This window comes from Somniosus microcephalus, chromosome 25 (genome assembly GCF_052327205.1).
Source record: "Somniosus microcephalus isolate GS21.2 chromosome 25, FLI_Smic_1.0, whole genome shotgun sequence".
In the NCBI taxonomy this organism is placed as follows: Eukaryota; Metazoa; Chordata; class Chondrichthyes; order Squaliformes; family Somniosidae; genus Somniosus; species Somniosus microcephalus.
Window position 1 is genome coordinate 32,404,372 of NC_141011.1, and position 115,391 is coordinate 32,519,762.

Consider the following 115,391-nt stretch of genomic DNA (forward strand, 5'->3'; position numbering starts at 1 on the left):
ATGTTTCTATTCAGTGGGCCCTGAGTGAGCCACAATTTGCTGCTGCAGAATTTCCCCCCCTGCCATTTTTCCCTTTTCATTTCCTTATCAACCGTGGCCTGGTGGCAGCACCCTCGCCTCTGAGTCAGAAGGTTGTGGGTTCAGGTCCCACTCCAGAGAGTTGAGCATTAAAACTCGGCTGCGACTCCAATGCAGTACTGAGAGAATGCTGCACTGTCTGAGGTGCTGTCTTTTGGATGAAGAGCAGGGGAGTTCTCCCCGGTGTCCTGGCCAATATTTATCCCTTAACATCACGAAAAGAGATTACCTGGTCATTATCACATTGCAGTTTGTGGGAGCTTGCTGTGCGCAAATTGGCTGCCGCGATTCCTACATTACAACAGTGACGATACATCAAAAAGTACTTCATTGGCTGTTAAGTGCTTTGGGATGCGAAAGGCACTATATAAATGCAAGGGTTTTTTTTTTCTTCCTGTGGAGCCAGAACTGGTGTTCTCTTGAGTGACCTTCTAATCCCCATCAATATGCAGCTCTCTGATCACCATGAATTTCATACCTAGCACCCTTCACCTGCACATGCAGTGTACGAGGAGTGAAATGCACGGGGCTTTATGTAACTCGGCCGCCCTTAGCTGCTTAACTCACTGGCTTTGGAAAAAGCTCCGATCCAACTTGACAGGTTGAAGTGTGCAAGGTGTGAAATGCATGGGGCTCTACCAAACTGCAGATCAAAAGACATTAGAAGTTTGGTGTGAACATTTGGACTCCAAACACCAGGCGTTGGTATCAGTGCATCAGGCATTGGTTGCTGCGACTCAACACCTAGCTGTCTCACCTCACTAGGCGAAGCGTCAGATGCTACAGCTCACTGTTGGAAGCCTCCTGTTTCAGCACATGGGGACTCGGAGGCTAAGCACAGTAAACCACCATTTAAAATGCAGAATATTGTTGTTTAAAAAAACACAAGTACTGATCTGTTTTAGGCAGTATTTAAAAAATATTATGCTGAGATTTAGATGTCCCCAAACCCTGGACACACTTGACCCCAGAACCTACGTTCTCGCACAACCCCCCGAGATATCTGCGCTCCTCTAATTCTGCCCTCTTGAGCATCCCTGATTAAAATCGCTCAACCATTGGTGGCCGTGCCTTCTGTTGTCTAGGCCCTAAGCTCTGGAATTCCCTGCCTAAACCTCTCTGCCTCTCCACCTCTCTTTCCTCCTTTAAGACACTCCTTAAAACCTACTTTTGGTCACCTGCCCTAATTTCTCCTTATGTGGCTCGGTGTCAAATTTTTTGTCTTTTAATACGCTTGTGAAGCACCTTGGAACGTTTTACTACGTTAAAGGTGCTATATAAATATAAGTTGTTGTTGTTGTTGAATTCACATCTGGTGTGAACTGAATTTAGACTGCCTTAAACTCATTCCATCCTGATAGATTTTCCTCAATTTTACCTCACTTTGAAATTCTTCATGAATCCAGTCTCCACATGACTCTGTCGTTTCTGGGACCAGTGATACTTTGTAGAGGACGCCAACATAGAGCACATTACTAAAGAATGAAATCAATGAAATGTCAGGTTCCTCCCCCTTTTCATCTCCCAAGGGTAGCATGCACTAGTCATCAGAGAACTAATGGAACTTTGCAGCACAGAGGAGGCCATTCAGCCCATCGTGCCTGTGCCAGCTTTCTGAAAAGAGCCACGAATGCTAGAAACACAGAAAGCTAGCATGCAGGTACAGCAAGCAATAAGGAAGGCAAATGGCATGTTGGCCTTTATTGCAAGGGGGTTGGAGTATAAGAGTAAGGAAGTCTTGCTACAATTGTACAGGGCCTTGGTGAGACCACACCTGGAGTACTGTACACAGTTATGGTCTCCTTATCTAAGGAAGGATATACTTGCCTTGGAGGCGGTGCAATGAAGGTTCATTAGATTGATTCCTGGGATGAGAGGGCTGTCCTATGATGAGAGATTGTGTAGAATGGGCCGATACTCTCTGGAGTTTAGAAGAATGAGAGGTGATCTCATTGAAACATACAAGATTCTGAAGGGGATTGACAGGGTAGATGCTGAGAGGTTGTTTCCCCTGGCTGGAGTGTCGAGAACTAGGGGGCATAGTCTCAGGATAAGGGGTCGGCCATTTCGGACTGAGATGAGGAGTAATTTCTTCACTCAGAGGGTTGTGAATCTTTGGAATTCTCTGCCCCAGAGGGCTGTGAATGCTGAGTCTTTGAGTGATATGCCTATCAATTAGTCCAATAAAAGGCGACGAGTTAAGAACGTAACTGAAGGTTTTTATTGGCTAAATAACAGAGCCCACCCTCATGGGTGATCCGATCCAACAGGGAGGAATACTAGCCAGTCAGCTACCTTTATACCTGGGCAGGTAATGGGCGGAGTCGGAGGTGGTCAGCCCAGGTATAACAGTGCGACAAGAGGCGACCTCGTGTAGTGATGTGACAGTGAGAACAGTGAGAACAATATACAGTGATAACTATAACAGTGGTTTACCACATTCACCCCTTGTTTAGATTAGAGTCCGGCGGGGTGAAGTGTATTACCAGCTCTGGTATGTCAGTCTGTCCGGAGGCTTCGTTAGCCTCTCCGATCGTCGCAGCGGCGGTGTTACATTATCCGGTGTTAAAGCTGGTGTCTGCGTAGTCGGCAAAGGCTCGTGGGGTTCCGGCATGCCGTCTACCTCGGCTGGACTCGGGGGGTTGGGAGGGGGGGTGAGGGTGCGAGGTCTCGTAAGGAGATAGTGTCCTCCCGTCCGTCTGGGTAAGCCACATAGGCGTACTGGGGGTTGGCGTGCAGGAGGTTCACCTTCTCGACCAGGGGGTCCGTTTTATGGGCCCTCACGTGCTTTCGCAGCAAGACGGGTCCCGGAGAGGTCAGCCAGGTTGGTAGGGTGGTTCCCGTAGTCGACTTCCTGGGGAAGACAAACATTCGAGCATGGGGGGTGGTGTTAATGGCAGTGCAAAGTAGTGACCGGATGGAGTGCAGCGCAATCGGGAGGACCTCTTGCCAGCGGGAGGTTGGGAGGCCCTTAGACTTTAAGGCTAAGAGGGTGGCCTTCCATACCGTCGTGTTCTCTCTTTCCACCTGGCCGTTCCCTCGGGGGTTGTAGCTGGTGGTCCTGCTTGCTGCAATACCCCTCTCCAATAGGAACTGACGGAGTTCCTCGCTCATGAAGGAGGCGCCCCGGTCACTATGTATATAGTTCGGGAACCCGAACAAGGCGAAGAGTTTGTTCAGGCATTTAATGACCGTGTTACTGGTCATGTCTGGGCAGGGGAAGGCAAAGGGGAAACGGGAGTACTCATCAACGATGTTGAGGAAGTACACATTACGGTCGGATGACGGTAGGGGCCCCTTGAAGTCGATGCTCAGACGCTCGAAGGGGCGGGTGGCCTTGATCAGGCTTGCTCTGTCCGGCTTATAGAAGTGCGGTTTGCACTCAGCACAGATCTGGCAGTTCCTGGTCATGGTCCTGACCTCCTCGATGGAGTATGGCAGGTTGCGGGCCTTAATGAAATGGTAGAGTCTGGTGACTCCGGGGTGGCAGAGGTCATTGTGGAGGGTCTGAAGTCTATCACTTTGCGCGCTGGCGCATGTAATGCGTGAAAGAGCATCAGGGGGGTCGTTCAGTTTACCGGGCCGGTACAAGATCTCATAATCATAGGTGGAAAGCTCGATTCTCCACCTCAAGATTTTGTCGTTCTTGATCTTGCCCCTCAGCTTGTTATTAAACATGAAGGCAACCGAGCGTTGGTCGGTGAGGAGGGTAAATCGTTTGCCTGCCAAGTAGTGCCTCCAGCGCCGTACTGCCTCCACAATTGCCTGGGCTTCCTTCTCGACCGACGAGTGTCGGGTCTCGGGGCCCTGTAGGGTCCTTGAGAAGAAGGCTACCGGCCTACCCTCCTGGTTAAGGGTAGCGGCTAGGGCGAAGTCGGATGCATCGCTCTCCACTTGGAAGGGGATTGACTCATCCACTGCGTGCATTGTGGCCTTGGCTATGTCTCCCTTAATGAGGGAGAAGGCCGCGCACGCCTCTTCCGTGAGGGGGAAGGATGTGGTTTTCAGGAGGGGTCTGGCTTTGTCCGCATAATTGGGTACCCATTGGGCATAGTAGGCGAAAAGCCCCAGGGTTCTCCTAAGTGCTTTTGGACAGTGGGGGAGGGGTAGCTCCATGAGGGGGCGCATTCTTTCGGGGTCGGGGCCGATGACTCCGTTCTCTACTACACAGCCAAGGATGGCAAGGCGCGCTGTGTTAAACACGCATTTCTCCTTATTGTAGGTGAGGTTCAGCCGTTGGGCCGTACGGAGGAATTTCTCCAGATTCACGTCATGGTCCTGCCGGTTGCGGCCGCAGATGGTGACGTTATCGAGATAGGGGAAAGTGGCCTGTAGTCCGTTCTGGTCAACCATCCGGTCCATCTCCCGTTGGAAAACCGAGACCCCGTTGGTGACACCAAAGGGGACCCTAAGGAATTGGTAGAGGCGGCCATTCGCCTCGAAGGCGGTGTACTGGCTGTCCTCCGGGCTGATGGGGAGTTGGTGGTAGGCCGACTTGAGGTCGATGGTCGAGAATACGCGGTATTGTGCAATCTCATTGACCATGTCCGATATGCGGGGGAGGGGGTATGCGTCCAGCTGGGTGTATCTGTTTATGGTCTGGCTGTAGTCGATAACCAGGCGATTTTTGTCGCCGGTCTTGACTACCACCACCTGGGCACGCCAGGGGCTGCTGCTCCCCTCAATAATGCCCTCTTTCAGGAGTCGCTGCACCTCAGAGCTAATGAAGGCTCTGTCCCCAGCGCTGTACCGCCTGCTCTTAGTAGCGACAGGTTTGCAGTCGGGGGTGAGGTTAGCGAACAGGGAAGGTGGCGGTACCTTGAGGGTGGATAGGCTGCAGGTGTTACGCGGTGGGCGGTTTAACTTTCGCTGGTTGTCGACTGTGAGTGGGGGGAGGGGTCCACCGTATGCTAGGGTTACACTTTGGAGGTGGGATTGGAAGTCCAGCCCTAGTATGACGGCAGCGCACAGCTGGGGGAGTACGAGGAGTTTAAAATTTTTATACTCTGTCCCTTTAACCGACAATGTCACGACACAGTAGCCGCTGATGTCTGTGGCGTGCGACCTCGATGCCATCGAGATGCGGCTGCGCGTTGGCAGGACGGGGAGGGAGTAGTGGCTCACCGTGTCTGGGTGGATGAAGCTCTCCGTGCTTCCGCTGTCGAACAGGCAGGTCGTGGCGTGGCCGTTGACTTTGATGTCCATCATTGAGCTGGCCAGGTGGTGCGGGCGGGCTTGATCCAGGGTCACGGAAGCTAGGGTGTAGATGAGCGCGTCGTTGTCATGACAAGATGGCAGCGAAGATGGCGGCCCCCGTAGTTCACATGAGGCTCTGTTTAAATCGTTTGCCCCGCACAAAGATGGCCGCCCCTGCTGTTCCCATGAGGCTCTGCAGGCTTCGGCTGCCCCGCACAAAGATGGCCGCCCCTGGTTTTCCCATGAGGCTCTGCAGGCTTCGGCTGCCCCGCACAAAGATGGCCGCCCCTGGTTTTCCCATGAGGCTCTGCAGGCTTCGGCTGCCCCGCACAAAGATGGCCGCCCCCAGGGTTCGCATGAGGCACTGCTGGCTTCTGAGGATTTGCTTCTGCAGGCCTTGGAGAAGTGGCCTTTCTTGAGGCAGGTTTTGCAGGTCGAGTTTTTGGCTGGGCAGCGCGACCTCTGATGCTTCTCCTGGCCGCAAAAGAAGCAGCCAGCGGCCCGATCGGGGTTGCCTGATGTCGGGGCCGGTACCGGGGCTAGCGGGCCCGGTCGGATCCGTGATGCAGACGCTGAGGTAGGTCCCGGGGGCAGCGCTGTGAAGGGTGGTGGGGTGGGGGTCGGGCCCGAGTCCCAGGGTCGCGAATAGTACCTGGCAAACGCTTCCTGGTCTTGCTGGGTGGCCTCTAGGGTGAGGGCGAGGGCTTCGGCCTTGTCCAGGTCTATGTCCTTAGCTTCAAGCAGTCTTTGCCGTGTGTAGTCGGAACGTAGGCCTCTCACCAAGGCGTCGCGGACATTGTCTTCCATGTTCGCAGTAGCCGTCACCGCTTTAAAGTCACAGTTCCTGCCGAGTTGTCTCAGCGCTCGTGAAAATTCAGCTATCGATTCTCCTGGCTGTTGCTGGCGAGATCTTAAGAGATGCCTAGTGTACATGTAGTTTACCGGGCTCCGGTACTGCTGTTTCAGTAGGTTGATGGCGTCGTCGTACGTAGTCATGTCCTGGATGAGTGTATATACTCTCGGGCTCGCTTGGGCTTTCAGGACTCTTAGTTTGGATCTCTGAGGGACGACGGCTTCCTCCAGGTACGATTCGAAGCAGTCCAGCCAGTGTTTGAAGTCGTTGGCTGAGTTTGGTGCCTGTGGGTTTAGATCCAGGTATGGTGGTTTCAAGGCTTGCAGCCAAGCCGGCTGGTGTGGCCCGTTGTCTGGAGGCTGCTGTTGCTGTGCTGCTGGGTGAGCTCCTTGCTGTTGCTGTTCATTATCAGACATCTTTAAAATTTAGTCAATAAAATTGATATGCCTATCAATTAGTCCAATAAAAGGCGACGAGTTAAGAACGTAACTGAAGGTTTTTATTGGCTAAATAACAGAGCCCACCCTCGTGGGTGATCCGATCCAACAGGGAGGAATACTAGCCAGTCAGCTACCTTTATACCTGGGCAGGTAATGGGCGGAGTCGGAGGTGGTCAGCCCAGGTATAACAGTGCGACAAGAGGCGACCTCGTGTAGTGATGTGACAGTGAGAACAGTGAGAACAATATACAGTGATAACTATAACAGTGGTTTACCACATTGAGTATATTCAAGATTGACATTGATAGATTTTTGGACTCTAGGGGAATCAAGGGATATGGAGATCAGGCGGGAAAGTGGAGTTGAGGTCGATGATCAGCCATGATCTTATTGAATGGCGGAGCAGGCTCGAGGGGCCGTGTGGCGGAGCAGGCTCGAGGGGCCGTGTGGCGGAGCAGGCTCGAGGGGCCGTGTGGCGGAGCAGGCTCGAGGGGCCGTGTGGCGGAGCAGGCTCGAGGGGCCGTGTGGCGGAGCAGGCTCGAGGGGCCGTGTGGCGGAGCAGGCTCGAGGGGCCGTGTGGCGGAGCAGGCTCGAGGGGCTGTGTTGCGCAGCAGGCTCGAGGGGCCGTGTGGCCGACTCCTGCTCTTACTTCTTGGGCTGGATTTTCATTGAGGAGGCGGGACTACAACTTTCAGGGTTGTAGTCCTGCCTCCATCGAGTTCTAGCCAACCCACGTGATTTTGACTTGATTGACCTTGTTGAGCCTGCCCAGCGGGCTCAGCAGGCCAATTAAGGGCCACCTGGCAACAGGTGACATCACCGATTGATATTTCATCTGTCAAGACCTTTTGACAGATGAAATATCAGCGTTTCACAGCTGTTTGAAGCTGTCAAACACTGACAATCTGTACACAAGGTTAATTCCTTCCTCTCAGAATGATTTAGAGATCTCCCCGGAACAGAAAGCTGAATGCTGCAGATTTTGACAGATCGCGGCCATTCTGCTTTCTGTGCCGGTGAGATGAGGGACTCCCGAGACCTGAAGGAAGGAAGGCTGTAAAGGTAAGTAAAGGTTAGTAGAACTTCTTTAAACACTTTACACAGACCAAACACACTTACCTCTGCACTCATGCACCCATCGCTTACCTGAACACCGGACATCTCGACCCCTCCAAGCCCTTCATCCCGACGGCCCGCCTCGCTAACTTGGCGTGGTTTGGAGCCGTCGGGAATCCCACATTTCAACAATAAAAATAGGGATTAGGCTAAAAACTGCCTGTTAACAGGCAGTTAATTGGCACTAATCCCTTCCCGCCTCGGGGAGGCGGGTCCCAGTGCGGGGTGGGTACCCGCCTCCTTTGAAACTGGCATAGAGGCGGGTTGGGGGCGGGATGGGGTCGGGACCCCCGATTTCAGGATTTTAACCCCCGCACGCCTCCAATCCCGACTCCACGGCTCAATGAAAATCCGGCCCCTTATGTTCTTATGTAAGTCTGAGCCAGAAACAGAAAGTGCTAGAAATCCACAACGGGTCTGACAGCAACTAAATGAGAAAGATAACTTGATGTTTCAGATGTGACTGTGTGGGAAGGTTAAAGAAAGTCCCCCTTTTCATTGAGAAACCTTGGTGAAGGACCGAGGCCCACAATGCAGGACATCACCAGGAGAGAAGATCAGATAAATCAGGAAGTGGTGATTCGGTGGCGTTAAGCTTGAGTTTTAAAAGCCTGTAGTTTGTAGGAGATCTAATGGCGAGGGGGGCAGGGCCGCTAAGGAGTTCCACAGACTACAGGTCCTGTGAAAGAATGAGGGCAGGAGTTGGGGCGTTGAGTCTTGATTTGAATGCAGTGAACCTTGACTAGTCTTTGTCAATCCTATAAAAGGGGCTTCTGACTGTGCCAGATCTGCTGAAGGGTTACACCTCATACATTAACCTTTCTTTCTCTTTCAGATGCTGTGCATTCCCCACCATTTTTCAAAATGTACACAAGGCTGCACCATATGCTGCCCAGTCCCAGCATCACAAGAATGTAAATCAAAATTAAAGCAATCCCTCCTAAAAATTCTCTTCCTCCTTTTCCAAAATACAGTAGTTCATAGACTGGCCTCTATTGCAAAGCGTAGACAAAAAAAAATATCTGTGGAAGGTGACGGGATTCTCCTGTTTAAAATGTGTTCACCTCAATGGAGAAAAATGCAGCAAATTTCTCAGGAGGTTGGTCGATGGGAAACTGCGTGTAGGAAGACAGATCACCTCGTCCACTAGGAAAACCGCCTGCTGTTAGCTGAACGAAAGCATCGTAGGTGATGGTAGTCATGGAAACCAGGGGTCGGGCTTTTATCAGATTGGGTCTGTTTGGTGGCAGTAAGCCAGGAGGGATCTTTGCTGGGTTCCTGTTCAGGCAGCAGTTACAAAATGGAAAGTTGGAGCCGAGCCATGTTTCACTTCACTACTGAGCTGGGGGAGAGGGCAGAGACTCTTGTGTTTCAGGCTTGGTGCTGGGCGTTCGGGTATCACTAAAGGAGCCGACAGCGAACCCCGCACTGGAGAGGCTGGAGCGGAAAATTAAAAAGGAAAAAGAAATTTGCGGAAAACAAAATCTATCTAGCTAAACAAGGAATAGACAAGAAGCAAGAATTAAATTGGTTAAACATGTTAAACTGGTGATATCTTGAGATGTCACATTGCAAAATGTATTGTAGCCCAGTGTACCAGTGCCAGCAAATGGCTTGTGATATATTCAGAAGGCAATGGACAGAGTTATTGAGGTACACTTTACAATTAAAGTAATAGTTACATTTTTCATGAATCTATAATGAAGTCTGTACTTTAAGCACAAATGTATTCTGGTTTGTTTTCTGTCGTTTATCTCTGTTAGCTCTCAGGACCCTAAGCGTTCCGCTCCTTGCTGATCGATAGTCTCTCACATCCAGTATTTCCAATATTCTCCCCATTAGTCCTGTCCTTTCCTGAAGGCCCTGGGGGAGAAATTGAGTCGCGCCCCCTTTAGGGCGCTAACTTCGCCGGGGCCTGAAAAATTAGCGCCCCCGCGGCCGAAATTGAGTGGTAGCACCCCAAGAGGGAAGCGGGGCGATACTGGAACCATCCTGCCTCCCTCTTGGGGTGCAGCGAGGGAATATCATGGCGCTACGCGTCACGACACGGTACTGCAGGCCTTCCTCCCCTTCTTAAAGGGGAGAGGCCTTGCGCAGCACGACCCGGGGCCCAGCTGGGCCACCGGGGATCGGAGTGCCAGCAAAAGAGCCTGGCACTCAAGAGAAGTGCCGGGCTCACGGAACGCAGCCGGTACTCCGCGGAGTGGGGGGGGGGTCAGCAGGCCAGGGACGGGGGCGGAGGCAGGTGCTGGCAGGTGGCCAGCAACAAAAATGGCCGCCCGGCACCTCCCCTTTAACTAGCACCGCCCCGGCCGCAGGTAGGCCCCCCTGACCCCGTCGGACATGGCGTCCGACGGTAAGTCAGGGGGCGCTACCAAAGATCGCTAGCGGGGCGCTGCGCACGGCGATGATGTCATCGCTGGTGGTGCAGCGCCGTGGGGCACTCACTGTTACTGCCGCCACTAACCTCCCGCTGAAAACAGGAGGTGCAAAGCAACCGAATTTTTCCCCCCCTGACTCTTGCCAGACTATAATTCTATATCTGCCTGCAGACCCTCCAGTACTTTGCCAAACTGGCCAAACGTGTGTGAATCTACACAGTGAGTTTCAGCAGGCTCTTCAACCCTGAGTGATACCACAGCCGAGTCTGGTCCTGCTCTCACTCATCACCCACACATGCACTTTCTAGCAGGGGGCAACTGAATGACCTCAGTGATTGTTTCAATTCCCCCTCCCTGGGCCAGGGGTCATGCCCTTGCCTGAAATCAAATAACTCAGCAGATACCTATCTGGGACCTTGCTGATCCTTTTAACTCACTATCACACCAGGCATTTACCCATCGAGCCATGGGAGAGAGCCGGTCACTCTGACTATCCACAGGTTTATAGTCTTCACATTGTCCAATTGCCCACCTTAAAGGAAGAGAAGAATTCTGACAAGTCACATAAGATAGTTTGTGATTTAAACCACATTGCAATGTCTTTGCTGGTGGATGCCTTTTTACTTTTATTTATTCACGGGATGTGGGCATCGCTGACAAGGCCAGCATTTATTGCCCATCCCTAGTTGCCCTGGAGAAGGTGGTGGTGAGCCGCCTTCTTAAACCGCTGCAGTCCGTGTGGTGAAGGTACACCCACAGTGCTGTTAGGGAGGGAGTGCCAGGATTTTGACCCAGTGACGATGAAGGAATGGCGGTATACGTCCAAGTCAAGTTGATGTGTGACTTGGAGGGGGACTTGGAGGTGGTGATGTTCCCATGCACCTGCTGCCCTTGTCCTTCTAGGTGGAAGAGGTCACGGGTTTGGGAGGTGCTGTCGAAGAAGCCTTGGCGAGTTGCAGCAGTGCATCTTGTAGATGGTACACACTGCAGCCACGGTACGCCGGTGGCGGTGGTGCTTTGGTGTTTGAATCAGATGGTCACACAAAACCACCTGAATTAATTCAACATTTTCACAAGAAATCAAACTCTGAGCATCATCAGTAGTGGATCATTTCAAAATCAAATGAACATTAGCTTAAATACCATTTTAGTCCTTTCTCGCTCCAGTTTCTTTTAAAAATATTTTTGTTTAATAGTGAGGAATGGGACTGACGGGATTGCTCTAGAGAGCTGGCACGGACTCGATGGGCCGAATGGCCTCCTGCTGTGCCGTTATGACTCTATGACATCACTGGGAAACTGAGCCCTAGTGTGAGGTAACTAAGTCGATTGGCAGGCCGGGTCTTGGTGCTCAGTAGGGTTTAGCTGCAGCAGCAGACAGTCACAGCCTCTCCCATAGCTGCTGTCTGGTCCTGGCAGTACCAGGCCAACTCCAGTCTTTTCATTTCTGGCCATTGTGACATCAGTTTCCGCCAAATTTCTCTCTTCTAAGGTGCTGGCTCATGCTGCGGAACAGTTCCCGTGAGTGCTGGGTGCCCTGTAGTATTGGGCCCTAATGCCCATTCTTCAGGTGTGAGCCTCGGGGGCAATTTTAACCCAATCCGCCTGTCGGGAAACAAACGGGATCGGCTGCTGTGCTGGACTTAACCCCCGGCCTGATTTTACTCTCCACTGATGTCAGTATTGGGCGGGGGTGCAAGACCAGCCTTCCGCCCGATCCCGTGGGTTTCTCGCCCGGCGCGTTCGGTGAAAATGACCCCCTCGAGCGTCAGCAACCTGGTCAACCTACAGCCCAGCCCTGCCTGGCACAAGAGGCCAATTATAACAAGCTAATTTAAGAAACAGTTGACTAAAACATATTTGAGCCTGTAAATGGAGTTTGAAAACAACTCCCCTCTCCCCAGAGTCGACCTTCTCGTCTCATGTGCCATAGGACATTTGAGGCACAAGGGGGAAAACACACTCTGTTTTGCTTCCTGCTTGTGTTATATTTTTCTTAGACTGTAAATTGTAATCCTGCCCTGTGACTGTCAGCCCAGAGAATGAGCAAATGCTGCCCCCTGCTGCTCACTCAGCAGAATGACACAGGTGTCAGAGCTCAGGACAAGACTGCAGTTCACCACTAACTAACTGCAAGTTCCTGGATTAGGGTCCAGGGCAGAAATGTGAGCTAACATAATGGAGAGGAGAGAGCGAAATAGAACTGGGCTGGGTTAACGGATCTCATTCTGGACAACATCTGGGACAAAAGCAAAATACTGCGGATGCTGGAAATCTGAAATAAAAACAGAAAATGCTGGAGATACTCAGCAGGTCAGGCAGCATCTGTGGAGAGAGAAACAGAGTTAACGTTTCAGGTCGATGACCCTTCGTCAGAACATCTGGGAATTGGACTCAGTGCTACCGAAACAGGGCCGACAATGGCCGATACCATTTGTGTCACATTAATGCTAAGTAATGGTGCCAACTTCTGGTAACTATCCACTGAGCTTGAGTGACATACCAGAGGGTACCTGCTGCCCCTAGAACCATTGACCACAGTGGTATCCAGTGCCTCTGTAGGATAGGAGAGGGAAAAACTGGAAGGCAATTTTTTTTGTTGAAAAAAACATGGATTACTGTCAGGACCAGAGAAGTTTACAGCACAGTCAGGGGGAGATAGAGGAACAGATATGTAGGCAAATCTCAGAGAAGTGCGAAAATAATAGGGTAATAATAGTGGGGGATTTCAACTTCCCCAATATTAATTGGGATAGTCAGAGTGTGAAAGGCTTAGAGGGTGCAGAATTCTTAAAGTGCATCCAGGAGAGCTTTTTGAGCCAACATGTAGAAAGTCCTACAAGAGAGGGGGCGGTACTGGACCTAATTCTGGGGAATGTAGCCGGGCAAGTGGTGGAAGTGTCAGTAGGAGAGCATTTTGGCGACAGTGACCATAATTTGGTGAGATTTAAGGTGGTCATGGAAAAAGACAAAGACGGCCCGGAAATAAGGGTTCTAAATTGGGGGAAGGCCGATTTTAATATGATAAGGCAGGATCTGGCCAAAGTGGACTGGGAGCAGCTACTTATAGGAAAATCCACATCAAAACAGTGGGAGACTTTCAGAAGGGAAATAGAGAGAGTACAACGCCAACATGTTCCTGTAAAGGTCAAGGGTGGGACCAACAAGCAAAGGGAACCTTGGATGACAAGGGATATACAAAAATGCATTAGGAAAAAAAGGGGGGCTTTTGGCAGTTACAAAAGACTAAAGACGGAGGAAGCCCTAGAGGAGTATAAAAAGTGCAGGGGCATACTTAAAAAAGAAATTAGGAGGGCGAGGAGGGGCCATGAAATAACACTGGCGAGCAAAATAAAGGAAAATCCTAAGATGTTTTATAAGTATCTTCTTCAGCTTCACTTTACCTGCATAAGCTGCAAGATGGGAATGGTAGCAGAGTGGTAATGTTACTGGATTAGTAATCCAAAGGCCTGAACTAATAATCTTGTGAACAAGAGTTCAAAGCCCACTGCTGGAGAATTTAAATTCAGTTAATTAAATAAATCTGGAATTTAAAAAAAGCTAGTATCAGTAATGGTGACTATGAAACTACTGGATTGTTATAAAAACCCATCTGGTTCACTAATGTCCTTTAGGGAAGGAATTCTGCTGTTTTTACTCCCGGTCTGGCCTATCTGTGACTCCAGATCCACACCAATGTGGTTGCCTCTTAACTGCCCTCTGAAATGGCCTAGCAAGCCACTCAAGGGCAATTAGGGATGGGCAATAAATGGCCTTGCCAGCGACGCCCGCATCCCATGAACAAATTTAAAAAAATCTCTGCCTAACTATTCCCTGTTGCAAAAAAATAGCATATTCCAACAACTCTCTGTGTAAAGAAATGTCTCCTAACCTCTCCCCTTAGTAACAGTTTTAAATAATGACCTCTTGTCACTGACCAATGGAAATAATCCTTTCCTACTGGCCCTGTTAAAGCCCTTCATAATTTAAAAAAACCTTTATTAAATCTCCTCTAAGCCCGCACTGCTCAAGTTGAGCTAGTCTCAATATCTCAAGTCTCTCATATCCCATCCCTGGCATCATCCTGATGAGTCTATGCTGTATGCTCTCTATGGCGTTAATGTCCTGTCAACAATGGGGCATTAATATGGCACACAGCGCTCTAATTGTGGCCTAACCATCGCCTTGTAAACACCTATCATTACCTTTTATGATCTCACTCGATCTCTTAATCCTAAGTGCACTTTTTCTTCTTGCAGGTGATGAAATGTATCATGATATTTTTAGGGAATTTTCCCACATGGCATCCAACAATCCCGAGAAACTCAGCAGGAGAAGTTTCCACGTCAGCCATTCCTGCAGGTAACTCGGGAAGTTGCTCCTCCAGCCTGCGGCCAGGTTCTCCGGAGACACACACGCTGCTCGCCTGCTGACCGTTGCTGTCACTCGGTTAGAAAATGTGATCAAATCCAAGGCCCTGGGGATGCACAGGGGTGTGAATAAATTCCAGGCTCCAGGTGGGATCAAGAGCACTTGACAATTCTGATATTTAATACCAGAAGCACCGCAAGTTGTAGTTTTCAGATGTAAAACCGAAGTAAAAAATGTTTTTAGATGAGCTGCCCCGCCCCACCCCCTTGCCTTAGTTGATACATACACCGTTCGGTTTGGAACTGAACCATTCAGCAAGTTCCCAGGTTCAATTCATGTTGAATTGACTGGTCTTAGCCAGGGTGTTGGTGGGTCATTGTCCTGGGCTAGGTGGAGGAAAAGGCTCCTCTTTTCTGATCGCTATCTGGCAGCTCCTGCTGGACAGTGGAGACGTGAGGAGGTTGGGTGAAGGCAGGGTTGTGCTTGGCTGTTATGCCTCCCAATAGCCGGCTGAAACTTACTGTCTAGACTCACCTATGAAGAATAGCTATTTGGGCGAGGTAGAAGAGAGGAATGAGAGGCTGGCACCCATTGAAGCAGACCCCGGCGTGAGCTAGCACCTTTAGGGGAGGGGAGAAAATTGGAAGAACTTCTTCATGATAGTGTTTTTGATTCTAGCGAACTGTGAGTTCTCCCCCCGCCCCACCATCCCACCATCCAAGGGTAGTCCTTGTGGTACAGTGAAGTTTTGAGTGGGTAAAGATGTTTAATGATGCAAAGTTGCTGGTATGTACTGGTGATTTTATACCAATCCTCATTTTATGATGTTGTGTTCTATTTTAGTGACTCTCTGTAATACTTGTGCAATATTGTGTAATATTTGTAAACGTGTGTAATCTCCAGAATGATCATTTTATGCTGGTTGGTTTAGGTCGAGGCCATCCAGTTGAAATGTGGTTGACATATCAAGCTGCTTCCAGCTGTATTAGCCCTGGGTGAGGTTTTTACTCCCCCCATCTCTTCCCCATACCAGACCATTCTCCCCCACTTGTTAAGGTAGAACAGGCTGGACTGTCTGTAGCTTCTCAACGTCCACTACCCATTCCAATGGGTTTGGACGGACAATGACAATGTACTCAACACCACCCCCCACCCTGTGCCACCCAAATCAAAACAGCAACTTTATTAAGCAGATTCCAACTCAATTGTTTTCTGTTAAGGGTTTAAGGCATTATTGACACTTGAAAGTAAAAAGAAGTTCCCTCTAGCTCCATTGGTAACTACTCTGGGCCACAGGCAAGTCCCAGGCTTGTTTCCTGATCCGTGCTGAAGGCCAGATGAGGCACCTGCAATTGGCCTCAAGACCTCTGGACTAGAGGGGAGGAAAGTCTGTTGGGGGCTTCCCATTTTCCTTTTCCTTTTCCAGTGAATCCCACCGAACAGAGTATTTCAGGCGAGAACAGGGTCTGGCTTCACTCTGATGCCCTGCATGGTTGGACATCCATGAGCAATGGCTGGTTGGGTGAGGTCACAGAGGATTGTTGGTGGAGCTCGACTCCAACGTATGTCACTGCCTCGAGGGGAGGGGAGAAAAGGGAAGGAATTCGGGGGAAGAGGAGGGAGAAAAGGAAGGGAGGGGAGGGAGAAGAAGTGTTGCTTGTTTTGGATGAATAACATTGTTGTTCAGCACTTTCTGATGGAACAATGATTTACAATTTTCTAAATAAAACATTATTTATTACAAACTCATATTTAAGGGACTAGTACTTCTCAGAGTGTTTTTTAGCCTTTTTACAGCATGCGACAGGACACTTTGTGTATTTGCTTTGTGGTATTATGAAAAAGGATTGAAAGTGCAGGCTATACAGGTATAGTCTGCAGTTTGGCAATTATAAATCCAACCTTGTACATAATGTACATGCAGTTTAGGAAGTAGGAAGTAATATATCGATCATGTATATTTTTAATGAAAATGTGGTGGAGCATAAACACCAGCATAGGCCTGTTGGGCCGAATGGCCTGCACCTGTGCTGTAAATTCTGTGTTATTCTATGTACAAAAGTGATTTGTATAAAGCATTGCAACATGTATAGAGAATCTATACAGATATTCTTTAATAATACTGCTCTGTTGTAAAACACTAAGTGTTGGCGTGTTTTTGTGCTGTACATGTTCTGTGTGTGAACTGACAGCTGCCACTTACACGTAAAAATACATTCCGACCAACAGTTGACATTTTCTCCTCTCCGACTGGAACAGAACGTTTAGATGTTCTGTTGAAATAATGGGGGCACGGCCTTCGCAGAGTATCTGTTTATGAGTTGGAATTCCAGGGCTGGGGAGGACATGGAGCAGGCGGACTCTGGGTGTTGCTTTTTGGGGCAGAACCCCTATCTGTCAGATGTGAAATCCAGTCCAAATTCCGAAGGGGAGGGTGGTGGTGAGGGCGTGTCTACCTGCGCCTGACCAGTTTCTCAACCTCCTTTGCCTGGGTGTTCTATTTGTCTTGTTCCATTGTGCTCCCTGTAGGACAATGCATGGGCCAGAAATTCTGATCCATCCGCTCCGGGAACATGCTGGAAGTGCATCCCGCAGAATTGCTCACTCCCAACCCGTGAATTTACTATCATCAAAATTATTAAATTAAATGGACATCAGAATGATTTTCCTTTATTCCTCACATTGCTTCCTTTGAGGCCCACATCCACCCTCCCTCTGTTACCCTAATAGTGTGTATCTGTTATGTACTCTGTGTAATATTTCTAAACATGATGCACTTTTCTAGCTCAATTCATAATTTTAAATCTGAGATTGGTAGATTTTTGCTATCTTAAGGGTATGAAGGGATATGGAGCCAAGGCGGGTGGATGGAGTTAGGATACACATCAGCCATGATCTCATTGAATGGCGGAACAGGCTGGAGGGGCTGAATGGCCTCCTCCCGTTCCTCTGACAGGGTTCTCAGTCCAGTTTCATCTCTTCACTATCTGCCTTTCCAAGGTTGAATATTTCTGTTGTATTTTCTCTTTTTCCTCTTAAACCCAACCTTAAATTCCCAATTAGGCACTTTACACCCTTCCGGACTCAATATCAAGTTCACCAATTTCAAATCATAACCTCGGCCCCTATTAATTTTTTACCTGTAATTTTCCACTCCTTCCCCCCCCCCCTTTTTGTTTCACTCTGCCACCTGGCAGCTATCACTTGCCCTGCCAGTACACTTCACACCTAATCTCAGCCTATTACCATCTCGTCTGGCTTCGAATACCTTTTATTGTCTCTTCTACTTCTTTTGTCTCTTGCACTTCTTTTGTCCGATCGCAGCCCTGCCTTCGATCTATTTCATTTTCTTTCCAGTTTTGAAGAAGGGTTCGACCCGAAACGTCAACTCAAATTTCTCTCCATGGATGTTGCCTGACCTGCTGAGTTTTTCCAGCATTTTCTGTTGTTATTTAGAGCCATTGTTTGTTTCTTTACTTGGCCTATTACTATCTTGTCGCACCTTGACTATCTCCTAATGTCGCTTCTTTCATCCCCTCCCCCATTTCCCAGCCACCAAACTGCTTTTTAATGTGTTTCATTTCCTGCTTTTTTTCCTCAGTTCTGTAGAAGGGTCTTCGACCCAAAATGTTGACTCTATTTCTCTCTCCACGGATGTTGCCTGGCCTGCTGAGTTTTTCCAGCGTTTTCTGTTGTTATTTCTTAAATTCCCAATACTGTGGTCATTGTCACCAGTGTTCTGACTCTGACCTGCTCTACCATCTCCTTGTTACTTAATATCAGGTACAATGGCACCCCTGCTCACATGTTCCTATCACCAGTTGTCCCTACCATCCGTTGCCCCCTCACCTGCGGCACCCTCACCAGTTGTCCCAGCAACCATGAAGGAACGGCGATCTATGTCCAAGTCAGGATGGTATGTGACTTGGAGGTGATGATGTTCCCATGTGTCTGCTGTCCTTCTAGGTGGTGGAGGTCGCATGTTTGGGAGGTGCTGTCGAAGAAGCCATAGCAAGTTGCTGCAGTGCACCATGTAGACGGTACACACTGCAGCCATGGTGGTGGAGGGAGTGAATGTTTAAAGTGCTGATCAAGTGGACTGCTTCATGCTGGATGGTGCTGAGCTTCTTCAGTATTTTTGGAGCTGCGCTCATCCAGGCAAGTGGAGAGTAGTCCATCACACATGTGCCTTGCAGGTGGTGGAAAGGCTTTGAGGAGTCAGGAGGTGAGTCACCTGCCACAGAATACCCAGCCTCTGACCTGCTCTTGTAGGAACAGGAGTAGGCCATTTAGCCCCGCGAGCCTGTTCCGCCATTCAGTGAGATCATGGCTGATCTGTGACCTAACTCCATATACCCGCCTTTGCCCCATATCCCTCAATACCTTTGGTTAACAAAAATCTATCAATCGCAGATTTAAAATTAATAATTGACCTAGTATCAACTACCATTTGCAGAAGAGCATTCCAATCTTCCATCACTTTTTGTGTGTAGAAATGTTTCCCAACTTCACTCCTGAATGGTCTATCTCTAACTTTTAGACTATGTCCCCTCGTCCTGGACTCCCCAACTAGCGGCAATAGTTTCTCTCTATCTACCTTATCAGGTCCCTTTAATATCTTGAAAACTTTGATCAAATCACCCCTTAACCTTCTAAATGTCAGGGAATACAACCCTAATTTGTGTAATCTCTCCTCGTAATTTAACTCTTGGCATCCAGGTATCATCCTGGTAAATCTACGCTACACTCCCTCCAAGACCAATATATCCTTCCTTAGGTGTGGTGCCCAGAACGGCTCACAGTACTCCAGGTGTGGCCGAACTAGGGCTTTGTACAGCTGCAGCATAACTTCTACCCCTTGTATTCTAGTCCTCTAGATATAAAGGCCAGCATTCCATTAGCCTTTTTGATTATTTTCTGCACCTGTCCATGACATATTAACAATCTACGTACGCAGACCCCCAAATCTCTTTGGACCTCCACTGTTTCTAGCTTTTCACCATTTAGAAGTTACTGTGATCTATCCTTTTTAGATCCAAAGTGGATGATCGCGCATATGCTTATATTGAAATCCATTTGCCACAGATTTGCTCATTCAATTAATTTATGAATATCTCTTTATAATTTTATTCTTCCATCTACACTGCTTACAACGCTGCCTATCTTTGTCTCATCAGCAAACTTGGAAATGTGGCTCTCGGCCCCATCATCTAAATCGTTAATAGTGAATAGATGAGGCCCCAACTCAGGTCCCTGTGGGACACTGCTAGTCACATCCTGCCAATTAGAGTACCTGCCCATTATCCCTATTCTGTCTCCTGCCACTCAGTCCAAGACTCAGTAGCCACTGTAGTTATGTGGCTAGCCCAGTTAAGTTTTTGGTCAATGCTGAGCCCCAGCATGTTGATGGTGGGGGATTAGACAATGGTAACGCCATTGAATGTCAAGGGGAGGTGGTTAGACTTTCTTGTTGGAGATGGTCATTGCCTGTCACTTGTGTGGTGCAAATGTTACTTGTCACTTATCAGTCTAAGCCTGGATGTTGCCCAAGTCCTGATGCATGCGGGCACGGATTGCTTCATTAGCTGAAGAATTGCGAATGGAACAGAACACTGTGCAATCATCAGCGAACATCCCCATTTCTGACCTTATGATGGAGGGAAGGTCATTGATGAAGCAGCTGAAGATGTTTGGGCCTAGGACACTGCCCTGAGGAACTCTTGCATCGATGTCCTGGGGCTGAAATGATTGGCCTCCAACAACCACAACCATTTTCTTTTGTACTAGGTGCTTTGTGCATTGAGTGCTGCTGGAGTTTTGCTAAGTGGGAGAAAAATCATTTAAGTGTATTTTAGTGTGTTAAGAAGTCAATTATTTGAAGTAAGTTTAATTTTTTAAGGGTTTTTTAAACTCTTGGGCAGTTTAAACAGGAAGTAGAATCCAGGTATAAAAGGGGAGGGGCTAGTGCGGTGCACGGAGTGCTTTGTGCATTGAGTGCTGCTGGAGTTTTGCTAAGTGGGAGAGTTCGGATAAGTGGGAGGTGAGGGTGTGTTTTTTGCTCTGTTTTATTCCCCACTCCCAGGCTTAGACAGCACTGCGGAGGCGGAGCAGCGAGACGAGTCAACCAAACAGGCTCCACAGACAGTATTCAAGGAGGAGGTTGGTGATCAGCTGGTTGGTTGGTTTTCTTCCTTCTCTTCTCTTTCATACCTTTAAGTTGGTAAGTCCTATTGAATAGTGGTGTGATATTATCATATATATCCGGGCAGGGTCTTCATAACTAATAATAAGAAATTTAATTAATTATATAGAATGGAGCAGGTGATGTGTTACTGTTGCGAGATGTGGGAGCCGGTGAACCCCATTGAGGCCAACGGTGATTACATCTGCGACAAGTGTTTGCTGCTAGAGGAACTCAAGTTCCATGTTATGGAGCTTGAGACTGAGCTTCGGACACTGCGACACATCAGGGAGGGGGAGAAGTTCCTGGACTCTATGTTTCAGGAGATGGTCACACCTATGAAGTTAATTACTGCAGATGTAGTCCGTGGTCAGGGACAGGACGGTGTGACTACGAGTGAGGAAGGTACAGGGATCCAGGATGTAGTGTTGAAGGAGACGCAGCCCTTGTTCTTGTCCAGCAGGATCGAGGTTCTTACTCCCTGTGAGGGCGGGAGCGGGGACTGCAGGGAGGATGAGCAACCTGGCCACAGCACCGTGGTACAGGGGGCCATTCAAGTGGAGGGAGTAAAAAGAAATGTTGTAGTGGTAGGGGATAGTATCATTAGGGGGATAGATAGGGTTCTCTGCAGTCAAGAGCGGGAGTCCCGAAGGCTGTGTTGCCTGCCTGGTGCCAGGGTTAAGGACATCTCTTCTGGGCTGGAAAGAAACTTGCAGTGGGAGGGGGAGGATCCAGTTGTCGTGGTCCATGTTGGTACAAACGACGTAGATAGGACAAGGAAGACGGTTCTGTTAAAGGAGTATGAGCAGCTAGGGGTCAAATTAAAAAACAGAACCTCAAGGGTAATAATCTCTGGGTTATTACCTGAGCCACGAGCGAATTTGGCTAGGATAAATAAAATTAAAGAGTTAAATGCGTGGCTCAAAGACTGGTGTGGGAGAAATGGGTTTTGCTTCTTGGGACACTGGCACCAGTACTGGGACAGGAGGGAGCTGTTCTGTTGGGACGGACTCCACTTGGCCAGTGCTGGGACTAGAGTCCTGGCGAATCATATAACTAGGGCTGTAGAGAGGGCTTTAAACTAATTAGTGGGGGGGAGGTTTCTAGAGAGCAAATAATAGAAATGACAACAGAGAAGGTCATAGACTTAGGTAGCAGTGGGGGAATTAAAAAACAGAATGTGTCAGGAAGGGACAGAAGGTATGGAGTAAAAAGTAAAGTACTAAAAAGGGAAAAAACAGGAACTAAGTGTTACAAAACATATTTGAAAGTTCTTTATCTGAATGCACGTAGCATTCGTAACAAAATGAATGAGTTAACGGCACAAATAATGACATATGGGTATGATCTTGTGGCCATTACAGAAACATGGCTGCAGGGTGACCATGACTGGGAATTAAACATACCAGGTTATTTAACAATCAGGAAGGACAGGCAGGAAGGGAGAGGAGGTGGGGTGGCTATGTTAATAAAGGAAGGAATCACTATAATACAGAGAAATGATATTGGGTCAAAGGAGCAGGATAGTGAAACAGTTTGGGTGGAGGTAAGGAATAATAAGGGGAAAAAAACACTAGTGGGTGTAGTCTATAGGCCTCCGAACAGTTGCAACTCTGTTGGACGGAGTATTAATCAGGAAATAGTTGAGGCTTGTAATAAGGGAACAGCTATAATTATGGGGGATTTTAATTATCATATTAACTGGACAAATCAAATTGGGCAGAGCAGCCTTGAGGAAGAGTTCATTGAGTGTATTAGGGATGGGTTTCTTGAGCAGTATGTAACTGAACCGACCAGGGGGCAAGCAACCTTAGATTTGGTCCTGTGTAATGAGACAGGATTAATTAAAAATGTCCTAGTAAAGGATCCCCTTGGAATGAGTGACCATAACATGGTTGAGTTCCATATTCAATTAGAGGGTGAGAAGGTTGGATCTCAAACAAGCGTGCTGAGCTTGAATAAAGGAGACTATGAAGGTATGAGAGCGGAATTAATTAGAGTGGACTGGGAAAATAGATTAAAGGGTAAGACGGTACATGACCAGTGGTGTACATTTAAGGAGTTATTTTACAACTTCCAAAAAAAATATATTCCACTGAGGAAAAAAGGGTGTAAAAGAAAAGATAGCCATCCGTGGCTAAGTAAAGTAATTAAGGATAGTATCCGACTAAAAACAAGGGCATATAAGGTAGCCAAATCTAGTGGGAGGATGGAAGATTGGGAAGTCTTTAAAAGACAGCAAAAAATAACAAAAAGATTGATTAAGAAAGGGAAGATAGATTATGAAAGTAAATTAGCAAAAAATATAAAAACAGACAGTAAAAGTTTCTATAGTTATATAAAAAGAAAAAGGGTGGCTAAAGTAAATGTTGGTCCCTTAGAGGATGAGACCGGGAAATTAATGGTGGGAAACATGGAGATGGCAAAAACACTGAACAATTATTTTGTATCAGTCTTTACAGTAGAGGACACTAAGAATATCCCAACACTGGACAAACAGGGGGCTCTAGGGGGGGAGGAACTAAATACGATTAAAATCACTAAGGAAGTGGTACTTGGTAAAATAATGGGACTCAAGGCGGATAAATCCCCTGGACCTGATGGCTTGCATCCCAGGGTCTTGAGGGAAGTAGCGGTAGGGATTGTGGATGCATTGGTAATAATTTTCCAAAACTCACTGGACTCAGCAAAGGTCCCGGCAGATTGGAAAACTGCTAATGTAACACCCTTATTTAAAAAGGGTAGTAGGCAGAAGGCTGGAAACTATAGACCTGTTAGCCTAACATCTGTGGTTGGTAAAATGTTAGAGTCCATTATTAAGGAGACAGTAATGGGACATTTGGATAAACATAATTTAATAGGGCAAACTCAGCATGGTTTCATGAAGGGGAAGTCATGTTTAACAAATTTGCTTGAGTTTTTTGAGGAAGTAACATACAGGGTGGATAAAGGGGAACCAGTGGATGTAGTGTATTTAGACTTCCAAAAGGCATTTGACAAGGTGCCACACAAAAGATTATTGCTCAAGATAAAAAATCACGGGATTGGGGGTAATATTCTGGCGTGGGTGGAGGATTGGCTCTCTAACAGAAAGCAGAGAGTTGGGATAAATGGTTCGTTCTCAGATTGGCAACCAGTAACTAGTGGTGTTCCGCAGGGGTCAGTGCTGGGTCCCCAACTCTTTACAATCTATATTAACGATTTGGAGGAGGGGACCGAGTGTAACATATCAAAGTTTGCAGATGATACAAAGATGGGAGGGAAAGTAGTGAGTGAGGAGGACATAAAAAACCTGCAAAGGGACATAGACAGGCTAAGTAAGTGGGCAGAGATTTGGCAGATGGAATACAATACTGGAAAGTGTGAGGTTATGCACTTTGGCAGGAAAAATCATAGAGCAAGTTATTATCTTAATGGCAAGAAACTGGAAAGTACTGTAGTACAAAGGGATCTGGGGGTCCTGGTGCACGAAACTCAAAAAGTTAGTATGCAGGTGCAGCAAGTGATTAAGAAGGCCAATGGAATGTTGGCTTTTATTGCTAGGGGGTTGGAATATAAAAACAGGGAGGTATTGCTGCAGTTGTACAAGGTATTGGTGAGGCCGCACCTGGAATACTGCATACAGTTTTGGTGTCCATACTTAAGAAAAGACATACTTGCTCTCGAGTCAGTACAAAGAAGGTTCACTCGGTTAATCCCGGGGATGAGGGGGTGGTCATATGAGGAGAGGTTGAGTAGATTGGGACTCTACTCATTGGAGTTCAGAAGAATGAGAGGCGATCTTATTGAAACATATAAGATTGTGAAGGGGCTTGATCGGGTGGATGCGGTGAGGATGTTCCCAATGATGGGTGAAACTAGAACTAGGGGGCATAATCTTAAAATAAGGGGCTGCTCATTCAAAACTGAGATGAGGAGAAACTTCTTCACTCAGAGGGTGGTAGGTTTGTGGAATTTGCTGCCCCAGAAAGCTGTGGAAGCTACATCATTAAATAAATTTAAAACAGAAATAGATAGTTTCCTAGAAGTAAAGGGAATAAAGGGTTACGGGGAGCGGGCAGGAAATTGGACATGAGTCTGGGTTCGGAATGGTCATGGCCCTGTGGGTAGTGGAGCGGGCCCAGGGGCCGTGTAGCCTTGTTCTGCTCCTACTGTGTTCTAATTCTGTTAGATTTCAGGAGATGGTTTTATTCCTGTTCCTGGCTGGGGTGGAGATCGCCTTTACAGAAGGTAAGTACTGTAGAAAATATAGGGACAGAGTGATCTCCTGGAAGAATTTCGATCGCCTAGATGGGTCGGAGAGGAATTTCCCAGATTTTTTTCTCCCAAATTGGCCATTGGGTCTTTATCTGGTTTTTCGCCTCCCCCGGGAGATCACATGGGTTCGGGTGGATGCAGAGTGATAGAAGATTTGAGGTTAGGATCAGATCAGCCATGATCTTATTGAATGGCGGAGCAGGCTCGAGGGGCCGATTGGCCTACTCCTGCTCCTATTTCTTATGTTCTTATGTATGACTCCAACCCTGATCCCCATTGACTTCAGTTTTACTAGGGCTCCTTGGTGCCACACCCGGTCAAATGCTGCCTTGATGTCAAGGGCAGTCAGTCTCACCTCACTTTTGGAATTTAGTTCTTGGGTCCATGTTTGGACCCAAGCTGTAATGAGGTCTGGAGCAGAGTGGTCCTGACAGAACCCAAACTGGGCATCAATGAGCAGGTTATTGGTAAGTGTCGCTTCATAGCACTTATCACTTTGCTGATGATTGAGAATAGGCTGATGGGCAGTAATTGGCCAGATTGGATTTGTCCTGCTTTTTGTGGACACGGCCTACTTGGGCAATTTTCCACTTTGTCAGGTAGATGCCAGAATTTTAGCTGTATTGGAACAGTTTGGCTAGAGTCCCAGCTGCAGTTCTGGAGGACAGGTCTTCAGCACTGCAGCCGGGATGTTGTCGGGGCCCACAGCCTTTGCTGTATCCAGTGCGCTCAGCAGTTTCCTTGATATCACACGGAATAAATCGAATTAGCTGAAGACTGGCATCTGGGATGGTGGGGATCTCAGGAGGAGGCACTTCTGGCTGAAGATGGTTGCGAATGCTTCAGCCTCGTCTTTTGTACTGACGTGCTGGGCTCCGCCATCATTGAGGATGGGGATGTTCATGGAGCCTCCTCCTCCTGTTAGCTGTTGAAATGACCACCACCATGTGGCAAGAATGCACTGAGACCAGTGCAAGAACCAGGTAACACCGACTTCCGAACACAAAGACTGAGCTGGAGGGCAAGGAATCGGTAGCCTGGTCAAATAGAACCAAATAAAGTTCAACCTATCTGAAGACTTTGGGAGCATTGAAGATTAGGAGCCCATCATTCTACTGACGGTGCATCTTAACAGAATCACAAACTGGAGTGTGTGGCTCACGGTGTAGCATGAAAACACATGCAGTGCCATTTCAGTGACAATAAGGGAAAACAAATGCTGCCGGCAGACAGATTGAAACTGGATTCTTACAAGCAAGAAATGTGGCTGATTTTTCACCGCGCTAATCTCAGAACATCAAAAACAATCATAGTCGCGCTGCCACCCTGGCTGAGATCTGCTAACTCAACTCAGGTCAGAACTGAACCTAGGACTTTCTTGATCTTCATGGTACAGTACCACCACAAGGGCTCCCTTTTAATCGTTGGGGCCTCATAAGAACAATGTCCTTGAGTTTCAGACTCATTTTCAATTCCAGATTAACATCCCGTGACACCTCTGGGAAAGTTCGTGTGTGTAATTATCACTTCAGGCCAAGATTGGGATTGGGCTGGGATGTCTAGTGCTCACTGCCCAGGCTCACAGGAGGATAGCTTCATGGTAAGGTACCAGAGGGCTGGCAGTACATTTGGAACAGTAATCTTCCGGAAAACATTTAATTATTTTAATTTTGTATGATTGGGTCCCTGACTGCAAACCTGATGCATAAATACAATATCCACATTAAATCACGAGAGCTTAGAAAGCAATTGCAATAAGCATAACCATCACTGAAGGGTTTATTCAATGTGGATGTGGTCTTGTACCGGGTAAGATTTACTGAATGGTCTCAGTACAAGATCAAATCTAAATGAAATAAACTCTTCAATGAAGCCTCTCCACAACTATAAATATTTCCTCCCAATTTAAAACCAATGTTCAATTCCACAACTTGACCGTTATTGGGAACCTGAATTTATAAAACCAAAATATTGAAGCTATTTCTGCAGGAACCCACTCCTACAGCTAATAGAGGCTCGATTTTGTGACTACTGGACAGATTCTAACTCCGCACCGAATCCAGTCCCTCACACTTGCAGTGCATATCCAGCAGAAGGGACAAGTTCTGGAATTCCCTCCCTGATCCCCCCTCGCTCCTCCTCTAAGACGCTACTTAAAACCTACTTCTTTGTCCAAGCTTTTGGTCACCTGCCCTAATTTCTCCTTATGTGGATCGGTGTCAAATTCTGTGTGATAGTGGTCCTGTGAAGCACCCCTGGGACATTTTACTACTTTAAAGGCACCATATAAATACAAGTTGTCATTGTTGATATGAATACAGGAAACTTTCTGGTATCCGGCACTGACGGGACCGAGTTGGTGCTGTCCCATCAAAACTGCCGGATAAACCAGCGCTAATGTTAAAACATACGGAGCTTCTCAGCTCCGTATGAAACAACAAACCCTGTTGCTTAGCAACAGCTTCAAAACAGTCGGCCACAGCTTAAAAGCGTCTCTGTAACTAAGCAACAGCTTCAGCTAGACGCTTGGGAGCCACGACTGGAAAAAAAAAGCAACGAGAAGTAAAAAAAAACTTATAGGAAACGGCTCCTGAATTTTGCCAGTAGATAGAGCTTTCCGGACATTCAACCTCCGGTTAAACAAAAGTTTCCTGTACTTCAATTTTTGAGGCCAAGAACTAACTCCTAAATTCAATGTTTAACTTGTTAGTCAGACATGTATTGTGATTATAGGCGACCACGTTTCCTCTTTACACAAAAGTAATATGAACCATTAGATTATTGTTCTAAAATTGGAGTCGACAACTATTCTTCCAAACGTTTTGCTTCACTCTATATAGAACACAGCTGCTTCATTTCCTATGTCATTCAGATTTGCCATGGTAGCGTTTCACAAATATCTTTGGTGCCTGCCAGCCTTCTGGTGGTTTCTTCAGTCCAGCTTTCTTCCAGATTTGCTCCAAATCCCTCTCAAACTTTACCTGAGAGAACACAGGGTAATAAAATTAGATCGAAAACACCAGGGTAGAAAGCTGTAATTTAAAGCACAGGTACATGCTCGCCTAACTACACATCACTCCTGGAAGTTAAGAGAAACACATCCAATATTTGAAATCGCTTTCAACCTTTATTTATTAAATTTGACAGTTTATCTATGGGCACAATATAGATATGTTTGTTTACAAAAATTGAAAACTTCTTTCCCAAAGGTTGTAAAAATACACTGGGCTCTGCTGATGCTTACTGGGTAAATGCAACACCTGGTTTGGTGCGGAGCCATGCAGGTCAGGGCAGGAATATATAAAATTCGAACGCTGGTCAGGACTGATTTTGTGGACCTTGGGTGGGAAGAATAACTGGCCTTAGGAAATGGAGGGACGGGGTGGGAGGGGAGAATCATCTATCGCTCCTGCACCTAACTGTTATCCAGTGGCCCATGGCAGCAACTGTCTGCGTGTACATCAGGCGAGTATAAGATTGAGTGAAGCTGTGATTCCTTCCCTCTCCCAATACACACACGCAAACATTCAAATAACCAGCCACAACTTTCAGTCTAGTGCAACACATGAAGAATGGCCATTTGTCTGAGATGCTGGAGGTTGTTGGCATCCATGAAATATTACCCCACTGTCTTCAGGAAAAAGAGGTGGTGGCAGGAGAAAATTGTGGGCGGGGAAACATACTTACGTGTTCATTAATTTTTAAACACATTTATCAAGAGGTGATTTGGCTTATTGCACCCAACATGTTATGTATGGTCCAACTTGCTGGAAAGTATGTATGATCCAACTTGCTTCACTAGTGGAGTGGTACAATAATGTACTTTAATTCACTTACGCAGACATATGAAGTGTAAATAATGTGAAACTATTACTCATAAAATTAATCTTCAAAATGTTTGCTTAAAATGCCTTTGAAATCGTGTTTACCCACAGGAATGATCCCAATCCGCCTAGGTGCCTTGTAGACAAACTCCAGACATTTTACAGATATGGGTAACCACTATTATGCGAACTTACCTGCCGCCTTCGTCTGCGATTCTCCTTGATCCGTCTACGTAAAAACTTTGTACGTTTTAGCAATTTTTTGTACTTGTGCCTGTTCATCTTTCTCCTGCGAATCTTCAGCACATTTTTACACTGGATTTTGTCTATATTGTAGTCCATTGCTTCGCCATTCTCTCCAAAATGTGGCGTTCGCTCAGTAGAAGGGCAGTCATACTGCGGAGAAGGGCGCCACGGACTTATCCCGATACTTTGTCCATGGTTTGGATCCAATCTGGGTACACGGTATCTAATTGTTAGCCAACTTTCTAATGGACTGATGGACAATTTCCGTGGAATTAGGAGCTCCTCCAGCTCATGATCTAGTGCACACCAACGCTGTGGTTTCACCTTACTTTGGCTAGGCTGTGTGTAGCAATTTCTGGATAATGCACTACATTGCTGAATAGCAGAGCCAAAAAGAGATTGCGTCCCTATAAATGAAAGAATAAAGTTTGTATAAAATCTAACATCTATTCAACAAGAGCACTGAACTGATTGAAGAGCCCATTTCAAGTCCCAGTCTTGATTGTTCGAGAAATTGCGACAATTTCAGGCATGAAGCCGGGGAAGTAGGAAAAATAGACAGAGGATTTTGCTAATGCACTGCTCAAAAGCACCTTCTTATGGGCTTGACCAAGCAGCACTAAGTGCCAGCAACAAAATCCACAAAGTATTTTCCCCTTCTGTCCAAGGACAAGAGCAACAATGGGAGAGGAATAGGAAAATTAAAATTCTAAAGAAACCAAAACACTTAAATATAAAATAGAATTAAAAATCCAGAGGATGGTGGGGGGGGGTAACTCACTGCTTGAAAGTGTGGTAGAGGCAGAAACAGAAACCCTCATCACATTTAAAAAGTACTTGGATGTGCACTTAAAGTGCCGTAACCTACAGGGCTACGGACCAAGAGCTGGAAAGTGGGATTAGGCTGGAGAGCTCTTTGTCGGCCGGCACGGACAAGATGGGCCGAATGGCCTCCTTCTGTGCCGTAAATTTCTATGATTCTATGAAAAACTCCTTCTTGCTATGAGACACAATTAACTCATTGTTTCTTTTTCAGACTATAGAGGCTGGCCATTTTGTGAAGCCTTTGCACTAGGGAGCTTTTCTGCTAATCTCTGTCAGGTTGGGCCGAATGGCCTGTTTCTGTGCTGTAAATACTTTGTAATGGGTGCTTATTTTGCCACATGTATATGCAGAAAATCTGTTAGTGCATGGTTTCCTGCTGCCGAATTGCTTTAAACAGAAAGCACTCCTTCCCACTACATTTTTTATTTAATACTGTTTAAATGACACTGCAATAAAATGTCACAAGTTGGTTCAGACAAATAGCTGCCCCCAAAAAGCAAGGGAGACATAACCACTGGAATTTTCCAATGCTTCTGTTACTGAACTTTCTTGCTTGAAAAATTAATCATTTACACTGGAAAAGGCTGCATATCTGCTCGAATTGGATAACATCTGAATAAACATTTTCTGAAGTACTATTTTGTGAGCGGCAGAGTTCAGTGACAGACATACTGTGGAGCTGAAACAATCTCCTTAAAGTCATGTGGTTTTAAAAATAGAGCAAAAGAATGTTTCAGGAGTTGATTACACCAGGACCATTAACGAGAGCTTTAAAAAAAAAAGTGCTAACATTTTACATACTTGTCAGAGTCAAACTGTGAAAAAAACAACTGCAACCCAAGTGTAATGTGCGTAGCTCTAAAAAAAAACCAGGGAACTGCATCTCATCACAGTACATATATTGAACCACTGACACTCCCAGTATTACCGGTCATGGTCTAGATTTCAGCAGATTATTGTTCATTTCAAACACTTTCTTGTAAGTCTTGTGTGATTTTGCTAGTTAATGGTTATCAAATTTAAATTTGTTGTTGCAAAGTAGCAATTGCAGACACGATCAGACATGATACAATTTTTGTAAAAGACTCTGGAACTTGCACTCTGCATCTTGCACTCTGCATAGAAATACACAGAAGCTTCAACACGGAAACAGGCCATTCAGCCCAACCAGTGTGTGGGGCGTTTACCCTCCACACGAAGAAATATTCCCAATTGCATTTACCTGCCCTGTTCCCACATCTCTTTATTCCCTTTTCCTTCATCCACCTATCTAATCTAATCTTGAATGTTGACATGATTTCTAATAAGGCGTCACATAATAAGGGGTCAGCCTTGGCTCAGTGGTAGCACCCTCGTCTTCGAGTCAGAAGGTTGTGGGTTCAAGTCCCACTCAAGAGGCTTGAGCACAAAAATCTAGGCTGGCACTTCTGTTCAGCACCGAGGGAGTGCTGCACTGTTGCCATCTTTTGGATGAGACACTAGAAATTCGGGTCTCCACGGGTGAGTATGCACGGGGTACTCACCCGTAGGCCCAATGGAAGTGCCGGTTTCCTGCATGCACTGCGCATGCGCAGGAAACCGGCACTTCCGTTCCCCTGAAAGCAGGGGTTAAGAGGTCGAACGTGTGTGCAGGAGAGGCAGCGCATGCGCATCGAACCTACGTTTTTTTTGCAGGTTTTCCCGGGAGGGTAAGTCTCCAGAATTTACACATTTAAAAAGTGGTGAATTCATTAAAATTAAAAAATTTTTTCCACAGGTTTATTATTTTTAAATACTTTAAAGAAAGGTAAGTTTATTTTTAGCCCCGTTAGAAAATAAAATGATTTTTTTCAAAAATTTTAATTATTGTTTAAAATAGTTATTTCATGTAATTTATAGTTTATTTAAAAAATGTGATTAAAAAAAAAAATTTATTTGAAGATTTAGTGATGTTTTGGGGCCCGTAATATTTATAAGTTTTGACAGCTCTTCCTGTCAAACTTATGAATGAAGCATTCCCTGCTCCAATTGGCTCCCCATGGCCTATGTGATCCCAGGGGACGCATCGAACTAACTGCGCCCCTGGGATACGCAAGCACTACGCGCCGGCAGTTGGAGGCGGCCCCGGATCGGAATTTCACGGGGGTCCACAGCTCAACGGCCGGCGCGCTAGGTAAGTGCAGGTCGGGGGCTTGCACCCGCAGGAAGCCCCCGACCCAAATTTCTGGGCCATTAATACGAAGCCCCGACTGCCCTCGCAGGTGAATGTACAAGATCCCACGTCACTATGTGAAGACGACCAGAGGAGTTCTTATATCTCATTGTTGTTTGTGAAAGCTTGCTGTGTAAAAATTGGCTGCCACATTTCCAATATTACAACAGTGACTACACTTCAAAAGTACTTCATTGGCTATAAAGCGCTTTGAGACTCCTTGAAAGGCGCTACATAAATGCAAGCTCTTTTTTCTTTCTTCTTCTGTCTCAAACACGAATCCTGGAAGTGAATTCCACAACCTCACAACTCTCTATGTAAAGCTTACACAGTATTTACAGAAAAGAAAAAGACCATTCGGCTCAACTGGTCTGTGCCGATATTTATGCTCCACACGAGCCTCCTCCCACCCTTCTTAATCTAACCACATCAACAGATCCTTCTATTCCATTCTCCCTCGTGATTATCTAGCTTCATAGAAATATAGAAGATATAGGAGCAGGAGTAGGCCATTCGGCCCCTCGAGCCTGTTCCGCCATTTAATGAGATCATGGCTGATCATCCAAACTCAGTACCCTGTCCCTGCTTTCTCCCCATATCCCTTGATCCCTTTAGCCTTAAGAAATATATCTAACTCCTTCTTGAATATATTTAATGAATTGGCCTCAACTGCCTTGTGTGGTAGAGAATTCCACAGGTTCACCACTCACTGGGTGAAGAAATTCCTCCTCATCTCAGTCCTAAATGGCTTACCCCTTATCTTTAAGACTGTGACCCCTGGTTCTGGACTCCCCCGCCATCGGGAACATCCTTCCTGCATCTAGTCTGTCTAGTCCTGTTAGAATTTTATAAGTTTCAATGAGATCCCCTCTCATTCTTCTAAACTCTAGCGAATATAAGCCCAATCAACCCAATCTCTCCTCATACGTCATTCCTGCCATCCCAGGTATCAGTCTGGTGAATCTTCGTTGCACTCTCTCCATGGCAAGAACATCCTTTTTTTAAACACTTAGTCCTTTTAGAATTATTATTTACTGTGGCCCAGTTTGATTTACACCCTTGATTTCTCTGCCTTCCACTTTTGCTTTTCTCCTTCCTGTCTTTTGCTTCCCTTTCCTGTCTCCCTGCACAGGTTCCCAACCCCCTGCCATTTTAGTTTAAACCCTCCCCAACAGCACTAGCAAACACTCCCCCTAGGACATCGGTCCCAGTCCTGCCCAGGTGCAAACCGTCCAGTTTGTACTGGTCTACATCCCCCAGAACCGGTTCCAATATCCCAGGAATTTGAATCCCTCCCCCTTGCACCATTCCCCTAGCCACATATTCATCTGAAATATCCTTCTATTTCTACTCCGACTAGCATGTGGCACTGGTAGCAATCCTGAGATTACTACCTTTTGAGGTCCTATTTTTTAATTTACCTCCTACCTCCCTATATTCAGCTTTTAGAAACATAGAAGATAGGAGCAGGAGTAGGCCATTCGGCCCCTCGAGCCTGCTCCGCCATTTAATGAGATCACGGCTGATCATCCAAATTCAGTCCCTGCTTTCTCCCCATATCCCTTTAGCCTTAAGAAACATATCTAACTCCTTCTTGAATATATTTAATGAATTGGCCTCAACTGCCTTCTGTGGTAGAGAATTCCACAGGTTCACCACTTTCTGGGTGAAGAAATTCCTCCTCATCTCTGTCCTAAATGGCTTACCCCTTATCTTTAGACTGTGACCCCTGGTTCTGGACTCCCCCGCCATCAGGAACATCCTTCCTGCCTCTAGTCTGTCTAGTCCTGTTAGAATTTTGTAAGTTTCAATGAGATCCCCTTTCATTCTTTTAAACTCCAGCGAGTATAAGCCCAATCGACCCAATCTCTCTTTATACGTCATTCCTGCCATCCCAGGTATCAGTCTGGTGAATCTTTGCTGCACTCCCTCCATGGCAAGAACATCCTTCCTCAGATAAGGCGATCAAAACTGCACACAATACTCAAGGTGTGGTCTCACCAAGGCCCTGTACAACTGCAGCAAGACATCCTTGCTCCTGTACTCGAATCCTCTCGCTATGAAGGCCAACATACCATTTGCCTTCTTAACCGCCTGCTGCACCTGCCTGCTTACCTTCAGCGACTGGTGCACAAGGACACCCAGGTCTCGTTGCACTTCCCCTTCTCCCAATCGATTGCCATTCAGATAATAATCTGCCTTCCTGTTTTTGCCACCAAAGTGGATAACCTCGCATTTATCCACATTATACTGCATCTGCCCAATCACCCAACCTGTCCAAATCATACTGCATGTCTTGCTGCATCCTCCTCACAGCTCATCCCGTTTTTTACCTATATCGTTGGTACCTATATGCACCATGACAACTGGCTGTTCACCCTCCCCCTCCAGAATGCCCTGCAGCCGCTCCGAGACATCCTTGACCCTTGCACCAGGGAGGCAACATACCATCCTGGAGTCTCGTTTGCAGCCGCAGAAACGCCTATCTATTCCCCTTACAATAGAATCCCCTATCACTATAGCTCTCCTGCTCTTTTTCCTCCAGTCCTGTGCAGCAGAACCACCCATGGTGCCAGGAAGTTGGCTACTGCTGCCTTCCCCTGATAAGCCATCGCCCCCAACAATATCCAAAGCGATATATCTATTTGAGAGGGGGATGGCTACAGGGGACCCCTGCACTACCTGCCTGCGCCTACTACTCTGCCTGGCGGTCACCCATTCCCTTCCTGCCTGTGCAGCCTTTACCTGTGGTATGACCAACTCCCTAAACATCCTCAGCATCGCGAATGCTCCAGTACGTATCCATTCGCAGCTCCAGCACTGCAATGCGGTCTGCCAGTAGCTGCAGCTGAATACACTTCCCACACACATGGTCGTCAGGGACACAGGAAGTGTCCCTGATTTCTCACATAGTGCAGGAGGAGCATGCCACGGGGCCGAGCTGTGCTGCCATGACTTACCCTTTAATTAATTAAAATTAAATCAAATCAATACCACCAATTACACTACAATTGAATGATATACTCAAGGGCCCTTGTTTACTAGCACTCCCCGCTACACAACAGAGAGTGTAGAAACTATAAACAACAAAATTAAGTTTGGAAAAAAGTGAGAGAGAGAGAAAAACTCACCAACCTTAAATGCATCTATGCTCTTCGCTTCAACTACTCCTTGTGGTAGGGAGTTCCACGTTCTAACCACTCTCTGGGTAAATAAGTTTCTCCTGAATTCCCTATTGGATTTATTAGTGACTATCTCTTGCTCCCTATTCTAAAACACTTGCATTTAATTTTGTGTCTATGGCTTCTCATTCCACACTCATCTACTGGAAACAGTCGACTTTTGGCAACCCTGTCCCATCCTTTCATAATTTTAAACACCTCTCCATAATCCACATAGGAACCTAGTTGTTCTAAAGTCTTTCTTCATATTTGTATTTCATCAAACCAGGCAGCATGGTACCGTCCCTAAAGCCTCAATATCCTTCCTACAACGGGAAGCCCAATACTGAACAGTATTTTAACTCCAGTTTTATTAAGGTTTTATAAAGGCTCATCATTACCTCTTGGCTTTTATATTCTTGTGATAAAACCTAGAATCCCATTAGCTTTTTTTGAAAAAAGGCACGGAGACAAAAAGTGGTTAAAACGCCTATTTTCCCCCAAAGACTGCAAATAATAATCAATTTGTTAGCCTGTTTTGGTCATTGATAAATAGCTCTCACCCATTTTACTGGAAGGTCCCAGATGCTGTGCTTGTGAACACAGGGAGATAAAAGATAGGGAGAGAGACAGGCTTTAAACAGAAAGCGGAGGGGACAAGATTTGCCCAGGCTCAGAAGGAGAATGCAGGAGGGTATAGAATCATACAATGATACAGCACAGAAGGAGGCCATTCCGCCCATTGTGCCTGTGCCAGCTCTTTGAAAGAACTGTCCAATTAGTCCTACTCCCCTGCTCTTTCCCCATAGCCCTGCAATTTGTTTTCCCTTCAAGTATTTATCTAATTCTCTTTTGAAAGCTATTGAATCTGCTTCCACCACCCTTTCAGGCAGTGCATTCCAGATCACAACAATGTGCTGCATAAAAAAAAGTTTCCTCCTGTCGCCTCTGGTTCTTTTGCCAATCACCTTAAATCTGTGTCCGCTGATTACCGACCTTTCTGCCACAGTTTCTCCTTATTTACTCTATCTAAATCCTTCCTGATTTTGAACACCTCTATCAAATCTCCTCAAACTTCTCTGCTCTAAGGAGAACAACTCCAGCTTCTCCAGTCTATCCACATAACTGAAGTCCCGCATCCTTCTGCACCCTACCTAAGGCCTAAAGTGTGGTGCCCAGAATTGAACACAATACTCCATCTGAGGCCTAACCAGTGTTTATAAAAGTTTAGCATAACTTCCTTACTTTTGTACTCTATGCCTCCGTTTATAAAGCTAAGGATCCAATACGCCTTTCTTAAACAGCCTTCTCAACCTGTCCTGCACTTTCAAAGATTTGTGTACATACACCCTGCAAGATACCCTATTCTTATATACATATATACATGTAGGATTCGGATTTGGTTTAATCTCATATGATTAAGGTTTTTACTTTCTTTTCACTTATAAAATAGCTTGTTGGCGTAATGTAGCTAGAAATAATAAAATGGTCAAGTTGCTCATTCCCAGAATGCTTCAGGATACGGATGACATTTAGCAAGAAAAAGCTTTGTCAGCAAGGAGGGGTCTTTTGTTCGCAAGGAATGCTTAGATAAGGGGTCAAAGGTCTTTCAGATAAAAGGGTAGCCTATATCACAAACAAACAAGAAAATGATCAACAGATTAGTTAGGAAAACCGAACAACTCTCATCACACCATAATGATTCATCAAGGTTACAAGGGATGGGTGTACTGACTAGAGCCCTATAAAGATCTTTAGCTTTCCTTCACAATGCGCAGACAAGAACGAAAGAATCGATGATGGTTACGTCTCTATGCAGACAGAAAGCGGGTAATATTGTTTATTTCACTGTATGACTATTGCTTAAGACACTGCGTGCATCAAGACTCAGTCAAACTCAATAAAGATTATTTGCAACGAAGAAATGGTGTCAAGTTTGAGAAACTTACAACCCCAGGTGTTTCTGTTCCTGCACCCTCTTTAAAATTGTAACATTTAGTTTATATTGCCTCTCCTCATTCTTCATACCAAAATATATCTCTTCACACTTCTCTGCGTTAAATTTCAATTGCCATGTCTGCCCATTCCACTGGTCTGTCTATGTCCTCCTCATTGTTTACTACATTTTCGAGTTTCGTGTCATCTGTGTTAAGTATGTGTATTGTATTGAACAATTAACACAAAGACTTAAACGTATAACTCAAACAGGTCTTTACTGGTTGGAGGTAGGGACTGCACGTAGGTCTTTACTTCAGGCCCACAGGCGGGAACTGAGGGGAGATCAGTACCCACAGTACTATTTATACCCCTATGGCCAGGAGTGGTACTGCGTATCACTACGCCCTACAAGTAGTGCAGTCCTGTCCATAGGTTCAAAGTAGCACACATATTACATACACAACAATCTGCAAACTTTGAAACTATGCCCTGTATACCCAAGTCCAGGTCAAGAGCAGTGATCCTAATAACGACCCCTTAGGAACACCACTCCAGTCTGAAAACCAACCGTTCACCACCACTCTCTGTTTCTGTCCCTTAGCCAATTTTGTATCCACGCTGTCGCTTTGATCCCTCGGGCTTTAATTTTGCTAACAAGTTTATTATGTGGTACTGCATCAAACGCCTTTTGAAAGTCCATACACACATTAACTGCACTACCCTCATCCACCCTCTCCGTTACTTCAAAGAATTCAATCCAGTTAGTCGAACATGATTTGTCTTTAACAAATCCATGCTGACTTTCGTTCATTGGCATAAAATTTTCCAAGTGCCAATTAATTTTTTTCAGGATCATTGTCTCAAATTTTCCCCACCACCACCACCACCACCATTAGGCTGACTGGCCTGTAATTACCGGATTTATCCCCCTCCCTTTTTTTTTTTGAGCTGGGGTGTAACATTTGCAAACCATCATCACTCTTTCCTTTCCCTCTTTCTAGGTCTGCTCTGTTTGCATCTCCCCCTTCCTTATTTACCCTCTCAATAAGGACATTGGTACCCGTCTGGCTCAAGTGAAGCCTATTCCTTCTGTGCAGCTTGCCTCTATCAAGAACATGTCCCAATGTCTGAGAAATCTGAAACATTCTCTTCTACATCATCTTTCTAGCCAAATATTGACATGCCTAATCTGCTTCTCCCTAACTTGCCCAGCATGTGGCACTGGGAGTCATAGAGTTATACAGCACAGAAAGAGGCCCTTCGGCCCATCATGTCTGCGCCGTCCATCAAGCCCTGTCCAGTCTAATCCCATTTTCCAGCATTTGGTCCATAGCCTTGTATGCAATGGCATTTCAAGTGCTCATCCAAATGCTTCTTGAATGTTGTGAGGGTTCCTGCCTCTACCACCCTTTCAGGCAGTGAGTTCCAGACTCCAACCACCCTTTGGGTGAAAAAGTTCCTCCTCAAATCCCCTCTAAACCTCCCGCCCTTTACCTTGAATCTATGCCCCCTTGTTATTGACCCCCCTACTAAGGGGGAAAGTTCCTCTTTATCTACCCTATCTATGCCCCTCATCATTTTGTACACCTCAATCAGGTCCCCCCTCAGCCTTCTTTGCTCCAAGGAAAACAACCCCAGCCTGTTTAGTCTTTCTTCATAGCTGAGGCGCTCCATCCCAGGTAACATCCTGGTGAATCTTCTCTGCACCCTCTCCAAAGCAATCACATCCTTCCTATAGTGAGGCGACCAGAAATGCACACAGTACTCCAGCTGTGGCCTTACCAGCATTTTGTACAGCTCCATCATAACCTCCCTGCTCTTACATTCTATGCCTCGGCTAATGAAGGCAAGTATCCCATATGCCTTTTTAACCACCTTATCTACCTGATCCGCTGCCTTCAGGGATCTATGTACATGTACACCAAGGTCCCCCTGACCCTCTGCTTCCTAGGGCCCTACCACTCATTGTGTATTCCCTTGCCTTATTTGTCCGTCCAAAATGCATCACCTCGCACTTTTCAGGGTTAAATTCCATTTGCCACTTTTCCGCCCATCTGACCAACCCGTTTATATCGTCCTGTAGCCTGAGGCTTTCCTCCTCGCAATTTACCACCCCACCAATTTTCGTGTCATCTGCGAACTTACTGATCATACCTTTTACATTCTCATCCAAATCATTTATGTAGATCACAAACAGCAAGGGACCCAGCACCGATCCCTGAGGTACCCCACTGGACACAGGCTTCCAGTCACAAAAGCAACCTTCGACCATCACCCTCTGCCTCCTGCCACTCAGCCAGTTTAGGATCCAACGTGCCAAGGCACCCTGGATCCCATGGGCTCTTACCTTCTTGACCAGTCTCCTATGCGGGACTTTGTCAAAAGCCTTACTGAAGTCCATGTAAACCACATCCACAGCATTTCCCTCATCCACACACCTAGTCACCCCCTCGAAAAATTCAATCAGATTGGTCAGGCATGATTTACCCTTGACAAAGCCATGCTGACTATCCCCGATTAATCCTTGCCTCTCCAAGTGGAGACTAATTTTGTCCCTCAGAATTTTTTCCAATAATTTCCCTACCACAGATGTTAGACTCACTGGCCTGTAATTCCCTGGTTTATCCCTGCTACCCTTCTTGAATAAAGGTACTACGTTAGCTGTTCTCCAGTCCTCTGGTACATCCCCTGTGGCCAGAGAGGTTCTGAAAATTTGTGTCAGAGCCCCTGCAATCTCCTCCTTTGCCTCACACAGCAGCCTGGGATACATCTCGTCCGGGCCTGGGGATTTATCCACTTTTTGGCCTGCTAAAACCGCTAGTACCTCCTCCCTCTCGATGCTAATATGTTCAAGTATATCACAGTCCCCTTGCCCGATTTCTATGTCTACATCGTTCTCCTCCATAGTGAACACAGATGCAAAAAATTCATTTAAAACCCCGCCTACATCATCTGGCTCTACACACAGATTGCCACTTTGGTCCCTAATGGGCCCTACCCTTTCCCTGGTTATCCTCTTGCCCTTAATATACTTATAAAACATCTTAGGATTTTCCTTTATTTTGCTCGCCAGTGTTATTTCATGGCCCCTCCTCGCTCTCCTAATTTCTTTTTTAAGTATGCCCCTGCACTTTTTATACTCCTCTAGGGCTTCCTCCGTCTTTAGTCTTTTGTAACTGCCAAAAGCCCCCCTTTTTTTTCCTAATGCATTTTTGTATATCCCTTGTCATCCAAGGTTCCCTTTGCTTGTTGGTCCCACCCTTGACCTTTACAGGAACATGTTGGCGTTGTACTCTCTCTATTTCCCTTCTGAAAGTCTCCCACTGCTTTGATGTGGATTTTCCTATAAGTAGCTGCTCCCAGTCCACTTTGGCCAGATCCTGCCTTATCATATTAAAATCGGCCTTCCCCCAATTTAGAACCCTTATTTCCGGGCCGTCTTTGTCTTTTTCCATGACCACCTTAAATCTCACCGAATTATGGTCACTGTCGCCAAAATGCTCTCCTACTGACACTTCCACCACTTGCCCGGCTACATTCCCTAGAATTAGGTCCAGTACCGCCCCCTCTCTTGTAGGACTTTCTACACGCTGGCTCAAAAAGCTCTCCTGGATGCACTTTAAGAATTCTGCACCCTCTAAGCCTTTCACACTCTGACTATCCCAATTAATATTGGGGAAGTTGAAATCCCCCACTATTATTACCCTATTATTTTCGCACTTCCCTGAGATTTGCCTACATATCTGTTCCTCTATCTCCCCCTGACTGTTTGGGGGCCTATAGTACACTCCCAGCAAAGTGCTTGCCCCCTTTTTGTTTTTAAGTTCTACCCATATGGCCTCATTAGAGGAACCCGCTAATATATCATCCCTCCTTACAGCAGTAATTGACTCCTTAATTAATATTGCAACACCCCCTCCCCTTTTACACCCCCCCTCTGTCTCGCCTGAAGATTCTATACCCCGGAATATTGAGCTGCCAGTCCTGACCCTCCCTCAACCATGTCTCCGTGATAGCAACAATATCGTACTCCCATGTGTTCAACAACAACTTCAGTTCATCCACCTTATTTGCAAGACTCCTTGCATTAAAATAAATGCCTTCCAGCCTTGCCATATTCCCTTTTGCCTTCACATATTTGCTCTGCCTTCCCAGCTGACTTGTTTTTTCCTCCGTATTTGGCTGTAATTCACCCCCTACTATAGCTCCACTCTGTATCCCATCCGCCTGCCAAGTTAGTTTAAACCCCCCCAAACAGTGCTAGCAAACCTCCCCGCAAGGATATTGGTCCCCCTCTGGTTCAGGTGTAAACCGTCCGACTTGTACAAGTCCCACCTTTCCCAGAAGCAGACCCAGTGATCCAGGAAACTAAAGCCCTCCCTCCTGCACCAACTCTTTAGCCACGCATTCATCTGTTCTATCTTCCTATTCCTATACTCACTGGCACGTGGCACCGGGAGTAATCCAGAGATTACAACCTTTGAGGTCCTGCTCTTTAATCTTCTACCTAGCTCCCTAAATTCTTGCTGCAGGACCTCATCCCTCTTTTTATCTATGTCGTTGGTACCAATGTGGACCACGACCTCTGGCTGTTCGCCCTCCCCCTCCAGAATGCCCTGCAGCCGCTCAGTGACATCCTTGACCCTGGCACCAGGGAGGCAACAAACCATCCTGGATTCACGTCTACGGCCACAGAAACGCCTATCTGTTCCCCTTACTATAGAATCCCCTACCACTATTGCTCTCCCACTCTTTTTCCTCCCTTCCTGGGCAGCAGGAGCACCCCCAGTGCCAGTAAGTTGGCTGCTGCTGCCTTCCTCTGGTAAGTCATCCCCCTCAACAGTATCCAAAGCGGTATACCTGGTTGAAAGGGGGATGGCCACAGGGGTCCCCTGCACTACCTGCCTGCTTCTATTGTTCCGCCTGGTGGTCACCCATTTCCCTTCTGCCTGTGCAGCCCTACCCTGCGGTGTGACCAACTCACTGTACGAGTAATTCGCGACCCTCTCAGCATCGTGAATGCTCCACAACCCATCCACCCGCAGCTCCAGCGCCGCAAGACGGCCCGTTAGTAGCTGCATGCATTTCTGGCACACGTGTTGGTCAGGGACACTGGCAGCGTCCCTGAATTCCCACATAGAGCAAGAGGAGCACATCACGGGGCTGGGCTCTCCTGGCATGGCCTACCCCTTTAATCAATTTAAGTTAACTTAGTTCAATACCACCAGTAAAGTAAGCCTTCCCTGGTCTCTGGAGCCCTTTGTAGGCCCGCTCTGCCGCTGAAGCACCCGCCGAAGCTCTGAGGCCTTGCCTCACCTAACTCCCTGGCTCACCCAACTCTCAGCACTCAGTGCAAAATCGCACTTCAAAGCCTGTTTTTATAGGCCCTGAAACAAAGACTTGCTGAGCTGAGCCCAGCTACAGCAGAACCAGGTTAACCAGATTACTCCAGTTTCCCTTGTTAACTGCCTTCAGCTGCTCTGAGTTGTAGGACTTGTTTATCCCTTTTTAACCCTGCTTAAAGCTGAGAAATTTAATTTTAAACAGTAAACAGTACACAGTAAATGTGGAACAAACAAAAGTTTGATTTCAGCAACCAGTTAAGACTCCCTGACTCACCCAACTCTCAGCAACCAGTTAAGACTCCCTGACTCACCCAACTCTCAGCACTCTGTTGAAAATCGCACTCAGTAATCCTGAGATTACCATCAATGCCTCACAAATTAGTCTGGAACCAAAGTCCTTAATACCTGCATTCTACTCTTTCCTAAGTTATTGGTTCTTACATGAACCACAACTTCTGGTTGGTTTCCCTTCCTTTTCAGAATATTTTTCACCCTTATTATAAGTACATAAGAAATAGGTGCAGTAATAGGCCATATGGCCCTTTGAGTCTGCTCCGCCATTCATTAAGATCATGGCTGATCTTCAACCTCAACTCCACTTTCCCGCCCGATCCCCACATCCCTTGATTGCCTTAAGAGTCCAAAAATCTATCTTTCTCAACAACTCAGTATCCACAACCCTTTGGGGTAGAGAATGCCAAAGATTCACAACCCTCTGAGTGAAGAAATTCCTCCTCAACGCAGTCTTAAATGGCCGACCCTTTATCCTGAGACTGTGACCCCTAGTTCTAGACTCTCCAGCCTGGGGAAGCAACCTCTCAGCATCTACCCAGTCAATCCCCCTCAGAATCGTATATGTATCAATGAGATCATCTTTCATTCTTCTAAACTCCAGAGAGTATAGGCCCAATCTACTTACCCCAACACCTGGGAGGCAACGTACCATTAGAAACGGACGGTCAAGGAGACAAAATAGGCTGTCTCTTTACAAAAAGTTGGAGCATTGCATTTTTTGACACAGAAGTGGCCGAGACAGAAAATTGGGTAAGTATTTCAAAAGGAGGAAGATACTGGAGAACAGAGCAGTGGAATTAATTTCAGATTGTTGTAGAAAAGAGCCAAGTGTAAATGTCTTTGGTTATAACACTAGCTGATGGACCAAATGGCTTCCTTCTGCCCTAAAATGTCCCTGATTCTATGACACTTCAGCTCACCTGGAAATCTGGGTGCTTTCACCAGTTGCAAAGCCAATCGTGACAGGAACATTATAGTCATTCATTCAGGAGCAAGTGTAGAAAAAACCTCAGTTGTGTCTGAAAAAAGAAATGAGAGTCTAGAGTTAGTCTCAGTTCCACTGAAACATCAAAATACAAGTTCTTGCAGATACAGACTCAGGTGGCGGGGTCGCGGCGAGAACCCGAGTTCAGACCGACGGATAAACCAAGCTGCAGACTCGGGAGGCACTGAGCCCTGGACCTCCCGGTCACCGGGCCTTGGGCTCCGGGCCTCGCTCCCTCTCGGTCACCGGGGCTCCGGGCCGCCTCAACTCACCCAATCCACTGTGGGGGTTCTGTGATTCTGTGAATCCAGAACATCCCGCACTTCCGGAGACACTACGCAAACTCATCCCCCGGACCCACAGGCCCCGGGAGCCGGAGCGAAGGTTCCGCCTCACAAACCCGCTCCACGCAGCTGCAGCAAACGGCGCTGAGTTTGTTATTTACAATTACAGCGAATTTAGATTCTTACCACTTCAAAAAAAAATCGACTTTGATTAGAAATAATAATAATGAGACTAAACAGGTCTGAAGGGTTCAGAAAGATCACATCCTTTGGGAAATTATGATGCTGGATGTCCAGACTTGGCCTGGATTTTCCTCATGGGCGCAAACTCGGGCCACAAAATTGCCAGGCCCAATATTGGTCACCGCCCCGGGGGATTATTAACGCTCTCCGCCCAGGGTGAGTATTAACCCACTCCACCCCGGGGGATTATTAACCCTCTCCGCCCAGGGTGAGTATTAACCCTCTCCGCCCAGGGGATTATTAACCCTCTCCGCCCGGGGGAGTATTAACCCTCTCCGCCCAGGGTGAATATTAACCATCTCCTCCCGGGAAGTATTAACCCAGTCCGCCCCAGGGAGTGTTAACCCTCTCTGCTCCGGGAAGTATTAACCATCTTCAGCCGGGGGAGTATTAACCGTCTCCACCCCAGGGGGAGTATTAACCGTCTCCGCCCCAGGGGGAGTATTAACCCTCTTCGCCCAGGGGTATATTAACCCTCTCTGCCCCGGGGGGGGGGGGGTATTAACCCTCTCTGCCCCGGGGAGTATTAACCCTCTCTGCCCTGGGGAGTATTAACCATCTCCACCCGGGGGAGTATTAACCCTCTCCGCCCCGGGGGGAGTATTAACCCTCTCCACCCTGGGGAGTATTAACCCTCTCTGCCCCGGGGTGTATTAATCCTCCCTGCCCCGGGGTGTATCAACCCCCTCCGCCCGGGGGAATATTAACCCCCTCCGCCCAGGTGAGTATTGGTCCCTCCCCGCCCAGGGGAGTATTAACCCCCTCCACCCAGAGGAGTATTAACCCCCTCCGCCCAGGGAGTATTAAGCCCCCTCTGCCTGGGAGAGTATTTGTTGTGTATGTACCTTTAAGAGAATAACTGGTCTCAGACTGCAGTACCGGCAGTGACCACCCCTGTATAAAAGGCGCTAGTGAGCCTCTGTTGTTTTCAGTTCCACTATTGACTTCCATCAGTAAAGACGTGTTTTGTTCAACTCCTGCTGTCCGTGTTTCAATCATTCACGGACGTAATACTGGCGACGAGCAGATACGAACCTACCTACAGTCTGCACCACCTCCTGGGATCCATTCCTACAGCGAAGTGAGCAGAGGTCGAGGCCGGAAAGAAAAGAAAGTAAGAGGCAGTAGAAACGGGCGTCGACCATGGGCATCCGCCCTGTGTTGCAGAGTTGAAGATTGCTGGAGAAGCTGTCGGAAGCGGGGCCTGGTTCCTGTCGACGGTGCTTCAGCTAATCGGGCTGGTGGCAGGTACTGCACTGATCCTTCCTGGGCTGCGGCGGTCGCGAACTCGAGCGGGTGGTTTGCAACGGGGCCGAGCAGCGTTGTCGGGAAGAGAGAGAGGGTGGAGCACACAGGGCGTGGCCGGTGCTACGAAGCCGGGCTGCGTATAGACCCGCGAAGAGGGAGGCAAGAGTCCCACAGGGTTGTTCCACGACGGGAAAATAAAAAATAAAAAAAAATAAAAATATTAAACGTGCAAGAAACCGCGAGGAGCTGCAGGTTGCAACGGGAACCGCGGAAAGCAGCGCTAACAACAGCGGGGAAGAAGGCAAAGCGCGGGAGGCGCCATCTTAATCAGCGGGGAAGAAGGCAAAGCGCGGGAGGCGCCATTTTGTTAAATCGGGGAAGAAGGCAAAGCGCGGGAGGCGCCATTTTAGATTTGCAAGATGCCGAAGACTGGCTGTATCACTGCTTTTGATAATACAATAGAGGACTGGACCACGTATGTGGAAAGAGTCGAGGTATATTTCGAGGCAAACGAAATAGCGGAGGAGAAAAAGGCATCGATATTGCTAAACTTAATGGGCGCTAGAACGTACGGCCTATTGTGGGACCTGATTACTCCAGCCAAACCGAAGGCGAAGAGTTTTAACGAAATTGTTGCTGTCCTACAGGAACACCTAAACCCTGCACCGCTGTTGATAGCAGAAAGATTTAAATTCCACAGGAGAACTCAGCATAAAGATGAGAGCAATGCTGAGTACCTTACGGAACTACGCAAGCTATCAAAGCACTGCCAGTTCGGAGCCGGACTGGCAGATACCCTACGGGACAAATTTGTCTGTGGACTCCTGAGTGAAGGAACACAGAAGAAGTTACTCTCAGAGAAAGAGATGACGCTAGATAAGGCTTTCAGCGTGGCAGTATCGTATGAAGCAGCAGCCAGGGGAGCTGCAGAAATTCAACAAAAACCACAGGAATACGGCACTCACAAAATGACACGGGGATTTGCAAAATGTTATCGCTGCGGCAGAACTAACCATGACCAGAAGGACTGCTGGTCCAAAGACAAAATATGCAGGCAATGCGGGAAGATGGGACGCATTGCACGAGTTTGCAGGTCTGGGAAGAAGACCAGCGACAACAAAAAGGCTACTAAGGAACCGTACAAGAAAGTACAAAAGATGACGGACAGTAGTTCCGAAGACCAGATGAGCGATAGTGAATCCGGGAACAGGAGACTAAGCTGTCTCAAACTTCACAATGTAATCGCAAAAGAGGATCACCGAACCATTTGGGTCACCCTCACGATAGCAGGGTCCCAAGTTAAAATGGAATTGGATACAGGATCAGTGCTAACCGTCATGAATCGACGAGACTAAGAGCGGCTATTTTCACACATACCCTTGAGAGAGACATCCATCGTCTTGACGACGTATATGGGGCAAAAAGTATACCCCAGAGGAAAAATAAGGGTGCCTGTCGAATACAACGGCAAGAAAATATGGAAATTGTATCTCTACATACTGCCAAATGGTGGACCACCGTTATTGGGACGGGAATGGATCAGGAAGATAAACTTAGATTGGCACTCCATTCATGCAATGACGGTAAAAAAGATGAAGACGTCACTCCTGGACGATTGACAACAATCTTAGCTAACGCCAAAGCGGTATTTCAACAAGAACTGGGCACGCTTAAAGGCGTAACCGCCTCGATAAAAATAGAAGAGAATGCAGTTCCCAAGTTTTTCAAAGCAAGACCGGTACCATATGCAATTCGCCCAGCCGTCGAGGCAGAGCTGGAGAATCTGGAGAAGGCAGGCGTGTTGTCTAAGGTCGACTGGAGCGAGTGGGCGACACCCATCGTTCCTGTCATGAAGAAAACGTTAAGCAATAAGTCCGGGGAGCCAAGGAAGATTCGCATCTGTGGAGATTTCAAGGTGACGGTGAACCCAGTCCTTCACACAGTACAATATCCTCTTCCAAGGATAGAAGACATCTTCGCCTCACTGTCTGGAGGGAAGCGTTTTACAAAAATTGACCTAGCACAAGCATATTTGCAGATGGAGGTTGAAGAGTCCTCTAGGAAGTATCTCACGATAAACACTCACAAAGGTCTTTACCAGTATCATCGATTGGTATTCGGAGTAGCATCGGCTCCGGCGATATGGCAAAGAGCGATGGAACAAGTCCTGCAAGGGATTCCGGGGACTCAGTGTTACTTGGACGACATCCTTGTGACAGGTGAAGATGACAGTGAACACCTTAACAACCTAGAACAGGTGCTCACTAGACTACGGGAACATGGGCTGCGAGCCAACCGCCCCAAGTGCGAATTTTTAAAGAAACAGGTATCGTATTGTGGCCACATAATTGATGAAGAGGGGTTACATAAGTCCCCTGACAAAATTGAAGCGGTTGTTAAGGCCCCAGCGCCTGAAAATGTGTCGCAACTGAGGTCATTCCTCGGATTGGTGAATTACTACCATAAGTTTTTGCCGAATTTGTCGACAATTCTGCACCCACTGAATGCCCTGCTACGAACGGGGGTAGCATGGAAATGGAGCGATGATTGTAAGCGGGCCTTTCAGAAGAGTAAGGACTTAATCACTTCAAGGGAAGTATTGGCTCACTACAACCCAGCACTGCCAATCAGACTGGCGTGTGATGCGTCTCCCTACGGCATTGGGGCGGTACTGTCACATAAATTCCTTGATGGTTTGGAGAGGCCGATAGCTTTTGCGTCACGCTCATTAACTTCTGCCGAGCGTAACTACGCTCAGATTGACAGAGAGGCCCTCAGCCTAGTGTGGGGGGTGAAGAAGTTCAATCACTACGTGCACGGTCAAAAATTTACTCTACTAACCGATCATCAACCTCTTGTCTCCATTTTCAACCCTCAGAAGGGCGTACCGATAATGACAGCACAACGGCTGCAGAGGTGGTCCCTATTCCTAGGGGCACACCAATATGACATCGAGTACAAAGGAACTAAACAGCATGGAAATGCTGATGGATTGTCACGCCTACCGTTGCCGACGGTGGAAGAAGAAGACCTTGCAGTGGATCCAATGGAGTTATTCCACTCGACCATAGTCGAATGTCTCCCTGTGACGAATGCAAACATAGAAAAGGAAACACGGAATGACCCGACACTATCACGGGTCTATGATTTAACGGTGAAGGGATGGCCAGCACATGGCGAACCACTGCTGCCAGCATTCTCGCCGAGAAGAGAACAGCTGTCAGTGTGCAGAGGAACCTTGATGTGTGGATCCAGAGTAGTAATTCCACCTAAGTTGACGGATAGAGTGCTCAATGAGCTTCATGAGGGTCATCTGGGTGGGGTAAAAATGAAGAACTTAGCCAGAGCGTTTGTGTGGTGGCCGGGAATCGATAGAGAAATCGAAGAGATGACCAAAAGCTGTGTAGGATGCCAGAAGGTCCAAAACGCCCCACCACAAGCTCCTCTGCATCCATGGGAGTGGCCCTCATCTCCCTGGCAAAGGGTGCACATTGATTTTGCTGGTCCCTTCATGGACTCGATGTTTTTAATTGCGGTGGATGCACATTCAAAGTGGCCAGAGGTAATAAAAATGTCCTCAACCACCACGGAAAAAACTATCACAGTTTTACGAACCATATTCGCCAGGAATGGGCTGCCTGAACAGATTTGCTCTGACAATGGACCACAGTTTGTGTCTGAAGAGTTCCGGAGGTTCTTAAAGAACAATGGTGTTAAGCATTACACATCTGCCCCATATCATCCAGCCACTAATGGATTGGCCGAGAGGTTTGTCCAAACATTCAAGAAGGCTATCAAGGCAATGTGTAATGAAGATATACCCCTACAACACAAGGTGGACAACTTCTTGTTTGCCTACCGGAATGCGACACATGCGGTTACCAACCAAACTCCAGCCATGATGTTCTTCAATCGAAGACTACGATGCCGCTTGGATTTGGTTAAGCCAAACGTCCGAAGAGATGTGGAGAACAGGCAGTTTCAGAATATGAATGAAAGGCCAACCAGGAGTTTTAAGATAGGTCAACCAGTTTTGGCCCGGGACTACCGCACTGAGAAATGGCAGCCAGGAACGATTTGTACACAAGGACCTCTCATGTATACCGTGGACATTGGGGAGAGCATTGTAAGACGCTATGCTGACCAGATTCTAGAGTCACTGGAAAACGTCAACTCCACACCACGATCTGATACACCTGGTAATGAAATCGACGTTCCAATTGCAGCTACCGCAGAACCGGTAATATTGGAAGATGAACCAAACGACGACATTGATCCCGACTCAACATTGCCAGAAGAACCTGATACCCCAAAGAGGCGTTATCCAGACAGAATCAGGAAGCCTCCACAAAGACTGAACTTATAATTGCTTAAACTTAACCAATGTATCTAGCAACTGTAATTGTGATTGTAATTAGTTATCATTTAGTTGTTAAATGAATGTTATGTACTGTTCATCTAAAAGGGGAGGAATTGTTGTGTATGTACCTTTAAGAGAATAACTGGTCTCAGACTGCAGTAACCACCCCTGTATAAAAGGCGCTAGTGAGCCTCTGTTGTTTTCAGTTCCACTATTGACTTCCATCAGTAAAGACGTGTTTTGTTCAACTCCTGCTGTCCGTGTCTCAATCATTCACGGACGTAATAGTATTAACCCCCTCCGCCCGGGGGAGTATTAACCCTCTCTGCCTGGAGGAAACCATTTACCGCTCTTTTACCACTCGCGGCCATTTTAACGCTGCTGCTTTCTCAAACGTTTGATGCACCCGCCTGACTCAGGTGGGAGCAGGGGACATGACACTCTGAGCATGTGACGTCTGCAAATGTTATTGCATTTACCTTCTAGAGATTGGATCCCCTGTAGTTGAGTATTTTTGCTCCTGGCTTCGCACCATTAACTGTTGTGCGAGAAGTTGCGAGCAGCAGGAGGGGAAACCGAGGTCGGGGGAGCGATTCGCAGACGGGAAGCCAGAGGTTGGAGGAACTTTGATTTCATCAATAACTACAACAACAACTTGCATTTATATAGCACCTTTAACATAGTAAAACGTCCCAAGGTGCTTCACAGGAGCGATTATCAAACAAAATTTGACACCGAGCCACATAAAGAGGTATTAGGACAGGTGACCAAAAGCTTGGTCAAAGAGGTTTTAAGGAGTGTTTTAAAGGAGGAACGGCAGAGAGGTTTAGGAAGGGAATTCCAGAGCTTAGGCAACTGAAGGCACAGCCGCCAATGGTGGAGCAAAGGAAATCGTGGGTGTGCAAGAGGCCAGAATTGGAGGAGCACGGAGAGTTGTAAGGCTGGAGGAGGTTACAGAGATAGGGAGGGGCATGGAGGGATTTGAAAACAAGGATGAGAATTTTAAAATGGAGCCAATGTAGGTCAGCAAGCATAGGGGTGATGGGTGAATGGGATTGGTGCGAGTTAGGATACAGGCAGCATAGTTTGGATGAGCTCCAGCTTACAGCGGTTGGAAGGTGGGAGGCTGGTCAGGAGTGCATTGGAATAGTCGAGTCTGGAGTTAACAAAGGCATGGATGAGGGTTTCAGCAGCAGATGAACTGAGGGCTGCATATAGTGACACCATTATTCCCGGCCAGAATGAAGATGATTTGGTAATTCACTACTGTAAGTGACTGGGATTGATTTTACGCACATAATTTGTACGTAACTATCATCCACACTTTGCTGTAGAAATCACCCTGCTTATGTTGGCAGAAGTCGCTGCAGTTTCAGTCATGAGTTCTGTTTGCCGTAAGTCCCGCCCCACCTCCAACTCATTGGCTGACAGTGGTGTCAATAGACACTCCGACCTTTAATAGGCCCGATCTCTCTGCATTTCTCCTTGGATTCTGGTTTGGACTCGAGTTGTGTGTGAAGGTGGCAACTCTGAACGGAGAGCCTCGGTCAGAACCAATCTGTACTTCACACATCAGAACTGGCCAGTACAACGGGACCAAACCGAGAGATCGCACAGAGGGCTCAGAGTTTGGGGGCACCTCTCACAGGGCACATCGTTCTAAACTCAGCTCAACACCAACATTTCTAAACCACTCTTTAGTTCTGATGAAAGGTCATCAACCTGAAACGTTAACTCTGTTTCTCTCTTCACAGATGCTGCCTGACCTGCTGAGTATCTCCAGCATTTTCTGTTTTTATTTCGAAACCACTCCGAGCTCGGACTCGCTAAAGGAGGATAGAGATTACAGCACAGGAGGGGGCGCCAGTTGGCCCCCACTGCCCGTGCCCTTGCTGGTCCTGGCACTCTCTCCTGTAGCCCCATTCCCTCTTAGATTCCTTTATATTCCTCCTTTTTAAGTTTATCCCATTCCCTTTTAAATTATGGTTTAGTTTGCCTCAATAGCCACTTGTGAAGCAAATAATAAAAGAATTCACTGGTATTTCTTCTAATTTCCTAAGTATTTTAACTGTGCAAAGTACTTTTGGGGAAATATTGTACAGGAATTCTAGAGTCCCACTTCCTAAGGGAAAAGAACAAATGGTATTGATACTACATATACAATATCTTGAGGAAGGAGTAATCCTGCAAGGTGAGTGTAATTATTAATGTAGTCTATTTAAAATCACTTATGAAGACTAATAAAGTAAAACTAAAAAAAATTCAAATATGGTGCAGAAAAATGTCCTGTAACCTGAGGTTAATTTGCTAATGATTCACAGACATTGAAGCAATCTAATTGTGTCTCCCTGACCATCACTGGTTTCAACATTTAAAATCATGTATAATCTGCTGGTTCAGTGTTTTGATTTCAGTTTAATGTGTCATCCATTACCAAAAAAAGAGCATTACTGGTTTTAAAGCAGTTAAGGTTGCCAGACTGGGCACTATTTGGGGCATTAAATTTGGACCCGATACTAGGAGACCATTGTCTCTGGCTGGAATAGTGTCAGTGCCTCCCTCCCTCTCCTCTCTCCCCCCCCCTCCTCCTCCTTCCCTTCTATTCCTCCCCACCTTCCCTTCCATTCCTCCCTCCCCTCTCCTTCCCTTCCCTCCCCCCTCCTTCCCTTCCCTCCCCCCTCCTTCCCTTCCCTTTCCTCTCTCCCCGGTGGGATTTATTAATGCAGAGTCCATTGGTATTCTGTATACTGGTTATAGAATCTGACATTGTCTTTTTCCTGCAAACATCATGTCTGGCAAAGTTGGGATTGAATTCGGTTTGATTATCAGAGTGAAGAATGCAAGAGAAGCAGGAAGTTTCCATTTCCGATAGTGTTTAATCTCAGTCAGCAACAAAAATAACTCTGTTGATTAGCTACCAATTCCCAGTGCAATCATTTTCACATTCTTTCACACAAACAGCGAGTACTGCATGTTCGTTTAAACTGAAATTCACATTCATTGTTGAGTATTTTTTCTGTCCAGCACTTCAATTCTAAATCACCATTTGGCCAGATTACAAAGGGAATAATTTTTCTGCAATCAAGTTTTCTGCAGTGCAGTTAGTTATTGTCACAATAAGTTAAACCAATTCTAAAATCATTTTCATTCACTGCTGCTTCTTGGAGATCCAAGCGATTGCTCTACTGCTTACTGCATGAAAGAATAAAATGCACTTTAAAGATAGAAATAGACCAAATTACACAAATCTAAAAGAAAATGTATAATTGAAAACAATTCACCACAGAAAAAGAACAAATGACGAACAATATTCTGAAGTCAGTAAATCGCTAGTTTTCCTTCAGAGCTACTCTCCAGTCTTATACAATCATGTCAGCATTCCTGTGATTCAAAGGATGGTTACAATTATTGCAAGTGTATTTAGTGCTTCCTACAGTGCAGAGTTCAGATTTATATTAATTAATGATTTTGTGCAGATTGTGATTTGTGGAGCAGCTATACAGTAGAAATAAGACCAAAACAAACAAGTATTCCTACATTTCGTCAGTGCATTGGATATTTTATTTCCAGTGAAATGTTCGCAATAAAATCTTGCTGTCCATACTGCAAACTATATAGTTTAACCATAAAATAATAATAATGCACAGGATTTCATTAAAATTACATGCACAGTTCTTAAAAAGTGTCCTCACTTGATCTCCAGTCTTTTATTTAAAAACCTTGCCATCGGTTTCGACCTTTGCTGAAGCAGACTTTTGAGAATTTCGTCTTTAACAAATTCTAGAAATGAGTGGACGGAAGGAGCACTTCCCAAATGCATAGCTGGAAATCAACTTCAGGTAGTGACTTAACAGATGCTGGTGTTTTAAGAAAATCTTTCAGTATCACCTTATAAAAATGTTCATTGGAACATATTAATGCTGCTTTTTGAGTATTTATTCCATATAAGGGTATCTCCATGCGGTCAAGGGAACATGTGTCTCCTTTACAGATTGTGGTGATGTCCAACGGAGGATGTAGTGGGGACCTCCAGCCTTGTCATTAGTTCCTTGAAAAAGGAAGAGAGCATTGCAGTTAATAGTGTCTCAATTTGTTTGATCACAATTGGAGTTTACTGAACTATTAGTAACTCCGCTCTGATCTTCCAAGCATCCGCGGAGAGGCGAGACTCTCGTGCTGCCTGTGCAATGCTAGCATAAAGTTTAATTTTGGTTTTGCCAGTAATATCTGATTTGCAAGATTTAAAAGAAACATTTATTTGAGTCAGCCAGTGGCTCAGTTGGTAGCACGCTCGCCTCAGAGTCAGGTTGTGGGTTCAAGAGACTCGAGCACAAAAATTACACGCTGACGCTCCAGTGTAGTACTGAGGGAGTGCTGCACTGTCAGAGGTGCCGTCTTTTGGAGGAGACATTAAACCGAGTCCCCGTCTGCTCTCAGGTGGATGTAAAAGATCCCATGGCACTATTTCGAAGAAGAGCAGGAGTTATATCCCTGGTGTCCTGGCCAATATTCATCCCTCAATCAACATCACGAAAACAGATTATCTGGTCATAATCACACTGCTGTTTGTGGGAGCTTGCCGAGTGCAAATTGGCTGCCGCGTTTCCTACATTACAACAGTGACTACACTTCAAAAAGTACTTCATTGGCGGTAAAGCGCTTTGGGACGTCCGGTGGTCGTGACAGGTGCTGTATAAATGCAAGTCTTCCTTTTATTTTTTAAATCTCCAATGGTAGATAGGTCTTCGAGGTCTGTGTAGTTCCCTTTACAGGATTTTTTTTAAAAAACGTTTCTTGAAACTTTTTACACTGGATGAGATAGGCAACAGGAAAGACCCTTGCAATAAGCAGCAGGCAGGCACAGACACAGGTCAAAAGTTAGAAAAAGTGTTTCCAGTATGTAAAAACTGGAGTACCCTCACAACTTCAACCACTGCTCCAGGTACACAGTAGACTGATAAGTGCACCCACACTCAGGCACCTTAGTTCAGTTCCAAAGACTCAATTAGCAACAGAATATATATCGAATAAATGGATGCTGGTTCTAAAAATGTCCAACAGAAATATGACATCATTAACCAAGCAACCCATTCTAAATTCAATCGACTCACCAGAGATACGAGCTCCTCCAAACGGCTGCTGTGCAACAACTGAGCCAGTTGACTTGTCATTGATGTAGAAGTTCCCAGCAGAATGCCGCAGAACTTTACAGGCTTCAGCTACAACATTTCTGAAACAAAACATGTTAAAAAAATCAGATTTTCCATTAAAGGGGGCAATTTTCCCGTTTAGCTGCGCAGCCGTCTGAAGCTCCCGTGCAGGCTGCTTGCCAGTTTCTCAAATGGAAAAACCGCGCCTGCACGGAAGTTTGACTGGGCCACACAGCTCCTTAAAAGGGCAATGCACCCAAAAACAAATTTCAGGGAAGATTGAAAAAAGGGGGGGGGGGGGAGGGGTCATTTTAACTTTGGGAGAGTGTAAAACAGGCGTTAAATCAGATATTGCTCACGCTACCACCAAAAGTTAAAATTGCCTCCAAGGTGTGTTAGCAGCCCTGAATCCCAGATCTCTTAACATTGTCTTGCCATACAGTCACCATTTATCAACACTAGCAGATCTATTTTAGCATCACTCTTAACCTGCAAGTTATATGAAATGCTTTTTTTTTAAAACCTTGATGTATTTATATTAGAAATTAATTGCAGGTTGTTCCCCTGATAATTGTTCCTAACCACCCGTGGTCTAAATGTATAAATAAAATATTTTTAGTACTCGAATATATTATGGGATAGTTGCATTTCCATCAGGTGCAAAGCTTGATAAATTAAACATCTGCATGTGTCACAAATCACTAATTCCCAAGCAAGTTCTCCCTACACTAGTCACCAAGCACAGAGACAGGCAGAGACAGACGAGCTGGTTCTCCGCTCAATACTGCTTCTTTGTAATCAGCAGTTGCATGATAAAATTCCCATATGACTCCCTCTCTCCAATTTTCCTTTTCCACTGATCAAGTAGTGAAACCTGTAAATTACAGACACCTTAGGCATCAGCTGTCTATTTTTGCAGGTGTCCTTATTTCCAAATTGGTCATTGTATGGTACTGTAAAAAACTGTACCCAACAATCTTGAAGAACCAGCTAAGATTATGATCAGCACCTAATCAGCTGCAACAATGCCAAGAATCCCTCCCCCACACACCAGTGTTCAGCTCTATTCACTTAATAGTTTTGCGGTCTAAATTCCGGTTTCATTTCAAACACGGAAAAAAAGAAGCAGTGGCAGTATTGATCAAAGATACAGTTACAGCCCTGGAAAGGGATGATGTGCTTGGGAGTTCAAAGATAGAATCTATTTGGTTAGAGTTAAGAAGCAGAACAGCAGCTGTTACACTGCTGGGTGTATACTATAGGGGAAAGGAGACAGAGGAGCAAATTTGCAAGCAAATTTCATAAAGATGTAAAAGGAATAGAGTAGTGATAATGGGGGGACATTATTTAGACTGCAAAACTATTAAGTGAATAGAGCTGAACACTGGTGTGTGGGAGAGGAACATAGATTAGGAAAGAAAAAATGTAAAGGGCAAGGAGGGGGGAGGAATTCCTGAAATATGTACAGGAGAACTTGATCAATATGTTTCTAGCCCAATGGAGGATGGAAAACAGTGCTGGATCTAGATCTGGGAAATGAAGTGGGGCAAGTGGAGCATGTGTCAGTCAGGGAGCATTTGGGAAACAGTGATCATAATATCAAGGTACAAACTATTTACAGCACAGAAACAGGCCATTTGGCCCAACAGCTCTATGCTGGTGTTTATGCTGCACACAAGCCTTCTCCCACTTCTCTTCATCTAACCCCATCAACATATCCTTCTATTCCTTTCTCTATCATGTGCTTATCTAGCTTCCCCTTGAATGTATCTATGCTATTCACCTCAGCTACTCCCTGTGGTAGTGAGTTCCACATTCTAACCACTCTGGGTAAAAGAAGTTTCTCCTGAATGCCCTATTGGATTTATTAGTGACTATATTATACTTGTGGCCCCCCTAGGTCTGGTCTTGCCCGCAAGTGGAAACATCTTCTCTACTTCTCCCCCATCAAACCCTTTCATAATCCTGAAGACCTTTATCAGGTCACCCCTCAGTCTTCTCTGAGAGAAAAAAAAGAGTCCCAGCCTGTTCAATCTTTCCTGATGGGTATAACATCATCAGTTCTGGTATCATTCTAGTAAATCTTTTTTGCACCTTCTCCAGTGCCTCTATATCCTTTTCATAATATGGAGACTAACGTCCCCTCTAATTTTTTTTGGGTACGCAGCCTCTTGTGGCGCTGTGGCCACAAGCCTTCAACCCTCCTCGACGTTAAACCGAGGCCCCGTCTGCTGTCTCAGGTGGACGTAAAAGATCCCATAGCACTATTTCGAAGAACAGGGTAGTTATCCCTGGTGTCCTGACCAATATTTATCCCTCAACCACCATAAGAAAAACAGATTAGCTAGTCATCATCACATTGCTGTTTGTGGGATCTTGCTGTGTGCAAATTGGCTGCTGCGTTTCCTACATTACAACAGTGACTCCACTTCAAAAGTACTTCATTGGCTGTAAAGCGCCGAGACGTCCGGTGGTCGTGAAAGGCGCTATATAAATGCATGTCTTTCTTTCTTTCCTTGGATATGGGGGTGGTGCCAGAGGAGTAGAAGATTCCAAATGTTACACCCTTGTTCAAAAAAGGGAGGGGGATAAATCCGGCAATTACAGGCCAGTCAGCCTAATGTCGGTGGTGGGGAAGACAATAATCCTGGAAAATATTAATAGGCACTTGGAAAATTATGGGCTAATAACAAAGTCAGCATGGATTTGTTAAAGGCAAATCATGTTTGACGAACTTGATCGAGTTCTTTAATGAAGTAACAGAGAGGGTTGATGAGGGTAATGTGGTTGATGTTGTGTATATGGACTTTCAAAAGGCGTTTGACAAGGTACCACATAATAGACTTGTAAGCAAAATTAAAACCCATGGGATTAAAGGGACAGTGGCAGTGTAGATACATAATTGGTTAAGGGACAGAAAGCAGAGAGTAGTGGTGAATGATTCTTTTTCAGACTGGAGGGAAGTATACAGTGGTGTTCCCCAGGAGTTGGTCTTTATGATACATACTAAAGACCTGAACTTGGGTATACAGGGCATAGTTTCAAAGTTTGCAGATGACATGAAACTCAAAAATGCAGTAAACAATGAGAAGGATAGTAACAGACTTCAGGAGGAAACACAGACTAGTGAAATGAGCAGACAGATAGCAGATGAAATTTAATGCAGGGAAGTGTGAAGTGATGCATTTTGGTAGGACGAATGAGGAGAGACAATATATAGAATAGAACAGCACAGAAAGAGGCCAGTCGGCCCATCCAGTCTGTGCTGGTTCTTTAGAATAGCAATCCAATTAGTCCCACTCACCTGCTCTTTCCCCAGAGCCCTGCAATCCAATTAGTCCCACTCTTTTTCCCCCATATCCCTGCAATTTTTTCTCCTTCAAGTATTTATCCAATTCCCTTTTGAAGGCTATTATCAGGCAGCGCATTCCAAATCCTAACCACTCGTTGCGTAAAAAAGTTTTTCCTCATGTCGCCTCTGGTTCTTTTGCCAATCACCTTAGATCAGTGCCCTCTGGTTATTGACCCTTCAGCCATTGGAAACAGTTTCTCTTTATTTACTCTAGCCAAGTCCTTCATGATTTTAAATACCTCTATCAAATCGCCTCCTCTGCGCCAAAGAGAACAAGTCTTTTTTGCACCTTCCCCAGTGCCTCTATATCCTTTTGTAATATGGTAATAAATCAGTGCTAATTAGTGCCAGAATCAGGACTATCAAATGCCACGGCCCTTTCCCAAGAGCTTGCTTTCAGCTTGCCAAAGTTTACTTGCAGTTGTTCACTAACAAAGGACACCGAACTTCCTCCCCGACTTCCCAACTGATTTAAAGCTGAAACTTAGAAGAAAGAGCGCTACTACAAAGGTAATACGCTGATATTCCAACCAATTGGAAATACAACTATCTGACCTTAACCACTGAACTCAACCAAAATAAAATATTACCACTGACCCCAACCAAGCTAACCATCGAACCCAAGAAACGTGTAACCATTGACCCTAACCAAACTATAACTATTGACCTGAACCATGGAATCCAAACAAACTATAACCACTGAACCTAATATTTAACTTTAAGTATAATAACAAAATGTATTATGATAGGGTTTTGCTGAGTCACAGAACCGCTTGGTACAACTTAAAAAAAAACCGAAATATAAATTAAATGGTCGAATTTTAAGGGAGGTGCAGGAAGAGAGAGACCTGGGGGTGTATGTACATAAATCTTTGAAGGTGGCAGAACAAGTTGAGAAGGCTGTTAAAAAGCATAGGGGATCCTTGGCTTTATTAATAGAAGCAGAGATTACAAAAGTAAGGAAATTATGCTAAACCTTTATAAAACATCGGTTCGGCTTCAGCTGGAGAATTCTGGGCACCACATTTTAGGAAGGATGTCAAGGCCTTAGAGAGGGTGCAGAAGAGATTTACTAGAATGATACCAGGAATGAGGGACTTCAGTTAATTGTAAAGACTGGGGTTGTTCTCCTCAGAGCAGAGAAGCTGAAGAGGTTTGATAGTGGCGTTCAAAATCACGAATGGTTTTTATAGAGTAAATAAGGAGAAGCTGTTTCCAGTGGCAGAACGGTCGGTAAGCAGAGGGCGCAGATTTAAAGTGAGTGGCAAAAGAACTAGAAGCGACATGAAGGTGTTTTTTTACACCGTGTTATGGTCTGGAATGCGGTGGTGGAAGCAGATTCAATAAACTTTAGAAGGGTGGGTAAATACGCGAAAGGGAAAAATTTACAAGGCTGTGGGGAAAGAGCCGGGTAGTGGGACTAATTGGATAGCTCTTTCAAAGAGCAAGCACAGGCACGATGGGCCGAATGGCCTCCTTCTGTGCTGCATCATTCTAACAAGGAGATCACCCGTGAGCAGGCGTGAGACTTTCCGAATACTGATGCCCCCAATTGTTGAGACACCCGCAAAGCCAGACACTTCAGCCCCCCCTCCTGACTGCACTCCACTCGGTCGTAGCTCTCTGCGGGTGATGTCACCGAGGCAGGGGTGCTCTGCAGTGGGAAATTTAAATTGCTGATCTCCCCAGCCGCGGGGGGCAGCGCTTGGGCGGAGGAACCTCAGATTCTGGGAGGGTTGTGTGGTAAACCACTGTTTGTATTCCTGTTTGTATTCCACTGTGTACATGCCTCGGCTGACTCCTCCCACAGGTCCTAGTATAAAGGTGACTGCTCCCCAGCCCTTTGTATCCTGGACCGGTCGACCACTCGAGGCAGACCTCCATTCTGTTGTTAATAAAATTGATGCGCTATCAATTACTCATAAAAGACTGAGAGGTTGGGAACCCTACCCCTCGTGTCAGAAGAAACTAGCGGGAAAATGACTGGCTTTCTCTTTCTTTTTGAAGTTTGCAAAGTGTAATGTCTGAAATGTGACAGATACATTAAAAATCTAGCAATGTGTATGTTTTGAAAAGAACTTTTGCCAGTGATTTTAAAATACTGTTTTCTAAACAATGGAGACTGGCACAGGCTACTATCTCTACACCACATGGAACGCTCACTGACGTTGATCGTACTATCTGTATATGCTCTCCAGTCTAACGAAAACTCACTTATCCTGTGCAAAGACAGCACCAGTGAGACCAAAAGGAGTGCTTGTGTCAATCAAGTGGAGAATTTCCTGGTACTTGTTTTCAGGGTAAACATATACAGCCACGATTGGTCCAAAGATTTCCTGAAAACAAAAAAAGTAATCAGATTATAGTTCATATAGTTATGCTCTTCCTGATATGGGATATACCTCATCAGCATATCCCAAGCTGGACTCCTGCCCGAACCCAGTGGGAAAGAGGAGGAGGCTGGCAGCTGGGGGTGGGATGCCAGACGGCAGGTAGTCACCACTCAGGATCCAGGGGAACAGTCCCCAGCAGTCAGGGGAAATCAGGTGATGATTACGGTTGGTGGGGAGGTATTCCTGCTCCACAAGGAGACCATAATTTTTTTTTTTTTTTTTTTTAAATCTTACTAGGGCCTCTTCTGGCCCTGGATCTATTTCGTGACAGCTTTCCCTGGCGTGGTCTTACAGTGCAAGCCTCACGCGGCCTGGAGTTAAATTCGCATCGGGGTTCAAATGACGTCAGCGGACCCTGACATTTGAATATTAATGAGGGCCCTGCTTGCCTGCAAACCCCGGGAGTTAAAATAGCAGACAGTGGCAGTGCTGCACAAAAAGCAGGACAAATCCAACCCGGCCAATTACCGCCCCATCAATCTACTCTCAATCATCAGCAAAGTGATGGAAGGTGTCATCGACAGTGCTATCAAGCAGCACTTACTCACCAATAACCTGCTCACTGACGCCCAGTTTGGGTTCAGCCAAGACCACTTGGCTCCAGACCTCATTACAGCCTTGGTCCAAACATGGACAAATGAGCCAAATTCCAGAGGTGAGGCAAGAGTGACTGCCCTTGACATCAAGGCAGCATTTGACCGAGTCTGGCATCAAGGTGCCCTAGTAAAACTGAAGTCAATGGGAATCGGGGAAAACGCTCCACTGGCTGGAGTCATACCTAGCACAAAGGAAGATGATTGTGGTGGTTGAAGGTCAATCATCTCAGCCCCAGGACATCGCTGCAGGAGTTCCTCGGGGCAGTGTCCTAGGCCCAACCATCTTCAGCTGCTTCATCAATGACCTTCCCTCCAACATAAGGTCTGAAATGGGGATGTTCACTGATGACTGCAGTGTTCAGCGCCATTCACAACTCATCAGATAATGAAGCAGTCCATGCCTGCATGCAACAAGACCTGGACGACATTTAGGCTTGGGCTGATAAGTGGCAGGTAACATTTGCGCCACAGAAGTGCCAGGCAATGACCATCTCCAACAAGCGAGAGTCTAACCACCTCCCCATGACATTCAATGGTATTACCATCGCCGAATCCCCCACTATCAACATCCTGGGGGGTCACCAGTAACCAGAAACTTAACTGGACCAGCCACAAATACTGTAGCAACAAGAGCAGGTCAGAGGCTAGGTATTCTGCACCGAGTGTCTCACCTCCTGACTCCCCAAAGCCTTTCAGGAGGTAGTCACACCTATGAAATTAATTAATTCAGATGTAGTCCGTGGTCAGGGACAGGATGGTGTGACTATGAGCGAGGCAGGTACAGGGATCCAGGAGGTAGTGTTGAAGGAGCCGCAGCCCTTGCTCTTGTCAAACAAGTTCGAGATTCTTACTCCGTGAGGGCGGGAGTGGGGACTGCAGGGAGGATGAGCAACCTGGCCACAGCACCGTGGAACAGGGGGCCATTCAAGTGGGGGGGAGTAATAAGAAATGTTGTAGTGGTAGGGGATAGTATTAGGGGGATAGATAGGGTTCTCTGCAGTCAAGAGCGGGAGTCCCGAAGGCTGTGTTGCCTGCCCGGTGCCAGGGTTAAGGACATCGCTTCTGGACTGGAAAGAAACTTGCAGTGGGAGGGGGAGGATCCAGTTGTTGTGGTGCATGTTGGTACAAATGACGTAGATAGGACAAGGAAGAAGGTTCTGTTAAAGGAGTATGAACAGCTAGGGGTCAAATTAAAAAACAGAACCTCAAGGGTAATAATTTTATTACCTGAGCCACGAGCAAATTTGGCTAGGATAAATAAAATGAGAGAGTTAAATGCGTGGCTCCAAGACTGGTGTGGGAAAAATGGGTTTTGCTTCTTGGGACACTGGCACCAGTACTGGGACAGGAGGGAGCTGTTCCGTTGGGACAGACTTCACTTGGCCAGTGCTGGGACTAGAATCCTGGCGAATCATATAACTAGGGCTGTAGAGGGTTTTAAACTAATTAATTAGTTGGGGGGGGGGGGGGGGGGGGGGGAAGTTTCTAGAGAGCAAATAATAAAAATGACAACAGTGAAGGTCATAGACTTAGGTAGCAGTGGGGGAATTAAAAAAGAGCGTGTCAGGAAGGGACAGAAGGTATGGAGTAAAAAGTAAAAGTAGTAAAAAGGGGAAAAAGCAGGAACTAAGTGTCACAAAACATATTTGAAAGTTCTTTATCTGAATGCACGTAGCATTCGTAACAAAATGGACGAGTTAACAGCACAAATAACTACATATGGGTATGATCTTGTGGCCATTACAGAAACATGGCTGCAGGGTGACCATGACTGGGAATTAAACATACCAGGTTATTTAACAATCAGGAAGGACAGGCAGGAAGGAAGGGGAGGTGGGGTGGCTATGTTAATAAAGGAAGGAATCACTAATAGAGAAATGATATTGGGTCAAAGGATCAGGATAGTGAAAGAGTTTGGGTGGAGATAAGGAATAATAAGGGGAAAAAAACTAGTGGGCGTAGTCTATAGGCCTCCGAACAGTTGCAACTCTGTTGGACGGAGTATTAATCAGGAAATAGTTGAGGCTTGTAATAAGGGAACAGCTATAATTATGGGGGATTTTAACTATCATATTAACTGGACAAATCAAATTGGGCAGGGCAGCCTTGAGGATGAGTTCATTGAGTGTATTAGGGATGGCTTTCTTGAGCAGTATGTAACTGAACCGACCAGGGGGCAAGCAACCTTAGATTTGGTCCTGTGTAACGAGACAGGATTAATCAAAAATGTCCTAGTAAAGGATCCCCTTGGAATGAGTGACCATAACATGGTTGAATTCCATATTCAATTAGAGGGTGAGAAGGTTGGATCTCAAACAATAAAGGAGACTATGAAGGTATGAGAGCAGAATTGATTAGAGTGGACTGGGAAAATAGATTAAAGGGTAAGACAGTACATGATCAGTGGTGTATATTTAAAAAGGAGTTATTTTACAACTTCCAAAAAAAAAATATTCCACTGAGGAAAAAAGGGTGTAAAAGAAAAGATAGCCATCCGTGGCTAAGTAATTAAGGATAGTATCCGACTAAAAACAAGGGCATATAAGGTAGCCAAATCTAGTGGGAAGATAGAAGATTGGGAAGTCTTTAAAAGACAGCAAAAAATAACTCAAAGATTGATTAAGAAAGGGAAGATAGATTATGAAAGTAAATTGGCAAAAAATATAAAAACAGATAGCAAAAGTTTCTATAGTTATATAAAAAGAAAAAGGGTGGCTAAAGTAAATGTTGGTCCCTTAGAGGAGGAGACCGGGAAATTAATGGTGGGAAACATGGAGATGGCAAAAACGCTGAACAAATATTTTGTATCAGTCTTTACGGTAGAGGACACTAAGAATATCCCAACACTGGACAAACAGGGGGCTCTGGGTGGGGGGGGGGGGGGGGGGGGGTGGGGGGAAGGAGCTAAATACGATTAAAATCACTAAGGAAGTGGTACTTGGTAAAATAATGGGACTCAAGGCGGATAAATCCCCTGGACCTGATGGCTTACATCCTAGGGTCTTGAGAGAAGTGGCGGTAGGGATTGTGGATGCATTGGTAATAATTTTCCAAAACTCCCTGGACTCAGCAAAGGTCCCAGCAGATTGGAAAACTGCTAATGTAACACTCTTATTTAAAAAGGGTAGTAGGCAGAAGGCTGGAAACTATAGACCTGTTAGCCTAACATCTGTGGTTGGTAAAATTTTAGAGTCCATTATTAAGGAGACAGTAACAGGACATTTGGATAAACATAATTTAATAGGACAAAGTCAGCATGGTTTTATGAAGGGGAAGTCATGTTTGACAAATTTGCTTGAGTTCTTTGAGGAAGTAACATACAGGGTGGATAAAGGGGAACTAGTGGACGTAGTGCATTTAGACTTCCAAAAGGCATTTGACACGGTGCAACACAAAAGATTATTGCTCAAGATAAAAAAAATCACGGGATTGGGGGTAATATTCTGGCATGGGTGGAGGATTGGCTATCTAACAGAAAGCAGAGAGTTGGGATAAATGGTTCATTCTCAGACTGGCAATCAGTAACTAGTGGTGTTCTGCAGGGGTCAGTGCTGGGTCCCCAACTCTTTACAATCTATATTAACGATTTGGAGGAGGGGACCGAGTGTAACATATCAAAGTTTGCAGATGATACAAAGATGGAGGGAAAGTCGTGAGTGAGGAGGACATAAAAAACCTGCAAAGGGACATAGACAGGCTAAGTAAGTGGGCAGAGATTTGGCAGATGGAATACAATACTGGAAAGTGTGAGGTTATGCACTTTGGCAGGAAAACTCACAGAGCAAGTTATTATCTTAATGGCAAGAAACTGGAAAGTACTGTAGTACAAAGGGATCTGGGGGTCCTGGTGCACGAAACTCAAAAAGTTAGTATGCAGGTGCAGCAAGTGATCAAGAAGGCCAATGGAATGTTGGCTTTTATTGCTAGGGGGATAGAATATAAAAACAGGGAGGTATTGTTGCAGTTGTACAAGGTATTGGTGAGACCGCACCTGGAATACTGCATACAGTTTTGGTGTTCATACTTAAGAAAAGACATACTTGCTCTCGAGTCAGTACAAAGAAGGTTCACTCGGTTAATCCCGGGGATGAGGGGATGGACATATGAGGAGAGGTTGAGTAGATTGGGACTCTACTCATTGGAGTTCAGAAGAATGAGAGGCGATCTTCTTGAAACATATAAGATTGTGAAGGGGCTTGATCGGGTGGATGCGGTGAGGATGTTCCCAATGATGGGTGAAACTAGAACTAGGGGGCATAATCTTAGAATAAGGGGCTGCTCTTTCAAAGCTGAGATGAGGAAAAACTTCTTCACTCAGAGGGTAGTAGGTCTGTGGAATTTGCTGCCCCAGAAAGCTGTGGAAGCTACATCATTAAATAAATTTAAAACAGAAACAGACAGTTTCCTAGAAGTAAAAGGGAATTAGGGGTTACGGGGAGCGGGCAGGAAATTGGACGAGTCTAGGTTCGGAAAGGTCATGGCCCCGTGGGTGGCGGAGCGGGCCCAGGGGCCATGTAGCCTGGTTCTGCTCCTACTTCTTGTGTTCTAATTCTGTGTTAGATTTCAGGAGATGGTTCTATTCCTGTTCCTGGCTGGGGTGGAGATCACCTTTTACAGAAGGTAAGTACTGTGAAAATATAGGGACAGAGTGATCTCCTGGACGAGTTTCGATCGCCTAGATGGGTCAGAGAGGAATTTCCCAGATTTTTTCTCCCAAATTGGCCATTGGGTTTTTAATCTGGTTTTTCGCCTCTCCCAGGAGATCACATGGGTTCAGGTGGGATGTAGTGTGATAGTAGATTTGAGGTTAGGATCAGATCAGCCATGATCTTATTGAATGGTGGAGCAGGCTCAAGGGGCCAATTGGCCTACTCCTGCTCCTATTTCTTATGTTCTTATCCACAAGGCACAGGAGTGTGATGGAATACTCTCCACTTGCCTGGATGAGTGCAGCTCCAACAACACTCAAGAAGCCCGACACCATCCAGGACAAAGTAGCCCGCTTGATTGGCACCCCACCCACCACCTTAAACATTCACTCCCTCCACCACCGGCGTACCGTGGCTGCAGTGTGTACCATCTACAAGATGCACTGCAGCAACTTGCCAAGGCTTCTTCGGCAGCACCTCCCAAACCCTCGACCTCTTCCACCTAGAAGGATAAGGGCAGCAGGTGCACGGGAACACCACCACCTCCAAGTTCCCCCCCCCAAGTCACACACCATCCTGACTTAGAAGTATATCGCCGATCCTTTATCGTTGCTGGGTCAAAATCCTGGAACTCCCTCCCTAACAGCACTGTGGGAGTACCTTCACCATACGGACTGCAGCGGTTCAATGCAGCGGCTCACCACCACCTTCTCAAAGGCAACTAGGGATGGGCAATAAATACTGGCATTGCCAGCGACGCCCAGATCCCATAAACGAATAAAAAAAAACTGGGGAGGCAAGAACTCTGCCCCATTTTAACACCCTCCCCACACATGCATTGTTCTCGTTAAAATTGGGGCTCGAGAGAGCTGGGAAACAACTACTCCAAGAGACAGAGAGGCTGAACTGCACCCAAAACTAAGTATTTTCAATAAAAATTTACCAGTTCACATGGGATAGTAAGTGCGTTATTTACCAGTTCACATGGGATAGTAAGTGCGTTAACAGATGAGAATTTTCTTTGCTAGGACATTTGCGCAAATGTTTCTGAAGCAGATTTTGATCATTTTGAATTTTTTAAATTAACTCATCACACGAGGATATTACTATAACAAACAACTTGTATTTATATAGCACCTTTAGCATAGTAAAATGTCCCAAGGTGCTTCACAGGAGTATTAAGACAAAAAATTTGACACCGAGCCATACAAGGAGAAATTAGGGCAGGTCGTCAAAGAGGTAGGTTTTAAGGAGCGTCTTAAAAGGAGGAGAGGTAGAGAGGCGGAGAAGTTTAGGCAGGGAATTCCAGAGCTCAAGGCGGAGGCAACAGAAGGTACGGCCACCAAAGGGAACGATTATAATCAGGGATGCTCAAGAGGGCAGAATTAGGAGGAGTGCAGATATCTCTGGGGGTTGTGGGGCTGGAGGAGATTACAGAGATAGGAAAGGGCGAGGCCATGGAGGGATTTGAAAACAAGGATGAGAATTTTGAAATCGAGGCGTTGCTATTTTTTGTTACAACATATTGACATAGGTACATGTGGCTCTTCAAACCAGTCAGTCAATGTAATCAGTTTAAAGAGGCTCAATAATGTCAACTACATAACTTTCTTTTAAAGGTCAGATGTTTATTAGTAGCAGAAATTCTGCGTTTGGTGACTCTCCTTACCTCTTTCATTATGGGATCCTGAGGGTCTGTTGTTTCTATAATTGATGGCTGCACATAATAACCAACCTCATCATCACACTTCCCACCTGCAATTACTGTTAGATTCGGGGAGGACTGCGCATGTTCAAGCCATTTCTTTATCCGAGCAAAGGACTGAGAGAATTTAAAAAAAAAAAAAATTATTTTGTTGCAACAAATAGGACAGAAGCAGAAAACACGAAGGGTGAAATGTTTGCTAATTGACCAAGAATGGGGCATATTGCACCCCCAGTAATAGTTTTTACCTTGTTATCAATGACAGCTGAAAAGAATGTTTCAAAGTCATCAACTGGCTAAAAGAAACAAAAAACATTTATTAAAAGTACAGATTAATACTACAATGCAACTCAGTCTGACTCAATACGCAGTTCAAAACTAATGCAAGAACCGTACATTTCAACATGACCCAGAAATATTGCAGTCTTGCAAGAAGAAAAATCATTTGGCAAATCTCTATGAATGGTTTATTAGGCTTGGGCTTAGGGGAGTTGGGAACAGATTTGATTAAAACACTGCCCTTTCCCCCAGGAGTGTGTTTAGATCTAATTTAGACCAATAGAATTATAGCCTCCTCCATTTGCCAACTGCAAGAATCCCAAATTAAAATAATTTGCACAGCCTTAATGTCATTTCTAGCTGTGACAATGTCAAATGGAAAGACCACAGGATTGCTAATGTGAACACTGGAAATGCTACATTAGCATAAGAGATGTTTTAGTGAGGTTAAGTAGGGCATACTATTACTACAACTTGCATTTATATAGCACCTTTAATGCAGAAAACGTCTCAATGCGCTTTACAGAGGCTCAACGCATGGCCGCCAATGGTGAGGTGAAGGGGATGCACAGGAGGCCAGAGTCAGAAGAGCGGAGAGTTTGGGGTGGGTGTACGGCAGGAGGAGTGAGGCCATGAAGGGATTTAAACACAAGGATGAGAATTTTTAATTTGAGGTGTTGGTAGACCAGGAGCCAATGCAAATCAGCAAGAACAGGGATGATAGGTGTGTGGGACTGTGTGGCATAGGGTACAGGCAACAGTGTTTTGGATGAGTTGAAGTTATGGAGGGTTCAGGAGGAGAGGCTGGGCAGGAGAGCATTGGAATATATGTCTGGAGATGACATAGGCATGGATGAAGGTTTCAGCAGCCGATGGGCTGAGGTACAGGTGGAGATAAGCAATATTAGGAAGCTGGAATTAGATGGTTTTTGTGATAGAGAGGATAGGGGTCAGAAAATCAGTGCAAGGTTATTACATAGAATTTATACAGCACAGAAACAGGCCATTTGGCCCAACTGGTCTATGCCGGTGTTTATGCTCCACACAAGCCTCCTCTCACCCTACTTCAGCTAACCCTATCAGCATATCCTTCTATTCCTTTCTCCTTCATGTGTTTATCTAGATTCCCCTTAAATGCATCGATGAGGAGCAAATGGAGACACTGGGATTACTTTCAATGGAGCAGAGAAGGTTAAAAGAAGAATTAATAAAAAGGGTCAGCTGTGGCTTATTGGCTCGGAGCCAGAAGGTTGTGGGTTCAAGTCCCACTCCAGAGACTGGAGCACAAAAAACAGGTGTACATAAAAGATCCCGTCACCATTTCCAAGAGGAGCAGGGGGAGTTCTGGTCAATAATTATCCCTCAACCAACATCACTAAAAACATCTTATTGCTGTCTGTGGGAGCTTGCTGTGCACAAATTGGATGCCATGTTTCCTACACCACAACAGTGATTACATTTCAAAAGCACTTAATTGGCTGTAACTCTCTTTGGGACATCCTGAGGCTGTGAAAGGTGCTATAGAAATGCAAGGTTTTTTTTCATGTGGAGAAGAGTGAATAGGAAAAGTTTGTGGTGAGCTGTAGTTGCCAGACTAGGTTCTGGATCTTTGAAACCAGTTTTAAATTGATTTACATATTCGTGGTGAAGGTCACTTGGTTACTGCGTGGTAATTGAGCTTGTGCTATCCATATTAGAGCCGTTATCGTCCACGGAGAAATGTGAAAATTGGACAATAAATCAATATTATAATAGATTGCAGATCCTAGACTGCAGTCAGATTCATCTGAGAGCATAAAATTCAGCCCTCTAAATGGTGAAAACCATATTTGTGAATTTTAGTTTTTCAAGGATTACAATGTGTAATTGGTTTTACTTCCAATACCAAAAAAAGTCAAAACAGTAATCTAGACCAGTAATTACTGTTGGTGATAATGTGCTCGTACAACATTCCTGTGTCTTAGTTATTTTAATGCAGGGCATTGTTCCACTCATTTTAAAATAGATTAATTCCTCGGTTTAAAAAAAAGTGGACAGAGGAATGTTATACAAGAATGTTAAGCATTTGTCTGCTATTATCACCAACAGTAATTTCTAGTGTTGTTAGAAAACGTTTGAAATAGACAGTGGTTGATCCGCATCGAAGAGGAAAAGCCAGGTTAATGTTCGGGTGTGACCCTTCATCAGAATTCAGTTCTACAGTACTGTTTCAATGATACTTACTTACCTTTACTCACCCCCTGAAGCCACTTAAAAATAAAAGTGGTTTATTCTAAATAGTTCATGTAATCCTGCATCTATGTCGGGGCTACCATGGGATGGAGACAGGGACAGATGCAGATAGTGAGCCAGTTTGTTTTCTGCACGTAGAACACAGCTGCTTGGGATTATTGTAAGTGTGTTCGTTGCAAAATTGTAATTCATAAATTAACAAGGGGTCACATTTATGAATTGTTGTCAAGTTCTGTTGCAAAGTCTCCAAGACTACTTTTACTTTCAGATTTATACACCCGAAACCCTTCCAGGAGAAATTATTTTTGGCTTGCACTGCAGAGTTACAGCAGGCGCCAAAATGTCAGAAAAAGTATTAAAGTGTCAAAATTAAAATTTGCGAGAGAAGTCTCCAGATCACCCAAGAGAATCAATCTCATGCCGTTAGCTTCACATCTTCCTTCAGCAAGGTTTGAATCCACCACTGCTACAAACTTACTGTTGTACTTTAGGCTTTTTCTCCTGCAATAAAAATGATGGCATATTGGGTATACCTGAAGGTTAATTTATGACAGTCAATGTCCCACTGAACTTTCAGTAGAACGTCTTGTTGTCACATATCATGAGGCCTATATTTTGGGAAGCTGTTCTGGTTTTGCCAGTTTTCTGGGTTTGCATTATGCACAGATCAAAGCTCTGCCCATAAATTCCAATGGTTGGTAATCCATGAATTCACACAGCTTTAAATGTTATGCTATTTGATTTTGGAAGCGTGTAATACACCTGTAGGTTTTTTTTTAATGTGGCTGGAGATGGTTGCTCGTATAACGTTAGATTATCATTTTGCTACAGTAATCATGGACATTGCGAAGTCCCACAAGGATATCCGGAGGTGGTTACCAAATCAGTTTTTAAAACATTTACAACTTGCATTTATGAAGTTCCAATAATGAAGCAAAACATCCAAGGAATCTCACAAGGAGGCAGATCAACAGCGAGCAGCAATAGAGAGATAAATTATGAGGTGACCGAAGAGCTAACTTTTGAGGAGCCTTTGAAGTGAGGAGACACACGGCAAGGTAGGGGAATTCTGGAAAAGAATTCCAGAGTTCAGGGATGTGATGGTTCCAGCCTCTGCACTGCACAGTCAGCTGGTGGAGTGAGGGGAAGAGGGTGGAAGACACAGCAGTCCAGACTCAGAAGAACAGATTGAGAGAGCTGGAACATAGGGCGAGGGAAGTCAGAGGGTGGAGTGATCTGCAAACAATGACATGGATTTTGAAGTCCTAAAAGTGCTTCCTCTTTCAAGCCTGTAACCTTGAAGATTAAAAAAAGTGCAATATTTGCATTGCTTTAGGCTATGACAGGGTTTCTGACTGCAGCTGGTGTTTTGAGACTCAAGGTGTATGAAAGCCACCAAGGCAAAAATACTTCACTTTTGCCATATTACCTTCCTTCTGCAATCCACAAGCTTAGTTTCACCCAATCACTACTTCCCAATTTACCTCCTATGTGTGGTTACTATTTTCAACCTTGGTGTTGTCCTGCATTATGGGCCTTTGCCTTTCACCTGGGATGCTCAAAAAAAAAATCAGGACAAGTTGTTTGAATTTTCTCTCGGTCTTACTTACATTTCCCACTTTAATTTTCTTCTGCTCCTCCAGGAGATTCTTTTTAATTTCAGGCCACAATGAATCAGGCACATACATTCTTGAACATGCTGAACATTTTTGCCCTCCATACTCAAAGGCAGAACGAATGGTACCATTTACCACACTGACAGTATCAGCCGATTTATGCACAAAGTGAAAGTTCTTACCACCACATTCTGTAAAAACAAGAATTGTCCTTAGAAATGCATTTGCTTTGGAGACTTGCTAATGTGAGTGAGCAGCAGGTAAGGGTTAGCCAACTAGGACAAAAATCTTAAATCCTTCTGATCCCTCAACTTGGCAGCACGATGGAGCACCAGACAAAATCTCCTTGGTTACAGTTTGAAGGGGTTCCAGTTTTAAATTTTCTGGTAGATACACAAAAGTAGCACAATAACTGCAAGCAAGGAAAAAAGGCAGGCCAGGTTAAAGTTTGCATCCTTTTCAAGCTGTTCATCCTAAGCAGTAGGGGCTCCGGAAGAGAACAAACACTGGGAGATCATTTCTGGAGCATAACAACTGGATCAGAGTACCTCCAGCAATTTTACAGACTGAGGATTTGCAAATATTCACCTTGAATACAAAAAGTGAAAACATCCGTTTTAAGACTGTGGACTCCCTGAGCAAATGAGCCTCTCATTATCCATCGTTAACGCCATTATTAAAAAAGAGATATCACTATTCAACCATTTTTAAGGAGGTTGAGAACTTTTCTATACATTGACCAGACCTCAACATATTTTCCCTTCCAACTTTCACCAAAAACTGTTGAAAGAAAAACCATCCGTCTAATTTTTGCAGTTGCACCTTATCTCACCTATGGTGCATGGAAGTATAACCAATGCTAATTTCACAGCACAGCGATAATAATTCAGACTTTTACTTAAAGAACCACATCAAATTTGAGGCATTGTTCACACTCATGGAATAACTCACTGCAAGTTCCAAGCACTTTTATATTGTGTATAAGCTTTCACAATTCATGTTTTCCTGTGGTGTTGACTTCTACTTTCAGTTCAGCCATCCCTTGTGCAAATGCTAAAGTTTATTTTAAAAGGTACATCGAAAATGGGCACCCAACATGGCTTCATAAAAAAGGTCATGTTTTACAAATCTAATTGTATTTTTTGAAGAAGTTACAAAGTTGGTGGATGAGTGAAGCCCAGTAGACATGGTCTACTTAGACTTCCAAAAAGCTTTTGATAAGGTACCGCACAAGAGGCTTCTCTACAAGATCAAAGCCTCTGGTATTAGTAGTAATATAGAGCTGGATTGAGAGCTGGCTGGTAGGACGTAGGCAAAAAGTAGTTATAAATGGATTTGGATCTGTTTGGAGACCGGTCACCAGTGGTGTCCCGCAGGGATCGTTGTTTGGACCATTGCTCTTTACTATTTTTATTAATGATCAGCAAATTTGCAGATGATACCAAGATCTGTACGAGTGTTAGGATTGTAGACGATGCTCGTCTGCTTCAGGCGGATCTTAATGTGTTGGGAGAGTGGGCTCATGATTGGCAAATGATTTATAACTTGGATAAGTAGTGTTATGCATGTGGGCAGGGCAAATGCTCAACCTTCATACACCCTTCAGGGAAAGGCATTAAAGAATGTGGAGATATTTCTAGTGCATACATCTCTAAAAAGGTACATTAGCAATGCCATGAAGCGATAGCTAGAGCAAAAAGGGTGTATGCATAGGACAATTGATTATAAGACGAGGCCTACTATTTTGTCCTTGTACAAGACCTTGGTCAGGCCTCACTTGGAATACTGGGTCCAGTTTTGGTCTCCTCACATGGTGGGTGATATTGTGACTTGAGGAGGGCCACTAGACTAATTCCCAGTATAAAAGCATCTTAGTTATCAAGGTAGGCCAAGAGTTGAGACTCTATACTTTAGAGAAGCATAGACTTAGGGGTGATCTGAATTGAGGTTTCTGCGATAATGAAGGGAACAGTTTGTATCACAGTTGACAGTTTGTTCCAATTAAATAGGTTGGGGGGGGGGGGGGGGGGAGGGGGGAGAAAACCAGGGGTCAAAATTTAAGTTCTACAAAGCCAGATCTAGGTTAGATGTCAGGAGGTGGTTCTTTACCCAGAGAATAGTGGACCACTGGAACAGGCTGCTGTCTCATGCAGTGGATGCTGATCGCTAAATTCCTTCAAGCGAGAGGTGGACCAGTTTATAGATGGGGCGGACATCAACTCTTACAGAAGGCAGGTACTACAGGGAATTCAGGGCTCGAGTGATCGGGACTAGTTTCGATCGCCGAGATGGGTCAGAGAAGAATTTCCCAGATTTCTTTCCCTTGAATTGGCCTGGGTTTTTTGCCTCTCCCAGGAGATCACATGGTTTCAGGTGGGGTGGAGAGTATATATTGCGATACACAAGGCATCACAATTGTGGGGGACAGGCCCGATGGACCAGAGGGTCTTTACTTGTCCATCATTGTTCATATGTAGGAGGAGGAACATTTCACAAGGCTTGGAGCAATTCAGGCCAGGAGTCTGCTGTCACATTATTCTAATGGGCTTGTACATACAATAAAATTTCCCTGTAATAAGATCTATCCTGAAGGAGAAATATCTTTTTATGTCAGTACTGATTTGGAATTCAGTTTCCACAACTTATTTTATGATGAATACAACTTCCACTTGAAACTGCAAATAGGACTTCAGAAACACCATGAAGAGACCTTGTGTGGAAAATATTTAGTTCCATGGATTTACTTGGAAGTGCTGCAAATGTCAAAGGATTTTAGGGTTAGTTCGAGTTAGGGAAAGATGTTCCTACCTCCAATCAGGCGAGGAAAGGTACGGTACTTATCCAGTTTCTCAGCCACCTGCTTCCAAAGATGTTTAAATGTTCTGGAGAAGAAAGGGAAATAGCCAAATGATAAAGATATATAAAAAACAATGGGCTAGACTAACTGGTCTATACTTGCCCTGGTTCTCCATCGCTCCCTTCTTGAACAAAGATATTACATTGGCTGCTCTTCAGTTCCACATTGCCTATCTGAGGATAGATAAACCGTCAAGAGCCTCTGGATCTCCTCTCTGACTTTGTTCAACAGCCTAGAGTGCATGCCATCCGAACCGAGTGACTCAACTTTGAGCTCTGCTATTCCCCCCCACCCCCCCTAAAAGAACTAAATCCTTATTTTAATCTCAAACAATTTCCCACATTCTCCTCTGGTAACCTTCATTCTCACTTCTAGCATCATTTGTAAATAATGGTGCAAAATAATTATTTATGCACAGTCATCCTCCACAACAAGATTCCCCCCATCATCCCTGAGCAGTCCTATCTTCTCTTCAGTATTCAATTATTCTTTCTGCATCTGTCTCTGGAAAAACTCTCCTCCAAGTCACTTACAATTGCACTTTCAAGCAGCCAACTACCTAACCGTTGGCCTTCTATTCACCACAATAATTCTGCAGCTGACTATCTGCTCAACCACTTCTTCACCTCCAGCACTGATGTCCTGGTCTCCAGTAAAACCTTTCCTCTCACCCATCCTGGTAATTTCCCCAATATGGTCCTCAACTTCATTCCCTCAAAACCAAGGGGCGTAGACTGGAACTTATCTGGTGCACAACTGGCTCAACCATCCATCACTAGATCTGGCTGGACTACATCAAGCGCTATTGGGCCTCACTCTCCTCTGCCAAAACCAACCAATATTCCAGGATTATCCTGGAAGGCAATGATAACTATCTCCTTAAATTCCTCTTCCTTGTCCCCTCCACAAGTGCAAGGAGCTCACAGATTTCTTTTTCACCAAGACTGAGACCATCCATTCAGCTGCTACTGCTGTCCCCCCCCCCCCACTAAGACAAATCTTCTCCCAGGCTCCCTGCCCTAGCCCCTTGAAACCATGTCTTTCTCTAGTTTCTCTCCCATTTCTCCTCATGTCTTCTTTGAGCTCATCTTCTCCACAAGATCCACATCCTCTTTGACCCTACTCCAACAAAACGGCTGACCACCCAATACCCTTCCCGGTCCCATACTAGCAGATATTCTATATCAGGTTCTCAACCTTTTTGCTTCCAAGGCCCCCCCTCCAGTGTTATGAGAAATAAACAGGGCTCTTTGATGCACCCACTTTTAATCTCAGAGGCATATCTATTTTGTACTCTTATCCATTTCATATTTTAAGATTCCCCATTGCTGATCTGCTGTTCTGGTTGTTAACTTTTCTCGGCAAGTTGATTTGGGCCAGATTATTTTTCATCTCGGCCTTTTTCCAGTCTAGCTCCCTTAACTTTGACACTTCACTATCTTTTCTCTTTAAACCTTACTGATGGTTATTACTATTCCTAATTGTTCTCCTATTCGTCTGTTATTTATCCCACTTCATTTCCTAGAACAAAAAAAAGCCATTTAAAAAAAAACTTGTTGGACAAGAAACAATGATCTAGGAAGCATTCTAAAAAAAGTGTTCTTCACTTTGACCACAAATTACCATTACCTCATTTGGGACAGTTAACATAAATGGGAAATTATAATACTCCTTCTAGAGATTATTTTGCAAGTGCTTTATAGATATTCATATGTTCCAATTTGAAGGAGATCCCCCCCTGCCACCCAAGTTCCATATTAAAAGATCAGAAATGTTATGGTCTCAGAATCCCACCCCATTATAGAGGCCCTGGGTGCTGGTATCCCTCATTACTTTTGGCTGCCGTTTCAGACCAGAGCCCATTACTTCCATCTCCCTTTTTCTTTCTCTTCTCTTTACCCCTCAGGCCCTTCTCTCCAGTCTCCTTCCCCTCCCGTTACTCAGGCATTCCACCTTTAATTTCTCCCCTCTCGGGTACTTCTCCCCCCCCCAGCCACGGTTGCACTATCTCTTGTGTAAGCCCATAGATTCCCTTTGTGCCCCTAACCGGCATTCTCTGAAGGGACCATCGAAGCACTCGTTGCTGCCTCCTTACGAGCAGCAGCCCCAACTGCCCCATCCTACACTCACCGACCTTCCCACCCAGCAGGTCCACTGGGGCGTAATCTTGGCAACCTCCTTTCAATCCCACTCACCCCTCCCATTGCTGACCCCTTGGACTTCAGTGAATCAGCAAGCACTGACACTCTTCACATCTCCTTCCAGAATGTCTGTTCACCAGCGAATAAGGCCTTTGCTAACCATGAGCTTATTGTGGATGATTGCATGGAAATCATGGCCTTGATGGAAACTTGGCTCACCGGTGATGACACCTCCCCCCCCCTTAATGAAGACTTCCTGCCTGGCTATAGCTTCCACTACCTGCCCTGCCCAGATCCTCACAGTGACTGTGTGGCTATCTCAAAATCCCACTTTGATCTGCCTCCCTCCCAAAACATTCCTCTGGCAACGTCTCCTTTGAGCTCTCACGCATCTCCTTTAAAATCCTCATTCTTTACCATCCACCCAAGTACCACGTCTAGTTTCTCACCGAGATAGCTTCACTGCTTCCCTCTCTCAGCATCTGCACCGAGTGACTTCTCATCCTCGGATTTCAACCTCCATCTACTCACCTTGCCCTCTCTCCAGAGTTCACTGCCCTCCTACAATCTCTCCCTTTATATAAACTCTCTTACCCATACTCACGGCTACCCCCTCGACCACACCATCTCACGTGGCCTCTCTACTCCAGTCGGCTCAATCACAGACAAGGCCATCTCTGATCACTTATTTATATCCCTCTTTCATTCCCCTTCCAACCCAACTTCATTTTGTGTCTCCCCCCTGGAAAAAACTCTACCCAAAGTCACTTACAACAGTACTTTCAAACTCCCAGCTGTCTAGCCTTTGGCCCTCCATTCGCCACAATACTTCTGCAGCTACCAAATACTGCTCAATCACAGCCTTACCTCCAGCTTTGTCCCGTTGTCCCCATCTTCTACCTTCCATAAACTTAAAAAACGTATCCAAAACTCTGCTGTCCGTATCCTAACTGGCATTCTGCTGATCACCCCTGTGCTCGCTGACCTACACTGGCTCCCGGTCTAGCAACTCAGATTTGAAAATTTGTTAAAATCCCTCCATGGCGTTGCTTCTCCCCATCTCTAACCTCCTCCAGCCCTACAACTCTCGAGAGCTCTGCGCTCCTCCAATTCTGGCCTCTTGTGCATCCCCGACTCTCTCTACCCCACCATTAGCAGCTGTGCCTAAAGCTGCCGTGGCCCGAAGCTCTCGAATTCCCCCCCTAAACCTTACCTTTCTGACCAAGGTTTTGGTCACCTGTCCTAATTTCTCCTTCTTTGGCTTGGAGTCAAATTTTGTCTGATAAGGTGCTTCACAGGCACGTTTGGACATTTTACTGCATTAAAGCTGCTATATAAATGCAAGTTGTTGTTGTCATTACTTACGGGACACTGCCAGTGAAGTTGATTCCTGCTAAGTGCTCAGATTCCGTAATGGTTTCTCCAAACAGCGGCCCGTCAGCTGGAACAAACTGGATGACATTCGGCGGCAGTCCAGCTTCAAGAAGTATTTTGTACGCAGTGTAACTCGCAGCCATAGCTGTGTCGCTGGGTTTCCAGAGCACCACGTTACCCTAAAACAATACCCAACAGATTGCTATCCTGCTGGAAATTAACAACACTATAATACAATACAATACATGAAGGAAACAGTGAGTCATACCCAGAACTATAGTGCACGAGGGAAAAGCAGTGCAGTGAAAGCAGAGGGGAGCCGAGGTACTGATGAGCACTTTGCACCGGTCTTCAGCAATGTCACAGTAAAATGAGGAGGGGGACAGAGAAATTGGATAAGATAAAAATAGAGGTATTTAAAAGGTTGGCAGTGCTCAAAGTAGAAGAGTCATCTGGTCCAGATGGGATGCATCCCAAGTGGCTGAGGGAAGCAAGGGTGGAAATAGCAGGCACTGGTCCCAATCCTCCTTGGATGGGAGTGGTGCCAGAGGACTGCAAATGTTGCACCCCTGTTCAAAAAAGGGGAAGAGGGATAAACTCAGCAATTACAGGCCAGTCAGCCCAACGTCAATGGTGGGGACACTTAGACAACGTAATCTGGAAGAACATAGGTTAATAAATGAAAGCCAGCACAGATTTGTTAAAGGCAAGTAGTGCTCGGCAAACTTGATTTAAGTTCTTTGATGAAGTGACGGAGAGGGTTGATGAAGGTAATGTGGTTGATGTGTATATGGACTTTGAAATGGCATTTGATAAAGTACCATAATAATAGTACCATACTATAATAAACTGGCTAGCAAAATTGAAGCTCGTGGGATTAAAGGGACAGTGGCAGCATGGATACATAATTGGCTAAGAGACAGAAAGCAGAGAGAGTAGTGGTGAATGGTTGTTTTTCCAGACTAGAGGGAAGTATACAGTTGTGTCCCCCCAGAAGTCAGTATTGGGACTCCACCAGCTGGGTGGGACTGCCTTCATCAGGTTCCATTATTGTCTATTCAGTCGTAGCTAGAGTATCACCTGCAATGGCTTCTCTTCCTGCTCCCGCACCCTTACCTCTAGAGTTCCCCAAGGATCTATCCTTGGCCCCCTCCCCGATTTCTTATCTACATGCTGCCCCTTGCCGACATCATCCGAAAACACGTCAGGTTCCACATGTACGCTGACGACACCTAGATCTACCTCACCACCACCTCTCAACCCCTCCACTGTCTCCGATTTGTCACACTGCTTATCTGACATCCAGTATCAGAGGAGCAGAAATGTCCCTTAATTAAATATTGGGAAGACCAAAGCAATTGTCTTTGTTCCCTAGCCACCGACTCCATCCCTCTCCCTGGCCATTGTCGGAGGCTGAACCAGACTGTTGACAACCTTGGTGTCATATTTGGCCCTGAGCGGAGCTTTCAACCCCGTATCCTCTTCATCACCAAGACCGCCTACTTCCACCTCCCCGCTCAACCACGGCCGTGATCCTAAGCTCTGGAATTCCCTCACTAAACCTCTCAAGACTGTCTCTCCTCCTGTAAGTTGCTTCTTAAAGTCTCCCTCTTCTGACCAAGCTTTTGGTCACCTGTCCTAGTATCTCATGGCTCAGTGTCAAATTTTTGTTTGATTTACGCTCCTGTGAAGCATCTTGGGATGTTTTTACTACATATAAGGCACTATAAAAATACAAATTGTTATAATCAAATTCTGCAACACAATATATTACGACAATGCACATATATCCAGCAGAACTGAGCAACAGACACATTTTGTGGACAGAAAATTCCATGCAGAATTATTTCCAACTAGGTTTTTAATTTAAAACCTCAAACATGTAGGGTAAATGTCAATACTGTCACAGTATTTGGCCATCAGCTCAATTCTACTGTGCGAGGGATTAACCCAAAGGATAAAATTCTATTTTTGTGTCACTTTTATAATAAAGTGGGGTCTGCTCAAAGTGATTGGCATCAACCCTGGGGAATTTTTTATTATTAATATGAGCATCAGTTTGAAGACAAGTATGGCACAGGATAAATGCAGAATAAAATTGCTATACTTGACATGAACCATGGAAAAGTACCTCCACTACAGCAATGTGACATGTTCCACACCAGCCATTCTTGTGGCCTGCGAGTGAGGATCTTAATTTAGTGCAGATTTTGGATAGTTCTCTGCTGTGCGATCACATCCACCAAGTTAATAACCTTTAACCTTAATCTAAACGGAATTCAAATCCATGTCTCCAAAGTGATATGACAGCGTTCTAATCACCTTCACCCTCTAGTCCCTCCTTAGCAAACTTGAAGTTTACACGACCTAGTAAAGGATTCAATTCCTTTGTTATTATTTGGTGTAACTGGTGACCCAAGCCATATGGGATGGAGTTCATTTGCTCGACAGCTCCACCCTCAGTAATGTAGTTATTAGTCCCCAGCTGGAAGTAGATCCAGACATTTACAAGGAGACGTTAAATCATTACCAACTTGGAAAGTAACCCAATGACCAATTGCAATGGGAAATAATCCTTGGGTTCAGTTAGATTGCATTACTGCTTGTGACTCGGTTCTTAAAAAGTTAACAAATTTGTCTATTGATTTTCATGGGACTGAAATTTACAAAAGCCCTTTGGATTCTGTCCCCAGGAGATTCTCTTATACTGCGCCTGATCCACTTAGTGAAGTTTTTCTTTAAAAAAAAATTGCTGATCCTTGTTTCTCACCATAAGTGCTGGAGCTCCTGCCAGGTTTCCACCTATTGCAGTGAAGTTAAATGGAGAAACAGCTGCAACAAAGCCCTGGAAGAGGATTAAAAAAGTGATAAAAGCACAGTATCGGAACTCAATGCATAAAATACCATTATTGATCACTTACTGCAATACATGGGTTGATCTCAGCCTGACACTCATGGGTGATTTTCACCTTCACCACTTGGGCAGTAAACTGGCGAAGCAGACCACCGGTCCATTATAGAAGCTGCCCCAATTTCATCTCCATTAAAATCAATGGAGATTAAAATCAGATGGGTTCTAGAATGGGCAGGCAGACAGCAGGTTAGAGAACAAGCAGGCAGACGATGCACTCTGCCAGTTTACCGCCCAAGAGATGAAGATATATATTACCCCCTTCACTATATCTCTACCATTCCTCAATTGTCTTTTTTTTAAAAAAATTTTAAACACCATTTTTTGCACCAGTCTCTCCTTTTACCTTACTCTCACATACACACTCACCTCGAGACTCCGGTACAGTGTTGAGTTGGTGCTTGGCGATTCACTGATTGGCTGTTCATGTTGAAGTTCCACAGCGTATTTAGCATTGAATCGGAAGAAGTCTATTAGTTCTGCTGCCGCATCAATCTCTGCTTGAATTACAGTTTTACCCTGAAGAAACAGGAACAAATGTCCACTATTAGTGCATTCCATCAGTAGAATTCTGTAAAGATTACTGTCTTTCGGAGGAGACGTTAAACCGAGGCCCCGTCTGCCCCCAAGTGGATGTAAAGATCCCCTGGCACTATTTCGAAGAGCAGGGGAGTTATCCCTGGTGTCTTGGTTAATATTGATCTCGCAATCAACATCGCTAAAACAAATTATCTGGTCATTAACTCATTGATCTTTGTGGGCAAATTGTGCGCAAATTGGTTGCCGCATTTCCTACATTACAACAGTGATCTTCAAAAAAAAAAAAGTACTTCATCGGCTGTAAAGCACTTTGGGTTATCCCAAGAAGTGCTATAGAAATGAATGGTCTTTATTTCCTTACTGATGGGCGTCTGATCTACATACCTGTCCAATCATGGTTCTGGCCAATAGCTCCGCACGTCTTGACCCACTGATCAAGTCAGCAGCTTTAAAGAATATTTGTGCTCGGTCCTCGACAGGTTTGAGATCCCATTCTCTGTGGGCAGACAGTGCTGCATTAATCGCTTTGTTAATTAAATCCTGCAAAAGGAGGAGAGGAGAATGAGTTTCGATTTCAGATCAGGTGAAATACAAATGTTCAAAATTCCCACATTCCAGATTCAGAAACAAGAGTACTTTACTGACATGCTATGGCATTCCCCTTTAGGACATGGGAATGCAAAAGATTAGTCCTAGTTTGGTTTTGAGAGAAGGAAACGTGCAATTGCCACCTCTGCTCAACAACCTTACATTCAAGGCTATCCTTTCTATTACTGGACCATGGTTACTACCCACTAATCAGAACAATGAAAACAACACAGTTGCATAGCATTTACTTCCCTTCAATGCTTTAGGAACAGCCCGAGCAATTTTAACAGCAACGCATACTCTACTAATGGCCTATGGAACCGGGACTATAAAGAGCAAAGCCAGTGTAAGAAAGGGGTTCGAGTCTACTCTTCTACTTGGATCTACTAACAGTTGCCGTCCTTCCCAATGAACATCAACTCTCCCAAACCCTCACATTTTATTATGGATCAGACAATATTGATGATGATGATCTAAATTCAGTTAAGGCAAGAAATTGGGGGATGAAACTATTCTAAAAAGGTTAACCTGTAGCATTCTAATGCAATAAAGAACAAATTTACATTTATATAGTGCCTTTCACAACCTCAGCATGTCCCAAAGCACTTCATAGTCAACAAAGTACTTTATGATACTGTTGTAGTGTAGGGAAATGTGGCAGCCAATTTGCACACAGCAAGGTCCCACAAACAGCAATGAGACAAATGACCAAAAGTGGTGTTGGTTGAGGGATAAATATTGGCCAGGACACCAGGGAGAATTCCTCTGCTCTTTTGTGCCATCGGATCTTTTACATCTATCAGAGGGGGCAAACAGTTTAATGTCTCATCAAAAGACGGCACCTCTGACAGTGCAACACTCCCTCAGTACTGCATGGGGAGGTTCAGCCTGGATTATGGGCTCAAGTCTCTGGAGTGGGGCCTAAACCCACAACATTGACTCGAGAGGCGAAAGTGCTACACATGGAGATAGATCTTAATACAGTAACTTCCAAAAATCAACAAAACTTGGGACTGCTGCTTCCCGTTTTCCAATCCATTCAGAGAGTCTTTCATACTGTCGAGCTAGTCTCCGCACTGTCAGCTTACCTTATCAGCGTAGCAGAACTTGGCCACTTTGTGTGAATGGTTAAATGGCTAAAATAAAGAAAACAAGGACATTCTCAGTTCATACCGATGAAAAAGAAATCAGATATTTCCTGCAACATTCACATGTGAGCGAGTCCAGTCAAAACCGATCAAGGCCATCAGTTCAGTTTAAGAAAAATTGAAAGAAATGTGGAATTTGATCCCCAAAACACAGGTATGAATCCAATGTATTACATAGGAATTATAGCACAGAAACAGGCCCAACTGGTCTATGCTCCATATGAGCCTCCTCCCACCCTACTTCATCTCCCTCATCAGCATACTGCAGACAAAATTTGACTTAGTCACCATACTGACTACCACAGAAGGTAGGATAGATTTGGAGAAACGATTGCCTCTGATGGGAGAGTCCAGAACAAGGGAGAATCACTGTAAAATTAGAGCTGGGCCATTTAGGAGTGCAATCAGGAAGTACTTTTTCCACACAAAGTGGTGGAAATCTGGAATTCTCTTCCTCAAAAGTCGATGGATGTTGGGACAATTGAAATTTTCAAGACGGAGATCAATAAATTGTTTATTATTAGGTAAGAATATCAAGGGACGTGGATCCCGATCAGCCATGATCTAACTGAGTGGCTGAACAGGCTCAAGGGACTAATGGCATACCATGAGACTATTTCCACTGGATCAGAAAAGGCCAAGTGGAGATTTCACAAGATAATTATGAAGGAGGATGGCCATTTTAATTCAACCAACCATTCAGAATGACTCTACAGCCCCCTCCATTTCAGCATCTAATTGTTTCTTGTAAACATAGAAGATAGGAGCAGGAGTAGGCCATTCGGCCCTTCGAGCCTGCTCCGCCATTCAATGCGATCATGGCTGATCATCCAATTTCAGTACCCTGTCCCTGCCTTCTCTCCATATCTCTTGATCCCTTTAGCCTCAAGAAATATATCCAACTCTTTCTTGAATATATTTAATGAACTGGCCTCCACCGCCCTCTGTGGCAGAGAATTCCACAGGTTCACCACTCTCTGGGTGAAGAAATTCCTCCTCATTTCAGTCCTAAATGGCTTACCCCTTATCCTTAGACTGTGACCCCTGGTTCTGGACTCCCCGGCCATCAGAAACATCCTTCCTGTATCTAGTCTGTCCAGACCTGACAGAATTTTATAGGTTTCGATGAGATCCCCTCTCAATCTTCTAAACTCCAGTGAGTATAAGCCCAATCGACACAATCTCTCCTCATACGTCATTCCTGCCATCCCAGGTATCAGCCTGGTGAATCTTCGCTGCACTCCCTCCATGGCAAGAACGTCCTTCCTCAGGTAAGGTGACCAAAACTGCACACAATACTCAAGGTGCGGTCTCACCAAGGCCCTGTACAACTGTAGCAAGACATCCTTGTTCCTGTACTCGAACCCTCTTGCTACGAAGGCCAACATACCATTTGCCTTCTTAACCGCCTGCTGCACCTGCATGCTTACCTTCAGCGACTGGTGCACAATAACACCCAGGTCTCTTTGCACTTCCCCTTCTCCCAATCTATTGCCATTCAAATAATAATCTGCCTTCCTGTTTTTGCCACCAAAGTGGATAACCTCACATTTATCCACATTATAGTGCATTTGCCATGTTTCTGCCCAATCACCCAACCTGTCCAAATCGTACTGGAATTTCACGACATCCTCCTCACAGCTTACCCGCCCACCCAGCTTTGTGTCGTCTGCAAATTTGGAGATATTACATCCAATTCCCTCGTCCAGATCATCATTAATATATATTGTGAACAGCTGGGGTCCTAGGACCGATCCTTGCGGTACCCCACTAGTCACTGCCTGCCACTCGGAAAACGACCTGTTTATTCCAACTCTTTGCTTTCTGTCTGCCAACCAGTTCTCTATCCAAGTCAATACCTTGCCCCCAATCCCATGTGCCTTAATTTGGCACGCTAATCTCTTACGCGGGACCTTATCGAAAGCCTTCTGAAAGTCCAAATACACCACATCCACTGGTTCTCCCTTATCTATTTTACCAGTTACATCCTCAAAAAATTCCAGTAGATTAGTCAAGCACGATTTACCTTTTGTAAATCCATGTTGACTTTGTCCGATCCTGTCACTGCTTTCCAAGTGCTCTGCTATTACATCTTTTATAATAGACTCCAGCATTTTCCCCACTACCGAGGTCAGGCTTACCGGTCTATAATTCCCCGCTTTTTCTCCACCACCTTTTTTGAATAGTGGGGTAACATTAGCTACCCTCCAATCCATGGGTACCGTTCCAGAGTCTATCGAGTTCTGGAAGATGACCAGCAATGCATCTACTATCTCTAGGGCCACTTCCTTAAGTACCCTGGGATATAGACCATCAGGCCCTGGGGATTTATTGGCCTTCAGTCCCATCAATTTTCCCAACACCATTTCCCCTACAAATACTGATTTCTTTCAGTTCCTCCCTTTCATCAGACCCTATGTTCCCCAGCATCTCTGGGAGGTTATTTGTGTCCTCCTTTGTTAAGACAGAACCAAAGTATGTATTTAGTTGGTCTGCCATTTCCTTGTTTCCCATTATAAATTCCCCTGATTCTGACTGTAAGGGACCTACGCTTGACTTCACCAATCTTTTTCTCTTCACATATCTATAAAAGCTTTTACAGTCAGTTTTTATGTTCCCTGCTAGCTTACTCTCATATTCTATTTTCCCTTTCTTAATTAATCCCTTTGTCCTCCTTTGTTGACTCCTAAACTGCTCCCAATCCTCAGGATTATTGCTTTTTCTAGCCAATTTATATGTCCTCTAATGTAACAGAGTGTGGAGACCAGGTGAAAGGGTACATTTGCAGGGGTCATATTGAGTTCCACTTAAGTGCCCCCAAGGTTTCCCATACACAGATATTGAGAAACTATCAGGAGGGCCAAGATGACCCAGGCATCCTCTTAACCTGCTCCAGAGTGTGCTTGGTAAAGAAATAGCCAGAAAAATAAAATACATTTTCACATTTTATTGCATAAATGAAATATTGAGGTTTCTCAGTTAAGTTCATAGAGTTCAAAGATCAAACAGTTCAAATTTAGAGTACAACAGAAAGGGCGTTAGTGGAGTTGCTGTAGAGTGAAGCAAGTTCTACTATAAACTTCAGTCGTTCTCTGAACAAGGTTCATCTGAATAAATGTTTTATTCACATTAAACACAATGTTAGTACTTTGATACTTACACATAGCTGGTACCGTATCTCCTTGGTCCAGACAGGTTCTCCACCAACCACACAGGGGACCTCAAGTGTCTGTCCCTTCAGATCATTCAGAACCTGACGAAAAAACAATTACATCAAATTCAAAAGGACAAAGCATGGGATAGCACACATCACATACCCAAATTTGAGATTGTTGCACTTCACACAGGAACAAAAAGCACCACCTCAAACCTACAACCCAGTCCAGCCTTGCATCCCAGTCCAGCCTCCCCCACCTCCTAGTCTTCTGACTCCTACCTACTCTGCATTTCCCCCCCCCCCCCATCATCAATTACAGGACCCTCAGCCATCATGACCCTGCACTCTGGAATTCTCTTCCTAAACCCCTACAACTTGCTACATCCCTTGCTACCTTCAAAACTTCTCCTCGACCATGTCCTCAGTTACCTTGCCTAACTCTTATCCTAACTCCAGCTTGCAGTCTGTGGAGCCAATGTAGATCAGTAAGGACAGGGCGATGGATGAACAGAAATGAGTATGGCACAGGATACATGCAGCAGAGTCTTAAACAAGTTGGAGTTAATGGAGGGTGCAGAATGGGAGACTAGCAAGGACAGCATTAAGGAGTAGTTGAATGTGGAGGAAACATCGACACATACAAGAGTTTCAGCAGTGGAAGCACAGAGATAGAAGCAGACAATGTCACGGATGTGGAAATGGTATAGATGACAGATAGGACGTGATGTTTGAAGCTCAGCTTAGGATTGAACAGTATCCCAAGACTGTAAACAGTGTTGTTCAGCCCAAGACAGTGCCCAGGAGGAGGATGGAGTCAGTGCCAAAAGAGCAGAATTGGTGGTAGGGGACAAAGATGATGCTGTTGTTATGCTGTAAACTTATTCCAGCTCAATTATTTGTATAGGGTTAGTGGACTGCAGTGTACACTAATACTTACTATTCTTTTCTTTCCACTTGACCAGGAGATAGGGGTCGTCACATTACCTTGCTCCACCTCCTTTCACTGGCAACAGTGATCAGGAGTTCCAGGGAAGGCAACTCACAACCAATGTTCCTGCTAAGCTACGTGGTCGCCTGGAGGTCCCACGCAGGCCGCTCACCGGCTTTTATATTATGAATCCAATTATCTTCAGGAAATACTTGTAAGCAAGAACACCTAGCAATTGCAACCAATTTCTGCGAGGAGTACCAAGGTTTTAATACTCTCAAGAGGTCAGGGGATTTCTGTGTAGTCAGCTTCTAATTCACAGCACTTCAGCAAAGTCAACCAATTTGTCATAGCACTATACTACAAGTGTCATGCTTGCAAGGGCAAAATGTTGGCTGCTAACTGTTAAGTATGTGTATTGTATTGAACAATTAACACAAAGACTTAAACGTATAACTCAAACAGGTCTTTACTGGTTGGAGGTAGGGACTATACATAGGTCTTTACTTCATGCCCACAGGCGGGAACTGAGGGGAGATCAGTACCCACAGTACTATTTATACCCCTATGGCCAGGAGTGGTACTGCGTATCACTACGCCCAACAAGTAGTGCAGTCCTGTCCATAGGTTCAAAGTAGCACACATATTACATACACAACACTAACTCCCTAGTAGTATGCCATGGTAAACAGTCGCACAATACAGTTCTAATCTGGTGTCTTTACAAACAGAAAGGGTTTTTTTTTTGGCAGAGTTGGTTAGGCATCTGGTTATTGGGAGCAGACTGTAGGTAATGTCTTATTTGGAAGATCTATAGAAAGGACTATGGAGAGGCCATTGGTTTCTTTCTGTTCATTATTGGGCCATCACCATGCTCAGAATTACATCTAGTATTTTATGAGACCTTTTCAAGCCCCAGAGAAGCAGAAATCAGAGCGATTAAGACTGCTACCGTCTGGAGAACAGGATCTAAAATAACTACCTTTTGGGCAGGGGTGAGATTCAGTTGATGAATGAACCAGGCAATGCCAGCACTGAGTTAGTTAGAGAGAGTGGCTGCCTGCTTATTGCCTGGGGAATGGAGTGTGGTGCAGGGGAGCCTAAAGGTTTTTGGTAGCAAAGAAATAAATAACAATCCTTAAGCAGCAAAATAAATGAAGACTACCCATCTTCCAAGTATTTTGTTGAGAGTTCTAGGGCTGCACATCAAGAATTTCCTTCGACTACAGTTCAATAATAAATTAATCGACCAAATACAGCACTATGTCTCGAGGGCGCACACAGCTGGTGGGGGTGGGAAAGAGAGAAAGGATTGGCCATCCTACTGTGACCACAGACTTTCTTGATTGCTCATTAAGCAGAATTGACGGCAGTTGCAGAGAAATAAATGGTTTAGGTGATCACTAAAGGAATGAAGGGAAACAGTTAGGAGAATTTTTATTTTCATACACAGGGGGGTTAAGTCAAGTCATGAAATGTTGCATCAGAAGCAGTGGAAGCGGAATCCATAAAAAGCTTCTAAAAAGGGAAGTAGGTAATTGTTTGAAAAGAGGTATAAGGGAAGTACAGGGGAATAGAACTAAGTGGATAGTCAGCACAGGCCTGATGGATCAAATAGCCTACTTCTTGCTGTAAAATGTTACAATTCTAAGCACTGCCCGTGGGAAATGAGCTCACTCAGACGGTCCTGCTCATCCGACTTCTGGAAGCTGTGGGACAGGAGCATCAATTTTAAAATGTCAAATATCAACATGTAAACAAAACAGAACGCAGCAGAAATAATCTGATATGGTAGTGTAGTGTACTGGTTATAGCAGTGGACTATCAACCTAGAATGGCAAGTTGTGGGCCAGCAGCAGAACAAGAATCATGACCTGTGCTGTCTTCTCAAACACCCAACTAATGCTGTTCCTACAGGTGACTCCAGTCCCACCCTACATGGTTGGCTCTTAAATGCTCGCTGAAGTGGCCAGTCACGCCAATGTTCAAAAGTAAGGAAAAAGAATTAGCGGCAATGGGAGTGCCATCACCACACAGACTGCAGTGGTTCAAGACGACGGCCCACCGGCACCTTCTCAGGGAAACTAGGGACGGGTAATAAAATGCAGCCTTCCCAGGAACACCTACATTCCTGGAACGAATAAGACAAGCCAGTGTAATGATGATGATGTGTAAAAATCCATTGCTGACAATGCTGCAATAAACACTGCTGGACTGATGGCATTGATGCCAAGAGGCTGAATACAAGAAGGTTCATAGATCCGCATGTACATACATTGTCAGCGTGCGAAGATGCATCTCTTTCTGAAAGCAGTACCATCGTTCAGCTTATCGCTTTGTTCATCTGGCTGGCTGCAATATTGATGTAGTTTTGTACTTCTTGTTGGGACTTGTATTCAGTCATGTTTTGCAAAAGTTTTACATGATTTTTTTGTTAAGTAAAGCTTATGAACAGACCTTCTCTAGGGCTTGTCGTTCTGAGCTTCCTTGTTTGAATTCTAGGATTGGTTCATTCTTCACAGCTACTGCAGCTGTGTGTTGTAACTGGAACCTGCAACAAATGGTTACAGTCAAAAAAACACACCATAGGCTAATCATTAACAGTTAAACAAACAATGAGCTCAGCTCCGTATCAAATAATAAATACTATCAGAGATTTGCACAGCCTTATCTGCATTTAATATTTAGCATTTCAGTTATTTTTCCTTATATACACACACACACACACACGTGAACAGCGCGGCACTGATAATATAAGCATAGACAGCTTTACTCTAACATTCTGACACACTGGTCAAGTTTTTGCAAGGTGCATCTGTGTTATTTCAGGGCCATGCATTGGTCCCAGTCATCACTATAAAGTCCACTAAACCTGTTCTGCCCTCGCAACGCGATTCTATGCAGAGCTAGACAGATAGCGAACAACTCGATATCTTCCAATAAAATCACAAGGCTTGACTTTTCTTGTAACACTTTACTGAACGATTCTAATTGTAAAACTGAAATACAACACAGAAATGGAAGCACACATTAGTATACAGGCGCATAACTGATATGTATACACAGATTTAGGTACGCCTGAGCAACACAGTACATTTAGTAAACTGGGAGGCATTCTCTTTAAATTAGCCCTGTACATAGTGTATGAAAATACAGCTACTAGTTAATCAGCTAGGCAGAGAAAAGTTACAACTAAACATTTTCTACAACATACAGTGCACATTAATCATCCATAGCATTCTAAAATACTTACAGACAAACAATTTCCAAGACTCAAGCATGGGGACAATACAACTGCCCAGAGCCTGTGCTGCTGTAGGAGCACCGTGGTGTAGGTCTGTGTCCCAGCGAGGGCTCCACGAGGACTACGTAGCAGTCCTGTGGGGAGCGTGATGACCTCATCACGCTCGGTAGCGTTGTCCGCGCTTGGGGCGTCACGTGATGCGCGTGGTCGCGTTTCTGGCCGTGGAGGCCGAAGTCGGGAGCGGGAGCTGGAGGCCAGGCTGAGCCGATGCTTGCCGCGGGAGCGGAAGATCGCGTCGCTCCCGGCGGCTGGTAGATGCGGCCAAAGACGCTAGGCCGGGCTGTGCCGGCAGCCTTTCTGGAAGGCCGAGTCGGGCCGGCAGCCGCCTCACGCACGTCACGTCGTACGTGCCGTGACGTCAGCACGCTACGTTGTACGTGACGTGACGTCAGCACGCTAAGGCGCGTCTTAAAGGGGCAATGGCCCTAAAAGGTAAGTTAAAGGGGCAACGGCCCCAACAGGTAGGTTATACATATATAAGTAAGTTAAATACATACAGTGAGGTTAAGTTAGAGGGAGAGGCAGCACAAAACCATTTATCACCTAATCAATTGGTTTCTTGCTGGGTCAGATGGTTTTATAGAAATTACAATATGGAAACAAGTAGTGTTGGTGTTTATCCTTCAAGGTGAACAGTGCCCGAATCCCACGTGCCCATCCCATCCCCATATCCCTTTATACCCCTTTCCTTCAGCCACTCATCTAATCGCAGACATGGTCTCTGCCTTCATTTTGATTTCTGTAGTGTGTCCCACAGCCTCACAACGCTCTGTGTAAAACATGTTTCTCTACTCGGTCATAAATCTTTTACATTGAATCTTATATCTGCGTCTGCTCATTCTAGAGCCCTCAGTTTCTGGAAACAAGTCTGTTTCTATCTACTCTGCCCCATCCTTCATTTTAAACACATCAAATCACTCATTAATCTCCTCCTCAGCCCCAATATTAAATGCCTGGAAATGTTGTATGCTACTATGTTATCGTTATGCTAAACATCAAAGCAGGTCATTTCATTTTACAACCGATTTTAAAAGCATGTATTAACTGGTTTACTCTAATGTTGAATTATTAACCAGATAACATGCAATGATTGACGCCATCCAACAATCTGCTGTCCGTATCTGAACGCGCACCAAGTCCCATTCACCCATCAACCTTGCGCTCGCTGACCTTCATCGGCTCCTGGCTAAGCAATGCTTTGATTTAAAAATTCTCATTCTAGTTTTCAAATCCCTCCATGGCCTGACCGCTCCTGATTTTAATTGTTCAACGATTGGGGGCCGTGCCTTCAACTACCAAGGCCCGAAGCTCTGGAATTCCCTCCCTAAACCTCTCTCTCTCCCCTCCTTTAATACGCTCCTTAAAACCTACTTCTGACCAAGCTTTTGGTCACCTGCCCTAATAACTATGTGGCCGGTGTCAAATTTTGTTTTAGAACGCTCCTGCAAAGCACCTTGGGACGTTTCACTACGTTAAAAGCACGATATAAATACAAGTTGTTGTTGTTGTGTAGCAACAGCTTCTTGTTCACTACATTGACAAGAGCCTAAACACAACTGGCAAAGGGGTTATGTCTTACACATTGGAAAAACATTTCTTACTGTTTACTTAGGGACAACAATGATCAAGAAAGGAGTGATCCATCTTCACTCCCTCAAATCCAAGGGACACAGACCTGATCGTATATGGCACACAACTGGTTTAGCAATCCATTGCCACATCAGACTGAACCAGATCAAGCACGATTGGGCCTCTCTCTGCCAAAACTGTCCACTACTCCAGGATTAGCCTGGAGAGCAAAGATAACTCCCGGCTTCTCTTCTCCACTACCAATCATGTCCTTAAACCCCTCTCCCTTTGCAACCTCCACTCTCACCGCCAACAAGAGCTTGTTAGCTTCTTTACTAACCGCTGCCTCAGAACAACAAGTCAAACCTCCCCCAGGCTGCCCCATGATTAAGTATCCTTCTCTAGTTTCTCATCCATGTCCCCATATGCCCTCTTTGAGCTCATAGAAACATAGAAGATAGGAGCAGGAGTAGGCCATTCGGCCCTTCGAGCCTGCTCCGCCATTCAATGAGATCATGGCTGATCATCCAAACTCAGTACCCTGTCCCTGCCTTCCCCCCATATCCCTTGATCCCTTTAGCCTTAAGAAATATATCCAACTCTTTCTTGAATATATTTAATGAACTGGCCTCCACCACCCTCTGTGGCAGAGAATTCCACAGGTTCACCACTCTCTGGGTGAAGAAATTCCTCCTCATTTCAGTCCTAAATGGCTTACCCCTTATCCTTAGACTATGACCCCTGGTTCTGGACTCCCCAGCCATCAGAAACATCCTTCCTGTATCTAGTCTGTCCAGGCCTGACAGAATTTTATAGGTTTCGATGAGATCCCCTCTCAATCTTCTAAACTCCAGTGAGTATAATCCCAATCGACACAATCTCTCCTCATACGTCATTCCTGCCATCCCAGGTATCAGCCTGGTGAATCTTCGCTGCACTCCTTCCATGGCAAGAACGTCCTTCCTCAGGTAAGGTGACCAAAACTGCACACAATACTCAAGGTGCGGTCTCACCAAGGCCCTGTACAACTGCAGCAAGACATCCTTGTTCCTGTACTCGAACCCTCTTGCTACGAAGGCCAACATACCATTTGCCTTCTTAACCGCCTGCTGCACCTGCATGCTTACCTTCAGCGACTGGTGCACAAGAACGCCCAGGTCTCTTTGCACTTCCCCTTCTCCCAATCTATTGCCATTCAAATAATAATCTGCCTTCCTGTTTTTGCCACCAAAGTGGATAACCTCACATTTATCCACATTGTAGTGCATTTGCCATGTTTCTGCCCAATCACCCAACCTGTCCAAATCGTACTGGAGTTTCACGACATCCTCCTCACAGCTTACCCTCCCACCCAGCTTTGTGTCGTCTGCAAATTTGAGATATTACATCCAATTCCCTCGTCCAGATCATTAATATATAGTGAACAGCTGGGGTCCTAGGACCAATCCTTGCGGTACCCCACTAGTCACTGCCTGCCACTCGGAAAATGACCCGTTTATTCCAACTCTTTGCTTTCTGTCCGCCAACCAGTTCTCTATCCAAGTCAATACCTTGCCCCCAATCCCATGTGCCTTAATTTGGCACGCTAATCTCTTATGCGGGACCTTATCGAAAACCTTCTGAAAGTCCAAATACACCACATCCACTGGTTCTCCCTTATCTATTTTACCAGTTACATCCTCAAAATATTCCAGTAGATTAGTCAAGCACGATTTACCTTTTGTAAATCCATGTTGACTTTGTCCGATCCTGTCACTGCTTACCAAGTGCTCTGCTATTACATCTTTTATAATAGATTCTAGCATTTTCCCCACTACCGATGTCAGGTTTACCGGTCTATAATTCCCCGCTTTTTCTCTACCACCTTTTTTGGAATAGTGGGGTAACATTAGCTACCCTCCAATCCATGGGTACTGTTCCAGAGTCTATCGAGTTCTGGAACATGACCAGCAATGCATCTACTATTTCTAGGGCCACTTCCTTAAGTACCCTGGGATGTAGATTATCAGGCCCTGGGGATTTATCGGCCTTCAGTTCCATCAATTTTCCTAACACCATTTCCCTACAAATACTGATTTCTTTCAGTTCCACCCTTTCATCAGGCCCTATGTTCCCCGGCATCTCAGAGGTTATTTGTGTCCTCCTTTGTGAAGACAGAACCAAAGTATTAATTTAGTTGGTCTGCCATTTCTTGGTTTCCCATTATAAATTCCCCTGATTCTGACTGTAAGGGACCTACGCTTGACTTCACCAATCTTTTTCTCTTCACATATCTCTAAAAGCTTTTACAGTCAGTTTTTATGTTCCCTGCTAGCTTACTCTCATATTCTAATTTTCCCTTTCTTAATTAATCCCTTTGTCCTCCTTTGTTGAATCCTAAACTGCTCCCAATCCTCAGGATTATTGCTTTTTCTGGCCAATTTATGTGTCGTCTCTTTGGATCTTATGCCACGGTTGAGTCACCTTTTTTGTTTTATTTTTATGCCAAACTGGGATGAACAAATTCTGTAGTTCATCCATGCGATCTTTGAACGTTTGCCATTGCCTATCCACCATCAACCCTTTGAGTGCCATTCCCCAATCAATCCTACCCAACTCACTCCTCAGACCATCGTAGTTTCCTTTATTTAAATTAAGGACCCTAGTCTCGGAGTCAACTACTTCATTCTCCATACTAATGAAGAACTCAATCATATTATGATCGCTCAGACCCAAGGGACCTCGTACAAGATTGCTAATTAATCCTTTCTCGTTACATAATACCCAGTCTAAGATGGCCTGATCTCTGGTTGGTTCTTCGACATATTGGTCCAGGAAACCATCCCGTACACACTCCAGGAATTCCTCCTCCACAGTGTTGTTACTAATTTGGTTGGCCCAATCTATATGTAGATTAAAGTCACCCATGATGACTGCTGTACCCTTATTGCACGCTTCTTTAATTTCCCTTTTAATGCCATCCCCAACCTCTGCCTTACTGTTGGGAGGTCTATATACCACTCCCACTAATGTTTTTTCCCCCTTAGTATTTCTCAATTCTACCCAGATTCCACATCATCAGAGCTCATATCCTTCATTACAATTGTATTAATCCCTTCTTTAACCAGTAATGCTACCCCACCTCCCTTTCCTTTTTGCCTATCTTTCCTGAATATCGAATACCCCTGGTTGAGTTCCCAGTCTTGGCCATCCTTGAGCCACGTTTCCGTAATCCCAACCAAATCATATTCGTTTACCTCTATTTGCGCAGCCAATTCGTCCACCTTATTACAAATGCTCCTCGCATTAAGACACAAAGCCTCAGGCTTGTTTTTTTTAACGCTCTTAGACCTATTAGAATTATTATTTACTGTGGCCACGTTTGATTTAAACCGTTGATTTCTCTGACTGCCACTTTTGTTTTTCTCCTTCCTATCTTTTGCTTTTATCCCTGTTTCCCTTTCCTCTGTCTCCCTGCTCAGGTTCCCAGCCCCTGCCATTTTAGTTTAAACCCCCCCGAACAGTGCTAGCAAACCTCACCGCAAGGATATTTGTCCCGCTCTGGTTCAGGTGCAACCCGTCCAACTTGTACAAGTCCCACCTTCCCCAGAAGCAGGCCCAGTGATCCAGGAAACTAAAGCCCTCCCTCCTGCACCAACTCTTGAGTCATAAAAAGACCTAACCCCCACTCCCAGTTTCCTTGACCCCATTCCCACTCAACTGCTGACCACTCAACTTTCCTTCCTCACCCGCATGCTGGCCGACATTGTTGTTTTGAATGGGAAACATTTACAGTCATCACATCAAAAAAAAAAACTTGACTTGTCTTGGTACAGTACCACCCATTTCCAAGCTCCCTTTCCTCTGCAAAGTCCCCAAACACATCGTCACCTCCCAAATCAGGAACAGTAGCATAGCTATGAAAAACCAAAAATAAAACCGGACGGACCACCCGGCATCGACCTCGGCACCGACTACAGACTCGATAATGGCACACCCAGCCCAGTCGACCCTGCAAAGTCCACCTCACGAACATCTGGGGACTTGTACCAAAATTGGGAGAGCTGTCCCACAGACTGGTCAAGCAACAGCCTGATATAGTCATACTCACAGAATCATACCTTTCAGCCAATGCCCCAGACTCCTCCATCACCATCTCTGGGTATGCCCTGTCCCAGCGGCAGGACAGACCCACCAGAGCTGGCAGCACAGTGGTATACAGTCGGGAGAGAGTGGTCCTGGGAATCTTCACCATTAACTCTGTACCTTAGGACGACTCGTGGCTTCAGGTCAAGCATGAGCAAGGAAACCTCCTGCTAATTACCACCTACCACCCTCCCTCAGCTGATGAATCAGCACTCCTCTGCGTTGAACACCACTTGGAGAAAGCACAGAGTAGCAAGGGCACAGAATGTATCTGGGTGGGGGACTTCAATGTCCATCACCAAGAGTGGCTCGATAGCACCACTACTGACCGAGCTGGCAGAGTCCTGAAGGACATAACTGCCAGACTGCGCCAGGTGGCGAGAACCAACACGAGGGATAAACCTACTTCACCTTGTCCTCATCAATCTACCTGTCGCAGATGCATCTGTCCATGACAGTATTGGTAGCAGTGACCACCGCACAGTCATTGTGGAGACAAAGTCCCATTTTCACACTGAGAACACCCTCCATCGTGTTGTGTGGCACTACCACCGTGCTAAATGGGATAGATTCAGAACAGATCTAGCAGCTCAAAGCTGGGCATCCATGAGGCGCTGTGGGCTATCAGCAGCAGCAGAATTGTACTTCACCACAATCTGCAACCTCATGGCCCAGCATATCCCTCACTCTACTATTACCATCAAGCCAGGGGACCAATCCTGGTTCAATGAGGAGTGCAGAAGACCATGCCAAGTGCAGCACCAGGCGTACCTAAAAATGAGGTGCCAATCTGGGGAAGCTGCAACACAGGACTACGTACATACTAAACTGTGGAAGCAGCATGCTTTAGACAGTGCTAAGCCAACCCACAATCAACGGATCAGATCAAAGCTCTGCAGTCCTGCCACATCCAGTCGTGAATGGTGGTGGACCATTAAACAACTAACGGGAGGAGCAGACGCCATGAATATCCCCAACCTCAATGAAGGCAGAGACCAGCACGTGAGTGCAAAAGACAAGGCTGAAGGTCAATCATCACAGCCCCAGGATATCATTGCAGGAGTTCCTCAGGGCAGTGTCCTAGGCCCAACCATCTTCAGCTGCTTCATCACGGACCTTCGCTCCATCATAAAAGGTCAGAAGTGGGGATGTTCACTGATGATTGCAGTGTTCTGTCCAGTCGTAACTCCTCAGATAAAGCAGTCCATGCCCGCATGTAGCAAGACCTGGACGACATTCAGGCTTGGGCTGATAAGTGGCAGGTAACATTTGCACCACACAAGTGACAGGCAATGACTATCTCCAACAAGCGAGAGTCTAACCACCTCCGTTTGTCATTCAACGGCATTACCATCGCCGAATCCCCCACCATCAATATCCTGGGGTCACCATTGACCAGAAACTTAACTGGACCAGCCACATAAATACTGTGGCAACAAGAGCAGGTCAGAGGCTGGGTATTCTGCAGCAAGTGTTTCACCTCCTGACTTCCCAAAGCCTTTCCACCATCTACAAGGCACAAGTCAGGAGTGTGATGGAATACTTTCCACTTGCCTGGATGACTGTAGTTCCAACAACACTCAAGAACCTCAGTACCATCCAGGACAAAGCAGCCCGCTTGATTGGCACCCCATCCACCACCAGCACACCGTGGCTGCAGTGCGTAGCATTGACAAGATGCACTGCAGCAACTCGCCAAAGCTTCTTCGGCAGCACCTCCCAAAACCACGACCTCTACCACCTCCCAAACCTGCGACCTCTACTACCTAGAAGGACAAGGGCAGCAGGCGCATGGGAATACCACCATCTCCAAGTTACACACCATCCTGACTTGGAAGTATATCACTGATCCTTTATCGCTGGGTCAAAATCCTGGAACTCCCTCCGTAATAGCACTGTGGGAGTACCTTCACCACACGGACTGCAGTGGTTCAAGAAGGCAGCTCACCACCACCTTCCCAAGGGCAATTAGGCATGGGTAATAAATGCTGGCTTTGCCAGTGACACCACATCCCAGGAACAAAAAAAATCTGTATCCATCTTTCCCCAACTTTGACTCGTTTGACTCGCAATAACATGGTTGAATTCCATATTCAATTAGAGGGCGAGAAGATTGGATCTCAAACAAGCGTGCTGAGCTTGAATAAAGGAGACTATGAAGGTATGAGAGCGGAATTGATTAGAGTGGACTGGGAAAATAGATTAAAGGGTAAGACGGTACATAATCAGTGGTGTACATTTAAGGAGTGATTTTACAACTTCCAAAAAATATATATTCCCTGAGAAAAAAAAGGGTGTAAAAGAAAAAAGATAGCCATCCGTGGCTAAGTAAAGTAATTAAGGATAGTATCTGACTAAAAACAAGGGCATATAAGGTAGCCAAATCTAGTGGGAGGATAGAAGATTGGGAAGTCTTTAAAAGGCAGCAAAAAATAACTAAAAGATTGATTAAGAAAGGGAAGATAGATTATGAAAGTAAATTAGCAAAAAATATAAAAACAGATAGCAAAAGTTTCTATAGTTATCTAAAAAGAAAAAAGGGTGGCTAAAGTAAATGTTGGTCCCTTAGAGGATGAGACCGGGAAATTAATGGTGGGAAACATGGAGATGGCAAAAACGCTGAACAAATATTTTGTATCAGTCTTTACGGTAGAGGATACCAAGAATATCCCAACACTGGACAAACAGGGGGCTCTAGTGGGGTGGGGGGGGGGGGGGGGGAAAGGAGGAAAGAGGAGAGGGAGGAGCTAAACACAATTAAAATCACTAAGGAAGTGGTACTTGGTAAAATAATGGGACTCAAGGCGGATAAATCCCCTGGACCTGATGGCTTACATCCTAGGGTCTTGAGGGAAGTGGCGGTAGGGATTGTGGATGCATTGGTAATAATTTTCCAAAACTCCCTGGACTCAGCAAAGGTCTCGACAGATTGGAAAACTGCTAATGTAACACCCTTATTTAAAAAGGGTAGTAGGCAGAAGGCTGGAAACTATAGACCTGTTAGCCTAATATCTGTGGTTGGTAAAATTTTAGAGTCCATTATTAAGGAGACAGTAACGGGACATTTGGATAAACATAATTTAATAGGACAAACTCAGCATGGTTTCATGAAGGGGAAATCATGTTTGACAAATTTGCTTGAGTTCTTTGAGGAAGTAACATACAGGGTTGATAAAGGGGAACCAATGGACGTAGTGTATTTAGACTTCCAAAAGGCATTTGACAAGGTGCCACACAAAAGATTATTGCTCAAGATAAAAAAAATCACGGGATTGGGGGTAATATTCTGGAGTGGGTGGAGGATTGGCTCTCTAACAGAAAGCAGAGAGTTGGGATAAATGGTTCATTCTCTGACTGGCAATCAGTAACTAGTGGTGTTCCGCAGGGGTCAGTGCTGGGTCCCCAACTCTTTACAATCTATATTAACGATTTGGAGGAGGGGACCGAGTGTAACATATCAAAGTTTGCAGATGATACAAAGATGGGAGGGAAAGTAGTGAGTGAGGAGGACGACATAGCAAAGGGACATAGACAGGCTAAGTAAGTGGGCAGAGATTTGGCAGATGGAATACAATACTGGAAAGTGTGAGGTTATGCACTTTGGCAGGAAAAATCGTAGAGCAAGCTATTATCTTAATGGCAAGAAACTGGAAAGTACTGAAGTACAAAGGGATCTGGGGGTCCTGGTGCACGAAACTCAAAAGGTTAGTATGCAGGTGCAGCAAGTGATTAAGAAGGCCAATGGAATGTTGGCTTTCATTGCTAGGGGGATAGAATATAAAAATAGGGAGGTATTGCTTCAGTTGTACAAGGTATTGGTGAGACCGCACCTGGAATACTGCATACAGTTTTGGTGTCCATACTTAAGAAAAGACATACTTGCTCTCGAGTCAGTACAAAGAAAGTTCACTCGGTTAATCCCGGGGATGAGGGGATGGACGTATGAGGAGAGGTTGAGTAGATTGGGACTCTACTCATTGGAGTTCAGAAGAATGAGGCGATCTTATTGAAACATATAAGATTGTGAAGGGGTTGGATCGGGTGGATGCGGGGAGGATGTTCCCAATGATGGGTGAAACTAGAACTAGGGGGCAGTCTTAGAATAAGGGGCTGCTCTTTCAAAACTGAGATGAGGAGAAACTTCTTCACTCAAAGGGTGGTAGGTTTGTGGAATTTGCTGCCCCAGAAAGCTGTGGAAGCTACATCATTAAATAAATTTAAAACAGAAATAGATAGTTTCCTAGAAGTAAAGGGAATTAGGGGTTACGGGGAGCGGGCAGGAATTTGGACATGAGTCTAGGTTCGGAATGGTCATGGCCCTGTGGGTAGCGGAGCGGGCCCAGGGGCCGTGTACTCTTTTTGGTGGGTACGTTAACAAATTTGACTGTAAATTAAACAAACTTCAAATGAAACTTAAACAAATCAAATTAAAATTGTGTTGTCCGGGTTGATGATGCACTCCAGTCCCCGCGGCGCCCACCGGTCGCGGAAATACTTAAGCGCGCCGGCGGACACCGCGTGCTCCATCTCCAGGGCCACGGAAGAGAGGCAGGCAATCTGGCTGGATGACCCCCTCGACCGCCCGCTGCCTGGACCAATTGATGGCTTTTTTTGCCAGGCCCAGGAGCAGTCCTACGAGGAGGTCCTCCAACCTGCCCGCTCCCCTCCGCACCGGGTGACCGTAGATCAAGAGCGTGGGACTGAAGTGCAACCAAAAATTGAGGAGCAGCCCCTTCAAATAATGAAAGAGGGGCTGCAACCTCACACGCCGTGTAAATGTGAAAAACGGACTCCTCCAGGCCGCAGAAAATGCAGGCGGCCTGGGAGTCCGTGAACCTATTTAAAATCATATTGCACGGGACTGTTCCGTGCAACACCCTCCAGGCCAAGTCCCCGATAGAACAAGGGAGGACTCCCGCGTAAAGAGCCCTCCATTGGGGACCTCCGCCTCCGCCAGAAGGCAAGACAGCACGCCAAGGCGTGTCCAGACGGCAGGCGAAGATGGCAAAGTGGAGAGTGTGCAGGAGCAGCCCGTACAGGAAACACCTCCGTGCGGAATGAAAAGGCACGGAGGGTATTTCCTTGAGACGGCTCAAGTTGTGAGGCGCCGGTTCCCGAGGGGAGTTTCGGGGCCGGGCGCCGATGAGGAATTCCGTCCGAATGGGGGAAAGCTCGGACGGGATCACCCCACGTGCCTGAGCCGCCTCGATACACCTAGTGGAGCCGGGGCCCAGTGCCACTTTCACCGACTCGATGGCTTTGACCGTGCCAGGGGCCATGTAGCCTGGTTCTGCTCCTACTTCTTGTGTTCTAATTCTGTTAGATTTCAGGAGATGGTTTTATTGCTGTTCCTGGCTGGAGTGGAGATCGCCTTTACAGAAGGTAAGTACTGTAGAAAATATAGGGACAGAGTGATCTCCTGGACGAGTTTCAATCGCCTAGATGGGTCGGAGAGGAATTTCCCAGATTTTTTCTCCCAAATTGGCCATTGGTTTTTTTTTTTTTTAAATCTGGTTTTTCGCCTCTCCCGGGAGATCACATGGGTTCGGGTGGGATGGAGTGTGACAGTATATTTGAGCTTAGGATCAGATCAGCCATGATCTTATTGAATGGTGGAGCAGGCTCGAGGGGCCGATTGAACATAAGAAATAGGAGCAGGAGTAGGCCAATCAAATTTCCAGCCCTACCCCAGCACTTTAATCAAATTCACAAAGGACATACTCTGTGGCTGAGTGAGGTGCCTTTTCCCTCCTTGACTTCTCTGCAGTTTTTAACAAATGGACCATCCTCCTCTCCATTGTACGATAGCAAAATACTGCGGATGTTGGAAATCCGAAATAACAGAAAATGCTGGAAAAACTCAGGTCAGGCAACATCCGTGGACAGAAATTTGAGTTGACATTTCGGGTCGAACCCTTCTTCAAAACTGGAAAGAAAAGATAGATCCATTGTACCAGCTGAGCGGGACTGCCCTCGCTTGGTTCAACTCTTGCCTATCAAATCGCAGCCAGAGTATCTCCAGCATTGGCGTCTCTTCCCACACCTTTACCTCCAGATTCACCCAAGGATGTAGCCTTTGCCCACTCCTCTTCCTCATTGGCAACATCACCTGAAGACATTAGGGTCAGCTTCCACATATACATTGACGACACCCAGCTCTACCTCTCACTTCCACTGCTTTGTGCTCATCCAACTTCCAGTCTTGGATGAGCCGCAATCTACTCTGTATAAACATTGGAAAGACGGAAGCCATCGTCTTTGGCCTCCACACAAACTCCTTATCCTTGCCACTGATTCCATCCCTCCTCCCAGATACAGTCTCAAGTTGAACCAGCTGTTTGCAACCTCATTATCCTATTTGACCCCGAGCTGAGATTCAGACTCCATACCCTCTCCATCACAAAGACTGATTACTTCGATCTCCATGATATCACCTGCCTTCTTCCCTGCCTCAACCCATCTGCTACTGAAGCCCTCATTCATGCTTTGATCACCTCCAGACTAGACTATTCCAACGCTCTCCTGGCCAGCCTCCCATCTTCCACTCTCCATAAACCTTCAGCTAATCCAAAACTCCACTGTCCGTATCCTAACTCGCGTCAAGTCCCGCTCACCCACCCTCGCTGATCTACATTAGTTCCAACACCTCAAATTTTAAAATTCACATAGTATTTAAAACTCATGGTCATAACCCTCCATTTCCTACATTACAACAATGACTACACTTCAAAAGTACTTCATTGGCTGTAAACCGCTTTGGGGTGGAAGTGAAAGGCGCAATATAAATGCAAGTCTTTTTCTTTCTCCGTCCATCCACAACTCTCCGCCCCGCAGACTCTGGCCTCTCACCCCTCCCACCACTCTCTGCAGCCGCACATTTAAATTCCCTGCCTCGCCTTTCGGCCCTCCGTGAAATTCCTCTTCGACCAAACTTTTAATCACTCCTCCCTTCATTGGCTCAGTGTCCCTTTTTTGGTTTAGCTTCTGTGAGCGACCTTGAGCTCTGGGAAGAGGGGTGGTGGGGAGCTCAGTGAAGGGTAAATGCTGGCAGCGACTGGCTGGGCCGAATGGCCTGCTCCAGTCTTGGAACTTCTCTGTATTTCAATGGAAAGAGCGGATTCCCTACACCCTGCACGGGATTATTGAGTTCTGGGAAAGTTCCCATTCATTTCCCGAGCGCTGACAGGCCCGCCGCCTACTGCCAGCGCGCACCGACAGGCCCGCCGCCTACTGCCAGCGCGCACCGACAGGCCCGCCGCCTACTGCCAGCGCGCACCGACAGGCCCGCCGCCTACTGCCAGCGCGCACCGACAGGCCCGCCGCCTACTGCCAGCGCGCACCGACCGGCCCGCCGCCTACTGCCAGCGCGCACTGACCGGCCCGCCACCTACTCCCAGCGCGCACTGACCGGCCCGCCACCTACTCCCAGCGCGCACTGACCGGCCTATTTGTTTCTCCCTCGCCCTGGAAACTCACCCCGAGCGGCTCTTCGCCACAAGCCGCCGGAGACTCAGCATGGTGCCCGGCCCAGGAGGGAAGGAGCCGAATTACAGCCCGGTGAGACAGCGACTGTCAGGCTCGCTGGTTCACTCGGTGCCAGCCGCGGGGAATGGAGAGGCCGGTTGCCAGGCTCCGGGCCGATGTTGCTGCTTCAGTCACTCGGGATGACAGCAGGTTCACGGAGCCTCGCTGACTGCCCGTTATTTTTGGCGCAGTTTATATTTAGCCGGCGCCCCGCGCGGTAAATGGGGAAACCCGTCCAGTGAGGGGCGAAGTCGCATCGACCAATACGATTTGCGTTTTCACCTCAGCGGGTCAAAATGTCACTGAGCGGAATGAGCCGCTGCCCAGAGTCGGCAGCCAGAAGCGCGAACCCGGACCCCACCAATGGGAAGCGCGGACACGGCCAATAGGAACCGCGAACCCAGACCGGCCCAATGGGAAGTGCGGACCGGGCCAATAGTGGAACTGCGGACCCGACCAATGGGAAGCGCGGTCACGGCCAATAGAAAGCGCGGAGCCAGGACACCAGTCTAAGCCAATTGTGGAGTATCACGCGGGCCTTTTCTATTTAGGCAGTGCTGAGGTAGGAACAGTCCGACCAGCCGGGAGACGGGACCCCTCTGTCTTTGCAAACTACCACCCCATCTTCAACCTCTCTTTACTCTCCAAAGCCCAAATCTGTGCCCATCTTTCCCCCCAAACCATGTTTGAATCCCATCAATCTGGTTTCCGCCCAGGCCACAGTACAAAAACCGCCCTTATCAAAGTCACAATTGTGACTGTAGAAAACTATCCCTCCTCATCCTTCTTGACCTGTCTGCAATCTTTGACACGGTTGACCACACCATCCTCCTCCAAAACGATAGCAAAATACTGCAAATGCTGGAAATCCGAAATAACAGGAAACGCTGGAAAAACTCAGGCGGCCAGACAACATCCGTAGAGAGAAACAGAGTCAATGTTTCAGGTCGGAGACCTTTTGTCAGAACTGAGGAAAAAAGCAGGAAATGAAACATTAAAAAGCGAGTTTGGGGGCTGGGAAATGGGGGAGGGGATGAAAGAACAAAAGGGAAGGTCTGTGGGGGGTGAAGAGACATTAAGAGATATTCAAGGCGAGACGAGATGGTAATAGAAACAAAGGATGGCTCTAGATGAAGTGTGAAATACACTGGCAGAATGAAAAAGCTGCCACATGGGAGAGAGAAAAAAAGGGAAAAGGCACAAACCAAAAGTGTGGATAAAAAATATATAAAAATATGATAGGGGCCGAGGTTATGATCTGAAATTGTTGAACTCGATATTGAGTCCAGAAGGCTGTAAAGTGCCTAATCAGAAGATGAGGTGCTGTTCCTCGAGCTTACGTGGAACAGTGCAAGAGGCCGAGGACGGTGAGGTCCGAGTGGGAATGGAGCGGTGAATTGAAATGACAGGCGACCAGAAGCTCGGGGTCACCCTTACGGACTGAACGGAGGTGTTCCGCAAAGCGGTCACCCAATCTGCGTTTGGTCTCCCCAATGTAGAGGAGACCACATCGTGAGCAGCGAATACAGTATACTAGATTGCAAGAAGTACAAGTAAATCGCTGTTTCACCTGGAAAGGGTGTTTGGGGCCCTGGACAGTGGGAAGTATAAGGGCAGGTGTTGCATCTCCTGCGCTTGCACGGGAAGGTGCCGGGCGAAGGGGAAGGGGTGCTGGGGGTGATAGAGGAGTGGACTAGGATGTCTCGGAGGGAGCGGTCCCTACGGAATGCTGAAAGGGGAGGGGAAGATGCATTTGGTGGGGGCATCACGTTGGAGGTGGCGGAGGATGATCTGTTGAATGTGGAGGCTGGTGGGGTGAAAGGTAAGGACAAGGGGAACCCTATCATGGTTCCGGGAGGGAGGGGCAGGGGTGAGGGCAGAAGTGCAGGAGATAGAACGGACACGGTCGAGGGGAATCCTCGGTTGAGGAAAAAGGAAGGCATGTCGGAAGCACTGGTGTGGAAGGTGGCATCGTTGGAGCAGATGCGGCAGAGACAGAGAAATTGGGAGAATGGAATAGAGTCCTTACAGGAGGAGGGGTGGGAGGAAGTGTAGTCCAGGTAGCTGTGGGAGTCAGTGGGCTTGTAGTGAATGTTGGTCAATAACCTATCCCCAGAGATAGAGACGGAGAAGTCGAGGAAGGGAAGAGTCGGAGATGGACCATGTGAAGGTGAGGGAAGGGTGGAAATTGGAGGCAAAGTGAATGAAATTGTCTAGTTCAGGGCGAGAGCAGGAAACGGCACCGATACAGTCATCAATGTACTGGAAAAAGGTGTGAGGAAGGGGACCCGAGTAGGACTGGAACAAAGAATGTTCCACATATCCCACGAAAAGGCAGGCATAGCTGGGACCCATGGGGGTACCCATAGCAACACCTTTAATTTGGAGGAAATGAGTGGAGTCAAAGGAGAAGTTGTTCAATGTGAGAACAAGTTCAGCCAGGCGGAGGAGGGTGGTGGTGGATGGGGACTGGTTGGGCCTCTGTTCAAGGAAGAAGCAGAGCACCCTCAGGCCGTCCTGGTGGGGGATGGAGGTGTAGAGGGATTGTATGTCCATGGTGAAAAGGTGGCGGTTGGGCCAGGAAACTGTTAAAGTGGCGGAGGGCGTCAGAAGAGTCGCAGATGTAGGTGGGAAGAGACTGGACAAGGGGAGAAAAGAGAGTCAAGATAGGAAGAGATAAGTTCCGTGGGGCAAGAACAGGCTGAAACGATGGGTCATTCAGGGCAGTCCTGTTTGTGAATCTTGGGAAGGAGGTAGAAGCAGGCTGTGCGGGGTTAGGGGACTAGGAGGTTGGCGGGGGTGGGGGGGAAGATCTCCAGAGGAGATGAGGTCAGTGACAGTCTTGGAAACGGTGGTTTGATGTTCGGTAGTGGGGTCATGGTCCAGGTGGAGGTAGGAAGAAGTGTCGGTGAGTTGGCCTTCAGCTTCTGCCAGGTAGAGGTCGGTTCGCCAAACAACAAAATGCCAAACAAACATCCTCCTCCAAAACCTCTCCTCTGCCATCCAGCTGGGTGGGACTGCACTCACCTGGTTCCATTCTTATTTATCCAGTCATAGCCAGAGAATCACCTGCAATGGCTTCTCTTCCTACTCCCGCACCGTTACCTCTGGAGTCCCCCAAAGATCTATCCTTGGCCCCAACCTATTTCTCATCTACACGCTGCCCCTCGGCATAATCATTCAAAAACACTTCAGGTTCCACATGTACGCTGATGACACCCAACTCTATCTCACCACCCAACTCTATCTCACCACATCCTCTCAAAACCTCCACTGTCTCTGATTTGTCACGCAGCTTGTCCGACATCCAGTACTGGATGAGCAGAAATTCCCTTCAACTAAATATTGGGAAGACCGAAGCCATTGTCTTTGGTCCCCACCACAAACTCCATTCCATAGCCACTGACTCCATCCCTCTCCCTGGCCACTGCCTCAGGCTGAAGACGACCATTCGCAACCTCGGGGTTATATCTGACATCAAGATGAGCTTCCAACCACATATCCACTTCATCACCAAGACTGCCTACTTCCAGCTCTGTAACATCGCCCGACTCTGCTGCTGCCTCAACTTATCTGGTGCTGAAACCCTCATCCATGCCTTTGTTATCGCTCGATTTGACCATTCCAATGCTCGCCTGGCTGGCCTCGCATCTTCCACCCTATGTAAACTGGAGCTCATCCAAAACTGTGCTGCCCGTATCCGAACTCGCACCAATCCCGTTCACTCATCACCCCTGTGCTCGCTGGCCTACATTGGCTCCCAGTCTGGCAACGCCTCAAATTTTAAATCATCATCCTTGTTGTCAAATCCCTCCATGGCCTCACCCCTCATCTCTGTAACCTCCTCCAACCCTATAAACTTTTGCGATCTCCGCAACCCTCTAATTCAGGCTTCTTGCGCATCTCTGCATGTAATCATTCCATCATTGGCCACCGCGCCTTCAGCTGCCTAGGCGCTAAGCTCTAGCATTCCCTCCCTAAACCTCTCCGCATCTCTACCTCTACTTCCTCCTTTAAAATGCTTCTTAAAACTTATCTGTCCTGATATCTACTTATGTGGCTTGATGTCAAATTTTGTTCGAGAATGCTCTTGTAGAGGACCTTGGGTGTTTTACTACATTAAAAGCGCTATATAAATGCAAGTGTTCTTATAAAGATATAGTCAAGACACACCTGCTGTGCTCCTCAGACTGTGAATGATGGGGTAATACCTCGGTACAACATTCGTTTTTATACATTTAATTAGAAATCATCCATTTAATTAATCCAATTTAACTAAATCAAGATTACAACAGTCAATGAAACAAATCCAATAAAAATTCACCCAAAACATTTACCACTGTACAACACTCATGGTTAACAAAGGCAGTGACTATAAGAGACATTGAACAAAGTTGCACTCATGAGAAATTCCAGTTTCAGCAATTCAGGATGGTGAACAGGAGAACACGGATTTAACCCCAAAGATGCTGTTGGGAAGAGTTTGATGCATCAGTGGGTGCCAGGTTGCTGGAGGCATTGGAGGGTTCAGAATTTGGTGAAATGGAATTACTGAGTTTCTTTTGTCAGAGTTGCTTTCCTTCCTTTTATTAAGTAGAAAATCTCATACGATTGTCGGTCGTCTTGTACTGGCAGCAGAGATTGAAATAGCATCAATAGTATGCGGAAGGAAAGCTGATCAGTTAAGTCTCACCCCACTATTGGACAACGTTGTTAGCCGCAACGTTCCTGATCTGGCAGGAGACGTCGAGGAGCAGCGGGTTGAAGCAGTGATGTGAAGCCATTTTTCGCACTCCAAATTTAAGAATAATGACTGTTCCAATTCAACACAAATGGTGGCTTTTGTTCAATACATCAGCTCATCGAATCAAAGACTACTTGTTATTTTGCTGCTGAGCAGTTCAAAATTTTAGACCAACATGACAGATAAAAACATTGAGTGGAATTGTGTTGTCATGATTTGTACAGATGGAGAAAAAGCCACAACTGGCCGCAAAAGTGGACTTGTTCAGGTGAAAGCTGTTGCACCGTGCTGGGTATGGTGCTACTGTTGTATATAGAGGGAGGCGCTAGCTGCAAATACCACATCAAAAGATCTGTCTGTCAAAATTGCTGCTGCTGAGGTTATGAGCCACATAAAAGCTTGACCACTGAACTGATGCCTCTTAATGCAATGTGAAGAAATGGGATCATTGCACTGGCAACCTCGGTTTCATGCAGAAGTTCGGTGGCGGTCTCATGGTAAAGTTTTGGAAAGAATCTGCAAACTAGGAGTGCCATAGAGTTTTGATTGACTCAATCATCACTTCACCTCCTCAATCAGCGCTTCCAGGTTTTACTGGGCTATTTGGTTGACCAGTTTGACAAGCTCAATAAACTTATACCTTCCTGTGCAAGATGAGAACTGTAACATTTTCACTATGCATGAAAAAGTACAGAGCTTCTCCAAAGAAACTGTTGCTACCAAGTATCTATCTACCGCAAGACTATAGCTAATGCAACATTGTCTTCTGCCATTATGGATGGCTCTAGAAGTTAAACATGTAATTCTGGGACATTTGTCACAGCGTTGCACAAACTTCAGCAAATATTTACCAGAAAGACAAATGAATTACAGGATTTTGCCAGAGTTCAAAGTTCATTTTCGGGGAATTCATGGCAAAGGCCAAGATTGCAATGAGTCTAAAAGAGAATTTAATTGAGGTTGCTGGTGACTCGAGAGAATTTTAAAGTCATGCCTCTTGACCAGTTCTGGTTCTCAATTCAAAAAGAGTTCAGAGTTGTCCCAAAGAGTGGCTTCACTTTTGCCTCACGTATCTGTGTGAAGTGCGTTTTAATTTGCTTACTTACATCAAAAACAAGTTTAGAAGTGCTTGAATGTAGAGACTGATTTGAAATTCTCCAAAATCAAACAGAGATTCCACTAATTGTGCGCTAGCAAACAGGCTCATCCTGCTCATCGAGATAAGAGCGAGTCATCAAGTGCTCTTTTATGTTCAAGTCTATAAAGTAGCGAGAGAAAGCCCTAACCTAATCATTAACATGGTAGATAAGGGAGTGTCTATGGATGTTATTTATATGGACTTCCAGAAGGCGTTCGATAAAGTTCCACACAAGAGACCTAACAAATGAGAGCACATGGAATTGGAGGCAACCTATTGACATGGGTATGGAATTAGTTAGGAGGTAGAACACAGAGTAGGGATAATGGGATAACTCAAATTGGCAGGATGTGACTAGTGGTGTCCCCGAGGGATCTGTACTGGGCCCTCAATTCTTTACTATATTTATAAATGACTTACATGAAGGAATAGAGCACAGTAAATACTGTATATCGAATCATATAATGATACAATACAGGAAGCCATTCGGCCCATCACACCTGTGCCGGCTCTTTGAAAGAGCTATCCAATTAGTCCCACTTCCCAACTCGGTCCCCATAGCCCTCTAAAATAAAAGTTTGCTCCAATTCCCTTTTAAAAGTTACTATTGAATCTGCTTCCACCACTTTCAAGCAATGCGTTCCAGATCATAACTCACTGCATAATTTTTTTTTCCTCATGTCACCTCTAGTTCGTTTGCCAATCACATTAAATCCCTGTCCTCTGGTTACCGACCCTTCTGCCACTGGAAACAGTTTCTTATTTACTCTAAGCCATTCATAATTTTGAACACCTGTCAAATCTCCTCTGAACCTTCTCTGCTCTAAGGAGAACAGCCCCAGCTTCTCCAATCTCTCCATGTAACTGAAGTCCCTCATCCCTGGTACCATTCCATTAAATCTCTTCTGCACCCTCTCTGAGGCCTTGACATCCTTCCTAAAGCGTGGTGCCCAGAACTGAACAATACTCCAGCTGAGGCGTAACCAGTGTATTATAAAGATTTAGCATAACTTCCTTGGTTTTGTACTCTATGCCTCTATTAATAAAGCCGAGGATCCCATATGCTTTTTTAAACAGCCTTCTCAACTTGTCCTGCCACCTTTAAAGATTTGTGTACATACACCCCCCAGGTCTCGCTGTTCCTGTACACCTTTTAACATTTCATCATTTAGTTTATAATGCCTCTCCTCATTCTTCCTGTTCCTGGGACTAGGGACAGGGTCACTGGCAAGGCTTGGAAGCTAAGCAGAGCCAGGCCTGGTTAGTACCTGGAGGGGTGACCATCAGGGAAGACCAGGTGCAGAAGGTCACGGAAGGAGCCCTGAGGAGGGGCGGTTGGTGAGAAGGTCACGGAAGGAGCCCCGGGAGGGGCAGCTGGTGAGCAGGCCCGGGCGTTGGGCTGAAGATTGTCGGACAGGAGGAATGGTGGAAATGGAATGGCGGCGCGCACAGACGCAGCGGCTTTGCTTCTCCCAGGACGGTGCTATTTACGTTTAATGTTAATGTTATTTGTACTGGACTCATGGGAGCTTGCAAGATCACATTTCGTTGTTCATGTACTTGTGCATTGTACAATGACAATAAAGTTGAATTATTATTATTAAATGGACTTCACAGTTGTCTGCATTAAATTTTATCTGCCATTTGTCTGCCCATTTCACCAGTATGTCTATGTCCTCATGAAGTCTGTTACTATCCTCCTCATTTTTTACTACATTTCCAAGTTTTGTGTCATCTGCAAACTTTGAAATTATGCCCTGGATACCCAATTCCAGGTCATTAATATATATCAAAAAGAGCAGTGGTCCTAGTAACCCCTGAGGAACACCACTGTATACTTCCCTCCAGTCTGAAAATATGTAGGAAATTAAAAACATGACATAACTTACCATGTTACTAATTCCAATCTTTCAATGTTGGGCATTACCATAAGAACTATCTGACATGTTCACAGAATATTGCTCTTGACAACATGCCTGACTCGTAATAATTCATCTGGGGTCAGGCAATGCCAATGACTTAAGAAAGCTCCTCACAGGATGGCAGCCATCAGATTTGCTGAGAAATGGTAGCATTTGCTGCCTTTTACAGTGTAATTTCACTACCTTTTCCCGATACACCACTGCTCGAGAGCAAATTGAATGGCCAGCTCCAAAGCAAGCACCTGATTTAATTTATAAGCAACGTCCAATGCCGTCCATTCAACCCATAAGAGCAATTTGGTGCCCGCTGATTTTTTTTAATACACATTTTCAAAAATATAATACAGCCGCAGAAACAAAATCGATGCAAAATAAATCTCAGAATGTTGGAGTGCAAGGACAAGCGTAATCCAACTAACCGCATCAGACAAACTGGAGCGATTGTAACCAGACACCAGAAAGTGCACACATGGGAGATTTTATTTTTCCCACCCAACGTCATGATTGCTTGATAATAGAAAGCTGCAATGTCTGCAAACACGAGGTAAATTAAGCATCCACTTTATTGCGACCTTTTGCAGTTTAATTCCATACAGCTGTTAATTGAGAATAAATTCACAATTTTGCAACTTTAATATACCTTTATGGGATCCCACGAGGCTGACAAATCAGTAAAGCAAGTCAGTGTCCCATTCACACTTTCACAATCCACATTTGCAGAAAATGCTGGAATTATAAATAAAATGGCTAACACCAAGTTAATACATAAAAAAAACTCCATGTAAGTTACCATTTGTACATCGCCACATGGTGGCGGCAGCCGCTAGTATTAGTGTTATTTTGCCAGTTCAGTTCTTGCACTGCAGCCAATTGGAGCTCTTGTTCCTCTGTCTATACAAATATCCAAAGAGAAATTAAACTGAAATGTTAGCATCTTTAAGAAGAAAACAGCATTCTGAGATTATTTTTGTTGCATCTAATCCCCTTCCACATTAACTCCTACAAACAAGCTCTGAACAGCCTTCGGAGAAACAAAGTTCCGCAAAGCAGCCAATTTAATAACCACTACAAAGCCATCCTTGCCATAGGTACCAAGTTTAAACAGAGAAAATATTGGCAACCACTGGAAGCCAGTTGTAGCCACGAAGGAAATTACATCCCGAGTAGGAGAGGGCACAATTTGCAGAAGTCAAAACCATTAAACATGCAACGTTCCCAAGTCTTCTTCCATTAACTGCACAAACCACCACTACCAACTGGAGTGTATGGAGTTTATTTTCAGAGTTTTCTGAAACCAAGAGATTCGTGTAATCAGAATCCTGATCAGCTACCAAATCAACAATCTCTTTGACCCTTCAAATAAGCTTTCCAGCAGGTACATTTAATAACATAACTTCTATTACAATTCTGGGATTTAATGTCATGACAATTGCTTTGAATGACGCTCGTTTAAATAATAATCCTATTACAACTATTTACAATATTAAAGTAAATGCTTTCAAATTGCCAAACTGAACTCCACAGAAAAAAGATAGAAAACAGTCTCATATGGGCCTCAGGCGAGAGACAGAGACACACAACATGCCAGCTGAGCATTCAGTAACTATGGTCAAAGTAGTCAATTTGTTTCTTGACCAACTGTTTTACAGATCTTTGCTGTTCACAGGTAGCTCATTAAATGGTTCATTCTTTAAAGAGACAACTACTGTACAATAATGACAAAGTATGTCAATACTGGAAAGGTAAATGTGACATTCTATCAAAAAAGTCAATTTAGAGTTTCACCAGAACCAACCACAATAGATGAAGCTTTTGACCCTGGCCATGTCTCCAATAGATGAAGGCTTTGACCTTGGCCATCTCTACACTAGATGAAGGCTTTGACCCTGGACTTGTCTACAATAGATGAAGGCTTTGACCCTGGACTTGTCTACAATAGATGAAGCTTTTGACCCTGGCCATGTCTACAATAGATGAAGGCTTTGACCTTGGCCATCTCTACACTAGATGAAGGCTTTGACCCTGGACTTGTCTATAATAGATGAAGGCTTTGACCTTGGCCATCTCTACACTAGATGAAGGCTTTGACCCTGGACTTGGCTATAATAGATGAAGGTTTTGACCCTGGCTGTGTCTACAATAGATGAAGGCTTTGACCCTGGACTTGTCTACAATAGATGAAGGCTTTGACCCTGGACTTGTCTACAATAGATGAAGCTTTTGACCCTGGCCATGTCTACAATAGATGAAGGCTTTGACCTTGGCCATCTCTACACTAGATGAAGGCTTTGACCCTGGACTTGTCTATAATAGATGAAGGCTTTGACCTTGGCCATCTCTACACTAGATGAAGGCTTTGACCCTGGACTTGGCTATAATAGATGAAGCTTTTGACCCTGGCCATGTCTACAATAGATGAAGGCTTTGACCCTGGACTTGGCTATAATAGATGAAGGTTTTGACCCTGGCTGTGTCTACAATAGATGAAGGCTTTGACCCTGGACTTGTCTACAATAGATGAAGCTTTTGACCCTGGCCATGTCTACAATAGATGAAGGCTTTGACCCTGGACTTGTCTACAATAGATGAAGGCTTTGACCCTGGACTTGTCTACAATAGATGAAGGCTTTGACCCTGGCTGTGTCTACAATAGATGAAGGCTTTGACCCTGGACTTGTCTACACTAGATGAAGGCTTTGACCCTGGACTTGTCTACACTAGATGAAGGCTTTGATCCTGGCCGTCTCTACACTAGATGAAGGCTTTGACTCTGGACTTGTCTACACTAGATGAAGGCTTTGACTCTGGACTTGTCTACACTAGATGAAGGCTTTGACCCTGGCCGTCTCTACACTAGATGAAGGCTTTGATCCTGGCCGTCTCTACACTAGATGAAGGCTTTGATCCTGGACTTGTCTACACTAGATGAAGGCTTTGACTCTGGACTTGTCTACAATAGATGAAGGCTTTGATCCTGGACTTGTCTACAATAGATGAAGGCTTTGACCTTGGACTTGTCTACACTATATGAAGGCTTTGACTCTGGACTTGTCCACACTAGATGAAGGCTTTGATCCTGGCCGTCTCTACACTAGATGAAGGCTTTGATCCTGGCCGTCTCTACACTAGATGAAGGCTTTGATCCTGGCCGTCTCTACACTAGATGAAGGCTTTGACTCTGGACTTGTCGACACTAGATGAAGGCTTTGACCCTGGCCATCTCTACACTAGATGAAGGGTTTGACCCTGGACTTGTCCACAAGAGATGAAGGCTTTGACCCTGGCCATCTCTACACTAGATGAAGGCTTTGACTCTGGACTTGTCTACACTAGATGAAGGCTTTGACCCTGGCCATCTCTACACTAGATGAAGGCTTTGACCCTGGACTTGTCTACACTAGATGAAGGCTTTGACCCTGGCCATCTCTACACTAGATGAAGGCTTTGACCCTGGCCATCTCTACACTAGATGAAGGCTTTGACCCTGGCCGTCTCTACACTAGATGAAGGTTTTGACCCTGGCCATCTCTACACTAGATGATGGCTTTGACCCTGGACTTGTCCACAAGAGATGAAGGCTTTGGAAAACTGCCATCCAAGTGGTTAGGTTGATTTTTTAATGATCACAAAAA

General features: G+C 45.6%; 3 protein-coding genes and 1 long non-coding RNA gene across 9 annotated transcripts in view; 2 read left to right on the plus strand and 2 right to left on the minus strand.

Moving 5' to 3' along the window:
• LOC147100641 (arf-GAP with coiled-coil, ANK repeat and PH domain-containing protein 3-like) overlaps positions 1 to 16,569 on the plus strand; it is a 378,922-nt gene extending 362,353 nt beyond the window's left edge. The window contains exon 24 of the mRNA XM_085967110.1: positions 14,324 to 16,569. Coding sequence (XP_085823236.1) covers positions 14,324 to 14,430 — 107 coding nt within the window. The 3' untranslated portion in view covers positions 14,431 to 16,569. The remainder of the gene's footprint in view (positions 1 to 14,323) is intronic.
• A 9,954-nt stretch (positions 16,570 to 26,523) lies between these two features.
• On the minus strand, positions 26,524 to 44,248 carry aurkaip1 (aurora kinase A interacting protein 1). Of its 3 annotated transcripts, none has more exons than XM_085967112.1 (4): positions 44,153 to 44,248; positions 43,618 to 43,716; positions 28,893 to 29,350; positions 26,524 to 27,854 (listed from the first exon to the last, which is right to left on the minus strand). In XM_085967112.1, exons 2-4 carry the CDS (start codon positions 43,676 to 43,678, stop codon positions 27,738 to 27,740), a joined length of 636 nt encoding a protein of 211 aa, XP_085823238.1. In that variant the 5' UTR covers positions 43,679 to 43,716; positions 44,153 to 44,248; the 3' UTR covers positions 26,524 to 27,737. The 3 variants fall into 3 exon arrangements, with proteins under 3 accessions (XP_085823238.1, XP_085823237.1, XP_085823239.1); XM_085967111.1 differs by lacking the exon at positions 44,153 to 44,248 and adding an exon at positions 43,955 to 44,044; XM_085967113.1 differs by lacking the exon at positions 44,153 to 44,248 and adding an exon at positions 43,795 to 43,930.
• Positions 44,249 to 52,673: 8,425 nt separating this feature from the next.
• Positions 52,674 to 104,254, minus strand: aldh4a1 (aldehyde dehydrogenase 4 family, member A1). 3 transcript variants are annotated; one of them, XM_085967118.1, is made up of 15 exons: positions 104,238 to 104,254; positions 89,709 to 89,984; positions 86,509 to 86,601; positions 83,289 to 83,336; positions 81,997 to 82,152; positions 81,442 to 81,591; positions 80,932 to 81,006; positions 78,153 to 78,340; positions 74,598 to 74,671; positions 71,784 to 71,980; positions 67,911 to 67,958; positions 67,627 to 67,779; positions 60,534 to 60,655; positions 54,929 to 55,047; positions 52,674 to 53,865 (listed from the first exon to the last, which is right to left on the minus strand). In XM_085967118.1, exons 2-15 carry the CDS (start codon positions 89,751 to 89,753, stop codon positions 53,753 to 53,755), a joined length of 1,581 nt encoding a protein of 526 aa, XP_085823244.1. In that variant the 5' UTR covers positions 89,754 to 89,984; positions 104,238 to 104,254; the 3' UTR covers positions 52,674 to 53,752. The 3 variants fall into 3 exon arrangements, with proteins under 3 accessions (XP_085823244.1, XP_085823243.1, XP_085823245.1); XM_085967117.1 differs by lacking the exon at positions 104,238 to 104,254 and adding an exon at positions 103,908 to 104,163 and having other exon boundaries at positions 89,891 to 89,984; XM_085967119.1 differs by lacking the exons at positions 71,784 to 71,980; positions 104,238 to 104,254 and adding an exon at positions 103,908 to 104,163 and having other exon boundaries at positions 67,911 to 67,927; positions 89,891 to 89,984.
• A 77-nt stretch (positions 104,255 to 104,331) lies between these two features.
• Positions 104,332 to 111,446, plus strand: LOC147100644 (uncharacterized). 2 transcript variants are annotated; one of them, XR_015073528.1, is made up of 2 exons: positions 104,332 to 104,517; positions 111,051 to 111,446. It is a non-coding gene; the product is annotated as an uncharacterized LOC147100644 (long non-coding RNA). The 2 variants fall into 2 exon arrangements; XR_015073529.1 differs by lacking the exon at positions 104,332 to 104,517 and adding an exon at positions 104,527 to 104,901.
• Positions 111,447 to 115,391: the final 3,945 nt, after the last annotated feature.

Excerpts from the sequence above, each read along its gene's own strand:
- aurkaip1 (XM_085967112.1), bottom strand. The coding sequence starts at position 43,678 with ATGACTATAATGTTCCTGTCACGATTGGCTTTGCAACTGGTGAAAGCA. Across the intron at positions 29,351-43,617 it reads GAAAGCACCCAGATTTCCAG|GGACGCAATCTCTTTTTGGC; the intron begins GTGAGCTGAAGT and ends TTTCATTTATAG. Across the intron at positions 27,855-28,892 it reads ATCGCAGACGAAGGCGGCAG|GTAAAGTTTGAGAGGGATTT; the intron begins GTAAGTTCGCAT and ends GTGTTCTCTCAG.
- aldh4a1 (XM_085967117.1), bottom strand. The coding sequence starts at position 103,948 with ATGCTGAGTCTCCGGCGGCTTGTGGCGAAGAGCCGCTCGGG. Across the intron at positions 78,341-80,931 it reads CAGGAGCTCCAGCACTTATG|GGTAACGTGGTGCTCTGGAA; the intron begins GTGAGAAACAAG and ends GTATTGTTTTAG. Across the intron at positions 55,048-60,533 it reads GCTGTCTTTGCACAGGATAA|AAATGTTGTAGCTGAAGCCT; the intron begins GTGAGTTTTCGT and ends GTTTTGTTTCAG.